The 113,317-nt window shown below is 40.4% G+C and overlaps 7 protein-coding genes across 9 annotated transcripts; 5 read left to right on the top strand and 2 right to left on the bottom strand.

Moving 5' to 3' along the window:
* Positions 1 to 11,038: 11,038 nt before the first annotated feature.
* Positions 11,039 to 19,490, bottom strand: syn1 (synapsin I). The gene is made up of 13 exons (XM_053325253.1): positions 19,147 to 19,490; positions 18,163 to 18,220; positions 16,045 to 16,136; positions 15,727 to 15,883; positions 15,505 to 15,594; positions 14,897 to 14,959; positions 14,650 to 14,792; positions 14,471 to 14,545; positions 14,278 to 14,380; positions 14,041 to 14,190; positions 13,173 to 13,242; positions 12,545 to 13,067; positions 11,039 to 11,174 (listed from the first exon to the last, which is right to left on the bottom strand). Exons 1-13 carry the CDS (start codon positions 19,488 to 19,490, stop codon positions 11,039 to 11,041), a joined length of 2,004 nt encoding a protein of 667 aa, XP_053181228.1.
* Positions 19,491 to 23,703: 4,213 nt separating this feature from the next.
* vgll4l (vestigial like 4 like) lies at positions 23,704 to 27,256 on the top strand. Its single transcript, XM_053325574.1, has 5 exons — positions 23,704 to 23,770; positions 25,617 to 25,740; positions 25,858 to 26,149; positions 26,727 to 26,808; positions 26,955 to 27,256. Exons 1-5 carry the CDS (start codon positions 23,704 to 23,706, stop codon positions 27,254 to 27,256), a joined length of 867 nt encoding a protein of 288 aa, XP_053181549.1.
* A 4,070-nt stretch (positions 27,257 to 31,326) lies between these two features.
* On the top strand, positions 31,327 to 38,498 carry slc20a1a (solute carrier family 20 member 1a). Its single transcript, XM_053325901.1, has 11 exons — positions 31,327 to 31,470; positions 32,733 to 33,386; positions 33,510 to 33,650; positions 33,754 to 33,839; positions 34,583 to 34,679; positions 36,106 to 36,225; positions 36,926 to 37,135; positions 37,269 to 37,740; positions 37,821 to 38,006; positions 38,082 to 38,166; positions 38,263 to 38,498. The coding sequence occupies exons 2-11, from the start codon at positions 33,038 to 33,040 to the stop codon at positions 38,416 to 38,418; spliced, it is 1,902 nt and encodes a 633-aa protein (XP_053181876.1). The 5' UTR covers positions 31,327 to 31,470; positions 32,733 to 33,037; the 3' UTR covers positions 38,419 to 38,498.
* Positions 38,499 to 41,938: 3,440 nt separating this feature from the next.
* Positions 41,939 to 83,209, top strand: dtx1 (deltex 1, E3 ubiquitin ligase). Of its 3 annotated transcripts, none has more exons than XM_053325067.1 (10): positions 41,939 to 42,117; positions 42,675 to 43,328; positions 65,959 to 66,706; positions 76,494 to 76,555; positions 76,767 to 76,898; positions 78,576 to 78,637; positions 78,804 to 78,962; positions 79,897 to 80,058; positions 80,962 to 81,051; positions 81,541 to 83,209. In XM_053325067.1, exons 2-10 carry the CDS (start codon positions 43,070 to 43,072, stop codon positions 81,763 to 81,765), a joined length of 1,899 nt encoding a protein of 632 aa, XP_053181042.1. In that variant the 5' UTR covers positions 41,939 to 42,117; positions 42,675 to 43,069; the 3' UTR covers positions 81,766 to 83,209. The 3 variants fall into 3 exon arrangements, with proteins under 3 accessions (XP_053181042.1, XP_053181040.1, XP_053181039.1); XM_053325065.1 differs by having other exon boundaries at positions 76,746 to 76,898; XM_053325064.1 differs by having other exon boundaries at positions 76,737 to 76,898.
* A 5,792-nt stretch (positions 83,210 to 89,001) lies between these two features.
* Positions 89,002 to 103,504, bottom strand: LOC128364556 (rasGAP-activating-like protein 1). Its single transcript, XM_053325107.1, has 21 exons — positions 103,386 to 103,504; positions 103,074 to 103,130; positions 101,514 to 101,627; positions 101,099 to 101,160; positions 99,435 to 99,564; positions 98,714 to 98,795; positions 98,352 to 98,492; positions 98,088 to 98,179; positions 97,117 to 97,234; positions 96,797 to 96,950; positions 95,368 to 95,432; positions 94,941 to 95,053; positions 94,090 to 94,282; positions 93,789 to 93,926; positions 92,603 to 92,747; positions 91,779 to 91,951; positions 90,631 to 90,768; positions 90,190 to 90,325; positions 89,570 to 89,690; positions 89,286 to 89,362; positions 89,002 to 89,150 (listed from the first exon to the last, which is right to left on the bottom strand). Exons 1-21 carry the CDS (start codon positions 103,448 to 103,450, stop codon positions 89,002 to 89,004), a joined length of 2,463 nt encoding a protein of 820 aa, XP_053181082.1. The 5' UTR covers positions 103,451 to 103,504.
* Positions 103,505 to 104,046: 542 nt separating this feature from the next.
* dgcr6 (DiGeorge syndrome critical region gene 6) lies at positions 104,047 to 106,249 on the top strand. The gene is made up of 5 exons (XM_053325434.1): positions 104,047 to 104,394; positions 104,522 to 104,682; positions 104,840 to 104,940; positions 105,041 to 105,181; positions 105,356 to 106,249. The coding sequence occupies exons 1-5, from the start codon at positions 104,291 to 104,293 to the stop codon at positions 105,431 to 105,433; spliced, it is 585 nt and encodes a 194-aa protein (XP_053181409.1). The 5' UTR covers positions 104,047 to 104,290; the 3' UTR covers positions 105,434 to 106,249.
* Positions 106,250 to 108,245: 1,996 nt separating this feature from the next.
* On the top strand, positions 108,246 to 112,095 carry slc7a4 (solute carrier family 7 member 4). The gene is made up of 4 exons (XM_053325317.1): positions 108,246 to 109,227; positions 109,358 to 110,061; positions 110,266 to 110,374; positions 111,878 to 112,095. Exons 1-4 carry the CDS (start codon positions 108,246 to 108,248, stop codon positions 112,093 to 112,095), a joined length of 2,013 nt encoding a protein of 670 aa, XP_053181292.1.
* The last annotated feature ends 1,222 nt before the right edge of the window (positions 112,096 to 113,317 follow it).

The raw sequence follows: 113,317 nt of genomic DNA, 5'->3' as shown, positions 1-113,317 counted from the left end.
TCCCTGTCATTTCTTCATAGCACACCTAAATATCACGCCTGTATACACACAACCAACCTCGACAGACAAAACTACAAATAGCTATGCAGATTTTAATAAAAAGAAACAGAAGCTACATTTGTATATGATGATTGTTTAATTCATTTTCATAGACTCTTGTAAATGAATAGCAAATCTCTTAGTTTCTGGTCATTTACGACCTCAATCCATTGGTCTCAAACAGCTACTACAATCTCAAATGCTGGTTGAGCATTTGGTCTGTCTTAAACATATGAGGTGCAAGGATGTTGTAAAAGAAACTGCAGGCTGTACTGTACAGGCCCCTACTGACCACCACAGACACACACTCTCCCTGTAGACATAATATAAAGCGTTCCCTATTACACAAATACTGATCTTTAACTTAAAGTTTAGAAAAACAGTCATTTGCTTTAAGAATATGGGGACAGGATATGCTTAGATTAACTATGCATGCTTTCCTCTGCTTGCTTTCATTGTGTATAAGGCTGTTCCTCAATAGCGGAACTACACTTTCTAGCACAAGTATAAAACCACATGCCACATACTGTCTCCATGACTACAGCACACAGCAAAGAAACCATGAAGCACTCCTGGTGTTGCATACTGGGGGTTGTGGGGGGGTCTCAGTCTGAACTGACTCCTTATAAGTAGATTGCTGCTCTGTGGTGGCAAAATGCATCTGTGGAACAGGAGTGTCACTTTTTGATCCAATAAATTGTATCTCAATAGCTCATATTCCTACACTGGAGTCTATAGGCTTTATTTACCTGTGATATAGGCTATAGTATTTTCTTAGCCTATATTGGTGTATGGTTTTACATGCAGTCTAGAAACTAACTTGCTGTAATTGGGAATTAAAACTAAATAAGCCTAACGGTGACAAATTGTACTGAAGGATTTGCCCGGTTATCCAAACAATAACAAACGAGATGCCGATCCGCCTGAAACCTCCCCATGGGGTCATACCATGGCGCAGTCATCCTTGAAGCGTTACCAAATACTTGTTCTAACGCACTTGGCACCCCTGTTATTTTGGTGCTGCGGCACGGACGGCCCTCCATCCTTTTTGGCTGACCTAATGTCTTTGAGCTCTCCGGAATGACATCGTTTTGCGGAGAAATAAAGAAGCAGCGGGTTCAAACAAGGACAGAGCAGAAAAAGGGGGTGGGGGTGAGTTTCGGCTAAGTTTGAGAATATAAGATTCCGCGAGTGATCGAGGGGCCTTACCGTTTTGCCATTGAGTGGATCGGGTGCAGTGGACATGGTAAAGGAGCAGCCTGTCCTCCGTGAGGTGCAGTTTCAGCCTACGGCACCTGCTGTGAGCCTCCCGGAGCCGAGTGCTCGTCCTTCCCGCTGCCTTACATGTTGTCTGCTTCATCCAGGGATGCTCTCATAGTCCCGTATGTCTTTCTGTGTGTGTGTGTGTGTGTGTGTGTATGTGTGTGTGAGGAAGAGAGTGTGTGTGTGTATGTGTGTGTGATGGAGGGGAAAAGAGGAGGTGTGTCTGAGCCTGCGCCTCTGCGCGTGCCTCTGGAGGCGTGGTTGTGCGTGTTTTTATGAGGAGTGCGGGGGTTGGGTTGTTGGAAGTTGGGGTGGGTGTTCAGTCTGCGAGTAGCAATGCGGTCTCTGTCCGTTCATCTCTGAATATGGAGGCCTTAGGACAACTGGGTATTTCCGGGGAAACTGCTGGTTATTTGCTCATCCTGCTGTGTAAGATGCTTCGTAATCAGCTTTCTCTCTCAAAAGGCAAAATCAATCTGACATTTCAGTTTGAAAAAGTTTTCAGACAGACCTAAAAAGAGAACTGCCTGCAGAATTGGGTCTCCTGTTGAAGCCCCCATTCTGCCATCCTGCATTTGATGGGTCACTCCCACTTTATTGGACATGCTGTACACATTGTGATGAGAAAAAATAAATTGTGGGCCAGTGTAGGCTGCTGCCAACTTGTTCTCATTGTGGTGGTTTTGTTTATCAAAACAGATAATGAGATGTCAAGTTTAGTCAATTTTATGTACAGTGTAAATATAAATTAATATATTGATGAATTATGGATTTGGGTCATACCCTGTTTTTTCAGAGCTGAAAAAAGTAGTGCCACCTGCAGGCGAAGATTTTAACTTGTTACACTTGTTTGGCAACTTATTTTCACTACAGCTTAGTTTTGTTATTGTGAGCATTACTCTAGACCTGTAGAATCTCAATAATTCATTCATCTTTTATATCTAACACCTTTATTTTATCACATATTTTCCTATATGTATAGATATGTACTATATGTATATTCATATATGCGTATATCTCAAAACAAATCATTTGTGATTAAATACATTAACTCTATCAGTATTAAGACAAGATGTGGGTGTTTCTTATAATCATTATTAACATTAAGATAAAGTCATGTTGTCGGCTTCCCAACCACTTTATGAAAAGGATAAGATAGAGAGAGCCATATGAACACGTGTTCAATGTTCAACAGTATAACAGTACTACAAATGTTGTAATACTGTAAATGAAAATATGTAATGATACTGTAAATAAAAATACGTTAATACTAATGTAGATGAAAATACAGTAATGACACTGAAATGAAAAAATATAGTGATAATACTGTAAATACAAATACTTTGATACTACTCAGAATGAAAATATGATAATGAATATTCTGTACACATTTTACAGAATAGCCTAAAATCACAAATTTGCTTTCAATAAAATCTGTGCATCCTTTATTCTTAGATCATTAGAACATACGTTTAGATGAGAAAAACGCCCCCCCAAAAATGTACTTTAGGAAAAGCAAATAAATCACTCTGTCAGCAAGGAACTTATGAAGTTCAAATTGTGACCTCAAAAATCGCTTTTGTGCCCCATAGAGTAGTAGTATGGGGCAGAGAAAATGTTCTATTTTCCTAATGTTCATCATATTATTAGCAATGCTGTTAGGATAAAATTAGCTACATTACTCCTTTCCTTGCCTGTCCCTCTGCCACACACATCTGCCCTAAAGTCTCACCTCGCCATAGCTTCTGCATTGTCTGAAATGATGGTGGGGACAGCTGGCTGTGAGCCCCGGCCCAGAGCATGTGACTGCCGCAGGAAAACTGCTTACTGAAGCACTCTCATGGCAGATAGAAATCACTACAGACAAACTGTGCTGATCAGGCTGAAGATCGCAATGATACTTATAGCTTTGACAGAGCTCATTTTGTTGCAAGGTTCAGGGAGGATAGCCTTCTCTTGCTCTAACACACTAGAGGATGAGTAGGATTCTTTTTCTTTTTTTTGTTTTGTTTGGCTATTATTTATCTTCCTCACGGCACAAAATTTTGTGCATCCTTGTAACCGAGACTCCATCTGTGATATACCACGTGTAGGAGATATGATTCAGAATGACAGTGGATCTCACATTGTGCAGCATCCAGCATCCCTGAGAGTGGGATCTATCTATTGGAGCATGTGTGACTCACCCTCTCCAACACAGTGCATTGGCATCAGTTCCTGTCAGCTGTTGGTTAGCAGGCATAAGTGTCTGTCAGCTGGCTGCTAGCAGGTGTCTTAGGCACCTCATAGGATCTGTGGAGAGGAAATCAATGGCTCTCTGTTGATTAGAGGCCCTTCTGACAGGGATCAATCATGCTTATACCTAATGAAAGCAGAACACAGCTTCACTCTGCCACCACTACTCAAACAGGCTTTCATGCTGCTCTGACATATCAGCCATAATGAGCCATAAGGAAGAATCTGGACATACTGCTTTGTTCCTACACTGTTCCTCGCTCATGCTGGCACAGTAAACAAGCCTCAGTTCTCCAGCTGTCTCCAATTAACTCTATGTACGATTAAATGACTCTCAACAAACTTTCCTTGTGATTTCTGTGCTCCCATCGGAGGGAATTACATAAGAGATGTGGCAATGCGCACACAGCAAGGCCCGTGTTACTTCTAATGTCCAACCCAAAATAGCCAGGATGGCAGGCTATTACAAAGCATCCCTCAGCTTCGGTTATTTTGGATTGTAATGATAAGTCAGGGGAAACAAGGGAAACACATTAGACAATGATGTTAAGGCAAACATATCTCAGCTTGACTGTGTCACTAAAGCTCCAGGGAACCTAGGGATGTCAGCGGTTCCTGCAGTGGTGAATATTTCACACAGCCAGATTTAGACCTCCTAGATAGACATATGTCTGAAGGTGGGTGGATCTTTAAGATAACATCTTCCTCCTATGAAATATGTAGATTCAGTGGCCGACTTAGAAGGAAGTGAAGTGCAGCAGTGGAAAATCTGAAGATTCTGTGGGAGATGCTCACCATTTCATCCCTTAGTTCCAATTGAAACCTGATTAAGTCTTCAACAAATTAAACCACTCAATCCTCTCTGCCCAACTTTCTTGCCCCAGACATAATTTACAGTTTTGGCTGTCCATTTAGGGCGCACGCCACTCGGACCATGTGTTTTTGTGAGGATTTACTTGAGAGTACTCAAATGCTGTTTTAGCTCAACAGGGAACTGGAGAATCCATGTTGGCATAGTTTTGATTTCCAGTGGATCAGACTAGATTATGCACAGTGGATTGTAAGGCTTTTTCTGAGTGAACTAGGGGCACACAATCTGGTGCCCTCAGGTAACTGAGACAGCATGTTGTTAAAATGGCTGCTATTTGTAGGAGAAGTGATTTCAACCTTCTCTAGATAAAATGGAGCACTTTGCGCCCTGACACTGGCAGAATAGTATAAAATAGAATAAAACAGGATAAAATAACCACTAAATGAAATGTGACTATGCTAGTAAATCATGTTGACTTTGGCTGCACACAAAAAAAGAACATTCCTATCCACTCCAAGTAACACTCAAATAAACAAATTCATGTACAAACCAAACCATTTGGGAGCTGTATCCATGGTAACCCACACTGAGTAGGAGCAAAAGAGACTGCATTGATTTCAAAGGGAATGAAGTAAAATGCTGATGGGAGTCTTCCATGGAGACCATAAAAATCTACGTCACAAGGATAAGACCAGGGGAGGTGAAAATTGCTTGTAAACCTACATCAATCTGCAAATGCACAGTGGGAGGGATTCAGCACAGCTTCCTATCAAGTTTCATTTCCTCTTGAGCTGCACGTTTAGTGGGAACAGGCAGTGCGGGTGTTTCTTATGTCCCAGATTATCTTCAGCGGAGATTGACATTGTTCAGTTAACATAAGGTTTACCATAAGGTGACCCCCTCTGGCAGCCTCACTGTGAAAATAAAACAGGATGGCACCTAGAAAAAGACCTGCACTCATGTGGGCATATTCTCAGATCCTCCTCTCAGTACATGTAGGTCAAAGTAAGAATAGTGTAGATATTATTCACAGCTGCACTGAGCAAACACAAACTCCTCTGTCCTGGTCTCTGGAGTCAAAGTAAGACATCCCATGGTGCGGCTTAATTAAATCTTTACTACACACTCCTCTCTCATCCTTCGTCATCTGCCATTTTGGCTAAGGAATCTCTCAGTCATGTGTGCAAGTTTATTAAAGGGGAAACACATTTGGAACGAGGGGACAGGCCTGTCGATGGATGCAGTTTCTTTCGGAGGGCTTCTTGATGGTGTGAGTTATTTGTGGTTGTGCATTGTCACTGTGATTTTTTTATGTAAGAAGGAATGCTGTTATACCACATGCACAGCAAAATGTCCTCTGTCAGAATTTCATTAAAGTCCCGCTATTCAAGACCACACAAACAACAAATCTTTTGTGCCTCAGTCAGGAAGAATCAAAGAGGTCCTTCTAAATATGGATATCATTCACCCTCCATCCCACAAGAGCACAATGCAAAGCAGTACTGAGTTGCACTAATTGTCCAAGGCTATAGGCCGTGTGTAATAGTTGGTAACAGCCACTGTTTCCCATTCAGAGACTGCTATGGGCCTGTGAAATAACTCAATGGCACTGGGATTGACATGAGCTTTTCTTATGTTTGTTTTTTGTTGATAAAAGAATGAGAACACTTGGTTACATGTCTCCTGTATGCAAAATGAATGGAACAAAAGTGATTTAACTTTGAGCCTGGGATTCTCCTGTTCAGATCCTGAGTTGTTTGCACATCCACCCATCAAATTATACGTGCAAATGAGTTTTGACACATGCTTCAATCTGCAATTTAATAGCATCTTAATGTATGTAATTACGCATTCTGGTTGGCAGTTGCAGCCATCCAGATGCACCTGTGCTCGCAGCTTGTCAGGGCTGTTTAAATGGGTCAGCTCTAGAAATATCCAGGCTCAGGGAAGAAGTCGTTAGTGCCCCTCCTCTTTTGTCTTTTTTCTGTCCATAATAGAACAAGACTATTGCTGGCAATACCCTTGAATCCATTATTTGTGATCTGCAAAGTCATAAAAGTTGAATTTGAATGATTATATAACACCTTTGTAGGAAATTATCAAATTTTCTATTGTTTTCTTATGAATGGATGGCTTTGTTCATCACAGTGTTTGCCAGCTAATGGGAGACGCTTTCCAATAGCATCCTGCTGTCTTTTATTGAGAGAGTCATTATCTCTTCCAATCATATGCTCAAGATGTGTGGAATGTGTAAATGATGCTGAATTGCAAATATTAGTTGCCCAAAAATGTAGGTAATTCTCCACTGGAGGAAGATCAAAATAACATCACATCTTTTCTGGTCAGATGAACATCATAACTGCTAATCAAACATTGCTTAGAGAGAATAGTATGGCCTGCTGGGTAGCTAGATAAGAAATGCAAGCAAGCAGACAGAGCTTTAAAAACCCCACTGACCTTTCATGAGCAAGGGGCTATATAACATCCTGCCTGCAAATTGGATTTTGCACAGCAGACACTTTTGTCTGCAATGAAAACTTTAACGGGAAAAAGAAATTGATCCATTCGGTGATTAAAACCAACCACCGCAAGTGTTGAGACATGACAAGCCATTTTTAAGTGGGATACGGGAAAATATCTCAGTCCAAATGTATTTGTTTCAGTAGATGCAGTTATTGATTTGCACAAAACAAGGTGGTGAAACAATCAGTCTTTTGACTGCAGGGTCCACAGTACTGTTGGTCCATCTCAGCTGCAGCTGCTGCATTCAGAAGAGATACTGGAACATAATACATGTGTCTTTCCTCAAACGCCATGAATCAGGATATTATTCCAAGAAAAAAAGATGGGCTAAACCATGACAAGCTGTATTCAGGGAGCCATTTGTTCATGTGTGCCAGCTTAGGTTTTGTTTAATAGGATTATACACACATTGGTATTTGTGTTTTCTGTGTGACCATGATGCAAATTTGTGTTATTAAAATGTATGTCCCAGAGGACAGAGTGAGAATGAGACCTCACTGCAGAAGACACAACTCCAATAAAACTCTTGTCTCCATAGCATTACCAACACAGTAATGGTTCAACCACTGAAATGTCAATGATTTACTTAGATCTCCTTTCTAAAAAAAAAAAACCTTGTGTGACGGTGTAGCACTGCACGTTTCAGCTAGATACACTTCCAAATTTTGATGACGTAAAGCTCTCGTTGAGTCTCTAGGGACAAAAATACATCTGCCAAATGAATGTAATGCGATGTAATGTAATAAATACATATTATAATGCTCACTGGACCAGTGTAAAATGAATTACATAACCCTGGTTAATCTTGTGGGAAACTGAGGGCTGTAGCAGTCAGACTGCAGACCCACACCACCTTGTGGTCACATTAAGATGCCCACAATTACAACTATACTGTGCAAACCACTGTGCAGCTCTACAACTTGTGCTTAGATTTGAGCTGTATTTCATATATTTCATAATTTGTCTTTTTGCTAGACATAAAGTGGATATGCTTAATCTCCCCCTTGACCTCACATTTTAAGTTTATTTTGGATATACGGAGTAACGATGATGATTCACCTGTTTAACATGGGCAAAATTTAAGGCTAAACTGTTTATTTTGAGTTTCCTGATCTTAGTGTTAGTCAGGTCAAGTCAGTTCTACAACAAATCTACAACCTGTACAACATAAGTTTGAATTGAAGAAGAATTTTGATGAGTAAAGTAAAACTGTGAGAAACCGCCGGAAGAAGAGAGGGATCTTCAAACTTGATATATTCAGTCAACAATAACAAATAAATCAGTAATTGTTGGTCATAGACTTTATTCGACATGTGCATGTTTTAATAACATACTCATCTGCACATAATATATAATATAAACATTGCATATAACATCTATTTTTTTTACATTTAATTTAATAATCCACCATGATTTACATTACGCAGTATCTTATTTTTTTTGATTAATCAAAACCTCAAAAGCTTTTGATTCTTGCACTTACATTTATGATGTATGTTTTTAAATCTGGCAGGCATCGACTGACAATCATTTCCACTCAAATTCATAAGGATTTCATCTTTTCACAATGATTATACAATGCATTTCATTTTTTCTAAAAACAATAAACAAAAAAATAATGGAACTAGCTGTAACAAAGAAAACAATTTACATTCACAGTCAAATATATCATATACCATAAATAATATAATCTGTTAAAAAGAACATATTGGTGAATATCAAATACATGAATAAATAAAAACAACTTTGTTGTAGTGCTGTCATGGCTCATCCTGTCAGTCGCTGACTGACATGTCAAATGGTTTGTCTAAATACGGCCGAGAGACCTCTGACTGACTGAATGATACTTTTCAAAGTGAACCATCCATGCTAAATGACATGGCTCATTTTCATAAATTACACACTCAGTGTAACAATTACACAAGCCTCCTCTTACCAGTTCTCTTGGCAGAAGGATGTGCCACGATATATCTGACAATCATGTTGTACTGACACTGAGTCACTGTAAAATCTAAAAATGAAGCCCTGAATCACAAGCTAATGTATAAACTTACAGGCACCAGATAGTCTTGCCTCTTAGGAAAAAAATTGAAGCAATCACAAATAAGTGAAACGGAAATGCACAATTGTGCATCAAAATTTAAAAGTTAAAACCCAAAAGTTTCAGAGACACACATAATATCAACAAGCACAGATAGCAGCAAGGGATAAAGGCGACAATCTGCGTCACTCAGAGCTCTGTACAACACATCTATTTGGTTTGACCAGTTACAGAACAACATTCACACATTTATGCACCATCGAGCACAAGGGGTCACTGTGGCTACACAAATAGACTGATAAACACAGGTAGCATGGAGAATCTGCAGGGGAACCAGGACTCCTTTACACTTTTGGCTATTGGGTCTTCTCTAAAAAGCATGATATTGCCATACTATATCAACATTCGAATGGAAAGCATTCCTTCTGGAAGACATTTTCAGTGCCTGGAAACTGGATATTTTCAGAGTATAGTGACCAAAGAAAGGGTTGTCAGTGCAAAGGAGGGGTGGCAGGAAAGTCACAAGTGCTATATCTACTGCAGAGGTGCATCCCACAGTTGACATTCCCATACCTGGACATTATTTTGATGTCCTAATTGTATAGATGAACCTCATACACATAACATTCCTTGGCTGAGTATGCTTTGGAGTATGGCCTCTGCTCACAGATTGTGAACCCGTTGAAAACCGAGAGGCAGATATAGAAGCAGAAACTCTGCTGCACAGATACAGACTCGGGGTTGGAGTTACTTCAGTGCAAAATTGTAAATTCATAGCTGGTTTACAGTCAGACATTTTTTCATTACATTGCTTTGAAGTCAAGGGAATATGAAATGAAACTGTCTGTGAATAATCTAATTTTTCACTAACTGTACCTGAACAGTTGCCAACCCTGCCTACGCTGTATCCTACGGTACTGTGCCACACCTGTCACAGACACGACATCATCTCAGAACAGAAGAGCTGAGTTGTTGCTTTGTCGAGTGGCAAATGGATAAACCTGAAAATATAGACTTGATACATCAGTCAGTGTCAATGGATTCAAGTATAATTTTGCAATATACTCTGTGTGCAAATGCATCGGAAATAATAAAAACATTCTACCTCATTAAAATGCATGCTTTTCCTTCATCAATGGTAGACAACCACAGTAAAACTGTAATGGAAGACCCTCACCCACACACAAGTGTCACAACCAATTGGACATCCCTGAGACAACTCCATTTGATCTGACGTTCTTGTCTGTGTAAGGCATGCTTTCAAGGTGGAGAGCTTCCGGGCTTTTGCTCTTGTGCGACAAAAAACAGTAGAAGAAAGCAACGACATACTCACAACACCTACTAGGCTACTTTACTAACTAATTCAACTACGTGGGACAACACAGTTACAAGCGCCAATGTCAGGGGTTGGAAAATGCAACCATTGCCTCCTGTTGACATGCAGCTAAGACATCACCATGAGCGGTCAACAGCTCAAACAGATCTAGCGTTAGCTAACACTGGACATCCTATGTGTGCAGCTGTGCTGATTTAATTTGTTTGGTTGGTCAGTAAACCAACCAAAGTTTAGAACATAAAGATCACAATGACTTTACGGCACCAACAAACAAGTGGAAGCAGTATTGTGTTATTTTGTTTCTTATTTTTGTGTGTGTGTGTCTGTATGTGTGTGTGTGTGTGTGTGTGTGTGTGTGTGTGTGTGTGTGTGTGTGTGTGTGTGTGTGTGTGTGTGTGCGTGTGCGTGTGTGTGTGTGTGTGTGTGTGTGTATGTGTGTGTTCATGCATATACAGGCTTTTTGTGTGGTTTGTTTCTATGTGTGTGTGTCTGTGTGTGTGTCTGTGTGATGAGTGAATAACTTAAGCTTGAGGCAAGGCAAGGAATGTTTCAGACATCAGTGCCTAAATTTACTGTGTTCTATTTTTTGTTCATTTTAAAATATTTTAACTACCGTATTTAGGCAGTGGCTGTGTAGCGTGTACATTTTCATATCAGGGTCATTGTACATGAATTGTAGACAGCATCCTGTTGGTCCTTGTTTGTTGGGGGAAGAAGGAATCAGTCCTTCAGTGTACCTGTCCATCTTTCTGTCAGTGGAGGAGGGAAGGGGTGGGGGGCTTTTGCCATCTCAGTCTGAGAAGAGACTGGCAAAAGATTTGCGTAGATTGCGTATGGTTTCAGCCTTCACCTCATCCTGGCTAAGGCTGGCTCGTGGTGTTGGGGTTTCTGGAATGTTGAAGGTATTTGTAAGAGACTGGGATTTGCTATAAAGAGAGGAAAATGGCAATAGAGGAGAGAAGGAGGCTATTAAAGTCATGCAGCAAACCCATGGAATGAAAAAACTGGAGCACGGCTGGACAGCGAGAGAGAGAGGAGAGAAGAGGCTCAATCAAAGATGACAAAAGCGCATTCCTTCACTAGGGTCATTCAGTATTACCTTATCATTTCACGGTATCGTTTGAAGATGATATGAATAGTGAATGACTTTCTGGATGCAACAATTGATGATAAAGTCTTTTAGGGCTCCATCTCAAGTCCAGTCTCAGGATATAATAACTCATTCATCAATGATTCCATCAGCTGGAGAATGAGCTGAGGTAATTATAAAGATTTCAGTGCTGAAAGACTAACTATTTTGGTTAATTGGGCATTTCTGCAGGAAATTACTACAGAATTCAACAAATTGAGAATAAATATATAATCTAAATGAAAGCCAAAAGGTAGGCAGCTGGAATAAATGGTCCATTTTGCATTACTGTGTTGTGTTCTGTCTTTATTCTGTTTTGTTACTGTTCCGGTTTATTTTCTACTTATTACAACTGCCAATATTTTATTGATTTAATCTTCTGGTAAAAAAAAAAAAGTATTTTAACCAACAGTACAATGGATTTTGTCACTGTTCATTACAGCATCAATGAACACAAATCTGTGTTGCATATCATTTGTTTAAATGCAAGAGTATTCACTAGGAATTTGTTTCATTATATTGCTTCAAATATGTCATCATACTTTCATTTATGTGACTGATATGAATTAATAATAAGAATATACAATAGTATTAAGACATTCTATATTAAATAACTATTTCTGGGGGAAACTGCTTAAAATTGCATTAATTTCAAAAGTTGGGAGTATGCAGAGTAGTTGGCATCATAAACTATAGAACTATAGTTATTTAGAATATTATTGTCCATGCTTGAGACAAAAACAATAGCTTATAGTTGGCGCTTGAATAAGTTAAAGCGGATATGTGAAAGTTTATAATACTCAATCAAAGAGTTTTTAGTAGAGAAATATATCACATAACATACAGTAGTCTGTGACAGATGTAATAGATTTGTTGTGGTTATGAACAACTGCAGGCCAGTTTTACAAAGTTGTTATTTCAATGTATCACATTCCAGACATTCTGAAGTGCTATGTTTTGTGAAACTGCTACAGAGGGACTGAAAAATGTAGATATATCATGCACATTCAGGTGGCTTATAGATCAGTAGAAAATATGAATAGATTTTCTATTTAGCATGCATATCTTGAGGCAGGCAAAAAGTAAGAAAAAATCTTCTGTTTGGTTCATTTTATGAAAAATGAGAGAGAACTGATCCCAACTCATTGATCATAAACAGTTACTTACTTTAGTTGTGGAGAGCCGCCCATATTCGGGTTGTCCTGACTGGGCTTCTGTGGGGGCTGAGGCTTCTGCTGCAGTGGGGGTCGTCCTCCTGGGCCTCCCTGGCCCGGGGCTGCAGGTCGTGGCTGCTGGGTGGTGGGCCCTCCAGGACGCCCTGGAGCCCTCGGTTGCTGTGACCCTCCCTGTGACTGCTGCCTCGGTGGTTGTGCAGGCCTCTGTTGCTGGGGTTGGCCCCCTGGTGCTTTCTGGCCTGGCGTAGGTTTCTGCTGCTGTGAGACAGACTGTTGCCTCTGAGTTTGAGGGGAACCGCTCTGGCTTCGCTGAGGAGAACTCTGACCAGAAGGAGGCCTCTGGGCTGGAGGAGCTCCTTGACCTGGCCGTTGCTGTGCTGCAGATCCTTGGCTAACCTTGGCCTGGGCACTTGGGTCACCGGTGCCTGGGCTGGCTGCAGATTGTTGGACCTGTGCAGGAGGTTGGCCTTGAGGCTGTGGACGTGGCTGAGATGGGGGACCTTGCTGAGGACCACCTAAAGGAGAAAAACAGGTAGCAGCAATCATATTATACCTTCTTGATATCCTTGCTTTGTGAATAATGTGAAGTTTTCAATCCATGTTTTTGTTACCCTTCTTACCCTGGGGAGAGGGGCGCTGTTGAGCCTGTGGTACTCTGGGCTGTGAGACAGGCTGAGGAGACACTGTTTTCTACAAAGCACACAAGTTAAAAAGCAGTGAGTGAATGCCAAAAATGAAAAAAACAAGAAACTTTTTCAATGATGGAGAGAAAAATAAAACCTTTCAACCACAACATTTGTACCACCAACCATCAAAACTTTGTAGGGACTGATGTGCAATGTTGCAAGATTGCTGAATGATACCAGTACACAATATACTAATCCCCTTGGCACCTCTGGATGGATAAGTGGCATCTGTCAGCTTTTGAGCCATAAATTTTGTCTGTAATGTTACCACCTCTGATGTCTCTGCTATTAAGCACAGAGTGCCATAGGACTCACTGCTAGGCTCATTACTATTCACTCTATTGGCTCATGGTGATATTATTCCTGAATCTCAGCTGCTACGCCGATGACACCCCCATTTAGCCTGACATCTGCCCTTGAGAACTGTTTGTCTAAGATGTCAGAAGCGGATGTCGGCTCAGTCCCTGCATCTGAATGAAAAATACTGTGACAGTGTTGGTCCATTCAGACATAGATATTAATTTTAAGACATTTCCATACATTTTGTCCTGGACCTGTTTTGATCTTTTGAATTGTATTACAAAAATTAGACTTTTCCATTTTTAAAATATAGTTGTTACTGTTTCCAAAATACCTGTATTTTTAAAGTTTATGCATGTGTACCTGCAAACACATATTTTAGTTTTTGTGTTTTGTTGATATTTTCTGTTTTAACGTAAGATGTGCAGAGACAGCTTGTTAGTAATTGTGTAACTGTGGTGAGATTACTGGGCTAAGAATAGAATATTGGTGGTTTGAGCACCTGTGCTGGCTGTCCCGCTGTGGAACGAACTGTGGAAGAGCTTGAAGTGCGTAGAACAATCTGGTTCATCTTAGAAACCACCAGTTCCGCAATCTGAACACGATCCTCATCCTGCTGGTCTCCAATCAGTGGCATTGAACAGTCATCTACCTAAAAAGTCAAAATGATGTGTTGTTGGATTTCCATTTTGATCACAAATAATGATTCCCTTGATTTTATTATGTGGCCTTTTAGTACCTCTATAATGTAGTCCTTGCCATCTTTACCATGAAGAGCTTCCACAGCACAGATATCCAAACCTCCAAAGATGTCAGCACAAGAGTCCACCCACAATCTGTACCTGAAATGTCATATCAAACAGAGCTATAATAGTACAGTGAGATTTATATGACACACAGTCTCATGCTACACCCCATCCATGAGCTCTTACTTGTCTGACATGGCCACCTGCTCAAGTATAGATGAGCCAGTGTTGGTTTTCCAGTTGCCAGAAATTGATGTTCTCCTGTTAATTACAATAAAAATAGAATTAACATGTTTGCTGTTAACATGGTGATCTGTCTATGAAATGCCAAGACATGAAGATAGTGGAATGCCAATTTCACTCACATGTAAGCCTTGTAATTGTCGCCAATCTTCTGGATGCGGACATCATACTTTGCATCAATAAATGGCTCAGATGTAGCATAGGTCTTTGTCAGTGCCACGACACTGGCGATATCTTGAAAATCATACTGATTGTCAACTTTCACCTGAGATAGAAAGATGTAAAACATAAATATGTTAGTATATACTGGTCCAAGGAATATTGTGGTCACCTTGAACTTAACAATTCAACTGAGAAACCCAGTACTACCTTTCCCATTCCTGAGTGAGCATGGCCCATCTTTACCACTACAGGGAACCGGGGGGAAGTAATCTGTAGATCAGATATTTAGATTATTATAATAAATGAAAACAGACTTCAAAGATACTTTGTCAATTAACTTTATCATAGTGACATAGTGATTAACACAACAATTCATTCATTCATTCCATTTAAAATCAAACAAGTGAAAAACAGAGCACTCCTGCAGCATTTCTGATTGACATTCTGATTGATACTGATGGCTAAAAGCAGATTCAGTACTGTCAGCCCTTGACTGCAGGGGTGGAGAAAGACTGTTGCTGCAGAGCATCTAAGTGTAACTGCAGTGACACTGATCTGGCACACAAAGAGGCAAAAATTGAGCCTCTGCCCAAAGAAAGCAAGACACTCCCCAGAAAATTAGATTGGTCTCAGCTGCTACATGAGATGGAATATTGACATGGAGGTGAATTATCCTCCTAACATGTGATCCATGCAGAGGGATAACCTGTCTGTGTGTGTGTCCCTTTAAGGGTTGTTTAGCATGAGGACATACCCATCAGTGCAAGTAGAAGGGGGAGGAGGAAGAGAAGGAGAGCAGATGGCAAAGAACTCACCATTTCCTTGTGATTTGGATAGTAAACCTGCTCAATCAGTGGGAACTCCTCTGCGCCCAGTTGCTTGTGCAGTCTAGTCATCTGAGCAAACTGATACGGACACAAATCTTTTCAATGCGGCATTTGTAATCTACATTTTATATGTCTACTCAACCAAAACAGTTTTGCAATATGGTTTTAAATGAACAATTTAATCAATAAAATAAATACTTAAAGACTTACCACCCATGGTTTGTCACAGAAATTGTAGACAGAGTGTAAAGAGTTAACACTTGGCAGTCCTGCATATTGCAGTCCAATCACTATATTCCGGTGGTCTCCATTCTTGTCCATGCTGAAGGCATGCTGTCTAATCAGCACAAAGTCTGGCTTAAAGGATCTGGGACAGGGGACATTAGCGAATCATTAAACTGCAAGTAAACCTTATCAGTTATTAGGCATAAAGAGTGTAGAGATTTCGAGATGAACCCATATTGTGTCTTATGTGCAGCAAATTATCAACCATTTTTGACTCGTTAAAATATTTCATAAAGGACTTACTTAGTAACCTTGTGCCCATTCCTGATTGCATCAATGTCCACATTATAGGTGCCTGTGGAGTTGACCACCAGGTTGATTTCAGAGAATTCTGCCTAAAAAGACAAAGGGAAGGTCATCCATATAAATATAAATAATCAAAATCAGAGCAGGAGGGCAGTGAATGATTACCTATTCTACATGAGTCAGGCTGAATAGGGTATAATTACAATTATAATATGACAGACTTTATCTGAAGTGTGTTCTCCCTGTTAAGAGGCCACGAGGGAAATAATAAAAATGCCAAGGCAACATGAAATTAGAGGACAAAAATAGGTGGCAAGGAAAATGCCTGAGGCAGAGAAAAAGATCTTGAAACTTTCTCTTCAAAGTGCTATTGGGTAGATGGCAGCATGGATAATAACTTAAACATTTGATTACTCTTTTTAGCAAACACATTACTATTCACTCATTTATCAAAATGATAAAACATGTGATTTTACCACACAAAAAGATTATAATCAAAGGTTTACATCACTTTGATTGACTTTGTGACAGCATATCTCAGACAACATCTTGAATATTTTATCTAATATGTCAAAAGAAAGCACTTCAGTGTGGAAATGAATGCAACAGTCCACTCTTCTAACAACACTCACTCATTAGAGCACTGGTCCCTGGGACATTCATCATTCTAAGGGCTATTTGTGAACAGAGTAAGAGCTCCCATCCTACGAGATGATTCATCTGTTATTTGTTGAAGAAACCATGAATCATTTTATGTTTGTATTAAGCACATTGTTGATCAGAGCAACTAAAATGCAAATGGACACATTAAAATATATCTACCTGACAAAATTACCTCTCAGGGGAGATAGACATGGCATAGCTTCAGACAATAAAGGCATATAATCACCACAGGATCCAAAAAAAGATAATTAAGGGTTCAATCCTATTGTTTTTGTGCTGCTTGATCATTATTATTATTTTTCTTCTTCTGAAATGTTTTCAGAAAATTCCTGTGAGATGCTAATACAACAGACATGAAATGTTTCAAAATTTGCCAATTGATTGGATATTGTGTGCAAGTGCTGCCCAAGAAATATGACCTAAGTCAGCCTGATGGTGGTGCTATAACAACAAACTTTTCCTGGATTCTGTGTCCAGACGAATCTATGCATATACGCAATGCCCATTTTCGCCTTGACAGATTTTCCAACATCTTGAATTTTGGAAAGACACATTTTTGACATCTCCTTCTAAACAATTAGTCCAGTTGCTACCAAATACTCTTTGAATCATTATTTGACCAAGCTTATCAAAACTTGCATTACACTTGTAAAAATCTTATTTATTTTTCAAGATGTTGACCAGTGAACTTCAACATAAAGTGGCTGAGTACATAAATAGATCAAGGTCAACAACCTTTGGGTAAATCATCACAAAACTTTCAGGATATATCCTGTACCTGAAACATACCCTGAAAGTTCCATTCAAACTGACTACTTTGGGGCACTACAAATGCAAAAAGGGCCATAGCACAGCACAAATTAAACTATAAATCAGGACTGTCCAATCGTTACAAAAATGGCAGTCTATTTTTCTTAACTTTGTTAATCATGTGCAACTATTTTGAAATCACTCACTGCAAATTCAGCCATAAATCAATGACAGTTAGTCCAGACGTCACCAAAGTTAGTGGATTTAAATAAGCTGTTGGAGCTTTCAACTTCCACCAGTCTGTGTTGGCTTCAACTCTGGAATTACTGCTTGTGGCTATATTTTATAGCTGCTTGTGCTTTTAGTGAGAATACTGACCAATGATAAATACAATTAAATCACCCAATACAATAATGCCAATGCCACTGCCTTCATCTACAGAGGAAAATAAATCAGATGCCATGTTAATAACTTCTGACTCAAGGTGGCCAAAGACCATCAGCATCAACAAAGCACACACAAAGGTTTCACAAAAGAAAGATTTGACACCCCTTTAACTGAAAGCTCAGTGAAGCCACTCTGTTGTCTCATGAATTAGTCCAATAACTAATTATGTTTTTATTTTAAACATTAACTGTTCTTCTGGTACAGGGCGTAAAGATGAACACAAACAAAGCAAGCAGTTACAAATGTAAGACTTACCTGCTCTACTTTGATGTCGTATTCACCATGGACCTTTCTGCCTCTGAAAACCTTTACCCTGCACATGAAACAAGGAGTTAAATCCAGCTCTTTGCATGTGTGGAAAAAAAAACATGGAATTAATTTGGCATTTTTCCTTGTTATTGGCAGCTGACATTATCTTCTGTTTGCAGAACATTTTAAAACTCTCATGTCAAATCCAGCTTATTTGATCTTATATTATAACATTATCAATATATTCATAAGTTGTATCTTAGATCAAGCGAAGAAAAGATAAAGAAACCAAGCAGCCTACAGTTTACAGGCATATAGATAAGTGTTTAACTGACACAAATGGACTATTGGTCAGAAGGTTTAACATCCACCCAATAGTTAGTATTCAAATCTTCACCCATCCTGCATATTGTGACAGAATGAGAAAACCACATTGATTGTTTTCTGTGGAATGGAAGGGTCTTAATGTGATGATTTCACAGGGATGCTAACTTTATTATATCCTTTTAAGACATGTAGAATGTAGTATTTCTCCACTTTGGACTTGTGCATACAACTATCATAAGCATGCATGTTGTGTGCAGCTTTAGCCTGTCTTGTAACTGTAACTGTAACCATGCGATGAAGCCACTCGATTTACAACAACTTGCATCATCATGGTGGCATTAGCCAATACACAGTGCAGTGGCATAATTTTAACCCTTTTAAAATGCAGGATGCAACATGGCTTTGTCGCAAGCAGTAACTGCTCGTCAAACGAAAATGGCTTCTCTGCCGCAAGTCTGTTGCGCCTTTGCCATGGCACCATCAGCGCACAAACATATCTGCAAGGTGTTTCTGCTCTGAGGAGCCAGCGGGATGTTACACGTGATGTATCTCATAGCACTGGATGAATCATGACCTTCGAGATGTTAGGCCACCGCAACCCACGGTCTGGCACATATTTTTGTCTAGACGAGGTACCGCTCTGGCAATGCGCACTGCTCTTACCAGTCGGTCTGCTGGTCATCAATAACCAGGAGGACCTTGGCACTGCTGGAGACACCAGCCCGATCTGCTGCCTCGGATAAGGTCGCAGCCGCAGCAGCTGTAGTCTGTTTGACAGCATTGGATATAGATGAGAAGAAGCCGGAGCCTCCACCTCCTGCCTGCTGCGGCTGCTGCGGCGGCTGCTGCTGCTGCATCTGGCTGGTGGACTGGCGCCTCTCAGACGGCCCGGGCGACACTGCGGGGCTTTGCTGCGGTGGGTCGGGGCGTTGGAGATCAGTCATGTAGCCATTAGGCAGGTTGGACATGAAATTGCTGTCCGAGAGTCGTCGACGTAGGTAGTTCATGATGGAGGCTTATTAAAATGTCAGGGAGAGGTGTCCAAATATCGTCCCACAAGATGAGACTTACAACTCGGGTGTGCAGTGACAAAACGGAATGACTAGGCTACTTTTCCATGTGCAGATACGTGGATCAGTGTTACCTAAAGAAAAACAATAATTGTTGTGTCATCCATTAGGAGCAGATTTGAACATATCTGATTAAAGCAGCCAGAAATTGAAAATGTCGTGACTGTGTAGCCTGAGGAATTGGCTATAGTAAATGAAACACAGCCTCTTGACAATGAAGCAGAAAAAAATGAGGCGAGTGGCCACAATTGACTCTAATGAAAAAAACAAACTATTCTATCTGATGGATTTGGCCAATGAAGCCACCTATCAAAGCAAGCACTTGTAATCCATAGTAATAGCCATAACAAGGTATAATAAAGCCTACCTGGGAGCGCATCCAAACTGAGCCGCCCCTAAAGGATGCAGTGATGCCTTATTATCGTCTCACACTGGAAAACCTTCACACAGGTGACTGGTGTCCTCTGAGGCCGTGCATTCGGGCTTGAACCTGTGTAATCAAATCTACAGCCCTTCCTGCATCACCGCCGTTCTCCCTGTCCTGCCCCTCAAGCCCCAGTTTTTTCCGTCTGCCCTGCGTCACTCCCAGTCATCTTCAGGGAAAGGAGGATGGACCAGCGTCAAGCTAGAGAGGATGGGAAACAACACTCCCGGATGTTGCTTTAAAAATGAAATACAAGTATGAATAAGGCATTTTAATTCTTACTGTAGGATTTAAAGCCTGTGGTATTGGCTGCTTATACCAGGTTGAGATCACTGTCAATAACATGACTGGTTAGAAAAACAAGTAAGTGGCAGATTTCTATCTGGCTCGAGAAAATGATGGACATTTTCTTGTTGTTTTCTTTTCTTGCTAAGTTAAAAAAAAAAAAAAAACATACAAATAATCAACAGATAAATTGATAATAAAAAAATAATAATTATTAGCTGCAGCCGTAGATTTAAAATATTTAGAGAGGTGGCAGACTGTTGAAAATACTTTCAAATCTTTTACACTTTTAAAGTGCATCTTATGTGACTTCCGGTATTGTCGTGCCTGCGTCTGTCTGGCTTGACGGAGCCGGGCTACGAGGGTGGTGCTGATGAGAGCAGGGTGACAGGGGCGCCGCTCCCTGTCAAACACGAGCCTGCTGTTGACTCCGCAGGGTGCATATGGGTGTTGATGTGATACTGCGTCCCGTTGTGTCCAATAAACCAGCAGTGACAGACTCGCTGTATGCCTTTTATGCTGCTGACACAGGGTGTTACTTTTCAGCAGTCAATAGAGATTGTAAGAGATGCGCCATCTGTTGGTACTGCCCAGAGCCAGAGATCAGCGCAGACCCCCTGTATAGTCCTAAGGCCCCTGTATGGAAACTGCACTGTGTGGTTTTTACTGAGCTGCATTCACAGTGAACAGCAAAGTGCATTTCTTAACTGAACCAGCAGTTTAATGCCTATTAGAGACAGGAAATATTTAAATCAATACATTTACTCATGATGAATCTCATGTTGATAGTACAATAAGGACATTTAATCAATAATACTGCTCATGATATTATTACATTACATTTACTGCTTTACAAAAAAGATATCTATAAAATAGATGTAAATTAAAGGTCATTTAAATGTGTTTTAAGTGGACATTTTGAGGATATATAGTCTGCGATGCTATGATTTATGAGACTATTTATTTATGATTTTATTAGTTTGTTTAGATTGTTTATATGCTAAACCCCACACAGTACACACTAACCTCTTATATTCATTTCTGAACATATGTTTACTCAATAGTGACTGCTGGGACTACAGACACTAATGAAAACACTCAGATATATTTACTGTGTTACAATAATCATTTCAGAATCTCATGCAGATCACCATTGTTTTAGCATTATGATCAATATGCATTTTGTACAAGTCATATAACACAAGAAGCACACTCGTGTTTGAGAACACTATGATGCACTGATACATTTAGGGATAAGTTATCAGGACTCTATGACATAAACAACAGCAATAGAAAATAAGGAATATGCAGAGAGAGTATTCCTGGATCTCAAAAAAGCACAGTTGATACAGCTGACCATGATTTACAAGGATGTGACATTGGAGAGGCAGTATTGTCTTGGTTAAGCAGTTACATTGAGAATAGATATCAATCACATAAATAAAACCCACAGCGACTGAATTTTTGATACAGGGGGGAAGGAATTGAAAATACACTAAAACTAACATTAAATTTAAGTAAAACTAAATTTACAGTCTTTGGGAATCAAACTCAAACAGGAAACTCATGTTAAATGATGTTGGATAGATAGAAAAAGATAGAAGGCGTGTCTGAAATTAAATTTCAACAACAAACTTTATGCTCTAAAGTGTAAAGATTTGATCAACTTTAAAACTGTTTAAATCATGTACAGTTAAAAGTCAATTAGTAGCTAGTTTAGAAAAGTAGATTAGAAGAAGAGAACATCAACATGAATTGAGAGAAATTTGTACGTTCAAAAAAGAATAAATGAAGACTAATGTTAAATATTATTATATTACAGTCAAAGGTGTTCATTTATTGAACAACTGTAGTGAGAAAATGAAAACTTTAAAACAAAAGTTTAAACAAAGAATTGCATGTTAAACAAACATCATGAAATGGACAATCATAAAGAATGACAGACTGTCACAGAAGAACACAGGGTATGCTAAGTATTGGTGTGTATTGCTATTGTTTTGTTACCCCTGCAGCTTCAGTCTACACCTTTTCATTTTCCACAGTGCAGGAAACAAAAAAATGAAATTGGATTATTGCTCTGTTTTGAGCAGCTCTATTATTGTGTGTTTTGTATGTATGAAAATTAATTTGTATATGTAGACCAGAAAATAGATTCCAAATTCTTCTTAAAGGTGTAGACAGGAGGACCATTGAAGCTACACAATTAGAAGAATGTGGTCAGAAATTCCTCACATTCCTCGTTTTTCAAGATTTATTGTCCACTTCACTGTTAGTTTTGTCCACTGTATCACGCAGTACTCAGGTGTAGATTTTGATGCAATGTTATTGCAATATAGGCCTTAGTGGGGCACTATTGAGCTGAATTTGAACACTTTTCATGCATATTTTCACAGTAAAACCTTTATGTGCACAGCTCCTTCTCATTTTTCAACCAATCTTCTTCAGCAACTGATATCACCCCGATTGGACAATAATCACCAGCAGTATGAAATGGACTGAGACAGGTTGATATGATATATTAGGGTAGCTCAGTGAATCATTTTTTTAATTGATCATTAATGTCCTGGTCCTGTCCTGGTAATATATCTCAAAACATATTCATTACACTCTTGATGGCTTCCTCAGCAGTCCATAAAGGAACAAAGCATCTGAGTGAGTTGCCCTCAAGACATTCTGCATGTTTTCAAACTCTTCAGTACGCTCAGGCAAGATTGTTCTCATGGCAGCAGCATTTTCAGGACTTAGGAGTCTTTGTCTGGCCATCAACAAAAGCCTTTGGATTACTGGTGAGGCAGGCTCACAGTACAGCTGCGTGCGTGTATGGGCAGGTCAGTGGAATGACTGGAGCTCCGGTGGGCTAAGTGCTCGAAAAAATGCAGTTTGGTGAGATTGCAGATTAGGAGGGAGGGAGGGTGGAAGGGAGGAGGGGAGGGGGACAGGTGCTGACTCCATGGGGGGAAACAAAAGCCACACTTCACTTCTTTTCATGGATCAGGAGGAGATACATTCTAAAAAAGTTGTGTCAGAAAAAGTGATTCATGACCAAAGCAGTGCTTATATAAAGAAGTGGTGAAAGCAAAAGCTCAGTTCCTGTAACCAATGGACTCTGTGGTAATGTGACATTTAGCAACTGTTAAACTCCACTTTCTACCTTTTGGGCAGGCCTACCTGTGAGCAACCTGCAGGACAATAACAACACTGAGTCAGTGAGGGAGAGCTGTCGATTGGCCGATTGGCAACCAATCTGAATGCAGGGAATGAGTCACAGGGAAGCCTTAGCTCCTGTCTGCACTCACCTGATACGTTACCTGGCTGAGCTCAGACCCAGCATCTCATTACCTTTCCAATACAATTTATAACCAAGGCTCATTGTGTCCTGTAAACTCCAGCAGTCAAGGTGTTCGTCTGTATTAGCCTCCACTGAGACAAAGGCACAGAGCCATGGCTGTGGCAAATTTCCACTACATTACTCGGATGAGCAGTGGCTTCAAGGTCTACATTTTAGAAGGTAAGCTTGATTTTTTGCTTTTGTCTTAAGCCTCATGTTGCTTTGAAGAGAATGAAGACTTGTAACACCTTGAACAGTGGACTGAACTTTCTGCTATGGTTATGACATTTTAGTCTTGTAGTTATTGTATATATATATATATATTATCTTATATCATGGCAACCTCATTTAATATTTGTGTTAATTACTGCAGCACTTACCTTTTGTTCTGAGCATGACACTAAAGTAAATATCAAATGGTAACTTTCAGGTGTATATGACAGTCAAATAGAAGATACACAGGAACAAGAACATTTTAAATTCACGGTGAAGTGTGTTTTGATTACTTGTCGTCAGAAGAAAAGCATACGCATACTTCAAATTTTGAAAATGAAGAATTCTGTGAATGCTTACTGGCTTTCAAAGTCCTCAAGATTGAACCAAGATAGTGTTAATAGTGTTGTCACTCGTAAACTGTGCTTCTGTTGAATCAACATAAAACCTGATTAAACACAGCATAACAGAAGGTCAGGCAGCACGTTCCCTCCACTAATAAGGAAGAAATATCCATGCCCGAGGCATTAGAAAATCAGCATAGGTGTGGTTATACATGCCCCCCCCCTCCCCTTCCTCCACAATGGCACTCTGTGTGAAGGAGTCACTCACAGGTGTTTAGTAGGAAATGCGGATTGGAGCATTGACCACTTAGGGTGTAAAGACACTGTAAACAACTTTTTTTATCTCACTATGCAAAACAGATCATTTCCCATGGTTTGATTTGAATAGAATAGTCAATGTTGTGGTGGCTGGGCATTTTTTTTCTTTCAAAGCACTGAATGAGTGATTTCAATATAACTAAAGGAGTTTTGAAGGACTACTGTTGTCCTATCAATGTGGATTTCCACACTGTTAACTGAGCATACAGTCAAAACAATGAGCCACAGAACACAGTGAAATTGTGTGAACAATTATGCTGCCATTCCATTTCCAAACAATGCTGGTGTTTTGACTGTATGCATGACTGTTTTGAACATGTGAGCATGTTGATTTGAGTCAAGGGCTCCAAGAGCAAACCTGATTTACATTTATATTATTCTTGGTCTCTGGATGATAAATTAGTAAGCATTTATTTAAAAAAAAGAAACATTGATTAGAAAACACAAATTCGTTTTTTTGAGTTCAAGTGAAATCGGAGTATGTGACGCACTTCTCCTATTAAACACATCACTGACACCATCAGCGTCTTGTTGATGTGTTTCAACTTGTGTAATTGCTAAAATCCAGTGTGTTTGTATGTGTGTGTGTGTGTGTGTGTATGTGTGCATGTGGGTGTGTGTATGTATGTGTGTGCATATGGGTGTGTGTGTGTATGTATGTGTGTGTTCACCTTTCACAAAAGGGTGGAGCCTAAACTAGGGTCTTCAAAGGCCAATAAATATGCAGTGTTCCATCATAAAAAAAAGTGACTGTGCCCTTTTGACAATGTGATTGGGCCAAATGCCAGCATTATGCAGAAAAACAACATTTACCGTTAGTATTGAATCAGCTGTGTTGTGTTGTAACCCTCACTGATCAGGTAGATCAAGTTCTACAGCTTAACGGAGTTTACAATTAACGGTGATAAAGAACGCTTTCCCACGAATGTCAGTCACACAGGTCGATGTCATCAATCCAAACAAGTAGTTACTCATCACTGATGTGTCAACTACCATTGTCCATGTACTGAAATCTTCAGCAACAATATCTAATCTTTGATCCTCTTACTGCTATCCTCTTTGCTCTACCAAAAAATGTGCAGCATCTGTGGCATGATTGTATTCTTTAAAAGCCTCCTTTTCTTATTTTACACTTTTATTTTGTCTTACAGGTCAATCTCACCTCCGAAGCGAAGACAGATACAGACATATCACAAATGACCGGGCTCGAGCCCCAACAGTGTATCCAGTCAAGCGCAAGCGCAGCCATGAGAGGGGTCTAACTTTGGAGGAAAGGTTGGTAAAACTGTTTTAATTCATATTCCCAATTAAAAATCAATATTAGAAATGTGATTGATTAAATTCAAATTTGGTCACAGTGATTTGACATTGTCTGATGAATGCTTATTTCAGGCGAGAGCGGGCACTGAGCAGAAGCAATGGTAAAGCTGCCCAGAGAGCGGCTGCGGCTCCGGCTCCAGCACCGGCACCGGCACCGGCACCAGCACCAGCACCAGCTGTGTTTAACAGCCCACAAAGTCCCACGTCTACCTGGAGTCCAGCACCCAGTCCCACCAGCCCTGTACCTACCCATATGTACTACTCTCCAGTCATGGATGAACCCCTTGCCCTCATCAAGAAACCAAGAAAAGACCCTGAAAACAAAGAGGACAAGACTAGACGCACTGCTACCAATCAAATTCAGGTAAATCATTGGGAAAAAAACAAGGGCTACCTCTGCCTAAGGGTGTTAATGTTTATTTCATCTAACATCAAAGCTGTTTGAAAAATGATAGTAGTGTACAGTATGTCCTTTTGTAATGTCAGTGTAGCTCCAGGCTACTCACAGCAATGGTACATCTCCCATGTAGTTAGTGAATCCAACTGCATAGACCTTTTACTTCCAAGCGTGGATACAGGCCTAAGCTTGTCCAAGCAATGCAATCCAGCCGGATTCAGGAAGAAAATGTCAGCAATGGAGGGAGGAATGCCATCAACAAGACCAAACAGACTGCTCACTCTGACCTGTTTATGCCACCACAATGGGAGTGATCTTGCTTTCATGGACAAACCCAACCAGTTTAATCACTGTTAAAATCATTTTGTTTTCTAATTGAACTTTATACACTGTTTTGTTGTAATTAGCTGAAGTGCACATTCAGGTTTAGGAGATTTTAAAACAGTAGTACAACAGGATGAAAAGACGTTACAAAGCCAAGTTACCTAGTCCTTATTTCATCTTTTTATTTTATTAATGACCCATTTTTTTCATATTTTTTCAGATGCGCCCCTCTGTGATCACTTGTGTCTCCTCATCAAGAAACCCCTCCTGCAGATCTGAGGTCCACAGGAGCCACTCATCAGGTCAGTGTCACACCTGTGGATGAGTTCACACGGTCACTCCCTAATCATCACAAATTCATCATATTGTATCCGCTTTTACTGACTCACTGAAGGCTTATTTGTTAGGGTGTGTTTTTGACATTTGTCATGCATCCTTTCTCTCGCAGTGATTTCTAAAAGCAATTACGACCATGTCGTTGAAGAGCATTTCCAGAGAAGTCTCGGAGTGAATTACCAGAGAGCTCGTGCCCAGCAGCTCTCCATCAGTGTGTCTGTGGATGACCACTTTGCCAAGGCCTTGGGAGACAAATGGCTTCAGATCAAATCCAAGTCTTCTTCCTGTTCCTCCACTCCTCCCAGCAGTCCAAGCGTTACTCACTCCCCCACCTACAGCCATAGCCCAAATCTGTCCCGCAAAGAATCCACCAGCAGCTCATCGCCACCCTCCAGCCGCTGGTCTGTCAATTAAAGCTAAAATCACCTCAGATCCTGGAGGACAATGGACTTTGTGACTTTTAACATTTCACTGCGTGCAGCTCTGCTTGTCGAGCAAGTGTTGAGAGGGCAGATTTAGGAATGATGTCAGACTGGACCACTGTGTGTCCAAATGTCCGACGCACGGAGACGCAGACAAATGTAGCATTAAATTGGGATGTCCTTGTTTTGTTACATTTCTTTACTCTGCTTGCTGGTAGCCTCTGAATACCTGAGATAGATGGTGATTTGGGATGATTGAAAAATCAGCCAAAATATTCCTTTACATTTCTTTGATTTTGTGTCATTCTTTTTACTGCCACAATTTCACTGTATTATATTTATATTCTGATACACTTGGGTGCCTTACGGTCTACCTGACTAGCCTATCTGCTGTATATTATTGTGCTTTTAAGTTGTACACAAAACAAAGACCATGAAACTTTTTGAATTTTAAAAAAAAAATGTTTTAAAAAGAATCAATGAATGTTTTTGTGTCTTTTTGTGTCATTTGTAAAAGCATATGTGTGTAGTGTCATCTGGATTACAAATGAAAAACTTAACTTTTGTAAGAATTTATTCAGAAAAACCTAATATGTCACAATTAATAAAACTCCTTTTTAAACATGAAGGTTGTGAACTCATCAGCTTGTTAAAAACTGGGTAGGGTGCTTTACCAGACAGTCTAATTTGAGTTGAGTCAGTGTGTCTACAACACGTCCGGTGCACACATGGCATTTTACACTAGGAGTTGTTGCCACACACTGAGTGGGAATTAAATGTTGTATGAGCAACTCATTCGGGACTTTTTCCTGTAAGTTTGAGGGAATGTAATGTGCATGTTGCAGCAGGCACTAGCCCTGACATTCCTGTCTCCTGAGAAAATGACTCTGTAAGATCCTACAGATCCTGTTTGGCAAGGGATAGGAGGGAGGGAAGAGGGGAAGGAAGGGTTGGGCTAATATAGGCCTGAGCATGAGAACCAGTCGTACTCTTCAGTTACTTATTTGCATGTCCTATCTTGTCGAACTTTAAATATGATAGGCAACATTTTTTTTAAAAATCCAAAGCTTATGTCTTTGAAATTATAGGGTTGGCCTTTATTTCAGTTTTAAAGAAGTGGGAAATAACCTGAATGTCATGACAAGTTGAACATCTTAGGAATCAGGGATCAGACGGAGGGAAAATGTGAACTGAATATGTTTTACATCAAAATTGTAAAGGTAAACCATTAAATATGTGTAAGCTAATGGTTGGAATAAATACATCATTACAAACCCTCTTTAAATCCATGGTACAGTTCACATTAAATCACATCAAATAAATCATTGACAATAATCTTGCTGCAAGTCCATACAGGAGCAACTAGAACCAAGCTGCTGATTATTACTTTCCTCATTAAGTGCTGAAACTGGTATTTCCACATGGAGTATATTCATTAGCCAGTGTAACCTGCACATGGGCATTGATGCCATCTAGAGGCCTTTGGGTAAACCTCAAACAGCACAAGTTGTCAGTGAGAAAATCTCATATTGCATGATAAACAGCATAAACAACTAAAAACAGAGTTCTGCAGGGACATTTGTTGTTGAGTAAGAGATTGTGCTCAACAGGAGAACCCTAAGAAACTAAAGTGAGACAGACAACTTTGCTTAGCTAACCATCAGGAGGCGACTGGACCTGCACATCACCTTCACTTCTCCTCATATATCATTTGACCAAACTGTCTAATAGGTTTTAACAAGGATTGTATTTTTTGTGCTTTAAGTCAAATCAGGTGTGCAAAACAAAAAAGCAACAAAACTTTAATTTCGGGGCAATATTAAATACCAATATGTCTACTTATTCTCAATGTTACACATTGACCACAGTAACACACACTGAATAGAGTATAAGGCTGTTGGAAGGTGTTTCAGTCATTGTCAGCCATTCAGCGCTGTGTTTAATGTTCAGTACAGCTAAGCTGTAAATGGCATGTTGCAATATACTCTGCAAGTGGCCATGAGAATGTTAAAAGAAAATAATTCTCATGCTGCTATAAGACAAATGCACATTGTTGTTCGGGGGGAACGGTAACACATAATTACAATTCTGAATACCTCAAACACAGCAGAAAACAACGTTTAACTCATTTTAGCTCCAACAGTAGCAATTACTGTAAGTATTCAGTGTATAACAATGCAGAAAATTGAGCAAGCCTTCTGGGAAACTATTTCTGGTCTGTCAAAAGTTTGATCACTGTCAACAGATCAAGAAGCATTTAGTAAATAATCAAAATGCAGCTTTAATCTTATGAGAACATGATTGCACAGAATGACTGATGTGTAGCTATTGTGAGTCATTTTCAAAGTTCTTGCTCAACCTCTTTTTATTTAAACAATCTCAGGTAATTATCTTAGATGTTTGTTTAAATGATGATTGTTCAGGTTCAGATCACTGGGTGTTCACAACCCTAAAGTGGCAGCTTCAATTAACCTGCAGTAATGAGTCAATATGGTGTTTAAGGTCCTTTATAAAAAGCTTTGTTGCTTATTCCTAGTTGTTTGGAAGTGTGGAACTTGTGTTGTGCTGTTGTATTTCATGTAGCCTCGATAGGAATATCTTACAAACATTGCAAGTGTTTTTTAAAGTGATGAAAACTCACAAGATATTTTAATAGAAAAGAATCCCATTGGTTTCGCAACAGTGTATATTTGAAATATTCTTTTGGTATAATAAACCAAGTGCAGCAAGTTTTTGTTAGTGTGTTTTTACACAAGAACATAACTTTATGGTAACAGTTTGTGCATGTATGTGAGATATACAGATTAAAGGATTAAAGTTATATACCGTTTTCTGTATCTGGCACCTTACAATTGAATCAGCACAGTCTGGCATTTAGTTTTAATATGTGTCACCATTAGTTCACAAAATGTAAATCTAGGATATTGATCCATCCACCTGTTCATCAAGATACTTGTTTGATTTGGCACAGACATTGCTTCTTACCAATATCAGAGGCATATGAATTGTACTAAGTTCAAATGTTCTCACTGTTTCTTCTCATGTCTTTTGAGTGGAGTTGTGACTCATGTCCATTTAAAGCAGTCACATGTGAGGTCAAAATGTTCCATAGTGGCAGCATCTATTTGTGAGCACAGGTTGACTTCTTAGACGCAATAGATCCAAACGACATCATCCCACAGGCGCCAAATAAATGAGTAATGAACAGGAACTGATCAGCAGATTTGGAGGCACTGTACCATTTCAGAAAAGAGTGAATTATGCTGATGTTCAAGCCGGCCTAACAGTCTAGTGGAATTTCTCAGTAAGGAGGCAGTTCATGGCGAACATCAGGTTGATCAGTAACACAGTTTGTGACTCCTGCTTCATGTTCTGCTTAGCTACACTTGCTTAATGAGCTACCCACACTGCAGGTGACTCTTCATAGCATAAACTTCAGTTCAGGATTATGATATTGTGGCAGAATACATTTTGCATCAATAAATCCAGTGATAGATGGAGAAAGAGAGGAACACACAATGGTTAAATGGATGAAAAATGGATAGACACCTTTTCTTGTAACTTATAGGAAATGTTCAATTTGACCAGAGGGTGGCACCAGAGGAAAGGCTGAATTGTTTCCTAGATTAAAAAAAAAAGTTATTGTTGCACAGTGCATCATTTATACTAACACAAAATAAGCCACACTATAAATAGGATGTAGAAATATTGTAAAAAGTTACACTTAATACATGCTATCATAAACATTAAAACACATTGTAAGTAGAAAAGGTGTTTAGAAAAATAATTATTATTATATAAGGATATTTAACTTTCAAAACAGTAGATATTTTGTGTTTTTCCATTGTGAATAAAAACATTTAATTTGCGGATTTCAGGCTCATATCTACGGTAACGCAGTGTAATCAAAGACAACTGTAATTATGTTTCCCTGTCAACAAACAGGCTAAACATTAGCTTTAAGCAGCAGCAGTCCCATGACCAGACTGGAAAGGCGTGTACTCAGCCAGCTCAATAAATAAAGCGTACTCCAGCAGAAGCCTCCAAACATTGCAGGCTGCAGGACCCCCCTCCCCCTGGCAGCCACTGAAAACATCCATTCACTTTACACACAGTTTGTCAGGGCTGCTTTTCTCCTGATAGCAGGACACACAAACTGCAGTGGAGCCTAACACTCAGTGGGAAACTCTCACTTTGGTCTCACATGTGAGTATAAACTATTTTCCTCTTTTCTCATTTTCTCTTATTTACGTATGTATTTATTTTTGTTGTATTGTTGCTCCTTTTGAATTATGCAAGAACAGCTAAGGAGATTAACATACCACTGTTTTCTATTCTGATGGTGAGTTTGTACATAAATACTGACTGCTGACAGTCCTGAATAGGCCAATTATTCACAGCTCTAGAATGCTGTTTTGAAGTTTTAAGTGGATTTATTTGTGATTCCACTATGCCACTGGCATTTAAGGGTCTACTATGATTATGCAACTCTCAGTGGGTACCTGTTGAACTGAGTGAAAGGGCTACACTGACGCATATAGACAGGTCAGGTAGCACTTCACTTTAAATATGCAGTATATAAACAAACAGCACACTGTCCTGTAGCTACTGTAAAGGCACATACAAGAACATGCCAAAGTGTTTATTAATGTATAGTATGTTCAACAGGTCTAACATTTTATATAATCACAACCATGTTATTCAATATCTATTCATATATCAGCATCCAGTTATGGATGCTTTATGAACACTTTGAAAGACTTCCCTGCTTACAACCACTTTGAAGTATGTTATATATGTATTAAATATTTCTATATTCTATAATATTCCAGTTTAAACACACCAGGGGATTAAACACACTAAACGTGCCCTTAAGTTACTAAAAAGTCACTGTTTTCCATTTAAGCCCCCTACACTGCAACACAATCTGAAAAGATGGGAAGGAAGGCTCAGTTACTGTATAACTTTAAAAATATGACCCTTAAAGTGTGATTGTATATTTTAGTAGTAGATAGTGATACTTGTAAAACCATTAAGCAGGCCTTCACGCCGTAATTTATGAAGGTATTTAGAGTACTTTGCTGTTGTCGAGAATATTAAGTAAAAAGCTTAAATTCAAGCACACTACACTCTAAGCTGTATTACTGCGTTCAGACACTGACTCCAAGTCATCTTATGATTAACTGAGCTCTCCGTAACCACAGCCTGCAAAAGACAGATAACTCGAGAGCAAGTTCATGTGAAACTTTTACGTCCCTCACACCCGTTATAACATTTTGCCTCAACAATTTATCATAACCACTTCCCTCTGTTAGAGCTTACTAAATCATGCCTGGACAACATCATGATGCATGCTGTTGGTCTTGTCAGTTGGGTTTGGGCTTGTTAATATGTAACTCAGCTTAACCTTTGTCTATGCATTGTTAGCAGTTATTAACAACTAACTGTATCTTCTGTTTTTTTTGCAGTGTAAATCATCAGAGGCTCGCTGTCAAAATGGATGTCATTCCCATTTCTATACACTCTCATTTTATGACAAAGCCTGCAGACAAACAATGCATACCTAGATAGCAATCAATTTTGATATCTTCTCATAGGAAATTTAGAGCACAACTAAAGAGTGACAAAGAATACATTTTTTTTATCCATAAATCCTTTCCTCAGAGGGACAAGTTTATTTATTAACACATATTACCTCATAAAATACGGGCAAATCCCAATAAATTGGCTTATTTTAACATTGATTGACACTTATATTGCAAGTTACCCAGCGATGGATTCAACAACACTAGCAACCTTTGCTGCTGCCACTACTATTGCTGTGGTTTCTCAGTCTGTCATGTCAGAATACTTGTGGCTGTTGGTGGTAGGCTTCATCATTGCCTTCATCTTGGCTTTCTCCGTGGGGGCCAATGATGTGGCCAACTCCTTCGGTACAGCAGTGGGTTCCGGGGTGGTCACTTTGCGGCAGGCCTGCATCTTGGCCACCATCTTTGAGACAGTGGGCTCAGTGCTGCTGGGAGCCAAAGTCAGCGAGACCATCCGAAAGGGCATCATTGATGTCCAGATGTACAATGGCTCGGAGCACATTCTGATGGCAGGATCAATAAGTTCAATGTTTGGTAAGCACTCACTGAAGTTGCCTTCTCAACTTGCCTGAATGTTTCCCTTAAAATAAACCAAGGAATATATTTTACTAGCAGTTTTTCAGGATATGAAGACCTTTTTACTCTTTTATACAATAGGCTCTGCTGTGTGGCAACTGGCTGCATCATTCCTGAAGCTCCCCATTTCTGGAACTCACTGTATTGTTGGAGCCACAATTGGTTTCTCCATGGTAGCCAGAGGTCACCAAGGGGTCAAATGGATGGAGCTACTCCGCATCGGTGAATATACTTTGTTTTTCCCTCCACATAAGTGTTTGTCAAATCTGAAATACAAGTCTAGCTAAAAAAAACTTTGTTCTCAAATTTCTTTTGTTATCCAAAGTGGCATCCTGGTTCCTGTCACCTGTGCTGTCTGGCATCATGTCAGGAATTCTCTTCTATTTTGTTCGCAAATATATTCTTAACAAGGTACGTTGTTCATTTCACAGTGTACATGGGTAATAAGGGTAATTTAAACCCGTTAGTGATATGAGAACTATTCAGATCCTTTATATAAATAAAGCACTGATACCACATATAAAATACTTAAGTGAATTCAAAATGATATTTCAGCACAAGTACAGTAGCACTACTGGCAAAATGTACTTAAAGTACCTCATTCTGCAGAGAAAATGTCTCCGGTGACAGATATACTATATATTACATTATTTGATCTTTAATGCAAATATTTATGCTGTTGTATACCATAATGCCTCAGCAGCATTTTACTGTTAATTATAGTTCATTTTTACACTGTTAGGTAGATTGGATCAGTGGTTCCAAATTTGGGCGTCGTATTTATTATTTGGAATATGCTCCCATCTTTGGTAATTGGTGAAATATTGAATAGCTTGACCTCTTTGGGCCTTGAACATTTGTTCAAATTAAACTTTCAGAGAAGTAGAACGGCAAAATTTGGAATAACTGAAAAAACAACTAATAAACATCTGAAACTGGGGCCCTACCTAGAAAAGTATTTCTAGAAGTTGGGGACCACTGGTTTCATCTTTAATAATGCTTTGCATTTTATAATATATTGTTATATTCTATGGAAAATATTATTCTGTAAAGTAACTTTTAACTCCACATGTCAAAATATAGTATTTTCCACTTACATACAGCTCACTACTGTATGGAAATTCTCAAGTACAATTACTCACTGATTTCCACAGACTGATCCTGTACCAAACGGCCTCAGAGCTCTTCCCATCTTCTACGGCATCACCATGGGCATCAACCTCTTCTCCATCATGTTTACAGGAGCACCAAGTGAGTACCATGTTCACACACTCTACACCAATGCTTCTTTTAACTCTCGCTTACTGCACTGCACTAACACAGCAGCTGTTGAAATCCCTGGAGCAAGATGATGTCTGAATAAATGTGTCACTGGAGGCACAGAGGAGAGTTGATGACATTCTTCTTAGGACAAAACCAGGTGAAATAAATTTGGGAGGTGTTTCAACAAATCAGATGATTCTTGATTCTGATATTTTGGACAATATTTCATCAACCTGAATTAATTTTTTTACTACCATGGCAATTCTGTCCAATTATTTGCTGCCTTTAATCCAATACCAATAATGAAAGAGCAAAATACTAATAAAAAAGTGGATAACAGAAGAAGAAGCAAGAAAACACACCAAGAATGTAACAAAAAAAACAGTCTGGGAAAGATACAATTATTAAACAGACAATTTCCACTCCTTTTGTTTCATTTGCAGGATTGAACTTATCGAGAAGTCAACTGGCCTGGGCCCTTCACTGAAGGCTGCAGGCCGGTGTGTGTGGGTCAAGGAATATAGCACACCATAACTCCTGCTATGCAAAAATACAGAAGAGTGCACTTCTCACACTGATGCACACTCCCATCTCACATTGTTTTTTGCACACATGCACATATTCTCTAACGCAGTGTTACAGAAAACCTTAATTGTTCAAAGTGACATTTCCTGCATACACACTCCAGTTGTGTATGTAGTAAATGATATTTGCAACCTCATGCATGTTGAAGGGTATTCCCATACAGCCACTGCTTTTGCTATGTGGCCCTTTATTTACCCATTGTCTACAAAAGAAAACAGGTAAGTTTTGTAAGTAAGGAAATATTCAATATTGTCATACTAACCTATCTAAAGCCATAAAAAGATGACTTTATTTAGTTAGAGCAACAACAGTTTAGCTGTTCTGTGTTCTGTGAGAAGGGTCATGTGACTCCAAGCGTGTGTGTAACAGCATGTACTGCGAGCATTTTATCACTGGGCTGCAAGCCTGGTCTCCTCCTCACTATCTGATTGGTGGACTGCGTACTCTTACTGATAGTTGTCTGTAAACTTCAACGCAGGCCATTCAGAGACGAACACATTTTACGACAAATCACATGACCATAATTCATGAAACTGGAAGGGGCATGGTTACCTTGGAAAAATGATTATGGGTTGGTTTTTTGGGGGCGGGGTTTGGAACATTTAAATGATACAATAATAAATGTGCCATTTACCTGATAGATGTTACTATATTCTTTAAAAAAAAAGGCTGAAGTGTATAGGAATATATAGATACTAACAGTTTTTCCTCACTAGTGTCAAAGGACCAGACATCATCAGTTGTGAATAAGTAAAAGAAGCAGATTAGCTTCTGTTTCTCCTTATCTGAGACAGAGTTTTTTTCTCGTGTCCCTGTCTTGTGTGCACAGTGCTCGGTTTTGACAGAATGCCATGGTGGGGTACACTGTGCATTTCGCTGGGGTTTGCCTGTGTCACGGCTTTGGTCGTTTGGTTTGTTGTCTGTCCACGCCTCAAGAAGAAAATCAGACGTGAGTAAAACTCCTTATGTTTTGAGACTTCCATTCACAAATGCATAATGAATAAGATTAAACTTCAAACTTGTTGCTCAAACAAGTACAGTTCTTTCGTTTGAACATGTTTTTAAAGTAAACGAAATATATACATACAGGTGACAAATTAAAGGAAAAACCAGCATAAAGTGTGGCCACCACGTGCTGTCAGAACAGCTTTAATGTGCCTTGACATTTATTCTTCAAGTCTCTGATGGAGGAATGAACACCATTCTTCTAAAAGATATTCCCTTTTCAAACTATGCAGTGACCCCTTGTTCTCTATGGTTGGGGGCATTGTCATCCTGTAAGAGACCATTCCCATCAGGTTAGAAATCATTGGCTAAAGATGATCACGAGACTTTGTATTGATTTGCAGTGACCCTTCCCTTGAAGTGGACCCAAACTATGCCAGAAAATGCCCCCAAAGCATAACAGAGCCACCAGATCCCTTCACTGTACGGGTCAGGGATTCAGACCTGTACCGTTTGTTCTTTTTTATTTGTCACCATCTGTAGATATAGCGGATCTCACATTTTGGATTGTCATTTTTTTCTCATTGCTCTATTTAAACACCAGAAGTGTCTTAATTTCCATATGAGTTTGTAGTAGTTCTTGTCTACATTGTGGCTTATTGATCATGATCAGTGTGCTTGGTTAACACTGCCCTGTACTTCAGGAGAAGCGGCTGCTGCTCCCTGTGAAACTCCACTAATGGAGACGAACTCCAGCAGACCTGCACTAGAAGAGCAACCCTCAACAATCTATGACCCTCAACCTCAGACCCCTCCAGCAGATAGTCAGAAGGTGGCTTTCCAACTTGGAGGCTCAGACGAGGCAGATTTGGACAACAATGAAATGGAGACCAAAGACTTGGATTTGAGTAATGGTGAGAAAATAATAATTGCCCGAGTTTCTAAATGTAAAAATATTTACCTCCGTCGTTATATCATGAAGCTATAATCAGAAATAACTCTGAAAAGGTTCAACAACTGAATTACTGTAAATTATTATTGTCATAGGGCTGAATGGCACTGTTGGCCCCATGATGATCACAGATCCTCACAGCGGACGGTCCCACACAATCCACAAAGATTCTGGGCTTTACAAAGACCTACTACACAAACTTCACAAGGCCAAAGTTGGCGACTGCATTGGCGACAGTGACACAGAGGAACGGCCCATACGGAGAAACAACAGTTACACCTCATACACCATGGCCATCTATGGCATTCAAGGAGATCCTAAATACAAGGAACAGGATGGCGTGCTGCAGAGAAGACCAAGGGTGGACAGTTACAGCAGCTACAGCTCAGCAGTGACCACTGGGAGTTCAGTCCCCGATCCGAGTGTGACGCAGGAAGCTGGCGGGGACCCTGTTGTGGAGGAGGATGAGCTGGAGGTTGACCAACCAGCTGTTTCTTCGCTTTTCCAGTTCCTCCAGATCCTCACGGCATGCTTTGGCTCCTTTGCTCATGGAGGGAATGATGTCAGGTAGATGACAGTATTATCCTGTGTGGAACATGTGTCTGTGCTGTTCATTCAAGTTTTACATAACTTATTTCTATCACCAGCAATGCAATTGGTCCACTGGTGGCTCTTTGGCTTCTGTATGAAAGTGGTTCTGTGGTGTCCAATTCACCCACACCCATCTGGTTGCTTCTGTATGGTGGAGTGGGGATCTGCGCTGGGCTGTGGGTATGGGGCCGAAGGGTGATCCAGACCATGGGCAAAGACCTAACCCCGATTACACCTTCTAGGTATGCCACATGTACATTTTACAACTTCAATTCTGATACAGTCAAACCATATTAACATGTTTTCTTCCAATTTAGTGGATTCAGCATCGAGCTAGCTTCAGCAATCACAGTTGTTGTGGCCTCCAATGTTGGTCTTCCTGTCAGCACAACACACTGCAAGGTAATGGTGTTCAATAACCTGAAACATCAACCCCAACAGATGAATATGACAATCAAAGTAGGTTCAGCTGTTGATGAACTCATATTATGTCAACAGGTAGGATCTGTGGTGGCTGTTGGATGGCTGCGTTCCAGGAAATCAGTTGACTGGCGTCTGTTCAGGAACATCTTCATCGCCTGGTTTGTTACAGTTCCTATCTCCGGGCTGATCAGTGCTGCCATCATGGCTATCTTCATATATGTTGTTCTGTGAGTGAGTGTCACAGTGTTCAGCTAGTCTGTCAGCACACTGTTACTTCAACCGATGGACCACTACCAACAGTTATTTTTTGACTGGCTGAAAAAACTGTGCTCATAAATATGTTGTTTTTGTTAATGATGTTTATTATGCCATTTCAAGGTCAAGCCAATGACGAAATGTCCATGAACAATGGAACTGTTCAAATATCCAGAAGTCTGTGATCTTGTAAATCCCTATGAATATTTGCAAAAAAGCAAAAATATTTCAAAAATCAAATAATTAAATTTTGATTTAAAAAGAAGACATTTAAACAGTTATATAAATATCTGTTTTACTATTTGGCCAATGAAACAAGAAGTTGCCTGATTTGAAGGGATTTCAATGTATTTTACTCGATATTAAATATTTTCAGCAGCATCTTATTTATGTTTGCATGCGAAAGACGGGTTAATAAAATTGAAAAAACACCATCTTAAGTGTTTTTGTTTTCCAATATGATATTGATTTTACAAGTAGGATAGCTGACAGAAAGAGACAACGCATATTGTAAGAGAAACCGCAAACACACACATAAAACCTTCTCATCCCACATTATCAACACAATCAAAAACAGGTTTATTGCCAAGTAGGTTTGCACATATGAGGAGTTTTCCTGTGTTCTGGTGCATAACAGTCAAAATATAGACAATCATAAATCACAATTGTAAATAATATGAAAATAAATATTTGCAGAAAAATATGTAAAATATATTCCAAGTGAAAAGAGCTATTGAGTTTGAATGAAATGAATATGTATGTAATGTATAAAATATTGACCAGGAATGTACAAATGTTCATAGTGTAATCAGTATATATAAAATGTTTTGTCAGTCACATTTTAAACAAGAAGTGATGAGTGCTTTTAAAGGGAAGGACAATAAAACATATTGTCAGTTTATAGTAAACCATAAAATTACATCCTCATTCTCTTCCTCCTCAACTTCCTCTTTGTTCTCTGTCTCATTGTCCTTTTGCTCTTCTGATTTCCTGGTGGCTTCATCATGCTCAGGTGGAGGTGTCACCTGTATAACCGTGTTAATCATGATCTGGGGAAAGTGCAGCTGGTTTATGAGCAATAATTGTTTATGCTTCTTTATTGATCAAATCTAATGTTAGTTTCTGTGTTTAGTGTATTGTTATGAATGGACCTTGATGTCAGCACTACTTCATGTCTTTAGGGCTGCTATGGTCAACAGTAAAATGTAACTAAATGTCACAGTTGAGTGACACATTTACATACATAAATACATTTAATTTAGCTTTATTACATTATCATTTTACATGCCAGTCATTTACTTCATCTTTACTGTATCCTCATTATGTGTCCTAGAGATATTTATTCATCTGTCTATGTCATCATTATAATGTTTTCCACTAGGATTGAGCTCTTTGTTAACTATCCAATGTACGCTCAAATTTTAATTACCAAATTTCCCAAAGCACATGAAGGCAGTAGCAATCAGCCAGGTTTTCTTATGTTATTTGCTCAAATTCAATGTGCAAAGTTTTGTTGATGTCATACTGAAAACATAAAATAAGTGATCACAAAGGGTCAGAAGTTATAGAAAGATGGCTCTGTAACATTGATAGCAATGGTGAGAAAAGATTCATATTTTGCTAACAAACAAAAAGAAAAAATATATATAGGTGTGATAATACATAACATGGGTAAAGAGTTTCCACTGGTGGTTTTACTAACATCAAAAGGCCACACGATGGCGGTGTTCTCCGCATGATTGATGCCAACGGTGGACGAATATTCACTGTGTTGCTCTACTCCTCCGGTTACACCACCTCCATTTTTTACTCAACTGCACCAATATTAAAGCACTTCACATACCCCTTAAAAAACCCAGGTCAGTAAACATGGACTGAGACAGAGAGTCATATTCTCTGGCAGACTCAAAATATGCTTTACAAACACAAGCAGTGCATGAAATCATTCTTGGTTGGAAGTTAAGGGGCAATGCCTCACCCCATATATCTCCAATCAGAAGGTCAGGATGGCAGAGTTAGTACCTCAGGGACACTGCACTCCTCCAAGGATTCCAGGATTCTTTTTATTTTTTCTACCCCTTGCAGGTACATTGTTTTGACAGCAGATGGTAGTGGTCTCATTTAGCAGAATTGATCATGAATCTAACCAACTGTGGCAGACTTTGACAATTGAAATTTCTGCAGCAGCACTATTCCTACATCAATCAAGAATCTATGAAATCTTCCATAAACTTTTGATGAAGACATCTGACCTCTCTGCTTACTTTAAAAGCTTGTGCAACTTAGTTGAATCATGTAAAAATACATAAATAAAAAAGCATCCTCTGCAATGAATTAAAACCCCTTTAATCTATTTGAAGTTACATTTATTGTACTCAATAACTGCTGAGGTCTGGCACTTTGCTAAGAAAATAAACCAAAGTACCTGCATACAAAATGTCATTCTAAGAATTTGTGACTACAAGCATTCAATTATCCCCTCAAGTAATCTACATATTATGTGAATAAGAACTCAAATATCCCGCTGACATGGAGAGAGGAACAACCTGCATCATGTAATAAAGAAAATAATTTGGAGTAGACATTTGTCATCTAGCTTTCTAATAACTTAAGTCACTTCATCAGACCTCGCCTGTTAAAATGCTTCTGTGATAGAAATCAGGATCACATGATAAAGATATTTTACTGCTGTGTGCGGTTCTGACTTGGGGTATTTACATAGACTTACATTCATGCAGACACACCCCACCCTAACCATACCATAACCTAGACCTAGACCCTAATCTTAACCACTGACCCAAATGAGGACGCTTTTAGTCCCCAACTGCACAAGCTGTCCCCAAACAGCTGATACGTTTAGTTTGTGACCCACAGTGGTTTAAGTCCTACCACACATCATGCTGATTACTACAAAAACGTGTCTTTTGAAACAGCGCATAACCAATATAGAGAAATGTGTCAGGGTATAATGTGCAAAGACAGAAAAGATGAGATTACTTGTTGGTTTAAGATGTCAGATCTAGTTGTTAAAATATCAATCCTAGCTGGAGTTCTTGTTTAATATGAGCCATTAAGGAGCTCGTGACTGTTTTTTTTCCCTCTGTTTTTGTCACCTGATTTTACAGTTTCAGTGTAAAAATGGTGCTGCTGATGTGTAGTAAAATGTCAGGATTAGTGCTGTGAAAATAAAACCTATCCATCCACGAGTGTCGGTTGTGATCTAAATCCATTTTTACACGGAGTACAGTCTTTTCCTCTCGTTTAGATTTATTTTGAAACCAGATACCGGAAGTTTTATCCTTCTAGTTTGGACACTCTTGACGATTTGGATTATTTTTCTCCTGCTGACCGTACAGGTGCGCTTGGACATCCGTGCGTAATTTGTGTGCGTGTTTACCATGTGAATGCACGCGCACAGAGACAAATGCGCGTCCTCAGCGGAGCATGGCTGTTCACCTCACACACTGATCGCCGTACAACTGGGGCATGCATTCACTTCAACACAGCGGACCAACAAGCTGCTGTGGTCTGTGGCACATTCACGGGAATAAAACGACGGCTTGGTTTTCTGCAATATTGCTGGATTGTCGGAGCTGCAGAGATGTGTGCTTGAGACGTCTCAGTTGTAACGATAGGAGGGGGGAAACGTACATATCACCGATGTGAAAAAGGCAGGTGTTTTTCAAAATGTATGCGTCTGTATGTTTTTTTTTTGTATTGCGATCTGATTTTCGGCCGGAGCCTGTGAAATGCAGCTTCTAGTTACCTGACAGATGTTTGACACCACAACTGCAGCCTACAGGTTTGTATCGCCAGAATCAATTGTAGCATGATGTGAACGTAAAATATTCATTATGAGCCTTAAAATGTACTACAGCTTATAGAAACAGAGATATTTTTGCATTCATTGCATCTGAACTGCTTTTTACAGTATATGGAAGATATCTGTTTGCTAGGATTATGATGGCATCTTTCTTTCACTGCTCTCTCTCTGTCACTCAAAACCGATGACAATCGCAATTATTTTGCTGCTTCAACAAGGTTGAGTTACATTTTTATGTCACCACACTTTAAGTAAACAGAATTGCCAAGAGGGCTAATGGATCCATAGCACAGCACTGCTTGGGTTTGTGTCGTTTCCTCTGAAGCAGCACTTGCTTGTGTGAGACAACTCACGGGATAAATCACAGCATTTGTTTACCAATGTGTTTCCCCCTCTTTTGTTTAGAGAGCATCCCCTCCTGTCTACCTGCAGCTGATCTGCTGCATTTGGCTTTGGAGGACTGAGACTGCTGCAGCTGCAAATCTCATCATCATCATCATCATCATCATCAACATCATCAACATCTGCCACTTCAAATACGACAAGACACAAGAGGACACAGGCTGCACTTTGGCTGATCAAAGCGCCAACAGTCAGAAAGGACCTGTAGACGATGACTCCAGCAGAGATGCTTGCTTGAACGCAGCATGAGATAACTGAGGGCTAACATACCACTCGCTGATACAAGCTTTTTCTGTTTGGCGCTGATGAAAATGTTCCAGTGTGTCAGTTGACTGACAGGGTTGCAGTGGTGTTCTAGCCCACGCTATAGCCAGCAGCTGAACCGCAGACACCACAGAGGAGATGGCTCGTCCAGGATCTGGGTTGCTGGTGCCTGTCAATGGGCTGGGGTACCCCCCTCAGAACCTGGCCAGAGTGGTGGTCTGGGAGTGGTTGAACGAACATGGGCGCTGGAGGCCCTACACTGCAGCGGTTTGCCATCATATTGAGAATGTACTGAAGGGGGATGCCCGGGGTACCGTGGTTCTAGGGCAGGTGGATCCCCAGCTCTCTCCTTACATCATTGACCTGCAGTCCATGCATCAGTTTCGACAGGACACAGGTAAGAGACACACCAGGTTCAGGTAGCACACTGTCTATTTACACAGAATCATATCAGGATACATTTCTATGTCAAGGAAAGAACAGATAATGTGGGTGTACACACAACAGTCATCAATACATAACATGAATGTGTAACCAGTAGTCATATGTAAATAAGGGAATCATATTCAACTTTCTTCACCACAAATTATATCACATTATCTCTCATTGGGACCGATTAAAACAGAGCCTTGATGTCGTTGCTACACAAACCTTATGTAACTTTCAAGGGAATAAATGAGTGCCCTGAGCGTCCCCGTCTGCTTTGAGACTCACGTAGATGAGCCACAGGTTGAGCCGGGAGGCATTCAAACAACAGGAGACAAAGCAACCAGATGAAAAAGTGTTGCAATGATTTATTATTCCTTCATGAGTGTCTATATGCAGCTGCTGGGATGCCACGACCTTGCCAAAGGTCAGCATGTTGAAGGGGCTGTGCATTCATCAAGGAAACGAGTGCTATAGCTCAATGTGATGCCCCTCACTCATCTCAGCATATTGTATTCATTAGTAAGTTAGTAAGAATTGCAGTCATAATTGTGGTTAGTGACTCAGTTATGGTACACATTTAGTAAGCGATGATGATGATGGAAACAATATGACTTAGAATACCACAGCCCACTACACATGTTACTTAAGAGTAAAATCCACCCAACACAGCTTTTGTTTGGTTAACTGTAATTCCCTCTGCTGACTGCTACTTTTGTAAATATAATCAGATGTTTTTTGCTGTACTCCACTAAGGCTCACCACACTCTGTCTGTTTCTGTGTGTGGATTCACCTTCCTGCTGTTCTTGCGTTTGAAGCGAAGCTAGACATCTGTTAGAGACGGCTTCAGACAAATCTCAGCTTTCTCAATTGTTCCTCACGTCTGATTCAGAAGCAAAAAATGCATCTAATATAGTAGCACTGAATTATGGTTAGTAACAAATCAGATGACCGATATTGTGTTGGATACAATGAGCACATTTCTACATCAATGTTTCATCAACTCCTCAAAGAAATATTGAGTAAATCACTTTAAATCAGAGACTGTTTGAAAGCGTTACATAACATCTGAGCATCACAAGCAAAACAAGGAGACACACACTGTATATACAAGGTGACCTGGCTATGATCAATATTATGTCAACTGGCCATTATTCATTTCCATTCATTATTCAGTCTCTAAAAGGTTCAAACCTGCAGTAGCACCTACAGCTGTTTAAACAGTTGCAGTTTCTTGTTAGGGTGTGTGTGTGTGTGTATGTGTGTGCGTGTGTCCATGTATGTGTGTATGTGTGTTTTTCCATCCACAGATGGGCGTTGCAAACTAGCTCAAGCTATAAATTCTGTGGCGGTTTGTGGCATTGGTCGATGTGGTGCATTTGTCCCTTTTAAAACAAATGAAAACATCATAATATCTATTTTAATAAAATAATTTGATAGACTGTTTTTAACTGATTCATCAATAATAATACATAATTATTCCATGTTGACATCACTTACTGTATAATAAACTTATTGCTGTGTCTTTAATGCTGTACATTTAGTAAACAGGCTCTTATTACACACAGCTGATGCTTTTAGGGGAACATATCAGTCAGTTTGACAAATTAGGACATCAACAAGTTGCTACAACAAAAGTCATAGTCATAGTCAACAGACAAATATTAAGTAGTCTTGAGTCAATAGAATATTTATGTAAGGGTATATAATATAAGGGTTGCATAAATAAATCAAAAGTAGGTGTGCAGGCTGTTGAAGGCATGTTAAAAGGCATTAAGAAAGCTATACTGAATGAGCTCTAGGTGAATTGGCTACACAGTATCTATGAGCATATATACTGAACCCTCTAAATGACTGGGGGTTTTATTGTTCTTTATTAAGTATATGCTGTTCTTTTATGTTAGAAATGCTGAATATGAGACGTGGTGGTATTTTTGCATGACTCTCAGGTGGTTTGTATAAGTTTGTATGAGTATGGAGTTTCTTGGCAGCATTTCTGTTGTTCTCGTTGGCGTTTTCCCCTCTGATAGAACATGATGCTGAGCAGCCTATGTGTCCGGGGTTGAGTGGCTGCGAGATGAGCCGCTGAGACGTTTGTCAGCCATTACCACGGCGCCGGGCCCAGACCTGACGTTTATCGCTCCTCATTGTGCTGTTCGGTGTGTTACCTTCCCCCTCAGCTGGGATAAACCTGTCACAGTAGGGCCTGACATACAGCGGCCTGGACACTCTGCTGCCTGCTTCCTCCTCCTCTTTCTTCCTCCTCTGCACACTCTGTTCCTGTCCCCAAACACGGGCGAACCTCTACCAGGCCACAAAACCATCGATCCGAGCTCCCATGAGGCCTAGCTTCCAGTCTGTTGTGATGTTGATGCACTGGTGTTTGCACAAGCTATGCTTAGCTAGCCTGTGTTAATGTGGATTGTGATGAATCTGTTTCACATCGAGCATTTGCTATATTTGTAGCCCAGCAGGTCAGCCGCAGCCACTTGCTCCGTTGCAGGCTTATGGAGTGTCCCTGTGGGGAAACCCTATTTTGTCGCGGAGCCAGTGATCTCGTCCTCCGAGGCTGTTTTTTGGCAAGAGCTGGAAAGAGAGTTGAGTGAGCTTGAAGTCCCTTGTGTGTGTCTGTGTGTGTGTGTGTGTGTGTGTGTGTGTGTGTGTGTGTGTCCTTGTGTCTGTGCATGTGTGTGATGGTGCACTGTGGCAGCTGTGGTGTTTGTGTCCTGTCCCTGCAGGCTGTGTAGGGGTGTCCTGCTCTCTTGTGGCTTTGGGAGGAGCTCCTGTGGGTGGGAACCAGGCAGAGTTACTCCAACTAATGAGACAGCGACTATAGTTTATCTCCATGGCTCTCTTTAATCAGAGCATCATGACGACAACGCACGCACCACAGACGATGCGGCATGGCCCCTTTCTCTGGAAAGCAACCTAAACACATCTGTATTTAATTGCCATTCAAAAACATGGGGCATGGGGTTCTTCAGTATTCAATTTCTGGTGAAGAAAACCAGTCTGTGGTGAAATCCTGAAACCCAGAGCTTTGTATATACAGTAAGAGTGAAGGCTTAAAGGCTTATATATAGTGTGGATGAATATCTGGCTGAAGGCAGGGGGAGGATTGGCTCCTGGCCAAGGAGGATCGATCCGTTCTTCTCCCCAGAGGGGTGTTTGAACCTCTAAACACTGCTGCGGACTGATCCCCTTTCACTACACCCACTCCAATAGCAAAACACATGGGCTTATCTGCCATTTCCATCATATACCAACACTTGTGGCCTGTCTGATGGATTTCACACTGCAGCTATTGCTTTTGCTTCCTGGCTTTTAAGCATTTTCCTCTTCTGTATTTTCTCTTATGATGGAGAGGTGCTGAGTGATTACTAAATCATGTATGTAACATTAAGCATAATTCAAAACAAAATGACAGATTCTGTCGGTTACTTGCTTTAAATCTATTTTGTAGTAAGTAGTCATTGAAGTATAGTGAAAAGGTGAAAAGACACAACAAAGTGTGCAAAGATGTCATTGATTCATACGTGATGTGATGAAAGTAGACAGTAGTTTCAGTTTGACAGGTGTCACTCAAGAAACATCAATTTCTTAATAACATCTCATGTTACATTAGCTAAAATCATGACATATTTAATTAAAATTTTACCCAGTTAAAGTTACAATTAGTTTTTGCAAAGAAATTAGTACAGCCTCATAGCTTGTTTACTGATTTGGTCAAGCTTTTAATTTCATTGGCGCAATTTATAGTATCATTACAATTCTAACAGCTGCAAAGGCAGTTAACCACTAAATTCTGGTTTCACCTTCTTGCTACTTGAATGGAGATAAAAATCATTAGTGCGGCTATTTTAGCCTTTCTAAATGAGTTCAGACTGACTAGACCAAATTCTTAAAGTGAAGTGAAACCAGTCATTTTGCAGGAGCTGTGATGCTCAAAAAAATGTATTTGTGGATTTACGTGTCATTCACAATGTAAGGCATACACACAACCTAGCATACACACAACCTAGCACTGTTCCTGTATCCAGTTCTCGTTATACATCCATGAACTGGACCCATGAAAAAGAGACAGCTAACATTAGTTTCACTTGCTTTTGAATCTTAACAACAACTCAGCAGGTGTTAACATTTAAAAACATAAATGACTAAACCAACTAGCTTTACTTGCGCTGAAGTAGCTAGCTTCCACTTTGTGAGGAGACAACAAGCTTAGTGACATGGTGGGTCCTTCTACATTTTGAAACTTGTAAGGGGACAGACAGCCTAAATAGCTGGTAGCCTATGTGGGCTTGTTGAAAAAGGCGGGGGAAAAGTATTGTATCAGTGTTTTGTAGGTTGACAGCAATGTTTCCTAGCAACGTCAGCTCTCGGTTGTCAATTAGCCACCGCCATGAGAAACAGCCAAGCAGAGATTTTACATACTGTTTCTACAAAACGTCCAAAAACACTTTTTTATGCATATTGGCACCTTTTAACATTATTGTTTATATTTCCTCACAAAAAAAGAGAGAAAAATAAAAAAATATAAATAAAAGAGAGACAACATGGTGTGTGTAGTGAATGTCTTTGTCTGTTTCTGGAGATGTAAAGGCTGTTAGAGTGGCTTGGTGCTTAGTGTTTTGAGATGGCCCATGTGTGACTGCAGAGATAACCCCTATCAGCGACTGTTAGCTGCTGTGTTGCCGGAGCGGGGCTTTGTTTGTTTTGGTTGCACAGGCGTGAGAAACTCCTCTCCTCTAGCCTACAGTTCCCTCAGCTAAATGCCCTCTCTAACTAATTACTTTGAAAAAAAACAGCAGAAGACAAAGTAGATGTTCTCATGTCTGTTTTGTGTTTAGCTGACAAACAACAGCAGCTGTAGTTATAGTCTGGGTACTCTCTATAAATTTGCTGAGCATATGTAATGCTGTAGATTATTGAAAGGAGCAGTGCTTCAAATTTTTTCTTTTTTTAAAATGTAGTTTAGTATGTAGTAAATACGTGTGGGACCTATTTTGGTGGTCTGTGGGAGGAAGCTGTAACAAGGATTCCCGCTATGTTCGTGCTAAAGGTCAGGTGTTGCATGCATCAGCTCTGACTATGAAATCCCACTTGCGTCAGAAGAAAGCACAATGAGTGAACAGTGTGGCCTGAAGGCTTCAAACTCTACATTCAGAATAGAAACATCAAGAAACAAGTTGAAATAGAAACAACATTTTTTAAAAAGCAACGTGTATGATTTTTATACTGATTACACACTATAGGACTGCTGTTTATGATTATAGCTGTTGAACCAGAGATTCCATCTGTGTAACACACAAAAGATACTCAGCAAGTCACATCCTGACCACATCCTCAGTCACGTTAGTGGAGACAAACAGACATTACATAATGACACAGTCCTTTTTCTTGTAAAGCTTTTTGTAATTTACATGATTAGCCAGAAAGGACCTATTGCAGAATGAAAATTACGCTTAGGCGAGGATGTGCTAAGGTGTGACTGGACTCCACGGTCCATTATAGCCCCAACCAGCTGGCTGAATTCCACTTGGATGTCGGCAGGAAAGGGATTGGAGCAGCGCTGGGGTTGGGGGGCTGACAGAGGTGAGGAGAGAAGAGGAACAGAGGGAGAGGTGGAGCGTTTTCCTGATGGAAAGTGACAGTCAGAGAGGAGGGAGGGATATATAATAACACTGGAAAGGCCCTCAGCTGTGCACATTCCCCTGCTCTTTCTCTCTCACACACTTAAGCCTGTTGGTACGAAGGTTCCCGTCTACGGCCTCAAGATGTGCTTATTTTATTTATGAACCATATTTTTGGTTAATTTACTGCTTGATTATTTGATCTTGACAAATACCTGTCACACGCTACTGGAGCCTAAAGTTATTGTATAGTCTGACCAGCTGCCACGTCTGTTGTATTGACATGAAATAGAGGAAAGCAAGCAAATCATAGCATCTGCGCAGTAGTAAAACACTTATTGGTACTTTTATTCAACCGATGACTAATGTCAAAGCTGATTAGTAGACTTAGTGAAGCTAAAAACATTTTTCAGATTTTCATAGTTTAGTCCATAATATAGCAGAAAATAGTATCCCCTCATAATTTCCAGAGTGTAAGTTGATGTCTTTATCCAATGAACTGTCCAAAGTTATTCAACAATTAAATCTTACTTATTAAATACATTCTGTCATAATTGTAAAGCATCACAGTCCCCCAGTTCCTACAGTCAGACTGCTGCTCCCCAAGAGCAACCTTGCTGTCAGGGTCGTAGTGCTTTGCTCTGTTCTGTCCACATCCTCATCGCGTTACAGTGATGAGCAGGCTGTGCAGCCTCTGGTGCTGTTAGCTGAGGCGTCTCTCCACATCTCCTTTTAACTTCTAATCCAGTGAGTCACCACTTTTAACTTCTAAAGTGGATATCTAACTCTTTCATCAAAAAAGCAGCTTTAAAGCTGCACTCTGCGCCGCTTACTTATCAGGCCGGTCTGGGAGGTCACTCAGATCGGAGGCTGTCGTCTGCCTCAGCCCATCAGCCTGCTGCTGCTAGAATAGGAATGAGGCATCATCCCAACACTGTATAATATTCTCCATTTCATGGTTTACATTCAATGAGAGATCTTTTGTTGAAATGTGTGTTACTATCTAGGATGTAGAGTCAAATTCAAAGCACACTCTCTCACATCTTATGCAGCTTATCATTGTTTTGGAGTGTGCAGAACAGTTTTCTCCAACTAACAACTTTTTTATGTAGTGAAATGTCACAGTGTTTACAAAATGTGAACAAAGTTCAAATCAATCCAGCTATTGTGTTAAAAAATCATGTGACTTCATATGGTTTTATTGCTCTACACTATACAAACCACATGTTAGGTAGCTGTCATGTAAAAAGGGACATAGTGTTCCCGTTGTACCAAATGGGTTGTCTTTGATCTACAGGAGTGTGTGGGCTAGCATTTGCAGAAAGCACTGTTTGACTGAGACCAGAGCTGCAGTGACGCAACTCCGGCTGCCAGCGGTTGCAGTAAACCAAGCTCAGATCTCCTTTGATCAGTCTCGGTGAATGCAGAAGCACAGCACGGGACTTTCTCTTTTGGTCTTAGCATTTTTCACTCATTTTACAAAACATGCACTCTTAGCCCAGTTTAGCCCACTTCCGATAGTGACAAAAGAAGACAGTGAAAAAAAGGCGGCAGCATGACTAATCGTTAAAGCCAAAACTGGAATAGCTTTCTCAAAAGCATCTTGGTTGTAAGACAGTCATCATTGTCCCAGTATAAGCTACTGTAATGGACAAAAGAGATCTTTCTAAAGTCTTGAACACACAGGCGAGAGTCATATCTCAGTGAAGCTTTCAGTGAAACACTTTCACCGGCTGCAAAAACTATACAAATATTGTAGGCTTAATTTTCTGTATAATGTAATAACATAAACTGAGACTATATAATGCATCTACAATATAACATGGTTTATTTCGCATAGAGCAATTTATCATGAATATGTAATACACAGATAATAAACTAGACAGGGGAGGTTACCAGTTTAAATGAATATTGTAGCATGCTAACCTTTTAATGTCAGTAAACAGCTCACTGTTCTGATGGCACTACACATTCATTATATATGTTAATTAATGCTGAAATGATCAGTTGATTAATCAATTAATCAACAGGAAAATATTCTACAACCATTTTGATAATCAATTAATCACTCAAGTCATTTATCAAGCAAACAATGCCAAACATGCACAGGTTCCAACCTCGGATGTTTCTTCAGATTTACTGCTTGTCTCTGTTTTATTTCACTGTAAATGGTAAATGTTCCAGTCTTAAAGTGTGAAACAAGTCATTTGAAAGTGTCAGCTTTGTCTTGAAATGTTATACTGACAGTCATGGGGTTCCTGGGTGTTCCCTCCCAAAGTCAGCTGAGATCGGCTCCAGTTCCCTTACCACCCCTTAGAAGATAAGCAGCATAGAAAATGGATGGATGGATGGATGGATGGATGAATGGATGGATGGATGGATGGATGGATGGATGGAATATCTGTGTTTTGGGCTATTAGTTGGACTAAATAGATCATTTTAGGATGGCAACTTTGGTGCTCTAGGATGTTTCTATGAGTATTTTTCACAGTGTTTGACATTTTTAAGACTAAATGATAAATCAATTAATTACCTGCTTTCTGAATGCATGGTCACAAGTTGTTTGGACGGAAGAAAAAGAGAGGAGGAATTACTGCAATGAGGCATGGAGTGATCACATGCATGCACATAATGGTTTTACATTCCTTCACACTTGTACTTTTCACCCATGCAAAAAAACAATCACTTATTTTGATTGTTCGCAGCCTGGACGCTCACCAGAATATCAATGCGGGTCTCTTTCGACCTCTTCCCCTCTCCTCCTTTCTCTGTGTCACCTGTAAGTGCTTCTAAATCACGGTTGCTGGTGACAGTCCAAGTCCTGTGACTTGTCAGCATGAGGAACATCCTGCAGTAGCCTGTGAGGTGAATAATATTTGCCAGGTGCTTTTGGCAGACACCCCTCTAACCTCCACTGTTGCTCCTCAAAGGAGCATCTCATACGATGTCACTTTTTAAGACATTTCATTATTAATGACAGCTTCCAAACTCCTTGAGGATTTATAACAGCAGTGCCTCAAGGTGATTTTTTATCAGACCTAAACGGTAATTGTGTCTACTCTTTTCTGTCCTTTGCATGGACGCATTCAATCATAGAGACATTTGTCAATATGAAAGAGAAAAGTTGCCAAAATCATTTCTTCCACGTGGAAATATTTGTTATATATTGCAAGCCTGAATCAAAGACTGAGAAAATTACTAAAGTGTTGGAGAAAAATGATATTTTGATCAGGGAACTTGATTTGAACCTTAATGTGAGCCTGATGGATGTAGGCCTAGATGCAGACTACAGTATCTGTCTCCACTGTATTCAGAATATTTTAACTTTATGAGTATTTCAAAAGGTGAAATCAAAGGTTCTTACCTTGACCGCCGATTAATTGGAGTCCTAGACTAGTGATGATTATGTGGAGTGGCAGTTATGGAGAAACATCTCACATGATACATTAACTTGTAAATAATAAGGGATGTACAAAAAAAAAAAAAAATTGAAACTTAAAATGATTCACAAGCTGTTAAAAACCAAACACTCCCCTAACAGGTTGGTAGATGGCTCTGAGGTTTACAGCTGCCTTGTGGTCAGCTTGAAGTCACATCCTCAAGATAGATTCTCACAGTAACGGGACTTCACACCTCGTACATAAAAGTGCCGCAAGGTCAATCAAACTTATCAACGTACTCCAGCATTATACTCTGTTGTATGTTCAGTATGTTTCAAACTGTCATTGCTTTGCTACAGTGTGGCTGAAAACACTGCCTCTAGCGTAGCTTCAGAGCTTCAAAGTTTCTCCTTTTCAGAGGTTTGTGGTAGGTTGTGCATATCACTTTAGGCCCAATAATCCAACCCCTCCCACCCCCTAGAGTGCAATATAAATTGAATTTCAAAGTTGACCCTCATCTGTTCTAGAGTAATTAAGCCTTCCCAGAAAATCATAAATGATTTATTCATCATAGTTCCATATAAATTATGTACATTTCTTGCAGCTATTAAAGCCTCGAGAGCATGAAGTCCTCTGCCTGTATTGATATTACACTGTAAACAACCTTAAATTATCATGTGACACCAGAGCCAAAAGAAGAAGTCTACCTACAGTACAATAAGCACTTTCCCATAACAACACAATTCGTATTGCAGCACTTTCCTGTTCCTCCTTCTTTATCGCAACAGAACTGATGACTTCTGAAAAGTGGATTTGTGAAATCAGTTTCTCTCCAGGCTTTGACCCTGCCACTACCGTACCGTTGTTACACCTCTGTAGGCTTTGATAAGTGCACCCGACCTGTGTTGAAGCTTTAAGCTCGATAAAATATATTTCTTGATCCTGCAGCAACTTTGCAACAAGGACATGACCCTGATTTTATTCCAGCCTCTGACATTTAGACACGACAAGGGCAAGTTGGTTCCCTGCACCGTTGGCTGAATATTCTCCTTTACTCTAAATAGATTTAATAGGTACTGTAGCTGCAGAAAACCTGTACATAGTACAAAAATGGTAGTAAAAATAATTGGGCTACTCTCTTCGTTAATTTTGTAGTATGAACACAAAGGAGCTGTGATTACACCTGTGATTCAGCAGGGAAAAGATCTGGGCCTAATAATAAAAACTCTTTGAGAAAGTAGAACATATTTAAGGCAAAGTTGTGTTTGGGAAATCCATTAAGGTGTATGGATAAAACATCCATCTCCCTGCAGCGAGGTCTGATCTGATCTGATGCCCTCTGACCTCTCTCACACCAGGCCCATTTTACTGCTGATCAAAGCTGACTCGTGTAGACTTGCCCAGTGACACTTTGCATTAATGTAGCCAGACGTTTCCTCTGATAAGACCTGACTGTGTCTGACAGCTATGAAGTGGGTTATAAAAGCTTCTCTCAGCAAACTCATTTACTGCAAGCTGTTCATCTCAATGAGTCAGACTCCCTTTATTTGTCAAATGTAATATTCTGAGCATTTTGGTTCATATGAACACTTTATGTTATGTCATTTGTTACAAATTGGACTTTGTATAGTTCTTGATATACATTGCAGGCAGTAATGAACCTTTTTAAATGATTAAATAGGATCTACTCTATATATTTAGTGTATGAGAAGTTCATGTGACTTGTGGGTTATTGTGTTTATATGGAAGTGAGTCAGAAATGTCTAACGTCTGAAACACTGACCGTATGAGACATGAGTTGATGATCGTGTGAAAAAGTCCTTCCTCTTTCTCAAGTTTGAACTCATGTTGCCCTTGTTTGCTAACTTCATGGACTTCACTGGATGTGATTAATTCTTGATCCAGTCATGTAGCAGTTAGTGTTTCATGTACAGCGTGGCAGAGGTCACCTGAGTGAGCTATTCCTCAATGACTCTGCTGACGTGGTGCGCCCATCAATCAGCTTTGTGCTGAGCACACAAAATGGTTTCTCTGATGTACAGTCTGTCCTGCTGGTGAGACGGCTCACATGAAATATTGTGGTGTCACACAAAAATACTGCTGCATGTCAGAGTGTGGGAGTAGTACATGTGTGTGTTTGTGTGTGTGTCACTTTCTGCTCTATTAAATGGAGGGAGGAGTGATGTTGTCTGGTCAGATGCAAGACCAGCCAGGGTCTGTTATATGTTTGTAATCATTCACTGTCATGACAATATTAATATTAATATCACATTCATTTCACAATGCAATATATTTACATCAGTGTGGTTCACTTTCTGATGATGATATACAGCACAATCCCAAAGACCATAATCCGTGATAAACTGTTCTATTGTTTGGTATCATACATTATATATAAAACTAAAATATGTAGAATGATAAGGTGATAAGATCACGCTATCATGATATGGTGTATGTTTTGTCCACCTCCAACATACATGCAATAGGCTAAATATTAGGAACACTTTTCAATGTAATGCACTCTATTACACCTATTACAACCTTAGTAATATATATTATACAAACACTAGCAGGCATTTAAAAAAAAACTTTATTCAATTGGCTATGCTGAAAGATGCAGATTAATTATAAAAAAAAAGTAAATAAACAATATCAGGCTAGTTTTAATGAATGTTCAATATACTATACCACTAGATGCAGCATTCCTATTGCAGGGTTTATAAAGCCAGAGTTATAAATCAATTTCTTGTATGAAAACCAGTGATATAGTTATAGTTAGTAAATAAAATAGGTGACTAAAGTTATCACAATCACTAGTCCATGTAGCTTTTCCCCATATGAGCCTCAGTTTCATAGCTTCATACGACTTGTATGAATTCAATAATGTATAATACACATCTGATTATAAAATCATAATGCGTTCACACAACATTCTTTACCGAGGTGGTACTTATGACTTTTCTATACAGTCTAATGATTTATATCAGATTGGGTGAATTAGACAGTACATGAAATTTTCTCTCAGGGAGCCTTTAAATACTTGTTATAGAATATTTCATAATAGTAAATCAAAAGTTTTGAATTTTTGATTCACGCTATTTATATGGTACAAATATCAAGCATCTGTATGTTAAAATTTTCACTTTTAAGGAATATTCTTTATTTTGATCACGTTTTTTTTTCATATGTTTTCTTGTATCAGTTGGCAGCACTGTTCTCAAGTTGGACTGATGCCAGAATAAAAAGGCTCTGTAGCACCCAGGCATAAGAAGTCATCAGTCAGGCAGCTGTCAGGGATGAGAGAAAATATTGTGATAAAATAACAAGCCTGTGTAGTTCATGGGGGATAAGCTGGCAAAAATCCCAGAAAATTAGCAAATGTCACACCTCAGAAGGAAAAGTTGAAATGTTGTCAAAACCTGCATCGACCAAATAAGCTGTTTTTGTCAGATTAAGAGCCAAATCTGCTGTCTTTACTGGAAAAGATAACAAGACAGGATTTTGTTTTCTAATGTGTGAAAGTGACTCCTCTCTGCTAACAAGAAACCTGTTTTACTGTAACCCTGACACTTGGCAACGCTGGCCTGTCATGTGAAGCCAAGGCTGCAGGTTGTGTGTGTGTGTGTGTGTGTGTGTGTGTGTGTGTGTGTGTGTGTGTGTGTGTGTGTGTGTGTGTGTGTGTGTGTGTGTGTGTGTGTGTGTGTGTGTGTGTGTGTGTGTGTGTGTCATAACTGTGCCTGGAGCTGTGCCTCCTACTCCCTTGCCCTTGTGACGTGATGGCGCGGCGCTGACACGCTAACGAGGCTCCTGCTGGACGTGATGAGGCTGAAGCAGTGTGAAGAGAAAGCGATTGTGCCACGAACCACACAAGCACCGTGCATTCAGCCACACTCACTCACCTCCTCAGCGACATGTGTCAGCTCTTATATTCACACGTATACAGATAGACTAATGAACGTGTGTCTACTGATAGTTATACACACACACACACACACACACACACACACACACACACACACACACACACACACACACAAACAATGAGTCAGAAAGCATCCTTGGCACAGCTGAAGCTCGGTCACGACATCCACAAAGTCAGAAGGTTGTTACAGGGTCTGTTGCCTCACTGCAGTACAAGAGCTGGCAGGTGGACAGGTCTATAACTTCATTTTCTTAAGATTTTTTTTTTTTCTATGCTGTCTTTTCTTTTTTTTTTTTTTTTTTGTTACCTCAGTAAGTGCAAACTCTGCACAAGCGCACGGTTACTGGCCAGCTCCCCGTGCCAGGCTGGGGTGGGGGGAGAGTTGGGAGAGTTGAAGGGGGCTGAGGATGAGGAAGGCTGCAGTGGGAGTTAAGCCACTTTTCTTCACCACTTTGTCTCGCTGGCAGCAAAACTGTATTAGTGGGGCCTGTTTTACCGCAGTGTTCACTTTCTAAGCTTGGGCAGAAGTGAGACATCCTCTTTTTTTTTTATTGTTCTTTGGCAGAAATCCTCCACTCATCGCATACCCCCTCCAGTATCTACTCCATCCCCTCCCTCCCTCCCTCCATGCTCACCTAACATTTCTCCACCTTCCCCCTCTTCCCTTCTTCTGGCTCTCCTCCACCCTATCTACCATCTTTATCTTCATTCCACCCTCTATCTCTTCTTTCTTCTGTCCTTTCCTCTACCTCGCTGCCTACCCTGTGGGCTTTTTCCCCCTTCTTTACAATCCCCTTTTTTCCTCTTTCCTGCCCCCCTCCTTTCCTTTCCTACCCTGCTTTACCATCTTGCCCTTTCTTTTACTTTCCCCTCCGTCCCTTTCTCCCTACTTCCCTCCTTCCCTGCCTGCCTCCCAACCGATAGCAGCTCCTCCACTTTTGTTCATCCATCACGTTTGCCGACGAAGAGACAAGGACACTTAAGGGAATCCAAGTTGCTATTCACTATAGTTATAAAGAGCTGCATTCTGGGAAAACGAGACGTGTCATCTCAGTATAGAAAATGAGCTTTAATGTGTGATTTATAGCGAGAGGAGCAGGGGAGCCACGATATTGTAACATATAACGCTGTTAAACCAGCTTAATGCCAGACTGTCATCCTGCTGGTCTGTGATCTCTGGGTAGTTGTTAATGAGCAGATAATGCGCTTACAGATCTTTGAGACTTTGATGTAAAGGTATGACAATGCCTTTTGAAAAGGGGAGAGATTTTCTCATCTAAAGCCTCAGTGGTACATGCATTAAAATGAAAAGTTCACTTCTTATCATATTCACACAGTATCAGAGCTTTTTAAGCCAGATGTTTTCTCTCTCTCTCAGTATGTGTGATGCATTTTTAACTGCTCGGCAGCATTCTGTCTCTTCATCATCTCTAATAACCAGCTTGGGTTTATTGTTTGTGAAGGCCTTTTTTTGGAGATGAAAGTCCTTTTTTTATCAAGCTGTGCTCTGGGGTTTATGTGAAAACATCAAACGCGCTTCAATTATTTTATTTCCCCCATACTGTAGAATTTATTAGCATATTCATCATGTGTTCACTATTCATATGTTGGATATTATGAAGGCTGTATGATGATAATTCATGGTCTGTGCCTACGCTGGTGTTTTGCTGCTCACAGCTCAGTAGGCCTTTTGTTCTAGTAAAAATTGATGAAGTATAAAATGAAATGAAGAATAACTTCCACTAACTGTGGAATCAGACACTATAATGTGTGTTTTTAAAGATGGAATGTATGTGTCAAGAGTCAGTGGTTTTATAATTTAAAAAATATTTTTAAACAAGGCCAGGAGTCTACAGCCATGCTAGCAGCTGTGTGAGGCTGTTTATGACTCAGAGGTGCTTTGAGCTAAATAATAAGGTAAACTAAAGTATTGGAAAAAATTAAATTTTGACCTCATGATAGCACTTCACCAAAGACATTATAAATCATTCTGGGCACTATGGATATATGTGCCAAATGTTATGGCAATCCATTAAGTAATTGCAGAGAAACTTAAAGGATTTGGGTGGCGATTTGCTATGTTTTACAAATATACAAATACAAATCTTGTATGCAGAGCCAAACTATGAACTCATTCTACTTACAATTTGTTGTGTGAGTCAAAAGGTTGGGATGTACCAAAACACGCTAGCGAAGCTCTGTAATCATAATTGTGCTCCCATGCATGCACAGTGGTGTCAACACTAGTAGGAACAAGTTGTAATCTCACCACTGTTTTTACTCCTAAGAGCTGCTTCTAAACAAGTTACAGTAACCAGTCTTTTCATGGATGAAGGAACATGCCACTTACTACAGCAGTGTGGTTCATTGATGGGGAATAGTATACATCAAGTTTCCATTATTGATTAGGGTTAGGGTTGGGGTGGGTTATGGTTAGGGTTAAGGTTATATAAAAAATTGGTTAACTATAGGGCTAGGGTTAGGGTTCAATATGAATAACTGCCAGCAATATTCTTTAACCCAAAAGTGGTGTTCCTATAGGAAAGGTCTGTGGATCACCAAAGTCATTAGGATTCATACTCTGGGGTCCATGAATGTCTGCATAGTATGTCATGGCAATCCATTCAATAGTATTATTAATATATATATATATATATAATATTTTATTTTATTTATTTTAAGATTTTATTATAATATTTCTCTCTAGACATAGTGGACTGGCTGACAGATATTTCCATCACTAGAGCTATGCTGGTAGTGTGCCTCAACATTTCTTTTTAAATAGCTATGACATCACTCTTTTGCAATCTCAATTTTTAAAGGAAAATTTCACCCTTGGATGCTGCCACACTTTTAAAACATCTGTCATCATCAAATTGTAAGGTTCATTGCATATCAGGGGTTAAATTTTGATGTAATCCATTTCACTTCTACCATTTTTCCGTCACTTGTCTCATCCACTTCTGCTCAAATTAGTGATTTTCAATCTTTTCCTGAACTACTTTCAACAACTCCTTCAGAGGAGGACCGCTCTGCTTTATGTAGCCTGGGAAATATTACTAGCAATGTAACAATGTAACAAAAAAGGTTTTCTGGTAAAGTAGAAGTGAGAGTTGAGTGGGAACAATACTGTGGTGCACTGAGCATTGTTGTTGAAATCACAAAAAGCCACTGAGTTGCTTCACACAAGGAACAAGTTGTGGCTGCATCTCTGTGGCTAGCGCTCATGTTGAAATGGACATTTCAGCCTGTGCTGGGATTAGTCTCTGTATGGCTGCTGAAAGTTCTTGAAAGAAAACTTATGCATTTTATTGTGTCTCTGAACTTAAAGTTAGGGTCTGTGATTCTGTAGAAAGATCGTTAAATACGCTTCTGTCACAGTTCTGTCAAATTCAGCAGATATCTCTTCATGGTCCACTAGCTGCTTGTTCTGTGTAGGCACTGAAAAAAATCCAGTATTCATACACAGTAAATGGGAAACACTCAGCTCATAGGCATTGAGTGTTTGTGGCCATATCGGGGGGAATGGTAAATGGTAAATGGACTGCATTTATATAGTGTCTCTCTAGTTTTCCCACCACTCAAAGTACTTTTACACTACAAGCCACATTCACCCATTCACACCCTCATTCATACACTGAGGGCAGAGACTGCAATGCAAGGTGCCAATCTAATCTAATCTCACACATTCACACACTGATGACGCATCCATCAAGAGCAATTTGGGGTTCAATATCTTGCCCAAGGACAATTTGACGTGTGGACTGGATGAGCCGGAAATCAAACAACCGATCTTCCAATTAGTGGATGAACCGCTCTACCTCTTGAGCCACAGCAGGAAGTCATCAGAGCAGCTGTCTGTGTGAGGACGTGACAGTCTCCCCCGTCTCCAGCACCCATTGAATGGTGGGGGAGGGCTGACACGCTGGAGAGAGAGGGAGGCTATGGCCAGTTCACATAGAAAGTGTTTTCTCATGGAACAAATACACTTCCATGTTATTAAATGTATCAATTCACACTGAATCAGAGGCAGACTCATGGAGACCACCTGCATTTATTACACCTACGAGTCTGTTTCTGTCGCGTTTGGACAGGCAGCTGATGAAATCACACAAATCTCCTGTATATGTGTATTTGAATTTAAACACTGATCGCAGGCTGACATGAGACGAAAATGTTTCTGCTTGTTATAAAGTGTGAGAGGAACAGAAGTGAGTCTAAAGCTGATGCATCACTCTGGATTTTGCCATATTTGTCTTTTGGTCGTTGCCTTGGCAATACAAGTCCATGAAATTTGGGAGGTGGAGCTTCTGGGATTTGTTTGGATGTTTAGTTCAAATATCAGTAATCTTATCACCTTGGACTGCAACAACCTGCAATTAGCATTTTTCATAATTTTCTGACATTTTATAAATGAAATCATGCATTTAAATTGATCTCTTGGGGGGGGGGGAAGAGAGAGAAATGAAAATAATTAGTTGCAGCCCTAGTTTCAAGTGGCTTGTTTGCTCCTAAAGAAGCAATATCACTCTTATCTATTGCAATAGAAACAAAGACATGAAGATAATATTAGATTAATGGGATGTTATTCATCACTTGAGAGATTCTCTGTTTTGTATGCACAGCATTCTTTTTCTGACAGAGGTCTGCCCATTTTTCTAGCAGACCATAGATTAGCTGCCTTTAAATGCCTCTCAGACAGCATTGAGCTGTATGATGCTAGACCTGTTACTGGCCTCTCTTTCTGTACTTAAAAGGAAAAATGCAGCACTATGTTTTAATAGGCTCAACGCAGCCCAGGGGAAATTGGAGAGGCTTGTCAATTATAAGGATATATTATATCCCCGCACTTCTCGTCTGCCTTTCCTCCCACTGCAGTAGCACAAGGAAGAACATTAACTACAAGGTGATGCGGGCCCTAATTCAATGACACAGATTTCTGCTCTCTGTCCAAGAGTTGAGCGTTGTGTGAGAGCAGGATGGGGTCCAGTGAGTGACGGAGTGGAAAATGTGAATGCGAAATGTGAGGAATAGCGAGACAGTGCTGGTGAGGAGTCAGGAGAGACGGAAGAGAGAGAGGGGAAAGCTGGCGTCAGCAGCAGATGAGATGAGCGAGCGGAGGAGGAGTTGACTGTTGGCGCTTTGCTCAGGGAAAGGAGTAGTAGGAACGTTCACATATGGGCGACCCCCTCCCCTCCTCTCTCTCTCTCTCTCTGTCTTTCTCTCTTTCTCACACCTCATTCTCTTCCTCCCAGCCACAGGGACGGCTTCCATGACAACAAAATCTTTCCTTAGTGTTTCTGTGACAACAAAACTTGAATCTCATGCATTCTGCCACAGCTGTTCTGGTAAAAACCTGTAGATACACATCAGGTGTATGGCACCAACAGTTTCCATTAGGGGCGTTTGCGCCACACTTTCCTGGTTGACCACAGAGGTGTGAGTGTGTGAGAGGAGCACACACATCAATAACCTCAGTGACAGATTTACATGAGATTTACTGCTCACCGTGTGGAGTGAAGCAGTTTTACTCACTAGATGAGCCCTAGCTTTGGAGAAGTGGATTTGTTGATACAATGTCAAATCTGAAATTTCATTCCTTATTTTATCTCATCATTTATTTGAGCATTTGAATGCAGCATGGCTACTAATGATCATGTTTCGTATATAACAAAGTGGCACAAAAAAAACATTATTTTTGAATTATTAAACATGTCTTCTTTAGCTCTGTTTCAATGTTAAATTGTATCTTAAAAGCACACAGGAGCCTCTATCTTGGAAGAATGCAATATGGGAACTGGTTAACAATTTTGATCAAAGCATCCACTAAAAGACGTGAATTACAAAGTATCAGTTTGCCAATCTGCTCTCACTCCCTGCTGCAGGCCTCTGAGGGCAGTCAAGGATGTTGCAACTTAATGTTGCTTGTCCCTCCATTTAAAAGAGTGATTCAGACAGGCCTTCCCTCACTTCCAGAGGAAAACAAAGCTATTAAGAATGGAGACTGGCATGGCCTCCAACAGCGAACAGACTGCAGGAAGTTTCTACCCCCCCAGCAAAGATGTGAAAGGGCAGTGAAGCTTACCATGAACCCACCTGGCCCTGCGTGACAGTGGGGTTAGACTCCCACTGCGGGCCTTGACGAGGCAATACATCACACAGCTACCGCTCACCCGAGGGGAACTAGCTGGTGTTGGGGAAGGACAGCTGGAGGACATAGTGACAGAAAGGACAGGGGATGTGAGTGGCGGGCAGGAAAGATGGCTGCCAAAAGTACACAGGGTCAGACAGGAAGTAGCCACTCTCGCTTAGTTTCCTGTTAGGAAGAGCATGAAGGGTCACACGGAGAACATCAACACTCACACCCAGGCTTTTGGCAGAGGTAGCTATATATACAGCAGTAAATTACAGCAGAATTGGAGGCAGTGAGCAGATTTTCAGGCTGTATGTTGTTAACAAAACTTCCCTCATGAGGCCCCTAGGACTCATGAGTTAGCTTCTGCCTTCCTCCCATAGTTCCTGATTAGCAGCCTGTTCAACCCCTGCATAAGAATGCAAATATTTAAACATTAATTCTGGTGTATTAGAACCCCAGTGTTCATAGTTTGGACAGTCATTCATACTGGTAACAATAATCTGCTCACAAAGTTAACTGCTGAGATGTGGGAATGTGGTGACCTTGCTAAAAAAAAGCAGAAAGAAGTACAGTAAGCAGAACAGGAAACAAGCAGATAATTTCTAGAAGTCTTAAACACGCTTTTCAAATTTGAAAAGTTTACAGGCTGACTCCCTGAATCAAACTTGGAAAACTAAATTAACAATTTGGGTAAATGTTACACTAATATGTTTTCTTGCCCAGAATTATATGAGAGGATTGACATCACTCTAATGTTAATACACTAATGCTAGAGCCAGAAGAATTAGCTTAGCTTCACATAAAGTTTCAAAGCAAGGAAAACAACTGTCCTGCCTCAGTCAGGTTTAAAACAACTTGTCATTATTACACTTGTGTTTATGCAGATTCAACAAAAAAAACTAAATGCATTCAATTGTAAAATTTAGAGGTGATAGTAGGCAGATTATGTGAACTGTAAACAGGGCCAGGCTAGCTGTTTAACTCTGTTTCCAGTCTTTATGCTAGGTTAAGCTAATTCACTTGTCCTGAGCTTCAAATTCAACAGACAAATATGAGAGTGGCATCAATTTTCTCATCCAACTGTTAGCAACAGCATTATAGTTCCAGAAATATTATATTTCCTTAAACTCCTTTTCATAGTTTGTTTCACTTAATTTCTCCAAATAAAGTTATGTTATGCTAAACTGTTAGCATGTTTAAATGAGCTGATTCCTTCTTTGACTTCACTGGGGCATTGTTTCTGGATTTCAGCTGTTACTTTGGATAGAAGTCATGGTGAAAACTAAAGAGTTGTAATAAACCAGACATATCATATAAGCTATGTATATCCGCTTTGTTGAGAGTCACAATATGAGTAAGGATTAGGACTAGAGTGTGTTCAAATACGTGAGACCATTTACCTTTATGCTTGGTCTATGACTGCTGAGCAATGCTCAGTCCTCGCCTCACTTTAATTACACTGAAGAAATCTGAGTGCCAAACACCCATCCCTCAGAGTGCACTGAACTGTTTATAGAAAATCCTCCAGCTGAGCACATTTCATGCAGCGGGCTCCATCAGAGCTCTCCTGAACAATTAACAGTACTAATAGGCTTTCAAAGAGGGATTCTGTTTATCTTTCCTCACCAAAGTTAAGACGTTTAAAATGATGCCGGGGAGTAAAACATCTCCACATGTTGAAATATTTATGAAGCTTGTGTTAAACCCTACTAACTGAGCAAGTGAGGAGCTGTGTGACTACAGATCCGGCCAGAAACATGCAGCCCGCTGAAAGTGTCAGAGCTAATTTATCCCTCAGGAGACACAGCGGTAAAGGCTTGGCATCACAGATCTTTCCACGGCTACGCTAAAAGTAAAAAGTACTGACTTTTAGGAAATCAGCGAGGGTCTAATTTTCAAATCCTTTTGGGGAAATCATTACTATTTTCATTATTATGTTCAAAGAGAATATAAAGAATCAGAGCAGGCTGTGAGCAGGCATGGATGCAACTGGCAAAGAAAGTTGCGCATGGCTGACTGACTCAAGATGTGAGAGACTCAGGCAGCTGGCTCACTGAGCAGTCATCTGTGAGTGTGAGTGTGCGTGTGTGTGTGTGTGTGTGTGCGTGCGTGTGTGTGGTTCTCAGCAACTCCAAATGAAATTAGCCATCAAGCTGAGTCCTTTAGCGGCAGTCTGCAGCAGAGACTCAAGGTCAGACTTGCTGATTCCGCTGATGCATTTTATTCTCCAGAGCCAGCACCAGGCTGCTGGATGAGGGGTTGCTGCTACCCACCAACCCCCTACTCATTCCCAAACCAATTCATCCCCTGCACACACTCCCATCCCTCCATTATCACCCTGGTCCTCCCTGGAAGGAGAGTGAGCATTTACCCGTTAAATTAGGTGGGGGAAGGAGGGGTAACGGTCTCCACCGGAGAGACTGGATACCCTTGCTGGCGTGCCGCGAGGAGATGGATAGGCTAAGGTGTCCTGATTTCCCATGTGACTATAGTAATTGTGTTATAATGGAGGTAGGAGCTGAGTGGCCATCAGCAGAGGGACAGAGGTACAAAAGCTCCACATCTCTCTCCTTCCTGTTGCCATACACAAGAATAGAGTGTAGAGACTGAGAAAAGGGGTTGTGAATGTATGATGTCTATATTCCTGAAAGGCCATGAGTACAGTTTAATGCTTTGTCAGAGTATCTTGAGGTGAGGGTTTTGTCAAACTCTGTGTGCACCTCAGCTTTTAACGATTTAAGTTTGAACTCTTGACCCACTGAGATAATGCTACAATTTGTAACATATGCCTTGAGGCAAGCAGTGAAGTGAACTTAATCCTCATCAGCTGGTCAAGTTGCTGACTCAACACTTCATTAATTTACTTGGTGAGCTTCAGGCTGTGGTTACCAGCAATTTATGTTTTTTTCCTATTAATTATTTACACAATTATTCATTTACTCTTACTTCCAATAAAATGTCAAATATAATGACCAATTCTAATCACAAGTTAACAGTCCAGAGATATACTGTGAAATAGAGAAAAGCAAGTGACTTAATGCATTTGTGAAGCTGTAACAAAAAAACATTGGGTATTTTTAATGACTGATATTAAAAAAAATGTATAACGTGTAATACTAATACATTAAAATGATTTTCTGCCTTTGGACAAATTATTTTATCTCAGTACTTCCTGTAATGCCTGCACAGGTGCTGAACCAATCATAGAAAGATCTGTGTTTAAAAAAGCAATACTGATGTTTAGCGTTGGCCTTAGTAGCGGTACATGTGGCATTAGTGATATTTTCAAATAGCTTGTTTAACCACAAAACACACGACAACAGGCATCGACAACAGGTGCATTTAGACATACAGGCAAGGCAAGTCTCTTTGTATAGCACATTTCATACACAAGGACAATTTATGGTGCTTTACATAATAAATAAAAAATGAAACAATTACATTATAAAACATTTAAAATACAAAAAATACAGACAGAATCGAACTGATTATCCTCATGTCTTATTTCTCCTCTATCCTTTACTTTTAGGCACCATGAGACCAGTGCAGAGGAACTTCTATGAGCCGTCATCCGCCCCAGGGAAAGGTGTGGTGTGGGAGTGGGAGAATGACAACGGTTCGTGGACACCGTATGACATGGAAATCTGTGTGACCATTCAAAACGCCTACGAGAAGCAGCACCCCTGGTTGGACCTGACCTCTCTGGGCTTCTGCTACCTCATCGACTTCAACAGCATGTCTCAGACAAACAGGCAGAGCCAGCGCAAGCGACGCCTGCGAAGACGCATGGACCTTGCTTACCCTCTCATCATGGGTTCCATCCCTAAGTCGCAGTCCTGGCCTGTGGGAGCCAGCTCCGGACAGCCCTGCTCCTGCCAGCAGTGCATCCTGGTCAACAGTACGAGAGCCGCCTCTAATGCTATTCTGGCTTCTCAGCGACGAAAGCACTACGGAGGCACAGCAGGCAACCCGGGTGCCACAGGAACCCTGACAGTAGTGCGGCAGAGTAACACCTTTGCTGGAACCTCCCTCTGGTCTCCGACATCCGCTTCCTCCGGCACCAACAACAATAACATAAGTATGGGCGGCGGACAAGCCAAAGCTGAACAGGTGCAGTTGCCACTGTCCACTGCCAACTTCCCCTGTTCCCCCGTGATGCCATCTCTTTCATCCGCCCATGGCCACCACGCTCTCACCATCAACGGACAGAACAACCTGAATCGACCAGGCACGCAGCGCATTTCAGTGGGCACTGCCAGAGGAGCCATCCCACCAGGGTAATGATGTTTGCAAACACAGTCATGCATTCCCCTTATTTCCTCATTTAGATTTTCAGGAGTCTGCTGTTACTGTTATAGCTCAGGCATAATGCTCACATTCAGTCGAATTTACAGTTGAGCTGAGGCAATGGTAGGATATAAAAAGAAACAGTCTCTGTTTCTGCTTGTCTGCTTCGCAAAGCTTCAACCTGCATGTGCCTGGTGTATTATACTGTAATTTTCTCTCTTAGTCTCTCTACTTGTTTCTCTCCATCTTCCCTGCACTGATTTATGACCACTCTCGTTTACGTGCTGATCGGTCAATCTGCAGAAAAGGCCTCGGGTCTGGCTGATTCTCTTTTGCCCAAGTTTACAGAGGAAGAGCCTCCCATATGTGTGTCTGTCATGGTTACTACTTGATAATGAGCTTATGTTGGCCCCAATAGGCATGAAATACTGCAGCTCTTTTGGATCATTCTGTTGCCATCACAAAACGTTGTGGCTGTTGTATAATAAGATGTGAAGAAGTCTTACGTCCTTATGTGGACTTGTGTGTGGATGTGTGGAACTGCATCTTTGTTTCATGATGTGGCCGTGTGTACGCACGGTCAGACATGTGAAGCAGGCGCTGGTGTAGCTGTGGAAACCTATTTACCATGGAGGCAGAGCTCCACTGGGGAAGAATGAATAATGGATCAAGGAAAAATGGGAGCTTCAGCATAGCGTTCTGACCTCAGAGCGATTCAGCGAAAGGAACTGAGGAAAAGAAGTGTGTCTAGCGTTGTAACCGATACTTCAGTCCCTATCCTGCTTTCTTTTACTAAAATAAACCCTCTCCTGATCTAATTTGATTCCATTTTGTTCTCACCGCTCATGGGGAGAGACACACTTACTGTATGTTTGAATAATACTGTCCTTCACCTACTGTAGGCACACAAGCTTTCACTTTCCATGGCCTAATTCTGTGTCACTGACAGGAAACATATATGGTTTTTGCTCATGATAACAGACCATGACGCTGTTTCATCCCGCAAGCAGATGGGAGATGATGTGTCACTGTGCAAGGGTATATGTGAAAGAGACAGACGGCACAGAATTACCTATTCAAGAACATTTCTCTTATTTTATTTTTTTTAATAATTTAGTTAAAACTCAGGTGTTGTGGATTTAATGTGACTTTTTCACCTCACATCACTAGGGGTTTCGTTGAGACAGTGAGAGCGAGAGTGCGAGAGAGGAAGATACATTGGGGTGAGGTGGAGTACAGCAGTTCCCAGGCGAGTGGCTCGACGTACAGGATGACTGTGGTTAGCACACACACAGCAGGACATGAGAGCTCACAAACACGCGCACGCTCACACAAGCTGAAATGTGAACCCCCGCGCACATTCCCACAAGCATGCTACAGACCGATAACAGAGAAAACCCACACAGACTGTTAAAACACCAGATCTGTTTTTTTTCACACACCCACACCCTAATATAGCTGGTGTTGGGTACAAAACGATAGTTGGCATGCTGTGGCATGTTTACACGAGTTTATATCACAGCTTTACACACACAAACAACCATGCTGCACATTTATATGAAGATGTGATTTCAAAAATATTACTCTTGCAAATTGTTTTATCTTTGCATTAGCCAACAGAGCATAAAGCGTGTTGTTATGAGCCGAGTATCATCGATGACGAAGGCTGCAGTTCAAATGTTGATCTTTTTACTGTCTAAAGAAGCCACAGCTTGTAGGCTGTAAACGGTGGTGTTAGGAGGGGGTTGTGTGTTGCTTCATTACTCTGTGTTACATGCACAAATATTAGATATGGCACCATCTGCTGGGATTGTGTCAACAAATCAGTTTATCTCATTACCGGGCAGACAGAGCCCACCATATTACCTATTTTATCTTTATATATTACCTATGCCTATATTTACGTGCTATAAACTGAAGATGTGGTTTGGAAAACAAGGTCAATATGTAGTAACAACAGGTGGCTACAGATGTTTTGACTTATTATTGAGCTCACATGCTACATAAACTTGTCAGAAACAGGAAAAGGCTAATGTTTCTGACTCAAGGTTATTTTCATTATAAATTAATCTGAAAATAATTTTCTCAATTAATTGTTTAATCACTGGTCTATGAATTTGCAAAAACAAAATGAAAAATGCTCATCAAAATGTCCCAAAGTGCAAGGGGATATCATAAACATTTTTATCTGACAAACAGTCCAAAAAAGCTCAATAATACTCAGTTTGCTATGAAACAGAGAAAAGCAGCAAATCCTCACATTTGAGATGCTAGATCCAGAGAATGATGAACATTTCTGCTTGAAAAACAACCTTGAAAACCAAAACTTGCAGATATTTACCTGTCAATCCACTAATTGATTAGTTGACTAATCCTTTGAGCTCCACATGAGAGTAGGTATATTATCACATTATTTAGCTTAATCTTTCATGATATGTGTTCAATGACTCAAAATTACATAATAACAAAGTTAAACTCATGTCTATCCTTTTTTAGTGTGTTCAAGTAGAATAAAGTGCCGTACATGAAAGTGTTCTAAAGTATCTTTTGTTTCAACATTAAATATGTAACCGTGATCTCACCACATGAGACCTACAGTATTGGTCATGATATGATTACATGGAGATGACTGATCTCATTATATTTGTTTATCGGTTTGTCTGAACAGATAAAGAGATACATTTTGTTGTGGAGTGAACAGATAACAGGTTTCACAAGGTGTCTGGGGAGTTTTTTTCACAAGTCTCTTCTGACAGCCAAACCACTTCCTTCTGTGCTCTCTTACCATGCATGTCACTATTTAAGTTAAAACTTGTGCTGCATGTCAGCACTAGCTTCTTTGCAGAGCCAAAATGCTTAGTGACAGAGGTGAAAGATGCAAGGTGGGTGAGGAGGTTGGGGGTCTTCCTCAGACAAAAGGAATGAGATTGTGTGTTTGCATGTGTGCACTGCTGCTAGCTGTGTTTACCAGCTTTTTGTGTATAGAGTGCTCATCAAGCTTTGGCTGGAGGGCCATGTGTCGGGTGCAGCGATCATTATCCCTCTGTAAGCTGCTATACCTCTCTGGTTTGGCGCTCCCCATAAGATAAAATTAATATTGAAACGAGGGCTCATCTGGACCAAACTGGTGCAATTCGGAAATTCTTGGTGTCATTATTGGTTATTCTCGGAGCATTCCAGGTGCATTGTAAAGTGCATTACCCGTGTTGTAATCTCCCCCACCGTGTAGCAGGGGGTGACAGGCTTGCCTCTGCCTCCCGCTACTCACATCAATATGCAATTAAGCACTCCTGGAGTTCTCTCCCTCCAGCCCCCTCTCTCACTGTCTTTATGGTGCATAATAAACAGATGAGGAGATATTAGTCCTCCGTCAGCACTTTCCTAACCAGGCCTAATGTGGTCTCTCTATTTGGGGAATCACATCGCTCTCAGTCTGATTAAGTCCGCAAGGCAGGCTGGAGATTCCCTCTGGAATGAAGGGATGATAGTGACAAGACAGAAGAGGGACAGCGACCCTCACGCCCTGACCTGACAGGGCCGTAATTAATGTGGTGTTAACGGGGTAGGTATGTAGGGCTGGATTTATCACTTAATCGCATGGTTTGGGGTCAGATGTTACAGCATTAGATGTGAGAAATACTTCCTGGGGGAATTCCTGTTGCAGGAATTTTTGCAGGATTTTTTTAAAAAACGTGCACACAGAAAATTAACACCACAGGGTTCAATGTTTCCCACAAGATAGGCATCTATTTGTGGTGGTGGTGGTGTGGTCCGGGCGGGGGGCAAGAAGAACACAGAGTTTGAATAGAACTACAACACTTTATGTACATATTTATATACAGATTAGATATATTAATAAATAGACATACAGATAGCCAAGGCTGGATTAAGAATTCAGAGGCCCTTAGGCCAGACTCTTAGAGGCCCTCACACGCGCACACGCACGCGCGCGCACACACACACACACACACACACACACACACACACACTTGTATGTGCACCAACACAACAGACAACTAGTTTACTAGTGTGGATGTAGTAGTTGTTGGAAACTCCTGTACTTGCACAGGATTGACACTGACTGATAAATTCAACACAAGACTCTCAGCACATGCAGTGTATGTGTGTATTATCAAAACAGTCTACACTCAGATATGCAGAAACACTTCAAAGAATAGCAAATAACCTGTTTTTAGAATCTCCACAATATCAAACATCCCAACAACAAATGTTTTCCTAGTCATAAAAAAACAATGCACATTAACAACACTTGGGAGGCAAGAATACACACACACACACATTAGAGTAGCTCCCTTATGCAATGACCGTTCTCCTGACCTTTCTCCTAGCAAACAAGTTCAGACTCTACTGCCAGTAATGATAAGGACTTCAGGCGTTTTTGTTTCATGCTTGTTCTAAGCTCATTTTTGATTCTCCCCAAATGAGAAAATGAGCGCTCCCCCTCACAGTTTGTCACCGGCAACGTAAGGAACATCCTCAAAGCCACATAAACATTAGGGAAGACTAACTGCAGGCCAAACTTCAATATGGTTTTCAGCATGTTTGAGGGTGACTTGTCTGTTTCAGCCAACATGAAGGATCGGAACTGCAGACACTTAAAACACGCTGTTCCGCCTACGGGACGACCCTTAAACATATATATTGTTGTATACATTGTTAGAAAGCTTAGATTACCCTGATTCATTCAAGACCACTCACGATTTATATGGTTGCTCACAGCCGTAATAGTATTAGCGATTAACTCGGCTAGCCACTCAGCTAAAGTGAAAACAGCTATAATTTCTACATACCTTCAAAGTCTTCCCTTTATCCACACCGATCATCTTATGACACAGGACTTTCTGTACAGCTCGCCAAGTATCCATTCTTGTGAAATATGAAATCCGTTTCCATAAAATCGAAATACTTTCCTCAATATGTCCATGTATTTAGTCCAACACGTAACGTAAAACACACGGAACAAACCATATACGGTCCCTTTTACGTCATTTCCTGACCTACAAGTGCATCTGTGGGACACGTGACTTTGTTACTGCATAGTACCGCCACCTACTGCACCCGAATTGTAACGACAAGCTACATTCACAGACTGAGTCCCATTATAATGCTTTTATGAATGTGTGAGAAACACTGGGGTTGTTCCAGGCTTAGACAAACCTTTTGTCTAGAGCTCTAGTGTAGCTGAGCTCAACTTTTTTTGTTTTTTTATGCACAGAAGATGGACAGAGGGGAGAGAAGAAGTGAACACAGGTCAGGGGGAGGAGAAAAATAAGAGCAGACAGGGCTAAAGAAATGCAGAAGTGACAAGGTTCAGTCTGGTTTGCTGAATGCAAAAGTGGAAAAGGCAAAAGGTTTGGACTCGTTTACAATGATGCTGTTTAATTACCCATAAGCTCTGAGAGAGAGACAACACAGCCTATCGTTTGAGCTCATTGGATGTTTTCTACTATTCTATATTATATGTTATATATCATACATTTTATTATTATTTACGTGCAAAACAATGTTTAAAAATGGTGTGTGTGATAGACGGAGAGAAAGAGGAAGAGCAAGAAGGAAGAGTTAAAGCCAGAGTCATTTGACATTAGGGATTGTCAGCAAAGCTTGAGCAGGTGGCATGTGTCTTAAACCCCAGTGCTGAAGGCGCAACCAGGACAGACGGGGTCAGTACCTCCAGAGGTGCAAAAAAAAAAGAAAGAAAGAAAGAGAAAGAGCTTAGCAATATGCTCAATGTGATTTGAGGGTGGCTGCACACAGGCGGCAGGTTGACTGGCTGGTTAAGGTTTCTGCAGTGCATACTGTAGACAGGTAATCACAAGCCCTACAAAAATAATGAGATACAGCACAGTGGCAAATTGCTTGCAAGATGTGGATCTGTCTGTCTTTGCAAAAATAAACCATAAACACAGTGTCGAAAAGTGTGTTAGCTTGTTTCCCCCAGTCTAGCAGACAATGATAATCGGTAGCTGCTGCTGGTTGCTTTTGGTGGTTGTGGAATCACATAGTGTGCAGCTGTTTCATCAACATTGCATACTTATTATGCAATATGCTCTCAGGCTGATCTCTGCTACAATTGGAAAGCAACAGAGATGAAAAGCATTGTGTTACAGATCCCTGACAGGTCCTCTGTACTGTATGTTTATAGTGTGTAGTTTGTGCAGACAGCACACAATGAAACGATGTTAAGGGCTCTCATGGTGCGATGTCCCATTTCTTCCCCTAATGAAAATTATTTGTTTGATCACAGCGCTCTCTGTGAACAGCCTAAATTATACATGCACTCATAAAGGGAGGCATCTTGTTCATGGTGTGTTTTGATTTGATTTAGGCCTAAGTGCATATTTAACCAGAGGAGGAACTCTCCCAGTGGGTAGCACGTAATTTGTTTTTGTAGTGCAAAAGATCTCGCTTGAGCTGATTTTTTTTTCCTCCTTCCTTTTTTCAGTACGCTTTCTTCTTCTATTACTCATGTTCGATAAGGTGTTTGTCACTTCCTTATTTCTTCAGCAGTGAAAACAAACACTGCCTTCATTTCTAGACGGACAGACTAGCTGCCAACCTCTGACTCAAACTGGTACTTTCACTGAGTGATGTGCAACTGTGTGCCATGAAGTATCGAGTGGTTGGTTTTTATTACACGGAAAGACCGTAGCAGGTGAATGCGCTCATTCCTCCGCTGCGGTTGAAGGTGTGAAATCACTCACTGTAGTTCTTTGCTCGAAACTAAATCCTGCAGCCAGCATCAAACCCTTCATGGTTTCACACCCCCGATTTTCAACACTCCAATGTAAGGTATTTATCGCAATAATACTTCATTTTTAATCACATCTATCCTGCAGTCAGCCTGGTCTTTGGTCCACTGGTGTTAGACACAGCATATCTGAGTTCTTACCATCAGCCTCAGCCAGGCCTCGTGTCCCTTTTTGTTATTGCACTCAGCTTATTGAAGAGCTTCTCCTGGCACAGCAACAGAGGCTCTCGCTAATATCAAAGCAGGCTCTTGATGCAGATTTGTGAAGCGCCTGTGAGCTACAGGGCCAAAGACCTCAGTCCCTTCATGGTCAAAGAGCAGAGAGATTTAAAAGTATATGCAGCAGAGTGTGAAAGATTAATCGAGATAACTAACAAGTGACTTGTGAGCTGTGCCTCATTTACACGTGTTCCTTCCACGTGACTTTTATCTAGACTATTTTTAACTTTTGTTACTTTTATCCCCTTATAAAACAATAACAATTTTATCATCTGGCAACCATTGCTGTGCTTTTCCTGTGTGCCACAATGTTTTCTTTGTAATTGATATATTTTTACACCAAACTTAGTATGAACAAATGTTAAGAAAAGGGAGGATGGCGTTTTTTTCTGACAGAATAAATGAAAACGTGTTTTGGCTGGTCTTCAGTAGCTTTACTGATACTCTTATCTTAACTGCCAACTCATTATCCTTAGAACAATGTATAATACATAGCAACAACCATAGTAGGCTGTTGTATCAAAATAATCCCAAAATAACAATACATTCTCTAAATAAATCAGGACAAAATCAGAACAAACTATTGAAGTATTGCAGTACCAAGTATTAGAAATTGAATAATTCTAACATATAAAAGTGCATCAAAATCATTATTTGATCTACAATTCTTATGACTAGTACATAATATAAAAAAAACAGTGTATATCAATATGTTATTGTTATAATGTTGGTATTAAGTGGTTTTGATACCTGTTTTGAAGCCTGGAGTTTGGCATTTTGACCGTTGAGGTCTTGAATTTTTGGAGCCAGAAGTGATGAGAAGTCATGGTTATGGTGGAGCTGACCATAACGCTGGCTGCTAGCTTGGTTAGCAAGGTGCGTTTATAGTCTATGGTTAACTGTGAGAATGCTAATGCCATTGCTAATTTTCACTAGTGAAAAATTTGTTTAAAACTGTTAAGAAAAATGTACTTAATGGAAAAACTGAACATCTGATTCCTTAGAGGGTCTTTTAGTTCAACCAAACACTGAACAAGACTTTTTTTAGGTGACCTGAAAACACACTGAAATAGTGACAGCTACACACTCAGTTAATCTGGGGTTACCCAGTGGTTCATTTACCTAACCAATGTTGTTTGCCCTGGTTATTATTTGTCAATTACAATGTCATGTTGTATTGGAGAAGACTTGAAACTAACTATTTAGATTCATTAGGAAAGGGGGAAGTAAATCAAATGACAAGTTGAGTCATTTTCTCATAGACTTCCATACAAACAGACTGTTTTTATGGAGCCAGTGGAGTTGCCCCCTCCTGGCCATTAGAGAGAATGCAGTTTTAAGGTACTTCCGCATTGGTTTCTCTTTTCAGACCTATTGCTGCCCGTTTGGTTAGACTATGTCTTAAAATTATCCAGGCTATCATAACTTTGACCACTAATGGTGCCGTTGTGTTTTGATGAACATGTCTCAGTTTTGTTTGTAATTCATGCACAGTATAAGGATGGGTAGGCTGTACAGGCAAGTTTTCTAACATGACAAATGTAGCCCCTACATTGAAAGATTTTAAGTTATAAATTACTCAGGCTGTCTATCATGCTAGCTTGGTGTTTACACTTAAAGACTGAACATGTCCAACAGATATAAGTGATTAGAACAGCTGTATATCACTCACAGTTTGATGTAATTTTACATATAGATCACAGCACACACATTAAAAAACATTTAAAAAATGAGTTGAGCATGTGTATCAGATCTTAAATCGCCACAAACTGCTGTTTGGGTGATCAGTTTGAGTTTACTTGAAACTTTGCCTTGTCCCTTTAATGTCTGGGGTGGTCTTCAGCAGCCTTTTTAAATGGATCATTCATATTTGGATTTAAGCAACTATGTGTAGAATCTGAAAATATCTGACTTTGGAACCACACAGAGATATAATAGCAAAACATTCACCAATCTAATGGGTTTTATTTGGTCACCTGTCTATATATGAAATGGTCAGCGTTAAATGGGGTCCTTCTATCCGGAAGCTGAGACTTGACTCGATGTTTTGGAGTCATCCAACTGCTTTGTGATATAAAACATGATTTTAACTCTTACTGAAGTTTGTGTGTATCTAATTTTCTCATCAAACTGCTTAACTTGCTATGATTGATTTCTAGCTGTAACTTGAGCTGACTTACTCTTGACCTGAGGACAGTAAAGTTGTTCCTGAGCTCTACTGTTCAGTGGCGCCTGCTCTGGGATGTTAGCTAAGCTGAGGCTCAGGCCCTCTGAAAAGAGACTCACTGACTTGTGTGCTCATATTAATGCCCCAAGTGCTTTTCTCCTCTCTGCTCCACAGATCTTGAAGAGTGCGCAAGTCAACTGTCTTTGTCGTGTGTGTTTGTTATGAAGTCCAGCCTCTACAAATGTCATCCTGAATCAGGCTCTGCTGCAGTGCTTTGTACATGAGTCAAGCTGTCTCATCCCATTGCAGTTGTCTCTGCCTCTGTGGCGAAGCACACATGACATTTTAACTTGAGTGTTTTTCATGGCGTGCAGAGCTGAACTAGCTACTGTTCTGACTTTTCTCAGTTGTGGTGTTAAAGGCAGTGGTGCGCAATCAGGGCAATTTATCGTCAATTGTGGAAGTCACAGTACCATTTAAAGGATTAGTGTGTAGAATTTAGTCATGTAGAAGAGTGTTTCTATATAATCGGTGCATCATCTTGTGGTATGACCCCAAATTAATGTCTGATTTTCCTGCTTCTTTTTTTCCCCCTCTTTTTTCCCCTTTCCTCTTGTAGGGTTCCTGCACTCCCAGTAAAGAACCTGACTGGATCTGGACCAGTGCACCCAGCACTAGCAGGTTAGACAACATTCACTACACAGCATTTGCCTGGAGATCAACTAAAACATACAGTACAAAACATACTTATTTATCTCGACGAAACATTCACTATCATTGCTTTTTCCACTTTTCTGCGTCTGTGTTTGTGTCTATGTTTGTTTGTGTGTGGGTGTGTGTGTGGGCTGTATATATGCATCAGGTATGACAGGTATCCTGATGTGCGCTGCAGGTCTACCGGTTTGCCTGACTCGGGCCCCCAAGCCCATCCTGCACCCGCCACCCATCAACAAGAGCGACATGAAGCCGGTGCCGGGGATCAACGGCATGCGACGCAAAACTAAGAAAAAGCACCTGAGGAGGGGTAAGATGGAGCAAATCACAACAATGACATCATGGGATGAGAGTAGAGGAGAAAATGACATGAAACACAGCCACTTTATTTTTATAGAGCTTTAATGAATAAATGGGGATTGCACTGAGGAGAGGAATAGATCAACCACTGACAGCCAGCAGACTTCCTCTGCGCTGCCAAGCTTTGCAAGATGTTTCCGTATCAGCTGCCTGTGAATCGGTTGTTGAGCATGCAAACAAAACCAAGGGGGCCTTAATTGTTCTTTAAATGCTTTCCATTTAAGCTCCGTAAGTGTTACAGTAAATCTAACCTCATAGCCACTGATATTTAGTAAGGAAAGCACTCCTGTACCTTTCAAAAAGATAATAAAAGGTAATGATGACTGCCGGTTTCAGATTTATGAGTAAATGCAGTCAAAGTGTTTTTGTAACAGTTTTATAGATGCTCCACTACAGATAGATTGACAGAGGCTGTTGTGAAGAATGTAATTAACAAGAAACTGTTACACTGAGCTGGTTTGTTAGAGGATCTGGTGTTTTAGTTTCGGCTTGAATAAGTGCTGGTCGATGGAAGCTGTGGAAACCGCCGGCCTCCCAAGAGAGTCTTTGTCCTAATTGATCAGTGAGGCTGTTGGGTTTCCATCCCCTGCATCGTGCTCATCCTCCATTAATGTACACGCAGAGTTCGTGTGTAGAGATGATGCAGCAACACTTTATTGCACGGGTCCATTAGTTTCCTATTACTTCCCAGAACCAGGAGTCTTGTCCACAAGCAAACATACAATAGTCTCTAATATTAAATGGATCAAAAATGTTATGGTGGGGTTTTAAATTAACTTTAAATCAACAGCTTACACAACTAAATAAACTCAAAAACAACTGTCTAAACTTTCTATATTTTTCTATGTAACCGCATTTTATAATCTTACCCATTAATTTTACATTGCAGCCCAGTGTGCAGCCTCTTTGAGCATGATCTCAGACATATTGGAAGGCTGTAAGGACAATGGAGATGTGGTTTTCTCGTGCAGAGAGATTGGGGCTTATCCTGCTCTGCTTTCTGTGCAGCAAAAGGTCAAAGAGGCTTTTGATCCGGCTAATGAAGCCATCAAATAGCAGTAGCGCAAAACTGCATAATTGAGTCTATACTGTCTTCTTTTTTTTCTGTTTGCTCTTATCCCTCTCCTTACATCTCTCAGCCTCCTCTCCCTTTTATACCTTAACATTTTGCTCCTCGCTGCTCTCCCCTCCCTCTGTTCGCTGGCTGTCCCTCAAATGAATAAACAAAGGCTCCGAGGGAAAAGAGGTTGCCTGTAAGCGTATTAGGGGTGTAAGCTGTGGGTGTGCTCTCAGCCATGCTAGCCTGGTTGCACACAGGGATTATCAGAGAGTGCAGGGACCGCTAGTTGTTCTGTGCCAGTTTGAAGGTGACCTCCTCTTCAACATCACAGATATATATTGAAACAAGTGGGGCCACAGTCACGCCCAGGGCAGAGCGGCCGCTGGAGCTGATAAGAGTTTGTCATCCATCAAGATCTAGGTGTTATTCTCTTGTGTTCAAATGACAAGCAAATTCCATCCAGTAGTCCATCTTTCCCTTTTTTCATGTGGTATGTGGGTGTAAGTGGCAAGTTAGGATTTTCTTTGATGGCCGTCTCATCTCTCTTATGTTTCATTTTATGACAAGGGAAAAACCCAGAGGATGTGGTGCGAAGATACACAGACAAGATTAAAGTGGTGCCAGACGAGGTAAGAAAAAAGACACACACACACAAACACACACGACTTAAAAGTTTTGTGCCTACGAAAAGATGCACTCTGTCACTGTTTGATGTCCGAAACCAAGTGTGAAAATATAATAATAAATATGGAATGATGACGAATGGCAGCTAAGTATTTTGGTTGGCTATTCCAGGACTGTACCATCTGCATGGAGAGGCTGGTCATGTCATCAGGCTATGAAGGCGTCCTGCAGCACAAAGGCATCAAGCCAGAGCTGGTGGGCAAACTTGGCAAGTGTGGGCACATGTACCATCTGCTGTGCCTGGTGGCCATGTACAACAATGGCAATAAGGTGGGTGAAAGCTTGTGATGTTGCTATGATGTCACTTAAGGCTCAAATAACAAACTTGACTGGATTGCTCGACTGGATTGCAAAGCACCGACAGATCAGGCCTCACAATTATTCTACACAGACGGGGATCTTATGAAGTCTTTTCAGATCAATACTATCAGTCTTGACAGCTTTGTAAAATCATCATGAATTCAGTGCACTTTGATGAAATATGAAAATACTTCTTCCTAATGTTAAAGCAGCAAATACAAGCAGATTTAATCAGCAATCATCATCTGTCATATTAACAGTAATGGTCCAATCAGTTAAATCACTTTGTATGATTAATGTTTGAATTATTTGAAATATGCCTTCTGTTTCAGTCACCACTGATCCCCTTAACAAATATCTGGCTCTTTAGCTGTTAAATGTTCTACTGTGTTGACCAACTAGTTGCTAATTTTTTCTTTCTGTTGTTTGGTGCTGGGAATGGAGCATTTAGTGGGTTAGGGTTATGGTTAGGGTTAGGTGGGAGTGAAGCAAACAGTAAAGTTGTGGGATATGAAGCCAAAACAATAAACTGAAAGACAATAAAACCTTTCTTAGAGCTTCAGAGTCAGATAGTAAATCTCTGTTGGTTTGTTAGAACTACTATTTGATGCATTGTAAATATAAACTTAGTGTGTGCAGCTTTAAATACACAGTTTCAGTGCAGTAAACAAAACATCATTAACTTTTATTGTATTGGGATCAAGGCAGAAATATTGGATACAGATATCTCTCAACCTGTGTTAATAAAAACCAAAAGTATCTGCATGGCTTGATGCCCGTAGAGGTAAGAGGTATATTTAGTAATTTGGGTGAACTGACCCTTTAAAGTACATTGACACTCTCAAAGTAACAAAAGTTAATATCTTGTTAAGTCATGTCATGCCATTATTATTTCTCAAACCAGGATGGCAGTCTTCAGTGCCCAACATGCAAGACCATCTATGGGGAGAAAACAGGCACTCAGCCTCCTGGGAAGATGGAGTACCACGTCATCCCCCACTGCCTGCCCGGCTATTCAGACTCCAAGACCATCCGCATCGTCTACGACATTCCTGCCGGCATCCAGGTCAGGACTGTCTCACTTCGCTAAATCCACCGTGCCGACTTTGTGCTCTGATCCACTGTCTCTCCTCTAAATCTTTGCCCTTTCTACAACAGCTGCTTTATCCTCTTAAGTTTGACTGGCGGTTATTCGTTCAGCAAGGTGAGGTGTTGGGGCTGTGTAAGTCAACGTGAAAACAACGTATTCCACAGTAGTTCTTGAGCAGAGACTGACTCCTGAAAAACTGAAAATGTGAGCAGTACTAGAGTCATATAAGAACCAGTTTCATCATTTAGTAAATAAATGAGTAACCACCAGTGAGTCATTTGTGTATATATCAAACTGATAAATATGTGGATACAAAAACAGCCTTGCTTTGTGTTGGTGGAGTAGCAAAAGCTGTGTATTTCATCCTCTCACTCCTGAGATTAGCTTTAATAGAGTCAATAAACTGACCTTTTTCAACCAGAGGAGCAGGCTTAGTCTCCCAGGGGAAAAAGAACACCAGGAGTCATCTGACTATAGTCTCTTCCCTCTCTTTCTGCCCTCACTCCTCAGTCTACACTGTAATCATCCTGGTGGTTTAGTCTGGTTTATAGGAGCTGATTCTTAGCTGCAAAGTAAGATACTTGATAATGAAGAACATTAAAATAATATTTTAAAATTTGAGATTTTTCAGATGCAAAATTATGTGGCCATTAGTTCAATTGAAACCTCTGGACTTTGCATCTGAACATACTGGGATTTAGTTTTGAAAGTTTCTAAAATATAATAGCCGACTGAAAGAGATAACTGAATATTTAACGGCCATTGTGAGCAACATGAGCTATAAAGGCTCGTCCTGTGGGTACTGTTGACATTTCCTACACAAATAATTGGAAGAGAAGAAAGAGTTGTAACAGATGTTTTTGTTCTTGACATTTTCAGACCAATGAGCACCCCAACCCCGGGAAGAAGTTCAGTGCAAGAGGGTTCCCTCGACACTGTTACCTCCCCGACAATGAGAAAGGCAGGAAGGTAAGTTTTGACACCAGTCCAAGGAAACACTCGTCTGACAGCTCAACAATTAAAAACGTGTTGGAGTCCAGTGCACAGTGCATTGAACTGATCATCAGTATGCCCAGCCTGTATCAAACCTGATTCTCCTGAGAAATCCCATGATGAGTTTCTAAAGCGTGTATTTATTTGTAAGCTGTCTTATATGACTACAAATGTTTTTGTATGAAGTAACAAAATCATTCAAACTGGCTGTTACAGCTTCATTTATCTGTTTCAAAGGTGATCATTCTGCACAGTATGTTTGTACTCCTTTATTTCAGCAAAATTGAAGTTGAGTCATTCCATACAGAGTATAACAGTCATTTAGTTTCTTAGACCAACAGTACTGTAATAAGTATGCGTCTACACCAAAAGCTAAACAATACTAGTCCTGCATGTGATTATTTCTTCCATTTTGCTGTTGAGAGATGATAACTTACTTCATCTTCCTCGCTTGTGTGTCTCCAGGTCCTGAAGTTGCTGATCATGGCCTGGGACCGTCGCCTCATCTTCACCATCGGCACGTCCAGCACCACAGGCGAGTCAGACACAGTGGTGTGGAACGAGATTCACCACAAGACAGAATTTGGCTCCAACCTGACAGGCCACGGCTACCCAGACCCTAACTACTTGGACAACGTCCTGACAGAGCTGTCGGCCCAGGGGGTCGGCGAGGACAACCTGAAGGACTGAGGACCAGCTGAGCTGGTACGCAGGAGCTAACTCACCATGCCCCGTCGTCTCCTAGAGAGCAGGGACACTGCATGACGGGCCAACATGCAGCTGGCAACTCTTTACTCCCCACAAACAAAAAGACCTTGCAGATGTGGTGGCACAAGAGCAACAGAAACAAAATAAATGATGTAATGGTTATGATCAATTTTTTGATTTCTATAACCTAACAAGATTTCCCCCCATGCTGTCTTTTGATCCATGCCATGAGCATGTTGCCTTCATGCCAAATTTTCTCAGAGGATCGAGGAATGTAAAGACGAGGTTTTGATGTTGTTAGGGAAATGGTCGTTAACCCCTTTTAGATTCAAACTGATGCTACTCCTCTGCATTTGGAGTAAAATGACGAGGGGCTAAAACAGTTTAAAGGCATATTTAAAAATGCTGATCTCCAGATTGCATGGCCCAGACTAACGCTGCATAATGAATGTTGAGCGAATATCTGCAATAGGCTGAGGTGCCATTGGAGGACTTGATATTGTGAAGCTTAATATTGTAAAGATACATTCAAGAGAGTTGCAGAATTTGGATTATTTCCCCTGCCCCACCCCCCACCATTTTCTCTAATAATTAATATTGTTCTGTAACAATGTGGTGAGACTTGGTTTTGTGACTTTGGGTTGGGATGGAATGAGAGGATTTGGGCTGGAACAGTGAGTAGAACTGAGTGAAGATGATGTGACTTAAGATTGCACTGGGTTTCTCTGACATTTTCCACTTGTGATACACACAGGTCAGTCGTTCTGTAAAACGAAGGTGTGCTCTGTAGTGCATGAGATAGATTCTGAAGAGAGCTTAAAGGCTATGACATATAAGTGTTTGATGATAAATGTATGTTGTATGGTTAACCTTGTTGACTGTCTGTGAGAGGAGGCGTGAAATAGATGAAACAAGTGTCTTACCAGTCAGTTTGACGCTTGTTTAGAGGTGTTGTAACTTCGAAGGCTGCGGTTGGGAAGCGAGGTTTGCTTCGCTTCAAGGTTAAACTCATTTGTTTTGTTGACGCATTGATGACACTGACCTCTGTGAATATAAAGCCTGCATTATTATTCTCCCTGTTGGAGCAAACCCAGGCATTGGCACAATCCATCATGTTGACCGTACATGGGTGTACGACTGCATGCTCTGAGGCATTAATATGCTGGCTTTAAGTCCTTGAGGAAAGAAGCTGAACGCGCTTCTCACAGATGGACGTTCAGTTTTCCCTCAGAGATTCATCTTGGGCAGCGCTACCCTCCAGCTCGCCTGTGATCTACAAGTCCCCTGTGAGCTTATTTGCTGTCAGACGGTGCGCTGGGCTCTACTGCTTTCTTATAGGGAGCAGTGAAACATCTCATTCCCAGCGTGAGCTCACTCAGAGTTGTTAGGGCCCATCCTGATGTATGGCCTCTTCCACCACTGTTCCTCCTCCTCCTCCTCCTCCTCCTTTAGCAGAGGAAGAGAAAGAACCATGCAAATGTTGGTCTAGTTTGTTAGCTGGCTGTTGATGCGTCACTGGGAACTATTTTTTCCTATACACTCTTTCCCCGTCAGATTTTTATGCCTGTGAGCTAAAGACTTTTTGAAGGTCCTTGGTGGAGATCTTGTGATGTTTCTTTGCTCTGAGATAAAAGATAACCCAGTGCTGCATAATTATCCATGAATATATCTGATCAATTTTAATGAGCAGGGGGATGTTGATGTAAGGTTTAATGTGTTGGCACCCAGCTGCAGACTTAATTTTGGAGTGAATCATAGTCTTCCATAGCACTTTGAGGCAACGGTTTTGTTTAATCGATTGTTTCATTTTTAGGAAAAGGTCTTAAATTGTATTTGCAACAACAAAATCTGTTTCTTTTTTTAAGTTGACATTTATAAACTGGCTTGCAATGCTCTGAAAAAAAACATATATATATATATATGATATACATTTGCAGATGTGATATACCTTGAAATTCAAGCTCAATTTGAGTCTATGGTGTTAGTGTAATTTATTTTTATACTCTTCTATATAGAAAATATACAAATACCAACTGACCCACATACGTATCTATACACAGGCACATATTAACATCAATACATAAAATCTGGCAAAGATGAATTTGTCAGTATGTCAGGGACTGTTGAAATATGTAAGACATGTTATGGACGTCTAATATTACAAGTAGTCTTAGCGTATGCTGCTGTCGTTACCTTAATGTAGAATCTGTGTAGTTGATCCCCTGTGGGACTCCCAATAAATACAGTAAATGTGTCTTTATTATTGGGTGGGGAGCTTTAGCAGCATGAAGATGTCCGTTTCCCCCCAAATGGGCCATTTCTCTTTTTCTACTTTGTCCAGATCATAGGAATTGTTGCAGTCAGCAGTGTTTGTTCAGCCTGAAGGAGAAAACAGCAGGACTGGGATAAATATCAGCTGCAAATATTCTTAGAGTTGTGTTAGATAACTGAAGCGACAGATGGGTGGGATTTACCTCAGTTTGTTGCTAATCATAGATCAATACACTGACTTAAATTGTTTTAAAGGCCCTGAAAACCTATTTTCTCAATCAGGAAATTTTCAGAACTCACCAGAAACTACAGTTCTGTTTTATTATTGTCCTCAAGTCTCTCTGCTTTCCCTTTTATGTAGATCTCTGTGGAAGTCCTGGGATAGAGGTGTACATTTTTGTTGTCATCTGGACTGGGCGAATCTGCATTAAAACACGCCTGCTCATGTCTCTCTTTTTTTTTTGGTGAAATTCAACACACTTTTCTCTTTTCACAAGTTTTAAGCGGGCTGGACTCTGTTGGAAAAAAAGATGATGTCACATAGCTCTGATCACCAATCAGAATTCAGCAACCATTTAATCAAAATCTGATGTCAATTAGTGGTTGTTTGCTTAATCAATCAAACCGCACCAACACAGTCCTGTTCAGCCAGATTAGCTGAGTGTTTTTTCAATATATATATATATATATTTAAACCAAGTTTTCAGGGGCTTTAAACTATTTTTCTGCTCTTTTTTTGGCAGTTTATTTGGTCTTAAACTAAAATTTGGTGTTTTAGCCACACATGCTAAACCAAACCACTAAAAGTATTTGTAACACCTGGGTCAGAATCCCTCATTCTGATCCAGGTGTTGAAAACAACTAACCTGTTTCTTTTCAAGTTTTCTCCTTCACAACTTTTTGACACCCTTTATAACTTGGGACAGCAGGAGAGAATGCTTCCAAACTATCAGGGATTTTTCCATGTCGAGTGCAGTTTCATTAACAAGAGAAATCCAAATGTTTCCTTCTTCAGCTTTTCCTTTTCATGTCGGTCTTGTAATATGAACGATGCAGGCCCTTTAGACTTTTCAGGTGTGTACAGACTTACTGTATATGGGAATGATGAATAAAACATGGTTTGGTATTTATGTGATTAAGAGAGAGATAGTGTTTATGCAATTTACTATTTTTAAGATCCAATACATGATTTATGTGTAGCAAGAAGGCTGATTTATTGGGTTGAAATGACTTTTTCTTTTTCTTTATGGGGTGTCTACATCCACGTTTCTTAAAAAAAAAAAGAAAGGGGGGATTCAAGGATGTTATGAAAACATATATTTTTGATGTCTTTTTTTTAAATGATTGTCTTTAAAATAACTCTTGCATAACATTGCTGTATTACTCTTATTAAGATTCATTCCATACTATTTTCCATTCGATTAGAAGTGGGATAAGAGATGAAATCACTTTGTCCTGATGTATGAAGTATTTACAGTTGTACTCTTGTCATAGTGTCCACAGCAAACTGTACTTCTCTCTCTCTCTAAATGATACCTAAACATTTTGTGTGGATATACTGTACGTTTGTATCTTGTCTGTGTGAATGTGTGCCGAGTGTGCGTCTAGTAAACAAATCCTAGGTTCATGTCCTTTAAAGATACAGTAATGTTCTCCTAGAGGTGCATGTAAACCAAACTGTGAGCAAGTTTATTGACAATACATAGCTTTTGCGTATGAATACATCATATAGCTTCTTTAGAGATGTCACCCAGGTCTTCTGGTGATTTAGCACTGTGGTTTGCATCTTTAAATCCAGTTAGTTAGAAAGGTTTTTTCCTCTACCAGGTTTGATTTACACGATGGGGACGAGACAGCGTTTGGCAGCTCTCCTCACTCTTTCGGCAACATGTGAAACATCTGAATGTTTTGCATTTTTAAGTGCCCATCTGAATTGACATTTTCAAATCATGATTTTGTGGTTTAACTTTGAGTTGTCTTAAGCAGTGTCTACATGTTGCTATTTGAGACGGTTCACAAAGAGAAACAGAGATCAACTAAAAGGAAGGTATAGAGAGACATTGATTAAACTATAAAGGGCTTCTTAATCTATCGGTCTTTATTGAATTGTGATGACCTTGTTGCATGTTTGTGTGTTTCTTGTGGAAAAATAAATGTGCCCTCGACAGGGGTAGTTTGTTTGACCTTTTGTCACCTTGAGTCTTCTCAATTTTTGCTTAGTTCCACCATTTCCTTCTCTCCGGGCAGCTCTGTGCCCTGCACCTTATTATAAGGATATAAACGAGCTTTTCTGGAGGTGTGAGGTGCAGCAGAAACTGCTCTCACTGGCAGTAAATTTGCTTTATAGCCATTTCTGTCACTGGCTGCTGTATGTTGGTGTTGTGGTAAAGAGATGTGGTTGGTGTGTCCCAAGGCAAACTTATGTCCAAGGCCTGTGGGACATCAGAAAACAAACCCTTCTTTCCCTCCAGCACTGACCCAACAGATACCTAAACCTGCTGCCCTGCCTCTGCTCATTGCTCACCACTCATGCCTAATGAGAGAGCTAGCAGGGAGACTGTGCTGCATCATTGCAGGTAGGTCTCTCATTAGCATTTAAATAAGGCTGGGAGGAGAAGTTGCAAACAGTGTTTGTGTGGCATGATTTAACATTAGATTCTGTTGGACTGTCAAGTCTGTGGTTATGGGGCTCTGATTAAATTATTAATGTGGGTTGGTGTGGTAACCATGAAGCTGCAAGGCTGCTCGGGGATCTGTCAGACAGGTAATGATATTTCCTGTAACACCATGAATGAGTGAATGTCATAGCCTGCGCTGAGTCAGGTCTTCCACTTTAAAACTAACCAGGAGAGGAATGGGCATAAGACAGCAAATTAGACACTTAGTATTAATAATTTCTGCTCATGTGTCTGTTAACTGGAAGAGAAAAAAAAGGTACTTCTGTCATTTAGTATTGCACTTCTTTCAAGTTTGGGGACTTGCAGGAAACAGGGAAAAATGTCAAAATCGATATATCAGAGGCTGAGACATCCTGACTTTTTCTCCCTAGCATGAGTCAAATTTCACAAGTACAGAATCCTACAATTCCCATAACGCAACTCAGCAAAATCTTTCATAAGACCTTCCCTGCCAGGTTAATGCCTTAATCTTCAGCAACCTTGATGTCATCATCATGTATTTACAGGCTGTACAGTACACAGTACGTTGAGTAGGCTGAAATATATGTGTAAAATATGTTGAATCTTCCTTTAATGTAGATCCTGTGAGGTGTCATTTTTGTAAATGCGGACACAAATTTTAGACGTTACACTTATTAGCTGAAATAACTTTACTGAATAATACAGTTGTGTTGAGTTCACAGTTAACAATCCACTTTAAACAAACCATCATGGTGTATTTGCAAAACAAAGTACAGGCAGTGTTTTTCTCTCTTTTTTTCATAGTAAGAGCCCTCATTCAGGGGATATAAAGTTCACAAGCAACAGTGATCATGATGTTTACTCTACTTGTGAAATAACTGTGGTAAATCTGAAAATATTGCAAATCAATAAAAACACATTTTCAAATGCAGCAAATACCAAAACACTTTAAATGATTGTGTATCAATGCAGCCTATTGAACTTCATGCCTGGCATGTCCACTACAGTGTTAGTATATACTGAAGATTGTTTATTCCACACATAAATATACCATAGCTCTTCCTCTACAATAAAGACAGACACTACAGTCGCTCTGCCAGAGCATCCTGTAACCTAAACAGCTCCAGAGGCGGGGTGGCCTGCTGAGGCTATCTGACAGATCACAGATATAATCTCAATTACACTCACTGTTTAAGGGAAAGACATTGAGCATTGCTTGCTCTACGGGAAATGGCTTTATAACATGTCCTAGTATAGTCTGTGTGTCTCCCAGATACCTAAAGGAAACAAATTTCAGTACGCAAATATTGTGATTGAGTGCTTGAAAATTCTGTTTAAAAATAAAACTAATAAAAAACAATTTTGGCAACTCAAACAGATTCTGACATTGGTGAGCCAAATTTAATGGCACCAAAATCTAAAGAAAATGTAAACTGCTCAAATGGAAACATCTCACAAAATGATGTCATCTCATTTATACTGTGGCTGGTCATTTATATGTATGGACATAATATTTAACAGGTAAATATTACCCATATGACTTTGGGAATGGCTATTACAATGTATCCTCAACTGCAATGTAAATATGCAAATGATATCAGAACCAAACATTTAACTTGACTGGCGATAGCACCAAACGAAAGCACATTGTTTTGTCATAAAGGGCCCAAAGCAACAATTAAAACAGAATTCACTTTGCTCACTGAACAGGCAAAGTTATACTGTGGCGTGTGCACCATCATGTCAAAAACGGTGGTTTGAACAATAATGTTACTGTCATTGCTACATTGAGGCCATGGTAATAAATTGACTTCATAAAATACAAAACGTTGATAAAAGCAATATCAAAACACCTTACATTCAGATACTGTAGATTACATTACAACAAGCTTTTTGCATAAAAATGTGTGACCGAGGTCCTGTACAGTATCTCAAAATATAAAAGCATCTTTTCACATTTCACAACAAGTGGATGCAGGCCATGCAACAGATTGCTTGTTATCTACATAAAAATATAATGTTAGATCATGCTTCAAAGTCCCTCTGCCCCCTTTATTGTCAAGTATCATAATCTCTCGCCGGCGCTGCTGAAATCATTGGCGCTCAGACATTACAAAAAGATTCAAAGTGGCAGAATTCCCTCTGCTCTATAGAAATGTACTAAAAGGCCGGAAGAGGTTGCACACTGTGGCCACTTTTCTTCCCTGACAATCAAGAACGTGAATATCTGATGTCCACTTGTGTTAGTACAGGATAGTGCCAGTCATCCCCACTCAAGCATTATCGTGGATCCCTGTTCAAGTCTAATCTAGGGATTCAGAATGACACCGGTGGCATCCTCCTGTTCTCTGCGCTGGAAGGTGTCATGAGCCTGTTCCAGATCCTCTATCACCCCTAACAGCCGAGCAGCGACACCCTGACCTGGCTTCAGGAGCTGAACATTGCATTCTGCACCATCTACGAGACAGAAAGTGTAAAATAATAGTGAAATAAAAACATAGGCAACGATAAACACATAGTTTTAATAATTTTGACAAAAATTGATTTTATAGCAGAAAATGTAACATCTAAATGCAGCAGCTGGAGCCTCACCTGGGTGGATGTCGGAGTTGATATTTTCTCTGTTGCTGGGCGTCTGATCAGCGTCTGGCATCTCCAGATATTTTTTCCTGCAGTATCAGTCAGGAACATTAATCATATAATCACTGACTCTTCTCTGTGAACTGCTTTGTCTTTTCATAGAGTGACAATAAAACATCTGATTGTAATGTCCACAATCAGCAACAGCAGCAGTGCGGCAGTAGTTCCAGTGTTACATGATAGACCTCTAGTGTCCAGTAAGTGAACTGCATCTACAGATTGTTTCCTCCACTTACCTGAGTTTGTCTCTGCCGTGGAGCAGCTGCTTGTAAATGGTCTGAGTCTCTACGTCAGGATCTAGGGGGTCACTCCAATCCCCCAGAGTCACAGCGGAGTGGGTTCTACTGCAGCCTGTAACTGAGAACCAGCCATACAGATAAATGTGACAAACCCTTCAACTACAGCATTAGGTGAAAGTTAATAGTCCCATTGCCATTCAAACCTGAACTTTGGCATTACCCAAGATTTAATCCTGTAACCATGTGTCCCATAAACAATGACGCATCAAAATATTATGTAGCTCAGAACTGTGATAAGCCACATGGTAAACTATCATGTGTATTGATGAGGTCCTCAGAGATCAGAGAAAATCAAATGATGATTTCCAGCACAAGATGTAAGTCTGCATGTTGATGGACAATATTTTGTAGTATGTAGGAGGTTCTGGGAAGCTCTTAACTCCTGATGATCCTTCCGAGGGTGTCCTGGGTTAAATTCAAAGTTTTTGTAACGCAAGGTGACAAAACATAAACTGCTCACACTCATCCTCTTCTAAAATCAAAGTTTGACTTTTCATATATGCTCACACACTGCACAGTTACAACACATCACGAGTAAGCTTCAGAAGCAGGATTACCAGCACGGTCCGCCTGCAGGCAGCAGGTCCACTTGCCACTGCGATGAGCCCCTGGATGGAAAGAGGGCAGCATGCGCTCATTGTAGATGCTGACTTTCCTGATGGCTGACAGCCACTGGTTCAGCTCATTCACGTTCTATTCAGACACAAACATACCACAAACCATTCATTTGGTGGTCAATTTAAGTTAAGTAAAATCAGAGCAGAATTTAATGCAAAAGTGATTATAATATGTAATTAAAATAATACATGAATTGCCTGAAGCAAATAAGTCTAAACATTTATTTTTAAACAAGGGGGAAATTAATGGTGAAATGCATTCAAATAGATTAAAAAGTAAAGTAATTATTGTATTTTTTGAGATAATAACAATATAATTGTTAACTGTGCCAAAAGCCAAAAAAGCATGCTGGTGACTGGCTGGCGTCAGTACCAATGCACCTTGCACTGGATGTACATGGTGTGCAGCTGCCCATCGTTGTCCTGGGTGATGACCTGCATTACATTCTGCTGCTGAAAGGCATTTTCATCCACCCTCTCCACCGCACACACACACTGAATAGGGATGGAGGAGCGCACCTGCGATAATTCAGACACAAACCACGACACCAATTAACACAAGTATACACAGGCTGGTAATGACAGATCATGCTTCTGAGTCAGGCGGTTTACACTAAGGTTTGAGTGAAATAAAAGTGACATTTGACCACACAGCAAATTAAAGGAGCAGTGAATGATAGCGAAATATTTTTTCATACATCAGGCTGGGGGGGTGGGGGGGTGGAGGGGGTTTACCGTATGAGAAAAGGAGGAAGTGAAGATGAAATCAGCATGGCAGCAAAGGCCACTTTAAAGTGTAAATCAGGTACTTCCAATGGGAGCACGCTCCACTGAAACTGGAGTACTCCAACATGGAGGAAAGGGGCCAGGACATTGTCTGCAATCTGATTTGCAATGTTAGCATGAATATCCACAGCCTTCAATTAACCCTCTCCTTTATTCCACTCAAACAAAACAGAGACTGGCTCAAAGAAAGAGCTTTTTACTGGGCTAGAGAGAGCCCACTCCCCTGCCTGTGTCCCTCTCTCTCCATCTCTGGGCTGGTAAATGAGAGGAGATCATTATCACAAGGTTAGGCACCACATGGTAATAACACTAATGATCTCACGAGGATATCAACACAAATATATTAAAGCAAGCTGAGGATGACAAAAATGTTTCCTCATTTTATGAGCCAACTTGATAAATATCCCTCAAAGGGCAGGCACAGCTACTAATTCATCATAAGATGGCATATCAGCTTCTAATAATGGATGAGTCACTTTCTCGCGACTTTGATTCAAAGTTTGCTCATCTATTTTTGGCTAATATAAGACAAAGGTAATAAAGATTAATCTGGCAGGCATTCACTTAAATTTGGTCCAAAAGTCACATTAGCAGGCACATTACGGGAAAATGCTTCTAGTTATACAGCCAGATGTTAAAACAACAAAACTTATGACTGTGGCTGGTTGCCAAAATGGAAAGAAGAGTAGATAAAAAATAACATTTTCTAACACAAAGCTCTAGCCTACTGAATCAGTACCAACCTGCCAATCAGGAGTTTTGGCGTAGGAAAGGGTCTCACTAGTCAACCAGAAGTACCGCTTCTTAAAGGCAAAGCGGGACAGCAGTTGGGGTCCTTCTGCCTTGTGTTTGTGGAGGTACCCCTCTTTGACAGTAACTGAGGGCATGAATACAGCCCTCTGTGGCACCTCAGACACTGCAGTACAGAGAAGAAAGAGTTTTAAACTGGACAAGGAAACACTTTGTTAAACACATGTTCATCCATATAGACACAAGGTGGTGCTGTGACAATAAACAAACAGAGCACGTTCCATTGTTAAACTACACTACATGTTTTTATTTTCTGCACTTTGTTATAGATGGCACCTCGGCTGCCTTCCATTGCCATGTGAAGGACAGCTTCAAAGAGGTGAAACACGCGTCCACTTCTGTCCAACAAATCCACCTGAAGAGCATTAAATGTCAAACTGGCCTTTAAGAGAAAAGAGTGGGTGTGATGTTCAGAAAGAGGCTGAAACATAATATGTCAGAGAGGGAAGATGTTTCACAACAACAGCCTCACTGACACATGACGGTAAGAAAGCAGCCCAGACATGTTTGGTAACCAGTGTGGCGTGTACAAGTGCATGCAGCGTCTCACTCCAACTCCCCGTCTGCTCTTCTAAGGCTTCCAGCTAGTTATGAATATTTCACCACTGGGCTACAGTATGGTTTCATTTAATCCTGATATCAGCTGGGGAGCTTCTGCACTACCAGCTGGCCTGCGGCTGATGAGATCAACAGCATGACCTCTGAACTTTCCTCTTGATTACCTGTTTAGTGGTGCGTTCACTGTTATCAGCCTTACCGATGTCGTGATCTATGTCGATTAACTTGTCCAGTAAGTCTTTGAGAGAGGCCACACTGCGAAGGATGATGGGATGGAGAGGTGCCATCCACTGCTCCTTCCCATGACCCAGCTGAAGACCCAAGTTCCCGACACTTTGCAATGCCTGGCAACCATAAAGAAACAATTTCTATTCAACACACTTATCTTCTGCACATGAAATCATCTCGGCCTCCTAACCTGACAGTAACTGTCAGAACTCAGTACGAGTGACTGCACATCTCAAAGTGGGAGATCAAAAGGGTCCCTTAGGCCAAGCATGCTGTGAGGCCCTTTGTCTGGCCCACACCTGGCCTAGGGTGCGGAGGAAGTCCCTCTCTACACCCTCTCTGATGCTCGGCTTTGAACCGCAGTCTGGTCGCAGCGCTCACAGAGGTAAAAATAGCCTGTTCCCTTTCTCTGTAGAGGACCCATGGCAACAGCACTTCAGCACCATGGACAGCAACCATAGAAGCAACATATGAGGAATGAGGTTTCACTTTTCTTTTAATGAGAGATCATGACACCCCTGTTTCTAATGATGCCGAGGATGCGGTTGCCCCGTTATTTAAAAACATAGGGAGTTCTCAGTTATAGCCTATTGGGCGCCTTTCTTGACAGTCACCAGGAAATGGGTTTTCGATGGTGCCTTGCTTTTGTAATTTGACCTGATTCCAGTTGAAACAGGGATGTTAGAGCCGAGGATAATGTGAGAAGGTATTGTTCAAAAACAATGGCAAACAATGGCACAGAAAACCACTGCATACCTGACATAGTTGGATTTGAATCCACTGTGAAATGTATTGTGTCTGTTGTATTAAATTTCTGCTTCTACAAAACAAATGGATTCAAGCTTACAGGACACTATAATGGGACAGATGAAGGGAAGAATCAATAGTGGGAACTTTTGAAATAGTAACTGACACTGACACTACTACCTGTACACATAGTATAGACACAGTATGTTGTATTCATGTATCATATTTACTTTACTTACTGTACACATGCAAATTACAATTCCTTCAAGCTGGCACTTCAACATTTAGCCTCAGCTGCAGTGCATCCGGCCTCTTTACTGTTTGTTTTGTCTGCACTTAAGTGTGATGTCTGGACATGAATAAATTATTCATAGCAATATCTATGTGTACGTTTGAGTGGTGAATTATACCTTGGCCAGTAGTAACAGTGTTCTGCTTGTGCGCGTGTCAGCATGCTGGTCCCTCAGCTGGAACAGTTTGGGCGTGAGGATGGCAGGAGCAAAAAAACGTAGGAAAAAGAATCCACTGATGGCCAGATACTTCACATCCTGTAAAGATTTGGTGATATTGACAAGAGAGTTAAGGGCTGTTTCTGAGGATAACAACTGCAGTGCAATACCTCACATGTAAAGGTAATGTAAACTCTAATGCACTGATATTATAAAATGCACTTGAGATTGCATTTCCAGCTCTTCTTTGCTCCAGACTGACCTCATTCTCAGGTTCAGAAAATTGCTCCTCTACTCTCTTGTGCAGCTGTTTAAAGGCCACTCTCATGACGGGAGGACACTGATCGACTGAGCCCACGATTGATTCAATGATGCTGGTTAGGTAGCTCTGCAGCATCTCTACACTGCTGTCCCGCACCTCCGCCTCTGACACTCCACCCTTAAATGAAATCCGCCTTCAGAGAGAAAGAAAGATATAGCAAAGGACTGAATCCCGCTGTTGCAAATCTATTCATTACAAGAACAATTCAAGGACAAGATGCTGTTTGTAGCTGGTCTAAATGCTAGCAAAGACCATACATAATTAACCATACTAATCAAACACTCAAATCTACAATGGCTTTTGTAATATAACTGATAATGTCTCTGTTCATGATAACGTCATTATATGTGAGAGCATCCAAGGAACGCACATAGTGAGTACTGAATTGAGGATATCATGGGAGATTTATAGACAGGGAGTGGAGACAACAAATAAGGTGATGGCAGGCACAGCTACGGCAGACGTAGAGGACGTTAGATCCTAGATCTCCCTCCATGTCAGCGATAGACATCTCAGGGGGCTCATAGCAGTTGCCAAGCAACAGCCTTCCCCCTTTTTACATTCCTTTTTTTTTTTCATTTTCTCACATTGATGTCTTCCTTTCAAGGGTAAAGGGTAAACGAGTGGCCAGTCTCATGTGGCAGCTTTTCCATTTGACCATTTCCACACATAGAATGTGGAATATAAACATACATTTTACTTATCGTTTGTGGCTGAAGACAAGCACCAGCGAGACATATTCACACTATGTTTAGATCAGATTATGATGAATTGAATATGATCTGTTTTACCTTGTGCGGTTCAGGTCAATCTTACATGGATCCAGTTCAATGTATTTCTTCTCATCAAAGATTCGGTTGATGATGGGCTTCAGCACCTCATGCAGATACAGCATGCCAACAGCCTGACAGCAAACAATGCCATATGTTGAAGACACCGCATTTGCATTTAGTCTACAGGGATTCTTTCCTACAGTGTAAATCAGCATGGTACAAAAAATAACCAAGGTGTGATATGATGCAGCAGGGAACCATAAGACATACTATTCACTCAGTTTACATTTAAAAGAGATGGTAATGTACACAAAGATAATAACTGAGATTGTCTACAAGAGTGAAAATACTTAGGAGTCACATCATGCTTTTACTTACAAGAGGGACAGAAAAATCAATTATTCTCAAATATTGATCAAATAAAACAGCTGACACACCAACGCACCTTCATAAACTGTTCCATGGCTTTGGAGGCAAGTGAGTTGGAGCGAAATAAAGTGTTTGGATCAGCTATGAGAGCAAAACAAAAGAAATAGATTGTTTTATTGTAAATAACAACATAACATATTGAAGATTTATGAGAAAAAAGATTCATGGTTTTTGAACAAGGAAAGAGTGTGCTGTCTACTTTTCGTGTAATATCTAATGGGATTCTGGCAAAAACTTCTATCAATGGCATCTACTTGATTTTAATTACCTAAGTAGAATCAGTCAGTTTTTTTCCAAATAAAGCATTTCAAAAATAACGCTATGTTTCATGATTGATAAAAACCAACAAAGGATTCCCACACTGTATAATAATAGCTCCAAATAAATGTAATGAAGTAATGGTTTCGTTTTCACAGAGATCTTTATAAGGCATTCAGCAATTCCTGATGCCTATGAGCCTCTGAATCAGTACATACAGAGTTTTTGTGCATTCATTCTATCTTGTTTGATATACATCTTTAATGTATGTCTGTCAGCCTGCTTTTGAAACACTGAGTGTGACAGTGTGACAAATGAAGGCAGACTGACCTTGTTTTTCCATCATTTAAGTCCCTCAATGTGACAACATAATATATCCACTGTAACAGGATTCGGTTTCCAGGTAAAATATTTTGATTTTAAAAATCAGGACATATAAGAGAGGTTGGGTGAACATATATTTTTTCTTGCCCCTGTGCCCAACTTGTGTGGCTGCTCACGGCATCTATTCCTGATCAACCATTTACCGTTCTGTGGAGTTGCTATGGAAACTTAGTCGCTATGCTTATTATCTCAAACTACATCAACAGTACCCAAAGACCAGAGCACAACTCTGTGTGTGAATTAGCAATAGTTATGTGGTGCGGAGGCAAAAAACATGACTAATGTAGAGCACAGAGAAGCCATGAGAAGACGGTTGGGTGAGTAAATAATTGGCATCAGGGTAGTAAATATAGTGCTGGTAGGCTTGAACTGCCCACACACAGACCACGAATGCAGCAATCAGAGACCTTAATGTCAATTCAGAGTTAAAAAGCAGCAACCCTCTGATGGTCTCTGGAGACAGAATTAAAAACAGAAAACTGGCAACTAACAAACTTTGACTAATATAAACACTGACTCATAGAGATATAGTTAGGTCTTACGCACTCTGTGTATTGTGTATTCACAATTCTTACATGAAAAATGTTTGACAAGAATACATAATAAATACACTGTAGCCATGAAATGCAACCTATTAAACCCGTCTTTGTTGATAAGTGAAATTGTGATTTTCTAAACTGCAAGCTAGAATACACAAAATTAAAAAGGTCCAAATATCTTAGCTTTATGAAGATCTCTAATGGATGGCTGATCTGATGTTTTAGATTACTCTGATATCTTGATATGTTGTTACTTTGACTCACTGGTGTGGTTGACCTCCCGGGTGTTAAGGTAATCCAGAAATGGCACCACCAGGCCCTGGCCCAGGTAGATCTTCACCAGGGTCATTGCCACATCCTGTCGGCTCTCAACCGTGGTCACCTCCTCCAGCATTGTCAAAGCACTGCTATCCTCCACCTGGTGAGAGGAGGACTCAGGTCATGACACGCTGCCATTTGAAAGCCAGTACGGGATTAAAAAACCAGGTGGAGTTAAGATAAATGTGGATTAGTTTTATGGAAAACATTAGAGCTGTCATGACAGAACTCAATTTAAATATCAGTGATAAAGAGGAGTTGCTAACCTCGGTGGGGGAGATGACTGACTCAACCAAAAGGTCTATGAGGGGCTGATAGTACACAGACGGCAAAATTCGATCCTCCACCAAACGCACCTTCAGGCGCAACGCTCCCAGCTTGCCACTAGAAACAGAAATCAAATCTCAGCAAGAGGAGATTTTTTGCACACGTTGAGCTGGTACTAAAAAATGTTCATGATACCCAGAGCATTTCATCTGGAAAAGAAGGATTTTTTAATAAACATGACTACTTGGATTTATTTGTTTTTTCTGTAAGTGAAGAACAACCAAATACATTTTCGTAGCATTGTCAAATAATTGCAATATCACTTGGACTGTTCCTGTGTAGGATGTCTACTGAGAGAAGTGTGACAAAGAGAGGATTGTATAAGTGCATCTAATATAAAATGTTTATATTATTGTAAGTGTGAAAAACTGATCATATATTCATAGTTATGGTAAATGACTGTTAAGGTATAAAAAGGTATGATCACACTGTTTTTGTAAACCAACAGATCTAACAGATAGTCTCTGAGGTATTTTCTCTTCCAATGTCATTTTCTTCTCTTTATTCAGTTGAAACTAAGCCTCTAATCAAATTTCTACTCAGTGGTGTGTTCCTCTCTGTAAAACCCCTTTAACTGTGTGTCAGATCCTAATGACGCTCTGAGATTCATTTCTGTTTGACACTATTCCTCTGCAGTTCGCTCAGCCTCCTTTGCTCTAAAATTATCTCAAGGAAGAGATGCTGTCAGAGACCCAGTCGTACACCTGTGAATGTTCATTGAAATGCATGAAATAAAGCATGAGGGGGTGCACATTCTTTCCTCGGCTGCATTTTAAAAGGACAGACCGATCGCTGCAATATTTGAGTCTTAAGATAAGATTCCAAAAAACAGTCAACAAAATGTTTGTCTCAGCTACACCAGCACGCAAACTCACCACATTGAATAAACAAGTACAACCATAATCCTCACCCAGCGTCAACCTCATTGTTTCCCAAGGGTAGCAAACGAAACCAGCCCTCTAACAGAGGTGTCTTGTGCAAACAAGCAAAAGGGATTTCCACCTGTGGAAAGAAACAACATAGAAGGACACAATATCAGACCACAACAACAACTTATTAAGTAATATTACGGTGAACTCACATATGAATCATACAGTATTTTATACATTAAATCTATGAAATATGTAACATTATACAGTGTCTTGATAAAACACAGTAATCATGCCGTCCTCACCTTGCCCAGAAAGTCATTCTTGCCCACCATGTCCCAATCCCAGACCTCCACAGTGACAGTTCCCTCCTCACTTAACTCCTCTGGATCCAACTCCAGCTCCAGGGTCTCTCCCCAATGAGGGAAACGTGTCTTCTTGATAATCTGAAAGCAGGTTGGGGGGGGTTAAAAAATCTTAAAACTATCTCTGTTCACTACACTACTCCACCTCAGCTCTGATCTGATGTATACAGTGATATGAAATAAAATGACACTCATACAATCAACAAACATCGATTACAATATAAGCATGTGAGCTCCTGGCTTCAGTGAAACCAATACATACTGCACATGCACACACACACACACACACACACAGAGCTCACCGAAGTCTCTGCACTGTGGTTGTTGAAAATAACTCTGGTAAATGGATCCGATGTTCCGGAGATGTCTCTCGGAGCCAGGTCTCTGTGGTGTCACCAGAACAAAAGACAAACACAACTGTTCAATACATTAAAGTGACCAACAAAACCTTACTCCCCTTCTTTGTAAATTAGTATGTTAGGTGCAGCAAGGTGAAATAGCTAAACCATGACTTTTCACTTGACCTCAATCTTTCATACAAATTCACATCCATCCGAGCGTGTTTGAATAACACAGTGTCAAGCTCTGAGTGACATGCTCATTAGAGCCCTGCCTGAGAGGGAGAGATTGCAGCCTGGGACACACAGATGGGGCAGTGAGTGGTGTGATAGCAGCAGAATTACTCAGGAAGGGAGTGTGGAGGCCTGCGGGGTGATGGTGATAAGATTTCAGCACAGGAATAGTGATGACATTGTCGTGTCTCGCTGCAAGATACTCCGCCACAGAAATTTAACTTATGATTGACGACCACTTTAATTATCTGAAAAGTACACAACTGTGACACGCACAAAAGTCAAGATAGATGATTATCAGACCCAGACCCTACGAGCAAAGGCCAGCTTATCTAATCTTTGGCCCTATGCGGGTCTTTAATGATAGTTTTGTAGTACAATGTTCCGTCTAAATAAGCTCATATTTATAACATAACGCAGTGGCAGCTTTTCAAGGTCACAATCATGCTACCTGGCTTCAATGACTTGACATCGCAGGCTGATCCTCTCTGTGTCTTTCAGCAGCTCCAGACTCAGGTGGATCTCCCCCTGGACCTCTTCATCAGGATCAACCCTTGTCAGATTGAGCCAGCTATCCAGCCCTGACCAGACCACACAGAGAGCATCATCCATTCAGACAGCAGTCCATATTACAAACATGGAAACTAGGGATGCAATCAAACATTGTTTTTCCTTTGTGTCTTGGTTTTAGGCTGCCAGGGACAACGTTAAAATAATTAGCCTTTGGGCTTTTTCTGGCATATTTAAAAATGTTTATTAATATGCACTGTCCCTGAGAAATAAACTAAAGGAACAATGGTCTTTTATTTTTCTTTATTTTCTCATCTTTTCATTGTTTGGTTGACAAATTCATGTATTAAAAACATCATTTCAGAAGCAATGGAAATAGTATTCATGTAATCTTTTAACCTTAATAGAGAGAATGGAAGTGAGAAACAATTATTCAATTTAACAATGAGCTCATCAACAGAAAATCATTTCAGCTTTGTTTCAGCTTTTTTTAAAGATTCCCTGCTTCTAGCTTCTCAGTTATGAGCTTTTCTTTGTCTTAATCGATCGTAAAACTAATTATTTTAAGATTTTGAGAGTAGCTTGAGGAAAACAAGCAATTGAATGACATGTATAGCAAAGGGCATTTTTCACTGTTTTCTGAAATTTTATAGATAATTGAAAACTATAGTTAGCTGTAGTAATAAATAATAGTAATAAATGTATTTACCAGTAAGTAAGTCAATATAAAAAAATATCTAATTTTGTGTCAATAATGTTCCAAGGATAAGCAAATGTAAGACAAGCTTAAGACATGCACAGCTACACTACAGTCTAATATTGGAAGCAGCATGTAATGTATTTGATTGTAGGCATGTCAAACTGAATGTGTTCTGTTTTCATTATTTCAGAAATATCTGACATAAACAAGCGTATAATGTCAAGGTCAGACTGTGAGAAGGTTCCTGCGAGGGAGTAACTGACTGCACCAATGTATCACATGACTGAATGCCATGCTAGGTTGCTTTCTAAAGAGAGCCATCATCAGTACGCAGCAAACATACCCTGATAAACACTTGGAGAAATTTCATAAAACTACATGTCAACACACCACATTTTAAATGCCATATGGCTGGCCAAGACAGCACAGAGCATGCTGGAGTTCATACTGAGGTAAACACTGTGACTAATTTCTTGAATGTGTAAGCCTCTGAGAGAGAGCCAGACATTTATTGCTTTGAGGCCATTTGAAATGCTTTAGTTGTTCTACTCGTCTCGTGGGGTTTGAAACAAAGGTTTAAAATACACGATGAAGTGTTGAGACAGACACGCACCAGGAGAGTCATCATAATAACACATTTATCAGTGTGAACGCCTGTTTCACTTCCTCTTGAGCTTTTACACAACTCAAAAACACTCTGAAAGAAATGATTGATAAATGAGAACAAATCGAATTAAATGTGTGAGCGTGCACTGCTCAACATTCCCAGCGGCTTGGGGTTAAAAAAGGCAAGTCTCCTTAATCGTTCAGACCTTTGACTCGGTCATGGGAACCCATGTATGTTTAACCTCTGAGCTCTGGTCATGAGTCCATCCTGCTATGTATGAAGTCTTGTTTAGTCGTACCTTTAGTTTGAGATCCAATGGCTTCTTTGCTCAGAGTTATCTTTCCAATAACATCATCGTGACTGCAGGAAAAGATAAAAGAACAGATGATCAGATTGAAGCAATTGAAAATATGATCAAATGTGTTTGTTCTCATTGAAGTTAAATGAAGTGACAGATTGATTAGTGTACTGGACAGAAGAAGAGGTGAAAAAACAACTTTCAATCAATCTGGGTGACCATCTGCCTGATGATGTTTGTTTATTTAAAACTTGGGTTTTTTCCCTCAAAATATATAAACTGAGGTCTTAACCCAAATAAATCAGTTCATGAGCCAAGTTAAGCAAACACTGATGGCTTAATAGAAGATAAATGACTGTATCCTTCAACAGTAATGGTTGAATATGGAGTCATTTATAGACAGTTTTGGCTTTACCCAATTGTGTCCTCATCCATGACATGAAAGGAGAGTGAATGAAACCCCATTGGAAGGTGCAGCGTGTACTCTTCACCCCAGAAAGGATTAAGGTTCTTCCACACTGTGGCAGTCCTGAAAAGAGACAGGAGTCACTGTAAATGTGGCAGCAGCATACACCCACCATCACTCACCTCATAAATGTGCCTGAGGGAAGACATCTTCATATGCTCTTCTAGTAATATGCAAAAATATTCTAAATGGATCATTTACACAAGTCTCTACACTAGTTTTTTTCTATGTGGGCATTTCAAGGAGTCACGAGAAAAATCGGAGAGGTCGTGAGATGAAGGAGAATAAACACATATCTGCAATACAAAATGTTATCATTATTTTCTGACTTGTACGTAAAGTTTCTGGATACTGGAACAGGCAGTTCCCTAGAAATATTTCAAATGAAACAATCTGAAATAGGAGATTAATCTTTGGTAACACTGCTCACAACTAAATATTGCTTCATTTTAAGTGATCACGTTGTAAAAAGGTTGGAAACCACAGCTCCACATCAAGCTGAAAATCTTTTTGATACTAGATATGGTTCCACGTAGCATTTAGTTTGTTTTCTGGATGAATCATTTTACAAGGGTTCCTAAGAGGTCTGCTGGACAACCAGGGTGTGTATTAATACACAATACTTGGAATGAAATGTATCCACAACACTATCAAACCCCTCAAGTGCCTGGTCAGATTAATAGTCATGTTTGTTTTAGATTGTCTTATTAGGAAAGTTCAGCGACTGTTTGTGTTTAAAAAACAGGTCTACAAAGGAGTGAGATATCTACAAGTATCATTCAAGCATCAGCACTATACTCTAGTAACACATAGTCAAAAATGATTATAGATTTGAAAGAATACTTAACCCTGAGGACAACCTACAAACCCTGAATGTTTTAAATCAGCCCCTCTGTTTCTGAGAGAGTACTGAACCATCATCCATGAGCATCACAGTCAAGGAGTCAGTTGGCCAGTAACAAGTACAAGATAATTGGTGTGAGTGTCTGCAGTGAATCACTGTTTTCCCTCACTATACCAGATGGAATAGCCACTAAATTGATCCCATATTCCTTTACAGTATATTTCCACCACTTAGAAATATACTGTAGAGTCTACCTGCTATCTGGAAGAAAAACGTGCTGAACATTTAGAGGTCTGAAACTCAAACGGAGAACACCTCAGCTCTGATGTATTATGCTCTCAGCTCCCACCATCCTCCTTGCTTACACCGGGAGCTCCCTGCAATAATTGATGCACCTTCTCCATGGTTACCTGCGGGTGTTTTAAAGGCCAGACAAGTATCGGGTTCTCTGTGTTGGAAGGGCCACCCTGTGGGCACCACCACCCTGATCACACACGCTCCACCCTGGGCTAACATGTGAAAAATGGCTGGAAAACTAACATAGGACAAATACCTCGACTACACTTGAGGATATTCAAATCGGAATACAAAGACTATAGATAAGAGACATCCTGCAGCTGTAGTTGGTTTTAGACTAAACAAGTCGCAAGTAGAGCAGGACTCACCTGGCCACAACTTCATTGTCAACTTTTACAATGCAGTATGGATCACTGGTTCCGGAGCTTAAGATGACAAGAAAAATGCATATTAGACATGATACGTGAAGATGACAAGTCCATTTGTCTCGTCAATTGTTGTCTTTTCTTAAACAAAAACGTAAACTGGGACAGTCCTGACTTTCTATCTCACATTTCAAGTTGTTTTTTTCTTACCTCTCGAGCCTGATGAATATATCTGTATTTTAAAGGCTTCATTTCATCTAAGAGCCATAAGACCATATAGCACAGATAAGCACCTGCCATTCAGAAACTACTTACACGTCTTTTGCCGGGAGGTTCCTGCCCTCGACAATTCGAAAATAAAGAGATGTGTTTCTGGCCATTTTCAGTCGGGTGAGCTATTGTCCAATTTCTCCTTGTGTGTTCCCATACGCGCTCTTATAAATAGTGCTCTTCCCCTCCGCAAGTGAGTTTTCTTCATTTCATGGCACCTTCGGCGCGTGACGGCGCACAGCCCACCAGTAGCGCGCGACACAGGCGCGCATGCATGCAGCCCAGTCAGTCCAGTCAGTTCAACACTGAGGGCTGATCTGGGTTTTACAAGCTGCTAGCCTCTAATTGTATACCTATAAAATGGATCAACCATCAGAAATGTCCATTGTTAAATAAATATCATGGAATAAAGGTCTTCACAACTGCACCTACTGTGCTGATATTTTTTTCTATATTTGACACATCTTTGTAGGCTAATTGACGTAATTGCCATTTTAGATATGCTGTTTTACTCATTTATAAACACCCTACGTGTGTGGTTCATGGTTATAGCCTACCTAAGAGTCATCAGCCTCTTACTTGGTACAATGCACCACCTGGCGGACATATTGAGCTACTACACGCACCATTTTATTTTTACACATTACAGACAGGCAGCTTGACAACCACCAACAAGGGGTCCTCTGCAGACAGAATAGGAGCTAATTGCACCGTTACACCTATAGCTGCAAAAACAATCATTTTCTTACCATTAAGTCGGTTTAGTAGCTATAATTGTGTGTTGTTAACTTACGAAGATCATTAGATGCAGCCGCCTCTTCGCCAGGTTACTTTTATTCTTTCTGAGAAGTTTTAAGTATAGTTGTTAAACTAGCCCAACCTGCTATTGTTTGCTAGCTGAATGTATTGACCAGCGTCTTGGTGCTGTTTTCATCTTCCTAGCTGAGGGCATGGATGGTTATCCCGGAGTAATTGGTGGTGATTCTACCAAACAACAAGAGAGACATTACTACCTGTTATCAGAACTGCAAACCTTAGTCAAAGATTTACCAAGGTAATGTTTCCTTAGCTTCTGGGAAGACTCCTTGGCTGACTCCAGAGTATAAATTAAATGTCTCTGTTTTGTCTGTGGGTTGTTGTTTTATAACTGCATCTTGATATTGGTTTTCTTCCATGGGTAGCTCCTTCCAGCAGCGCCTGTCCTACAACACACTGAGTGACCTAGCTCTGGCACTCATCGATGGGACAGTGTATGAGATAGTGCAGGGGCTCCTGGATATTCAGCACCTGACAGAGAAAAATCTGTACAACCAGAGGCAAAAGCTGCACTGTGAACACCAAGGTTGGTGCTCCATGAAGCGAGTTTCATGCCTGTTATTGTTATAACTGCTGAGTAAAACTGGGAAACCCTTCAAATAAGGAACCATATTAAGTACCAAACCTGCACCTGCTCAACGTTAATGTTGATGTGCTGCTTGACTACTGTGTTTTGTGTTTAGCACTGAAGCAGGATCTTGCACGGAAGCACAAAGAAGCTCTACAGTCATGCAAGTCTCACAACCTTGCGCTCCTCAAATCAAATCAACAAGCTGAGCAAGAGGTAAGGCGTTGATACAGCCTAAGTCCTCTGGTGATTAAAATGGCTGTGGTTATTGCCTTATACTTTTTGGTCTTCACACAGTTGTGTGTTATGTTGTCAGGCTCTGGAAATCCGTGTACGAGAGGAGCAGAGAATGATGGATAAGAAGATTGTAGCGGAAATTGATCAAAAAGTGATAGACCAGCAGAACACCCTGGAGAAGGCTGGAGTCCCTGGGTTTTACATCACCACTAATCCTCAGGTTAAACTCTGAACCTGTTTAGTCACTATAGTTAAAATGCATACTGAAACCCCAAACAGTAGGGTAGCATAGAAAACATGCATTTTATGACACAGACAAGTGTCCAGCAGATGGCAATGTCCTGTACCTGTAAATCTGAACTAATTGCCCTTCAACTGTTGGTTATTATTTCAGGAGCTGACGATGCAGATGAATCTACTTGAATTGGTGCTCAAGCTTCAACAGAAGGAGTCACAGTCTGGTATCCTATGAGACAAAGACTAAAGGGAGAAGGAAATCCATACAATGGTGGCAGACAGTGTACGCTCACATTCCAGTAACTGTGAGATTCAACATTGTGTGGCCAAGCAACAGCAACATGTTAAAGAAGTCTTTATCACTTGTTGTAATGAGTGTAATATTCAACCTCACAATCTGTTTGTCTCAGGTTTACATGTAAGACATATGTTCTTTAAGGGGAGCAAATAGTTGTGACAAAACAGAGTTTAAAGCATTTATATGTCACACATTGTGAAATTAATTTTGCTGGAAATACCTCAAAGACATTAATAATGGTGAGCACTTTTGAGCACAGTAATAAGAGAGCAGGCTCAGCCAGAAATTAATTGTAGCTGATGTGTGTGTATGGGGACCCAACTCTCAGCAGCAATACTATACTGACAACAACATTAAAGCTGAAATTTGTAACTTTCCATGTTTTATTGCTCTCTGAAATAGTGAAAATGCCATCAAAGAAATGTGAAATGCCTTTATTGTGTATTTATTTGAGTGTTCTGATATGTTTACTCCACACTTTTTCTGATATTGGGCTGCTTTATTGTATATATTATTTTCTATCTGTTCAGTTTCTTTATAGTTGTGTTGAGACTGTTGGGCAAATTAGTGGTTGAGTACATTTACATTGTTTTCAATGAACAGTTTCCCCCATAGATATACACATTTTCAGTATCAATCAGGATTCAACCCAAGAAGCAGAAGCAGAGTAGATATATACTTTAAATACATGGTTTGTTTTTTTTCTGAATGAAAATTATGTTATGTAGTGTTGTTTTTCCATCACATTTATATATATTTTCATTAAAACAAATGTTTCAAAAGTGTCTGTCGTAGTGTTTTGTGAAATTCAATAACATCATTTCTTCATGTATCTCTGTATTCACATCATTGCATCAATGCCCTTGCTGGCTTCTGATCTCACACCCATTCCAACAGCAGGTTCCTTTTCACATCAATCTTCTTCACACATTTTCATGGTCACCTAAAAAAGGCTCCATAGTCAGACACATAGCCACACTGTAATTTACTGTGTCCCCCCCCCCGCCCCCCAATATCCCTGTTGCCTCTTCAGTCTCCTGGCAGTGTTTAATGACTGCCCCATGGTCTGAAACAGTGATCAAACGCGCCTTCCCTTAATGTTTATTGACACTGAAGAAAAGTAAGCTTCCTTCTGTTTGATTCTTTTATTTAATCTGTTAACCACTTATTCAAATACATAATTTTTTGATGTGAGACGCCTACTAAACTAACACATTTATGCTTGTGATTCTCAAGTATGTTCACATATATTCACATAGCCTTGGTCTGGGAACACCCTCCACACACGCCCTCTCTCTGGTAATGGATGGGGCGCGGTGGGGAAGACCCTTTCAGCTGGAGCAGAAAGGTGACTGTGCCTTTAAGAAGCAGTCCAGGCAGTACATGTTGGTTTTATTCCTCGGCGCACCTTCTGCTCCATCATCAGACGATGCACCCCGGCAACTTCTGTCAGCAGCGGACCCGCAGCAGCACAGATGGGACACCCTGAACAACAACGGTAAAGCGATTATAGTATTTATGATGTTGTAAATGTCGTTTCTCCTCTTGTGGTTACAAAGGGAATCCAGAGAGTATGGAGGGGGGGAAAACACATATACACACACACACACACACACACACACAGCTGACATACGGATGCAGAGCAGCGCAACATTTTCAGTACATCCTGGAGTAAGCTTACCTACTGCACTAACGATCCTCTTTTTGCGTTTCCATTTTGTTATGAATTATTAATTTGGTATTAAAAAAATGATGCTTAATCTACTCGTCGCTTATTGTAGCACGGGTATACACAGATAGGTTATATATATACTGGATGTGAACAGGCCTGTGTAAATGGGTCGTTTTTTAGTTTGTGGTTGTAGCTTTATTTCTAGAGGGGAATAAAGCGTTACGTAATTATAACCGAGGCATCCTGTTGTTGCCATATGCCTATCGAGGGTAGGGATCGGATGTTGCACTGCCAGGAGGATGGTAAGTGGAGTCCGGCCTTATTGTTAGCAGTCAGACAAATCATTAAAAAAAAAAGAAAACATGATCTAGTCTACATCAACTATGTTCCTTTATTTTAGTTAGTTGTTTTTGTTTTTTTTTTATATCAGCGCACCCGATGCTTTAGATTAGATGACGTGGACTGGCCTTGACTGTCCGCTGCCACACGTTGCAATTGCAACACCTTGATAGATAAACTTTCAGTGGTTCCTTACAGACCACATCATTAAATGGGCATGCTGACTGTATGTGTGTGTGTATGTGTGTGTGTGTGTGTGTGTGTGTATGTTTCATTTAAATAAGTAAATGTGCTCATACTCCTTACAGTGGGATTTATTGCACTAAATTTAACAAAAATTTAGAGGTAATCTTTGGCACTATAGCATGGAAGAAGTAAGGTGATCATTTGTAACTAAATTAGTATTTCCTGTTTAAAATGTTTGAGCCAATCAAGAGGCCCCACCCTGTAGTCTGCCCATCCAGCCAAACAGCTAGAATGTGAACATCAATTGCATAAAGTCTAACCTTCATTCTGTAGATACTGAGTCAATTTTCAAGTAGAATTCATAAACAGGTTAAACAAGTCAGGCCACATAAACCAGCACCCTTTCAGTTTTTCCCCTTTACATTTGTCAATATTTAGCTTATGCTCTGTGTGTCTCTGTCTTGCAGGTCAGCTTCATAGGATGGTAATGGATCCAGTGTGACTGTTACAATACTATACTGCCCAGCTGGCCTGTCTAACTCTACTGTAGCTATGGCAACTTGTTCAAGAGGCTGCGCACCAGCAGTGCGCCTTTGTCAGAAACTGAACCGACTCAAGACACTGGATGATGACATGATGGCCACGTCGCTGAAACGCTGCCTCTCAACCCTGGACCTGACACTGTTGGGTGTCGGGGGCATGGTTGGCTCTGGGCTCTATGTCCTGACAGGCACAGTTGCTAAAGACATGGTTGGGCCTGCTGTCATCATATCCTTCATTTTTGCAGGATTTGCTTCTTTATTGGCTGCCTTTTGTTATGCAGAGTTTGGAGCACGCATTCCCAAAACAGGATCTGCCTACATGTTTACCTACGTCTCTGTGGGAGAGGTCTGGGCTTTTCTAATTGGTTGGAATGTGATTCTGGAGAACATGATTGGTGGCGCTGCCGTGGCACGTGCATGGAGTGGTTATCTAGACTCCATTTTTAACCACGCCATCCAAAACTTCACAGAAACACATGTTATGCAGTGGAACATACCCTTCCTTGCCCACTACCCTGATCTACTTGCTGCAGGGATCCTAGTAGTTGCCTCGTTCTTCATTTCCTTTGGTGTTCAAGTGTCCTCTTACCTCAACCACATCTTCTCCGTCATTAGCATGTGTGTCATTATTTTCATCCTGATCTTTGGCTTCATGCTGGCTCAACCAGAAAATTGGGGCGAGAAACAAGGGGGTTTCGCACCTTTTGGATTGTCTGGAATACTGGAAGGCTCGGCCACGTGCTTCTACGCATTTGTGGGCTTTGATGTGATCGCATCCTCAAGTGAGGAGGCAAAGAACCCACAGAAAGCTGTTCCCATTGCCACAGCGATCTCCCTTGGACTGGCAGCAACAGCTTACATCCTGGTCTCCACAGTGCTCACACTAATGGTACCCTGGAGTACACTGGACCCCAACTCAGCTCTGGCAGATGCTTTTTTCCGTCGTGGTTACAGTTGGGCTGGAATTATTGTGGCAATAGGCTCCATCTGTGGTGAGTGTCAAACCTGTGTTGAGTATTATCTGACATACATTGTAGTGCATTGTGGGTAGCCGAGGTACTGACTACATACTGCAACATTTCCATCTATGTTTTACTAATGACTCTCTGTTCCCATTTCTAGCCATGAACACCGTGCTGCTCTGTAATCTCTTCTCCCTCCCTCGGATTGTGTACGCCATGGCAGAGGATGGGTTGTTCTTCTCCATTTTTGCACGGGTCAATCCTGTCACCAAAGTCCCTGTTAATGCTATTCTGGTGTTTGGAATCCTCATGGCTACCATGGCTCTCATCTTTGATCTGGAGGCCTTGGTTCAGTTCTTGTCCATCGGCACCCTGCTGGCATACACCTTTGTGGCAGCTAGTGTTATTGTGCTTCGCTTCCAACCTGACAAAATCAGCTCCAAGGGAACTGCTTCTACATCTCCCAACCCCAACGCTGAGCCTTCACCTGCTCCCTCAGAGTCTCAGACCATAACTGAGGACAGCGGGGAGCTGAAGCAGTATGAGTCCTTTTCTGACAAACTCCAGTTGGTAGAGAGGCAGAAAAGCGAGCGCCGAGGGGTTGGGCAGCTGAGGGCATACTGGGAACCGTACCTGGGCAAGCTGCTGGGGGACTGTGAGCCGGGCGAGGTGGTGGCCTTCTGCGTGCTGACTCTGATAGTGAGCTCAGTATCTCTCTGTGTTGTGCTGGAATTTGGAAATAACCAGCTGCAACTGCCGCTCTGGAGTTTCACAATGCTGCTCGTGATTTTTAGCTTAGCTTACGTTCTCAGCATGGCACTCATATGGGCTCATGAGCCGCAAACCGACAGCAAAACATTCCAGGTGAGCTCCTTAATGATTTTAAAAACTATTATACAAACTTCAAGTTCAACTGTGTGTAATATGGTGATTGAATGTCTCTGTTTTTCACTAGTAGTTTGAACCTTACATGAGCGCCAATTTATTTGAAAGCAAAAGTTACTGCTGTGAAAACTACATGATTGAAAACTATGATTGGATTATGATTGAAGTTTTATTGTTGTATAGGTACCTCTGGTTCCATTGACTCCAGGTGCCAGTATCCTCATTAATGTGTTCCTTATGATGAAGCTCAGCTATCTCACCTGGATTCGATTCACTGTTTGGATTGCCATAGGTAAGAATGCAGAAAACATGGTCGCTCCAAAAACCTCAGCTTTTCCATATCTGAAATATATTCCTATGAAACAAATACATTGGTTGCTGAACATAAAAATCACTTGGTATACAACTTCCACACCTCATTTGTGGTTGTTAGGGTAATGTTGGTTACTCAGAGATAAACTAATCCACTGTGCACACATGATATGAAATGAATGTTATCTCAGGAAGTCGTTCGAAAACACTGCCATAAAACATCTGTCCACTGTTTCTAATGAACTTAATGTACTGAATTATTTTACAAAATCAAATTAAACATTTTCTCTTTTCTCTAAGAGGGCAGAGAGGCATTTCTTTTCTGTCAGCCACCCTCTTAGGATGTAGATAGTGGTCAAACAGCGTTAACCTCCCTCTCAATCCGGGTGGGTGGGTGTGGGTGTGGGGGGGGGGGGGGGGTTACTCTGGGGAGACACGATTAGCTTAAGGCTTCTCTGGACCAGTAAACCATTTAAATACAACTGTCAGACTGCACCAAGTTAACAAGATGCACACTCGTGGAATATTACACCTGACAGGTCCTTAGGCTAGGTTCTCTCTCTCAGATTTCCTTTTCCCTAGAGAAAGGAATGACCAATTACCTTCCATAATGGCAGCTGCTGGGAAAAAAAACAACTTTCTGAAGCATGGGATTTCTTCTTCTGACTCACAGTTTAGATGGAAAGAGTTCAAACCAAGTTATCAATACTACGTCAAAGAGGATAATCCGCAATAATCATATGTCACATGAAACTTTTTTTGTTTGATATAAGGAAGTATTAGATTTCATTGACAACAATACATGTGAAGCTTTGGACATATTGAGGGCTTCTGAAATACTTTGTATTGTATTGTATTGTAATTTGTATTACAGAAAGATTAACTTAATTTATAATATTAACTTGCGGTGTTTATATGGATTACTCAATCAAAAGTCTATAGCTTTTGCCCATATGCTCATGCCATTGGCAAGATCATTGTTAAAGGATAAAGCTGGTGATTTTCTATATTTTTCTTATAGCCAAAACAACAACGAATTTATCTTACTTACAAGTATTGAGTGTGTATCCAAATTCTGATATATCTTATTCCTCTGTGCAGTAGACCATTGTTGTTGTCCTAAAACTATAAAAGCATGTTAATGAGCCACTGCACTATGTTCCATTGTGATACAGATGTAGTTCATTAGAAGATGTACAGAAAAGACTCCAAAGACTAATAATAACAATCACATGCTCAATGTCCAGAGAGTAGTTCTGTGTAAGGCAGACACCACTGCATCCGTTTACAGAGCTTCACTTGCTTGTTGTGATACATAAAACAACCTCTTTTTGCTGAAGTTCTTTGAGAAATTTAGTAGCACTCCCTACACATGAATTTTGTTGACAATAAGAAAAATATAGGAAATCACCAGCCATATCATTTCACAGAAAACATAACATAATATTCCACATAAAAATGATTGATGGTGTCCTTTTCGCAGGTCTCCTTGTGTATTTTGGCTATGGTATCTGGCACAGTAAGGAGGGCATTCGGGAGCTGCAGCCCACAGACATGGCTGCCCGGTACGTGGTGCTACCCAGCGGCAGCCTGGTAGAGACAGTACAGTCTGTCCAGCCCGATGGACAAGTGGATACCTCGGCGCACCACATCAGCCCCTCCACTGGCCCGACACCTGAGGAGTATGCTGGAAAGAGATGATTTGTGACCAAACAAATTCATTACAACTGCCTGGTATTATCTGTTGTCTCACACTCATACGCTCAACTAATACTACTGTACTCTCTGTATCTCACTCCCTTTAGCGTGTGACTGGCCTGCCACAGTCTGTACTTGTCGCTCTGCAAATGTATACACACCACAGGATGGGATGCACGCTCTCTGTCTTGTTGTGAAGCATATTTGTATATCTTGTAATACTCCGATGTACAGTAGAGAGCTTTTATTACTGTCCTGTAACTCCTAGCATCAAAATTGTGTTACATCCTTTAAAACCAGCTCTTTTTCTTGCAAACTTGCCAGTTTGTCGAAACCCACGTGGTTGTAGGTTATATATGGTGCTTTCTATGTGACAACTTTTAGTTAGGCACACTCAGTGGATGTTTTTTAAATTTTCACATGGATCTGGACCTGGAAAATCAATATTCACCAAAAATGTCATTGGGTTGTTATGGTAGAGGACATTTCACAACATTTTTGAAGATATCATCTTTGAGATTTGTAGTGAGTAGTCATGTGTTGCACGTTTTTTTAATTAAGCAGAGGAATGCACAGACTTTAGTGGATTTACATTTTTGCCTGTTTCTCAAACTCCCACCCAAAGCCTCAGGAGAAACTTATCATTTGGATCCTCTTAGTCCATCTCTTCTCTTTGGTACTTAGAGACTGCCCTGCCTATAGTGGCTTCTGACAAATCATCTAATCCACTATGCTTTATTTTTCTATTATTACCATTCATATTTTTGCTTTTATACAAACATCTTTAGCTTTGTTTTTTGTTTTTTCGAGTTTATTGTCCCTATTGCTGCTTGATTTTCTGTCTTTATTATATGAGTAAACTCTATGTTATGCATGTACTTCTATTTGTCTCCTTAGGTCATTTGTGCTAATTGACAGGACAACATTTCAGTGGTTCACTTAATCTTCTTAATCTCATCCCATGACCCTGTTCTCTTTCGTGTCACTAATTTTGCCGTTTTTTTCTCATACAACTTGAAACAGCAGCCCTTTCCCATCTATCCCTGTTACAAGTACAAGATCAGATGTAAAAGCACATTCTTGAGCTCTTATATTATTATCATGTGACGTCGGTCATTTGATTATTGGATATATAAAGCAAGCACAAACTTTGCAGTGTAGAATATTGGCAGACATCAGTTGTTATGTTAAACCTGGGATGTGCTTCATCTCTCTGAGGCCTCCG

The sequence above is a fragment of the Scomber japonicus genome, chromosome 9 (genome assembly GCF_027409825.1).
Source record: "Scomber japonicus isolate fScoJap1 chromosome 9, fScoJap1.pri, whole genome shotgun sequence".
NCBI classification, from domain to species: Eukaryota; Metazoa; Chordata; class Actinopteri; order Scombriformes; family Scombridae; genus Scomber; species Scomber japonicus.
This window is presented reverse-complemented; position numbering and strand designations above follow the sequence as displayed.

What these genes read in the sequence shown, in the direction of transcription:
- syn1 (XM_053325253.1), bottom strand. Translation starts at nt 19,490, where the DNA reads ATGAACTACCTACGTCGACGACTCTCGGACAGCAATTTCATGTCCAAC. An exon ending in GCAAGGACTACATTATAGAG is followed by an intron (nt 14,191 to 14,277) that starts GTACTAAAAGGC and finishes TTGACTTTTTAG; the next exon opens with GTAGATGACTGTTCAATGCC. An exon ending in GGCGGCTCTCCACAACTAAA is followed by an intron (nt 11,175 to 12,544) that starts GTAAGTAACTGT and finishes CTCTCTTTATAG; the next exon opens with CAAATCCCAGTCTCTTACAA.
- vgll4l (XM_053325574.1), top strand. Translation starts at nt 23,704, where the DNA reads ATGGCTGTGGCAAATTTCCACTACATTACTCGGATGAGCAGTGGCTTC. An exon ending in CTGCTACCAATCAAATTCAG is followed by an intron (nt 26,150 to 26,726) that starts GTAAATCATTGG and finishes ATATTTTTTCAG; the next exon opens with ATGCGCCCCTCTGTGATCAC. An exon ending in CCACAGGAGCCACTCATCAG is followed by an intron (nt 26,809 to 26,954) that starts GTCAGTGTCACA and finishes TTTCTCTCGCAG; the next exon opens with TGATTTCTAAAAGCAATTAC.
- slc20a1a (XM_053325901.1), top strand. Translation starts at nt 33,038, where the DNA reads ATGGATTCAACAACACTAGCAACCTTTGCTGCTGCCACTACTATTGCT. An exon ending in CATGTTTACAGGAGCACCAA is followed by an intron (nt 34,680 to 36,105) that starts GTGAGTACCATG and finishes TTGTGTGCACAG; the next exon opens with TGCTCGGTTTTGACAGAATG. An exon ending in AGACTTGGATTTGAGTAATG is followed by an intron (nt 37,136 to 37,268) that starts GTGAGAAAATAA and finishes TTATTGTCATAG; the next exon opens with GGCTGAATGGCACTGTTGGC.
- dtx1 (XM_053325064.1), top strand. Translation starts at nt 43,070, where the DNA reads ATGGCTCGTCCAGGATCTGGGTTGCTGGTGCCTGTCAATGGGCTGGGG. An exon ending in TTAAAGTGGTGCCAGACGAG is followed by an intron (nt 78,638 to 78,803) that starts GTAAGAAAAAAG and finishes TGGCTATTCCAG; the next exon opens with GACTGTACCATCTGCATGGA. An exon ending in ACATTCCTGCCGGCATCCAG is followed by an intron (nt 80,059 to 80,961) that starts GTCAGGACTGTC and finishes TGACATTTTCAG; the next exon opens with ACCAATGAGCACCCCAACCC.
- LOC128364556 (XM_053325107.1), bottom strand. Translation starts at nt 103,450, where the DNA reads ATGGCCAGAAACACATCTCTTTATTTTCGAATTGTCGAGGGCAGGAAC. An exon ending in ATTGACCTGAACCGCACAAG is followed by an intron (nt 94,283 to 94,940) that starts GTAAAACAGATC and finishes TTCTCTCTGAAG; the next exon opens with GCGGATTTCATTTAAGGGTG. An exon ending in CAACTCCGACATCCACCCAG is followed by an intron (nt 89,151 to 89,285) that starts GTGAGGCTCCAG and finishes TCTGTCTCGTAG; the next exon opens with ATGGTGCAGAATGCAATGTT.
- dgcr6 (XM_053325434.1), top strand. Translation starts at nt 104,291, where the DNA reads ATGGATGGTTATCCCGGAGTAATTGGTGGTGATTCTACCAAACAACAA. An exon ending in ATCAACAAGCTGAGCAAGAG is followed by an intron (nt 104,941 to 105,040) that starts GTAAGGCGTTGA and finishes TTATGTTGTCAG; the next exon opens with GCTCTGGAAATCCGTGTACG. An exon ending in ACATCACCACTAATCCTCAG is followed by an intron (nt 105,182 to 105,355) that starts GTTAAACTCTGA and finishes TTATTATTTCAG; the next exon opens with GAGCTGACGATGCAGATGAA.
- slc7a4 (XM_053325317.1), top strand. Translation starts at nt 108,246, where the DNA reads ATGGCAACTTGTTCAAGAGGCTGCGCACCAGCAGTGCGCCTTTGTCAG. An exon ending in GGCAATAGGCTCCATCTGTG is followed by an intron (nt 109,228 to 109,357) that starts GTGAGTGTCAAA and finishes TCCCATTTCTAG; the next exon opens with CCATGAACACCGTGCTGCTC. An exon ending in CACTGTTTGGATTGCCATAG is followed by an intron (nt 110,375 to 111,877) that starts GTAAGAATGCAG and finishes TCCTTTTCGCAG; the next exon opens with GTCTCCTTGTGTATTTTGGC.